Source organism: Vulpes lagopus, chromosome 21, assembly GCF_018345385.1.
Source record: "Vulpes lagopus strain Blue_001 chromosome 21, ASM1834538v1, whole genome shotgun sequence".
In the NCBI taxonomy this organism is placed as follows: domain Eukaryota; kingdom Metazoa; phylum Chordata; class Mammalia; order Carnivora; family Canidae; genus Vulpes; species Vulpes lagopus.
In genome coordinates, this window is record NC_054844.1 from 29,996,888 (window position 1) to 30,141,066 (window position 144,179).

Genomic DNA, 144,179 nt, shown 5'->3' on the forward strand with positions numbered 1-144,179 from the left:
ATTGTCACCTCAGTAGAGATACTTACATTGATAACTCCATGGGCAATTGAATTTTAAGTTAATTCTGGATTCCTAATTTTTTCTTAAAATGTCTTTGAAAAGATTGCATTGTGATGCAGCATTGAAATGTAAAGTTACATTGTGTACAGAAGATTACCTGTCACAAGCCAAGTAATTTAAAGACAGAAGAAATTGCCAAATCTCTCAGAATAGAACATAGAATTTTTCAAAGCTAGAAGAGGTTGGAGTGACTGATTAGTGTGTCATAAAAAAATTGTATCACTCAGGTGCCAATCAATGATCTGTCAAAAACTTCCAGGTGACTAACAAGAGAAGTGTTTAACTTCCATTGATATATGCTTCAATTGAAGATAAAAAATTGAGTTAACCTAATAGACATTGCAAGGGAAAAAAAAACCTAAATTCTTATTGTCAAGCCAAAAGGGGTGAAGAACAGGAGCTACATTAATTATGAAAATCTATAGTCTCCATGAAGCCTTACCTACATGATGCTTTTAAATTTATTCAAAATTAGATTTATAATACTGTGAGCCAGGCACTTCCAAAATATTGACTCATTTACAGACTAGTTTATTTGATCAGAAATCAACTCATTTAATTCACAAATATTAACCTGATTCTTCTAACAAACTTAAGAGGTAAGAACTCCTATTATATATGTTTTACAAATGAGAATATTGAGGAATAGAAAAATTAAATGAAAGATCACAGAATATGTAAGTGGTAGAGCTGGGATTCAAAGCTCCTTTGTTTATGTTCTTAATCTTTAAGATCTCAAGTCTTTGAGACTTTTTGTATGTAGAGAAATTTTTGTCTCAATATATCATAACAGGCTCTGTTCTAAGCCTTTTTTTATGTGTAAATGGGTGTAAATCTTACAACAAGCTTAGAAGGTAGATGCAACTCCTCAGAACCACAGAAAGGTGAGGAAAATTTCTAACAGGCTGGGATTTCTGTTGATGTTGCCTGGCTTCAAAGTACACAAAACCAGCTTTATTTAGCCAACAGGCATATGCCTCTAAGTGGTAGAATAATTTCAAGAAAAATTTAAGTAATTTGGGGCACCTGGGTGGCTCAGTCATTTAAGTGTTTGACTCTGGTTTTCAGCTCAGGTCATGATCTCAGGGTCATGAGTTTGGGGATATTTCTGTTACAGAAAGTAATGGTGTTCCTAAACTTCTTACCATAGCAAAAATCTTTCCTCCAATTTTCAATAACATTTCTTCACATTGCTTTAAGCCCTTACCCCATAGCCTCCTCAAAGTCCATCAAAATGTCCTAACAATTTCTTTGAATTTCTTCCACTCGCTGTCTGATTCCAAAGCCACTCCCACATTTAAAATTTTTCTTGTAGCAGGACCCCATGTCTAGGTACCAAAATCTGTATTAAGTTTTCATTGTTGCATAGCAAATTACCTGAAGACATAAAACAACAATGGGTACTTTCTATGGGTCAGGAATTTGGGATGGCTTTTCTAGCTAGGGGTCATTCATGAGGTTGCAGTCAAGACATTGGTCAGTGCTACAGCCATCCGAAGGTTTGACTAAGGGTGCAGAATATACTTGCATGCAATCAAGTCCACTCAGGTGGCTGGCAAGTCGTGCTGACTGCCAGCAGAGGACCTTAGTTTATTGCCACGTGGTTTCTGCACAACTGTTTGTCTTCATAAAATGGAAACTGGCTTCCCACAGAGCAAGTGATGGAAAAGAGTAAGGTGGAAGCTACAATGTCTTTAATAACTTAGTCTCAAAGCCGTACTCTGTTGTTTTTGCAATATTCTATTGGTCACAGGGTCACTTCTGTTTAGTGTGCGAAAGGACTATGTAGAGACTTGATAATATGAGGCAAGAATTCACATGGGCATTTAGAGAATGGCTCTTATGGAAAAGATAAATACAATAATAAATAGTGATAATGTAATTTATAAATGCTGCAGAAGAGGTTTGTTCAAAGACCTGTAATGATATGGAAGATAGAGTACTTAACTACTGTGACATAAATGAAAGTCAGGAAATTCTCAGAGAAGGTGACGTTTGAAATGACTCATTTGAGTAGGAATTCAGTACTGAAAAGGAGACAGAAAGAATATAAACTCAAGGAGAAGGAGGAGCTATTGTACGACTTGGTCTCAAAGTTTTAAATATATTTTTAAAATTGGGCAGCCTGGGTGGCTCAGTGGTTTAGCACTGCCTTCAGCCCAGGGCATGATCCTGGAGACCTGGGATCGAGTACCGCATCAGGCTCCCTGCATGGACCTGCTTCTCCCTCTGCCTGTGTCTCTACCTCTCTCTCTCTCTCTCTCTCTCTCTGTTTCTCATAAATAAATAAATAAAATCTTTAAAATAAATAAATATATATATATTTTTAAAATATTAATAGGGATTGAAATATGATAAAGAAAGACAGGCAAAAGGAGTGAAAATAATAATAACTCAAGTGTAAAGTTCTACATATTTTATAAAAAATAACCTTAAGAATTAACATTATATGTATGGCAAAAATTTTGAATTTGCTTTTATGTATTAAAAAGTTGTAGGAAGCACTGATCAAAAAGTCTAAGCAGAATATATAAAATATGCAGAAGAAATTAGCAATTATTTTAAAAATCAGTTATTTATTATAAAAAATGTATACCACAATTTAGAAAACATAGGAAACAGAACTTGTCTATTACCCAAAGAGCCATTATTATTTCTGTCCACATTTTTAAAATGTTGATCCCCAAAATAGATTTTATTCTATATATAAATTTTTTACATTTTTACGTAAGGATGTACCAGTGGGAGGGATTATAGTGTGTTACTAACACTGTTTATGAAGGAAGTAGCATTTGACCTATATAGTCCTCTGTAGTTGCACTATGATGCATTTAACTATAATTTGGTATAACAATTTATACATATATTGTGTACATAGTCTCTTCCAACTTTTCAGGGTAAAATGAAAGAAAAAAAAACCTCAATGATGAAACAAATAAAGACTTACATCTAAGATTTAGTTTATAATATCTTGACTTTCCTTCATTAACAGAAAAAAACCCTCCAAATAAGATTCAAAAAAATGTTCATTTTATTTTATTTTTATTTTTATTTTTTATTTTTTTTTTTAAATGTTCATTTTAAATCAAAATCCCTAGAAACAGATCCAGAGACAGTGACCCAGGGCATGTGGTTGTTGAGAAGTACTCTTAGGAGAAGAGAGTGAGGAATGCTTAATATTATGATTATAACATGAGAAAAAGAGCTAATCAAAGGAGATAGGCTCAGCTGGAGACTAACTTCAGCCTGAGTCAGTGGGGAGCTCAGGAGGACAGAATGTTCCACTGAACTGGTCCTACATTAAGACCAGGGGCCAGACTTCTGCACTTCAGGTGTACTTAAGGTGAGGTGAAATATAACCCCTAGGGCAAGAGGGCTTTTCTTCCTCTTCATTCTAGTATTTCTGTAGGCCTAGGTAGCTAACCTTGTTTGGTGCTGCAAGATCTCATTTCTAAGGGTTTTGTGTTGTAGTTACTACAAATTTGTTAGTCTGTGGTTACTGAAATTGCTGATGTATAGTTAAAACTGTAATACAACTAATGTAAGGACAACCTAGTAGATCTTTTAAGGGCTAAATATTTTCCTACTTACCCCTATATGTAGTAGCAGCCATTGGTCACAACGATCAAGATTAGTTATCCCTGCTAGTGTCTGTTGGTGAATTAGAGACCATGTGGACAAATTAATGCAGATTCATGGAAAATGAATTACCATTATGACTTCTGTTAGAGTAGAGGCTTATGGGGGTCAGATTACAAATGAGATACATCTCATAGTGGGCCTAATGGGTTCACAGTGGTCATTTCTCAGTGGTCATTTCCACAATTCCTGAACTTCTCATTGGAATGGACATACTTAGATGTTGGCAAAACACTCACATTGATTTCTTAACCTGAAGAGTTAAGAGCTGTTATAATAAGAGAGGCCAAATGGAAGCTTTTGAAACTCAGACCACTTTCCCAGGTCAACATAAATCAAAACATCCTAGAAGAAATAGCAGAGATTTTAAGTGACATCAAAAACTTGAGTGACATGAAATTGTGGTCTCCATTATATCCCTTTTCAATTCATTGGTCTGACTCCTACAAAACCCACAGGGACCATAATGTATGACAGTAGACTCCTGAATACTTAGTCATTTAACAGCCCCAAGTGCTAAATTGAAATAATATGCTCATATATCTATTTATTTGTCAACTCTAGACAATCCTTATTAATTTCCTACTATGAAAGGATAGTGTATCTCACCTACATGATCCTCCCTTCCCCCTCTCAAATGTTTATTATCTTACTGTTTGGGTTTTTCTTTTGGCAACTTTCATGATTTTAAAACATAAATGTACCCTACTTTGTGTTTAATCAACATTTCCCAGCATCATGCTGGGAATTTGATATAAAATGAGAATTATCAAATCTGTGTTTGGGACATCTTCCTTCTGTTTTTATCTCTTACTCTCTGGTAGTTATGCTTTCACTTTTATATTGCAAAGGCTTCCAATGTTCATATTCTTCTCTGCAACCCTAACCAAGGCTTTGCACATTGCCTATAGGTTAACATAAGATGTTGAAAACCGATAAACAGAATTTGTTTTATTATGATACCAGATATGGTTTACAGCCAGATCAAGAAGTATATAGTGTTTATTCAATATTTAATGAGCTCCTAGGTATGTCAGGTACTGTTTCAGGCACTGGAGATATAACAGTAAACAGACTAGGCGAAAATCTATGCCTTTAGAATGCTTATATATTCTTGAATTTTCTACTCACAAGAACCAATGTTACTGTCACTTGCTTACTGGAAGGAGAGTTTCTAACATGAAGGTCTAAGAAATTTTTAAATTACATCCCATTGATTGCTTAAAATCATGTATTTATGATGGAAATGATGGGTAAATAATTTGGAACTTAGTATGTGACAAGAATTCTGCTCAGTATTTCAAATATATATATATATTTCTTACAACATCTGCATGAAATAGGTATTAATGCATTCATTAGTCTATAGACAATGAAATGGAGATATATATATATATATAAGATTCAATACTTCACAGAAGGGACTATGAATCTGTAATCACTGAAGAGAATCACACTCAAATACATGAAGAGATCCGAGATATAGGAAAATATTTTCAGGAAATATTTTTTTTAAGTTACAGCGAGGGAACAAAGACAGACTGTCTTAAAACATGGCATGTAGATTATGTGAGCTGAAAGCAATCAAGGCCCAAAAGACTTTGGAAAAAACTTTGACCTTCTCCCCCCAAGAATCTAGATAGAGGACCTGCTTCTGTCGAGAGTTATCACTATATAGAAGTACATTATAATGTGGGCTACATAGGGTAGACATGAGGAACTTAGCAAGGCCTGTTTGGCCAAAGTCCTCTCTATGTCCTATTGTTAGTAAATGGCCCAGCAAACATTTGTTCATCAAACATTTGTTTATCAAATATTTTCTCTTTTTCATCTTCCTATAAATTGTATTCCTTCCCTTTGAAGTCCCAGACCCCTACTCACTTCTCTTTATTTCAGGATGACATAAATACCTCATTTTGCTTGACTGTCTTTGGAATTTCATGTCTGTGTGGATTCTTCATACATACAGAATTAAATTGATTTTTCTTTTACTAATCTGTCTCATGTCAATTTAATTCTTAGTCCAGCTGGAAGAACTTTGACAGAATATTTCTTCCTCCTCAATAAAGAGAATATGATCCTTTTCAAGTGGCAATGGAGTAATTATAAATATTTTATATAGTTTAAATAATGATTTAAATTGTAGAACACACACACAAAATATAAATTCCAAAAATTCAAGAGTTATTGGGACTATATTGATTGATTTTTTTTCCTCTGTGGCCTCTTTTCCTGCTGCTTCCTTCCTGGAGCACTTGGATCATGACCATTATTCCAATATCCATGTTGGGGCATGAAGTAACCTTGAAGATAAAGGTCACGCACATAGGAGGGCTGCATAGGAACAACCACTAAATGACCCCCCCCCCCCCAAAAAAAAAACAAAACAAACAAAAACAAAAAACAAAAACCCAGCAATATTAGTCCTGGACTCTCTTTCAGGACTTCTTTTATCTAAGAGAAAAATAATATCACATACATTTAGCTAGTATTAATGCTGGATTCTATTATTTCTGTTACATGCAGCTAAACCCTGTTCTCCTTGATACATAATATTGCTGTCATTTTGACTCTGTCTCCAAAATCTGACTAAAATGGTCTAAGGTGATATGGCCCCTAGAAGACATGGTCTATTAAATAAGATCTTGATATCGGAAATGAAACGCTATTCTATTTAACAATGACCTTGGATAGATTTATGGGACAGATAATCTTGATACATTATCCCTTATTAGTTACAATATCTTCCCAGCTGCTAAACTGATCCAACTTAAACTAAGGCATTACCACTTCTTCCTGGTGACCTATTTGAAGTGAAGAGATAATAAAACAATAGTAAGTAAAAGGAAGTCTAAGGAATTTCTGTATGAGTGGAAGTTATCTAATAATGTATTTCATAACATAAGTTCAATTTGACTTTAAATAACTGAATTCTGTAAGAAGTTACACTCAATAGAAAAATATTTTTTTGGAGGTAACGGAGAAGAAATATATACTATCCAGAACTCATTTTGGGGAGGGATATATGTTACCATCTGACTTAACAATGGGTATTTTGTTAATCATTAGAATACTCTCAGTAATTATGAGACTTCAAATGTTTTCTTCCATCCACATACTGCTCTTATTTTTGACTTTAATAAAAACAAATATATAGATTACTCATTCATACTATAAAAATATACATTTTACATAATCTGCCCCCTATTTAACAAATTCAAACACACTACTGCAAGACAGATTTGAATGAGAATGATGAGAACAGATTTTTTGCTGTGATCTTTTTGATAGTGTTGCAATTAAGCTGCCAAAAGCTAAAGAGAAAGAACACATGTGCACACTGTATTGTACTAAAGAATGGCTGCTCAACCAAAGCACATTTAGTACAACAGATTCAAGGAAGCATTTAGCATACCTGACACATAATAGCTAGATGATGGGCAGTGAGGTATTCATCACTGGAAGTAGCTGTAATATAGAACTTTCTCACTTTAACATTGACTTCATTCTTAGACCTTTGTGTCAAAGAGGATGAAAATATAAACACGTCTCAAAATTAATACTATAATAAATACTGCTTTAGAGAAAGTGAAGATTTAAATGTTTTAGTGGCCCCCTCCCTGCCTTTCTTAAGTCTCATGCATTTTGAGGGGTGTGGAAAGACACACATCTATCTACGTGAGGAGAGCGAACCTTGGTTGAGTCCTCTGGGTTTTGGAAGCATTCACCTTTATTGGCAGGTTAACTGTTTTCTCATGCTTCCATATTGTAGGCACAAAGCCCAACAAAGGTTATAAAAAAAGGAAATTTCAATGGAGATGCTAAAAATTTTTACTATATGAGAAGGATGCTTGGTCTATATAGCTCATGTCCTGCAAATTCTCCTTTACTTAAGTCACATTTAAAAAATGAATATCAAATTTTATTTTTAATATTAAACTGATAAAGCAAAATTCAGTGTTCTAAAAATTGACAATACAGACAAAAGAGCATGTTTCAATAAGTTTCTATCACTTTTGAAAAGACATGGATAATCTCAGCATGTTGTAGCATCAAGAGATGCTGGTGGGAATGTGAACTGGTGCAGCCACTCTGGAAAACTGTGTGGGGATTCTTCAAAGAGTTAAAAATAGACCTGCCCTATGACCCAGCAATTGCATTGCTGGGGATTTACCCCAAAGATGCAGATGCAATGAAACGCTGGGACATCTGTACCCCGATATTTCTAGCAGCAATGTTCACAATAGCCAAACTGTGGAAGGAGCCTCGGTGTCCATTGAAAGATGAGTGGATAAAGAAGATGTGGTCTATGTATACAATGGAATATTCCTCAGCCATTAGAAATGACAAATACCCACCATTTGCTTCAACGTGGATGGAACTGGAGGGGATTATGCTGAGTGAAGTAAGTCAATCGGAGAAGGACAAACATTATATGTTCTCATTCATTTGGGGAATATAAATAATAGTGAAAGGGAATAGAAGGGAAGGGAGAAGAAATGGGTAGGAAATATCAGAAGATTCCTAACTCTGGGAAACGAACTAGGGGTGGTGGAAGGGGAGGAGGGCAGGGGTGGGGGTGAATGGGTGACGGGCACTGAGGGGGGCACTTGACAGGATGAGCACTGGGTGTTATTCTGTATGTTGGCAAATTGAACACCAATAAAAAATAAATTTATTATTAAAAAAAAAGAGATGCTTAGGGCTTATCTTAAAGAAACAGAGTAATTGCAGGCTTTGAGTTACTTAAACCACTCAGCTGAATTTAACTGAGATAGTATACTCCCATGTACTCAGGACTAATTCCTAAAATTTCTCCCCAAAACAGGTTTAAATAGCCTATCAATTAAAATTTTTGCCAGTGTCTTTCAGAACACAGCAGAATTCCTTAGTCTGGTTTTACCAGTTTTTCTTATTGGTTTCTTAGCTCTGTCATAGCTCTAGTAATATGGAAATTTTATCTCTACATTGGAAAGTAACTTGCCTTAGCTCTCTTTTAAAAATTTTTCACTAGATAATAAATAAAAACAGGTAAAGATGCTCAATGTCATCAACCAGTTACCATAAATTTTCTGGCAAATGCAGAGCCAGGGGAGGTGGTTTACTTATTTGTTTGTTTGTTCATTCATTCATTGACTTATTATTTCACATATTCCCTCCTTTATTCATTCGTTTACTCCCCGCTTTGCTATGCAAAGGATTTGAAGTGATTCTCAAGAATATAAATCAAAAGTAGAAGTACTATAAAAATAAGAAAATTTAGAAACTAGAATTAGAAAGTAAAGATGAGATATAGCAGGGTTGGAGGAGGAAGCAAGGATAACTATTATGATAGAATTATAGGTATGTCTGACCTTTCCATTTGCCAAGGCAAAACAAAAAAAACAAAAACAAACAAACAAACAAAAAAAACAACCAAAAAACAAACCCAGAATCAATGATATGATTTGCATTGTCTTCAAAAGGAGAATGGAGTAGAAGCAAAATGTTCTCCTGTCTTAAGAGCTGAAAATAAATTCTCTTTGGGAATACTTACATGAGAGGCACCAAGTGATGTAATTCATTACAAACTTAAATACAATTGAGCAGTAAATAGAATTGTCTGTTTCACACAGCAAGCTCTAACACTATCCCTCAAGTTAAGCTGAGGGCATAACAAGAAATAAGTATAAGAAAAAAAAATCTGAGAATGGCCAGGAATATGTGGTTTGGGGTTACTGCTCTCTGATATTTTCAGTGTATTAGTTAAGACGCTTTGGTTTAAATCATTGGAAACCAAGATAGTGTAGTGAATAACTAAAAATATATAACAAACTGGAAGTAGGGAGTGATGATGGATTTCTGGGCATTCCCTGGACAAGCCAGAACTTTTCTATACCCTGAGACTTGACACATGCTTTTCTATTTGTCTGAAAAGGTCTTACTTTCCCAATTAATTAGGCAAACTCCTAACTAGTGTTGTACAGTGTAGTGGTTTAGAGTCCTGGGTTCTCAAACAAATAAACCTAGGCTTGAGTCCTAATCCTGTAACTCATTTGCTTGTGACCTCTTATAAGTAATTTTGCTGAGTCTCTGTTTTCTCATCCAGCAAAACAAACAAACAAAACATTTTGCCAAGTTCTTGGTCCATAGTAAGGCTCAATAAATTGTGGTTACTAATAATATATGAAAAAGCTTATGAAAAATTTTATGAAATATTTGGAAAATAAAACATCTTACAGAAAAATGGGAATAAAATCAATCTATTAAAAAAGTCTGTCTTGAGTAAAACTTAGTCTTTTAAATTTTTTGTATTTTTCTGGATGACGTGCCATTGCTCACCTTGTTTTGTCAGTTTTTGATTGACTCAGTTTGAATAAATATGTTCAATACCTTATTTTAGAAATGTGTCAGCAAAGTAATTAAAATACGTAGGTTGTTTTGTTTAAAAAATATGATCTTAAAATGTAAAGGTCTTGAGTTTTAAATACTTAAAAACTTTCTTAAGACAACTTTGTTGTGAGAGGCATTGGGAAATAGAAATGTGATGGCTAATTTTCTGTGTCAATTTGACTGGACTGCAGGGCAAGCAGACACTTAGCCAAACATTGTAAGTATTTTTGTGAAAGTGTTTTTGGATAAAATTAACATTTCCATTGGTAGACTGAATAGAGCAGATTGCCCTTCATAATGTGGATTGGCCTCATGTAATCAGCTGAAGGTCTGTACAGAAATATAAGATTGAACCTCCCTTGAGTCAAAGAGATTTTTTTTCTTCCTCATGACCTTTGAACTGGGGCATCAATTTTTTTCTTGCCTTCAGACTTGGACTGAAGCATTGGCTTTTCCTGGGGCTCTAGAGGCTTTTGGATTGGAAATATACCATAAGCACTTCTGGGTCTCCAACTTGACAACTTACACTATAGACCTTGGGACTTGCCAGGTTCCATAATCACATAAGTCAATTCCTTATAATAATTCGCTTTATATATCATTCTATTGGTTCTGTTTCTCTGAAGAATACTGACTAATATAGGGCACTTCATCCTTTTTCATGTTTAGTTTCAGGATTGTTCTTGGTTGTAGGTGAACTCATGTATGTGAACTGAAGCAGTTCTCATGTATCCTGACTACATTTAATCAGTTTTCACAAAAGTGTAGTTACAACTCCTTTAGGCACAATCTTTCCTCCCAGTATTATCAACTTTTCTGGATTTAGCCTTGAAAATATGCTCATGTTTTCTCCAACCTTCTGTGTCTTGTCCTGCATGTACTCAGAAACCTAAGCAAGGTGGGTGTCTTCTGTCCTGCTGATAAGAGACCAGAAACCTGAATATTCTATGGTACTATGTGGGTCAAACCTTTTTTTGTCCAGTTCCACTTGTTCTGTGAACCAGTGTAATATTTTTATGGTTAACCCAGAAGCATGTTTGGAGCCTGGCAAGTTATAAGGAGATCTTTCTTGCACCCTCAGTACAGTTTTTGGACCAGCCTTCTTATATCCTTCCCTTCATTATCTATGATTGAGTGAGCCATGTTCCTTACTTTTCCCATTGTTTTTTAGCTCTTGTAATTTGGATTTGGTTAATCCTTAGAGTGATCTTTTAATTTTTTTTTTATCAGACCAGTGACTAGAAAAGGTAAAGGCATTTATTTCAAAGAAATCTCTACTAATTAAAGTTAAACTCCTTAATACATTAAGATACTATTACTCTCAGATAATACATTTTGACTTACATTGACCTCTCCCTTGAACTTCAAAAGAATTTATGCTATCCATTTTGACATTATATGGGAATGTATTTTCATATTACTTATTCAACAGTCTTAAATTATTTTGTTGGGATGGATCGTAATTAATGCTTCTCTAGTTCCTGATATAGCAGAGATGATGATAAAATATGACATGCTTAATAAATACGGTATTGCCAGAGTCAAGTAGTTTTTTTAAAACTTGCCCTTTGTAGGCTTTTAGGAACAAAAATTATCGGAGAAATTTAGAAGGAGTTTTAAATGGAGTTAATCCCTGCTTGGATTATGACCATATATTGCTATAAAATATCTAGAAGAGGTTTTCTGTGTTCACTTATAATGGAGAATAAAATGACCACTATTGGCTACGAGAGATGAGTTATATAAAATAAAGGACTCTGGCATGTTGACCCTGATGGGTTTGTTGACCCTGATGGGTTCTCAGCCAAGAACTCAGAAGGTTAGAGGGGAATTATTTTCGCTTCCCTACAATCTGGTAGTTCTATTTTCTATGTTTTTAGGTACCTCCATACTGTTTTCCATAGCAGCTGCACCATTTTGCATTCCCACCAACAGTGTGCAAAGGTTCCAATTTCTTTAAAACCCTGCTAACACTTGTTATCCTTTTTTTCTTTTCTTTCTTTCTTTCTTTTTTTTTTTTTTTTTTTTTGGTAATAGCCATCCACCAGTGTGAAATAACATCTCATTGTGATTTTGATTTGCATTTCTCTAATGACTGGAAATGTTGAACATCTTTTCATATACCCATTGGCCATTTGCATATTTTATTTGAAGAAATGTCTGTCCAAGTCCTTTCCCATTTTCCAATCAGTTTATTGGTCTTTTAGTTGTTTTTTGTTTCTTATTTCATTTTACTTTTGAATTATAGCAATTTAGTGTCTCATTTTAAATAAGAAGCTGTGTCTTCCACAAGAAAGGCATATGGTGCTTTTGATTTGTTTTAAAACCAAGACGTTAATTTTTAGTTTCTATTTTCACAATGAAGTTAATTGTCTCTATGACTTAAAATGGCAGTTCATTCTAGCATTAAACTAACCCAAATTACACTTTGTTTAAAAAAAATGCTTTCTCATTTTCTCCAGCCTTATTGGTACTCTTTTCGAAGATTTTGCATGGCAAGGATAATGCTATATATTTATCAAATCTCATTTCATTTTCATCTTTCAGGGCACACAGGAATACAATATTTCCCAAGCTCCCTTGCAATTAAATTGGGGCCAAATGGCTGGGTCCTAAACTAAATTGCCAGAGTATGTATTACCCAAGCCTGGAAACAGTATGTTACAGAGATAGCTATAAGGGGGAGGAAGTATGGCTAACTCACATTGGCCTTGATATGAGCAAGAAATAATCTTTACTAGATTAAAAATTTAAGATTTCAGGTTTCTTTTTATTTCTTTTTACAAAGTGTAGCCTAGCTTTTGATGACTCTCAGCAAACATTGTATATTAAGCCTGTATAAAATTTGATACAGAAAGGATTTTTTTAAGAATTTAAAAATATATAGACATTTTACAACATAAATCAACATTTTCCACAGTAGGGTTATACAAAAAAAATTGATATTTTGCCAAATAACTGATGATGAATTAATGTCAGAAAAAAAAAACAATTGTTTGTGGGATACGAAACTGCAGACTGGAGAAGTCTAAATATATTTAAGAACATTGAATAAACCAACATTAGCTGTAATTATATTTAATTATATGGTAACAGTTTTTAGGTTAACAAATTTGAGAAAATAAATCTTTGGCAGCTGGAGCATTTTATCTTCTTAAAAACTTTTTAAAGTAGTAGATGAAAAGAATAATACTGTTATACTGGCCAATTTAACTCAAAGTGCTAAAGAGACCAAGGCAGGAGTCTGAAGAATACCCATAAACCTAATAAAACTAAATGAATAGATCTTCAGTGAAATTCATGGTAACCACATCAGTGACATTTTGTAATTTTCTTTTTCATCAAGATTATCTGCAGAACCTGTAGACTGAAAAAATTGAAGAAGTACAAGCAATAAGGTAGCCATCAATAACTTCAGTATACAGGTCACTCTGACATATGGAAAAAAGGAACAGTTAGACCACGCAGTTTCCAAGATCAGTGGAGGAGGTACTAAAATGTGTCACCCCAAAGCAGGTTTCTTTAATATAGGATTATTTTTAAGTTAAAGGCCTTTGAGAACCAGCAGATGCAGGAAAAAGCTCTAAAAATGGGGCACAATTTTTCCTTCTATAAAGAAAATTTCCATTTGGAGAGATGTCTCCCCTTCCTGTACCAGGAAGTGGAGGACTCTTAGCTCGTCAGTGGAAAAGGCACTGACTTAATTCTGCATTATAAACCTTACTAAACAATCCTTATTTACCATACCTTTCCTGGTCACCTTCCCATAATCTATCTTCCACACAGGAGCCCCAAAAGCTTTTTCTTTTATTTAAGTCTAAGATGGCATATAAATCCAAGTTCTAACCATCCTCTGGAGTTACTCATCGCTGGGTCCTCCCATCTGTAATTGCAATGCATAAGCTAATAAAAAAATTTTTTTTACTCTGTTTTTCTGTTACAGGGGCCCCAGACAAGAACATAGAAGAGTAGATGGAAAAAATTATCTTTTTCTCCCCTACCCTGCCAAATTCACCCCTGTCAATTTGTAGGCATTGTGTTATATATACTATATATACATAATATATCTATGTTATATATATATATAATATAAGCATTATATATATATATATATATATCCACAACATCAATTTTCAATGAACTATATCAGTTTTTGGTTACATTTTGATTCTGCTATCACTGTTTACATATAGCCAGCCTTGATTTTTGGCAGTTCTCTTAGAATAATGTGTACTTTACCATACTTAAAGAGTGCTCAACTATATGACCTATATTCTTACTAAAATGACATTTATAGTTTTTTGAATTAAAAATTTATGAAGAGAAGGCTAACACAATTACACAAAAAATATTTAAGGATCAATATAATATGAGCATTTTTCTCTGAGTTTCCATTCATTAAAAAATTTTAAAAAGAGAAGCAAGTCATTCTCTACTGGGAAATTTATTCTAAGATGAATAAGTGAGTGATACATAGAATACACTTGGCATAGTAAATTTTGGCTTTGTGATATGGGTATAAGGAGACGTCAGTATCTTAAGTGATGTCACAAATTATAAATCATTAGAATTTAATTACTATATTTTCTTCATAAGTAAATTTTATTTTATTCTATTTTTTTAATTTTTATTTATTTATGATAGTCACACACACAGGGAGAGAGAGAGAGGCAGAGACATAGGCAGAGGCAGAAGCAGGCTCCATGCACCGGGAGCCCAACGTGGGATTCGATCCCGGGTCTCCAGGATCACACCCTGGGCCAAAGGCAGGAGCCAAACCTCTGCGCCACCCAGGGATCCCCATAAGTAAATTTTATTAACAGGACACTAGTACTACAACAAATATGAGTCAAGACTTTTTAAAATATACCTCCTCTTTGCTTTTTGCACTTTTCAAATTTTCATCCTTAGTTACTAAGGTTTATATTTTGCATTGTTTTATACTGGGTAACAAGCTAAAGAAGAAACAAATATGATCAATTAAAGCCAAATGTTAACATATTTGCCATGAACTTTCGTTTATGCAAGACAAAAAAGAATAATTAATATTAAGCAGGCTCCAAGCCCGGCACAGAGCCTATGTAGGACTCCATCTCAAAACCCTGAGATCATGACCTGAGCCAAAGTCAAGAGTCTAGGCACTTGACCAACTGAGTTACCCAGGTGCCTTGGAACTGGAAAATGTTTTTGAGATCACAAAATTTTTGCTTGGCTATCCCTTCTTAGTTATCTGATTTTCATCTGTTTTTGGGTTGATAGGTTGAGAGAGTCAACAATGTACCTGGTGATGACTGTTGCCCTTACAACCTATGCAACTACATTACCAAAAGATGCAGATGTGCTGCAATCCAGGGGGTTTCTGCAAAACCAGGCTGGATAGCCAAAATTATAACTTTTGCTTTTGCTTAATCTATACCAGTCAGGCTCTAGATAACTGTCAAACCTCCCTTAATTCCCCCCACCCCAGAATTAACGTCCCCTTTTGAGCTGATGAATACACCAGAGTCATACATAGAGACTGGCAAATAATGGAAGCTTTTAAAATGTTTGTATCTGAAATGATTGCACTTCGTACTTCTAACAAACCTCCTAGAATATTCTATTTAGCGTCAGCATTGGTAGAATGTTCACCTCTGCCAGGAAATTGTAAACTCTTTTTGGGTGAGACTTCCATTTTGTTATGGGCCTTATGTAGTCTATCTTGCAGGGTTTGTTTATGTTTTTCTCCTTCACTAGATGATGAATTTCTGGAGGACTAAGTGGTGTCACTTTCATCTTTGTGCCTAACACTACTTGATACATACTAAGTGCTCAAAGATTGTTTATTGAATTTGAATGATATATCCCCTGGATAAATCTATTTATAAAATATTCACATTTGGGTGGGACTTATTCTATCAAAATGATTTACTTTGAAGATTAAGGTGATCGTGAATTAAGAAGACATGGAACTCTTTAAAGTAGTCCTTCCAACTTCATTAGCGGATTTAATAGGATTAGTACAGTATGGCAACAGGTACAGAGGGTGTTTGGTACCTAATTGTTTTCAGATTGTGTTTGCTTTGAGAGGGTCAGGTGCCACATCTTGGGAGCCTATTTTTAAAAGTGGTGTAAAGAGGCCCTCAACACTATATGTCTTTAAAAGGCCTGTGTTCTTTGTATGCAAATTTTGGCAGTGATCACCTTAGGTTTATACATTCAAAAAAAGAGCAAAGCTAACTACACATTCTAATCAATCGGATAATTGAGGCTTTTGGATTCTCAAAGAAAAATGTTTACTCATTCAATTGGTTGCCTAAAGCTGATGTCTGAGTCAGAAAACCTGTCAGCCCAAGATGGAAGGACAGTGAAGAGAGTTTTAAAAATCACTTTATTTTTATTCTATTTATTCTCCATTTCTTTATATATATATATACATATATATGTATAAATTTATCTTATTCTCCATTTCTAAAAAGTACCAATATTTAGTTCTATAAACATTTTTTTAAATACCCACCTGTTATATTAAATGAGTTAGAATATGTTTTTTTCTGATTTGGAAACTTTATTTTCAAAAGATTTAATCTGTACCCATATCTGTGAAGTCTTTCTTAATTTCCCTTCAGAATTGACCATTGCAGGTCCTGGGGGGGGGGGGGTGGGTGGGTGGTAGAATTTGATCATTGATTTACTTGACAATTCTATTAAGATAACAATTTGACATCATTTTAATTTTCAAAATTAACCCTTAAAAGTCAGAGAGGATCTAGGCTGAAATCTTGCCATTCATTGTCTCTGTCATCCAGTATCCTAAGGATCAAGAAAAGCCCAGCATGGAAAGGTCTCTTCAACTGATTGGTCTGAAACTCAAAGAAATGGAGGATTTTGGTGTGTGAGCAGGTTAGGGTACCTGCAGTTTTCTTGGGGGCCCTAACAGTTATAATTTAAAGAAAGTTCCTTTAAATAACATTAAATATGAATTCCTATGGGTATACGCCAAGGCTGTCTTTGAAAAGGAACTTCTCTTTTATTAAAGTGAGATCTCACTCTACTTTGCCGATGCATATGGCAAACTCAGTTTTACATCCAAACTGAGACAATTGGAGAGCAAAGGGCACATGACACACTGTTAATAAACACACAGGGAATGCAACCGTAAACCAGGCAGGGCATCTACGATCACCACAGCAACAGAAATTCTTATATTGTACTTGGTTCTATCATTGTAGGACTTAGATGATGATGATGATGATGATGATGATCATGATCATGATTATGATCATGATGATAGTATGATGGTAATTTCTTCTTCCTGTCTAGAGTCCAGACTACATATCAGATTGAGAGTTTCTCAAAGAAAGAAACTCTATTTCATTTTGAAGAAATAGCAGAATAGTCTGTTTTATCTATTCCATATACACTTGTTAGACAGGAATAAAGGAGAAATATAGTTGTCTTTCCATTTCCTTTTCACTTCTGTCTCTTCCTCAAACTCACTTTCTCCCGTGCCCCAGACTTTTGAGAAGAAGAATGCCTCATAGCTCAGTCAGCTTCAAGTCTCTGTCAGAGCTACACAACCTAAAATTGCTGGGATTTAGGAGTAGGTGCTGGAAGAAACTGCGAGGGCCTGATGATCACTGATACAGGAAATGGCAGAAAGAAACTCAGAGAAGAGTATGGCCAAATAGGGAAAGAACAAGCAAGAAGAAAGTCAGGAGTTTTGTGAAATTTTGCAAATAGGAATGATTTAAGAGATGTAACTACTCGCTAAAGTGAAACCTAGGAGGAGTTTGGGAAGTTTTACTGTCTAATGTGGAAAGCAATTCTAGTACATTTTAAAGTGAACCGCAATGAAGGCTGGCAATATCCTCGATGTTTCATGGAGCTGGACTTCTGTATGCTGTGAATGTAATAAGATCCCCTAGTTTTATACGTGCTGGCCCTATTAAGCACGTATCAAATAGCAGGCACTCTATTTGGAGAGGTAATGTTGAATAAGGCGTGTGTAGCAGATGACGCTTACAGAGCAAATGAGCAATGGATGCATGAATGAATGACCACATCTGGAACTTTCTGGTCAGAAAGTTTTTCTCCTGTAAGCAATTTAAGGGCAAGTTGCCTACGTCATGGCCCTTTACTCCTAAATATCTTAATGTCTATTCTGTTAAAATAGAAAAACACAATAATTTTTTTTATCCATTCTCTTGATTGTGTGGGATTTGAGAGAGGGTGAGGGGAGATTCGGAATCAGGCCATTGCTACTGTTTTCCTGAGAGCTGTTTATTAATCATGTTTTTCCTCACGCTGATCTGATCCCTGCTGATTACTGCAAAGCTGTACACTGAGCACACACCTGTGAGCTTCCTCCTTCCTGCTCCCATAGTCATAATGTGCAAGAGTGCACACCCTCATGTTCACCTTATTCTTGCGGATACACTACTTGCAAGGGAGCACTATGAAAAGAGTTTGCAAAACATTTTTCTAGAACAGCGTCAACAGTGACAATGTTTCAAGTCCTTCTAGTAGACATCTAGTCTCATTTAGCTCTTGCATCAAGGGATTGCCATTGTATTCACTTCCTTACCACTTTTTAGTTTCACAGGGAAGATCACTGTGTCTATGGGAATTCTCCTTTCACTTCCTTCTTCTCCTACTTGGGTCACTAGGATCTTGTGTGAGTTTTGTCCCCTCTACATCACTCATGAATTAATTTCAATCATATTTTTTTATGTAATGATTGTATTGTTACATTAGATTTTATTTCTATTTTCCAGATTCTGTTGCTTTCTCCTCTCACTTTATTTTTCATTTCAGCTCTAATTTTGACTCATTCTCTTTAATTCTCCTTTTTTTATGCTTACTTCAGTCTTCAAGAATAATGTTTAATATTAATATTCTTGGGTCCACCAATATATGGTTTGCTGGATCTTCTCAGAAGTTTGTCTGAATTTTAGTAGATTCTGTTGGTGGTTCAGGAAACAGTAGGATGTCTGGACAGATTTAAATTGGTGTGAGCTTCCAAAGGCACCTAAAGGGAGAAATTGCAGCCTCATTACTGACAGATCAGATATAAGTGGCAAAACTGCATTTTTTTTTTCTTTTTCTTTTTTTAAAAATTTGACCCATATAGTGATTTAAACGATTTTTAATTAGTTACCAGAATTTTACATAGAAATTTTGGCTTCTCTTTGAAATAAGTATATTCTCTTTAAATATGGATTTGTAAGGATTTGTAAGGTCCGATGTAGCTAAGTAGCTGCTGATCTTGTTAGATGGGTATATGATTTGGAGTTTGCCAAGTCCCCACCTCACCCATTTCAATCACTTATATTTCCTGTCTGATTCCTGTAGGAGTTTCTGGCATTTATATGAAAGGCTTGAAAGCAGCCTGTTTTAGGAGGTGGAGAACGAGGCCATGTCAAGGTGATAATTGCCCTCAAAGGACACATAGAACCCCGTGTGGCTCTTTCACTTTGTTCCCTGCCGTGTGGTGATATTTTACTGAAAAAATGACTGATTGACTGACTGAATTTCTCAAGAATCATCATGATACCTTAATTTTGTAAACCTCTGAAAACTCAGCAATGCTAGTGTGAAATTTGCAATCCTTTCACCCCTATGGCCTAGTGCTTGTGGCAGAGGAGGTAGTTCTCTCACTTAAGCACAGTTCACACAAGAGGCCAGGGCCAAGGGCACACTCTAGGCCATACAGTGTTTACTCAACTGGCAATGGTTCCCATCTTCTCACTGCTATTGGATTGGCCATTTCCAAAGAGTGGAGCTGCTAGAGGTTAGGAAGAAACATAGAGGCCATGGTGATTGTTCAAAAATATAAATGAATTCATGTCATGATCTTGATAATACCATTCTTTGGATTTCTATGCAGTTGAGTAATATCTAAACTCCTTATAAGGACTGCTCCTCACTCTCCCACATTGCAGCTCCAGTATAATCTTTATTACTCTATCACATTTGTTTTACTTTACACACACCTATGGGTCTCCTTCAGGACTTGGACATCTGTATGAAGGACTTGGAATATTAAAGGCACCTCATTTCAGACCATTTCAAAGTAGTAGTTTGCCCTGAAAGGACATAGAAATCAGATTACGTCCTTCAGGTTTTTCCTGCATATCAGTCTCTTTGTTGCCTAGGAGAATGGCATTTTACTGATGGTCTGCTTTGTCTTAGCTGATCTCTTAACTTGTTCTTTTCTCATCTTTTAGGTCTCAGCTTAAATGTGTTATCTTCTAAAAGGTAGAAAATATCTACCTTTTAGAAGATAACACAGAACAAGATAATCTTTGATTATCAAAGATTATCGTGTTCAAAATAAGCTCCCTCATGTACTCTTCATTACTCTTCTTTTTTGTTAGCATTCATTACAATCTAGCAGTATTTTTTTTATTTTATTTATATATTTTTATTGCTCATCTCTCTACCTCAGACATGTATATGAACTGTATGACCATGGAAAACTTGTGTGTCTTTTTACTGATATATTTCCAGCACCAACCAATGTCTGGCTCAAAGATAATAAAATAAATAAATGTGTACCATACGTTGACTCTCTTTTATTACTTTGATATTTCTGCCTCCAGTGTCTACAACCAAATTATACTACTAAAGCATACTATATTATTTTCATTATAAATGTAAACTAAACTGAGAGTACCAGAAGTGTGGAAGAGTACAATTTACCCTAATGAAATATTTATTTAATTTTCTTTAAATATGAATCATCAGTGATATTCCTATTTCTAATAGTCTTCTTCCATGATTCCTTTTGAAGGTGTTAAGTTTGATAACATGTGGGTAAACTTTGTGGAAAAGATTGTGTCAAGGCAATTTAATTGAAGCATGTTTATTTGAGAAGTGTGATTACTGTCTTACTGAATAATACGATTATCAAGTTTTTTTTAGGTCTTAATATATATCAAGTAGGTTTTAATATATAACAAATTACTTCTCAAAGGACACTCTGAGATTACAATAGCCAGTGAAATGTTATCACTGGCATTTTTTATTCTATAATTCTCAAACATCAAATTTCTTATTTTTTTCTCAAAGATTTTATTTATTTATTTGAGAGAGAGAGTGTGAGAGCGAGAGAGTACAAGCTGGGGGAAGGGACAGAGGGAGAGGGGGAAGCAGGCTTCCCACTGAGTCTGATGAGGGTCTCCATTCCAGGACCCTGAGATCATGACCTGAGCCAAAGGCAGCCACTTAACTGACTGAGCCACCCAGATGCCCTTCAGATTTATTTTCTTAAAAAAACCTAGCCAGTTTGACTTTTAGAAAATGTAATAGTTCTTGGAACTCTCACCTTTACATTTCTCTAAGTATTGAATCTGAGACCATTCAACCTTCTCTGTGAGTGTAGGCATGCTCTGTATTTAAGTATAGTCAGAGCCAAAGGCAAGAGAAAGTTAGAAATCTATGCCAGTGTATATCCACTCAGTACTGAGTTAGCTATTGCTGTTTCCAATATAACCTGAGATTCGCAACTGTAGAGGTGAGATTTGTGGCCCTAAGTTCAGGGAACCTAACATACACCATCAAGCAGGCCCCTTCTTGTTTGTCTTCTGCCTTTTTATACCCTTCGTCCATTGCCTTCCCCATTTCTGTTCTAGATCTTTGTTTTCACCCCAATTTATATTAATTTTCAACTTATTCTATCCCCATTTAGACATCCAGCCAGATTATAAGAAATATTGGTTTTCTACATTGGTCCTCATTTGTTTTGCTTCACATGTGTTTAGTCACTATATATGCATTGAATTTCTCTTACAAATAACCCATAATGAAAAATACTAGATGTCATTACCTTTATATAATTCACTTTGAATTTTGAGCCTCATTTAGAAATAGAGCATTGATGTTTTCAAGTGTCCTTATTTTGATTATGGTTCTCTCAGTGGTTTATACCACAGTCATCTCACCTCTTACCAACTTAGCCCTCTTGGTTCTAATTTTCTCAGGTCTGCAGAAATGTCAGTACTGTCCTTATTTTTACTCACAGCATTGTCCAATACAAGTTCCATAGGGGATCTCATCTAAAATCAGACCAAACACCAGTGGTTTCTTATCTCAAATTATCTACCTTCACTTTATTACCGGTTACTTTTGATTTCTAGTTTTAGCAAATCTCTATTCCCTATGATAGTGCTAACTATCAAGCTGAGAGGGTTATTTCTGTGATTAAAATTTCATGGTTTCTTACATCTAAATTCTTTGCTAGGGAGAACACTGAATATCCTCTGGAGGAAACAAAAATACAGCATAACATTTTTTGTTGCTGCAGAAATTCACCATTATAAATTCAAAGGAATGCCCTTTCATTAGCTCTCTCCAGGGAAATAGAGTAATGATAATAAGCTACAGAGAAAGAATCCAGTTTGACAATTTATATTTATAATAATAAAATAATATACTTGATATATACAGGATATTTCTTTTCATCCAGATTTTATTTTCAAAACCAAAGAGAAAATGCAAAAAAATAAGACAATTAAAACAAGAATATACTATATGGTGTATTGATTGTGCTAATAGGATCATGTTCCTCAGTATGGTTTTTTTAAAACAATTTTTTAATATGCCAGAGGTTTTTTTTATGTAATTAAGAATGGGGGGGATATTTTTAATTGAATCACGAATTGACCACATCAAATTAAAGCAAAACATTTCTTAAAATCCTGTTATGTGCCTAGCTTTATGTTATGTACTGTGAAGGAATATATGGCCTTAGTTGCTGCAAATTTTATAATTTTGATGAGGAAATGAGTAGGAAGAGAAATGCAATATATATGTTATCAAATTCTGGTTTTATAGCATAAAAGCTGAGAAAATAAAAAGTATCTGCATGTTAGAATCTTAAGATGACACTAATTGAGGGGTGTGGAATTTTGATTGCCCTTAAACAGGGGGTAAGAATTAAATTCATGGATGGGTCAGGAGGAAAGAGGTTGGTTTCTACAAAAGGATGTGTAATCTTCTTGTAGGGCAGTAAATTTTTGTCTAACCCCCAAATTTCATTAGACTAATTCTCCAAAATATGTATACTAGCTTCTTTAGAACGCAGCAGGATTTCTAGGTTTCTAGCTGTTCACAGAGATGGATGGGCCTACTGAGATGGTTTATACCAAGTGAATTAGAACAAGTTCAGTGTTGTTCAGTTTGCCACATGTGTTTTGAGACAGCTATCGCTCTGGAAGTTTTTAGATTTTATTTGAATAATAGGAGGTTAACTGATAAGGTCACTTTGTGATTCAGAATAGAAAAACAAAATGTTCTGAGCTGGATAATAAAATACAGTTGGACATGTGACCGTGATTGTTCTGTTACTGGAATTCAAAATGTATTTTTATGTTGGAGAAAAGCAACAAAATAATTTGGTAAAATATGTCACAGATAAGAACATGTGAAAAAAAGAACTAACATGTGATACTGATACTGCATATAATAGGCATGAGATTTTAAGTAGCTGCAATTTTTGGTATTGAGTGGAAATATTAAAGATTCTGTAACTTCAGGGTAGTTAGAAAAAAATGGTTTCAGACTTTACTGAGCTTGGAATTTGTCCTCTTTTACAAAATTCAGGAGCTATAGATCCTTTTCAGTGTTAGTGTCCAAATGCAAAATAAATGGAAAAACAGAAACAGAGAAATACAACGAGAATGTTACTATAGAGAAAGAGACACAGAAACAGAGAGAAACTGAGGGAGAATAAGAGCAAGGCACAGAGACTAGATAATGAATAGAATATGGGTTAGCAGCTACTTCCTTTAACCTAATACTCAGTATTGTAACTGAATTGTGTCTCTCCAAAATTCTTATGTTGAAGCCCTCATTTTCAATATGCCTAGAGGTATGGCCTTTAAGGAAGTAATTAAGGTTAAAGTGAGGTCAAAGCATGGGGCCATCATCCAAGGACACTGTTGTCCTTATAAGAGATACCAGAAATCTGTCTCTCTCTCTCTCTCTCTCATTGTATGCACAAAGGCTGTGCATCCAATATGAAGGTGGACATCCATCTTCAAGCCAGGAAGAGGCCTAACCAGAAACCAACCCTGCTAGCACCTTAATCTTAGACTCCTGGCCTCAAGAACTATGAGAAAATAATGTTTGTTGTTTAAGCCACCCAATCCACTATGTTTTATTATGGCAACCAGAGCAGACCAATACACTCAGTGTGCCAGTAGAGAAGCAGTATGCTTGGCAAAACTGGGAGTAGTGTTCATAATGGAAACAGTACTTACGAGAGGCACAAAGGGGGCAAACAATAGTTAGGAAGGGAGGATGGGGCATAGCCTAGAGATTGACAGTTGGACCCCTTTTTTGTTCTCTGTATGATCCTCAGCAGGTATATCTCAGAGTTTCAATATGGGAAGCAAAGCACAGAAGCAGCTGGAGGCATCTCCTCTATTACATTTGTATACTTTTGCTTATGCCTACTAGATGAGCATAAAATTTGAATACAAAACATTATCATTTTTGCCTCTCTTCCCAAAATTAAACCCCAAACCAAAAACTCTGCATGAACATGCACACAAAATTTTGAATTCTAGGTTACTCAGTCTACTCTGAGTCATGGGGCTAGGAAACACAGAGAACAAACTACTAATCTGAGATCTGGACTGCACCAGCATCTAGCTGGGGTGGGGCCCTGGCAGCATTGGGACCAGTAGCCAGACTTATTAACTTCCAAGTGTTGATATACCTAAAAAAAATCTTGTTTCCCTTAATGTGATACCATCATTGCATTAGACAGATCAGTATGACTGAGCCTTGGAAGAATTTTAAAATTACAAACATATTATTAGTAAAAAGTTACCCCAATATATATTAATATACGTTGAAGTGGAGGAAAGCTCTGCTTCCGTTTGACTAAGTCTTCTCTATGCCCCAGTCTTGGTCAGTTACACCCATGTAATCCAGTTGCCCAATGTAATGCTCATAGATTGCTTTCAGGATCTCTTCATGTGGTTTTGGGCAGTGGCTCATTCAGCATATGTCCCATGTATTCTAACATGGGGATTTTGAGGACCCTGCGGCGTACCATACTTATATGTCTAGGGTGAGTCTCTATTGGCCAAGTTACATCAAAACGAGTTCCACCAAAAAAATAAACAAATAAATAAATAAAAATTAAAAAAAAAAAAACAACCCAAGTTCCACCTGGAGCAAGAGCCACAGGAGCAACTTCTAATCTTGTACTTTTTAGAATGTCAAAAAAATTCTGAAAGATGAAGACTGGGAAACAGGAGAAAGGCAGAACAAGGAGGGTGAAGGGAAGTGAAGGGCAATCTGGACTAAATGGATGAGCAGCCCTATCTACCCATACCCAATCTATTGTCCTTCAAAAGACAATGGACCAGTGGTCAGCAAGAGCTCAATTTTGTACAGCTTTTCACATTCAGGGAGATCCCCACATAGTAGCACCTCACAACTATAGAAATGAGCTGAGTCATCTGTTGTTAATATTGGTGTGTGCCTAAGCCAAACTAAACAACAAATACAAAGTTAAAAAAAAAAAAAACCCAATCAGTACTTCTTCCTGTACTCCTTACCTTCTTACACCAAAGAAAGAAAGAAACAAACAAACTCTTTTCCTCAAATAGCCAAACCACATTCTCTGCTATAAGGAGAAATGAGGTAAGCATATTTGTTTTTATGTGACTTTGAGGTGATACCATACTTGAGTTGGTTCCAATTTTGCTAGCATAATGGATATGTATTAGGTCACACATCAGCTCAGGAAGATCTTGAGCTGCAACCCCAACTAAAAATAATTACAATGACTTTCCCTAAATCCAATTCTATAGCAAATCTAATCTTTATCCCTTCTATCCTCAGACATTGCCCAGAGATCAAAGTGAGTCCATGGTAGTTGGAATATATCAGAAAGCATCAAAGCAGCGTTATAGCATAGACAGACATCACTCCCTGCTAGGTGGCACTCAGTTTAGAGGTGACTGTGCTCCAAGGGAAGGTCTCTCACCAGTAGTGAGCTCAACCACGGTGATGGTTAATGCTCCCACTGGTGGAACTGGGTAAGATCAGCTTTCCCCCAGCTGCCAGGTCCTTGAATAAAATGCTCCCTCAGAATGATCCTTTGCTTGAAAATCCTTCGTTCCTGTTCCTATGATTCACTCGTGCCAGGCCTTCTCATCCTGACTCAGCTCCCCACAACCCAGTCCATAGAAACCTGTTCTAACAGGTTGAAGTGGAAGAAAGCTCTGCCTCAGTTTGACTAAGTCTTCTCTATGCCTCAACGAGCAGAGGCTTTTGAAACAAAAAAAAAAGCCAGGAAGAAACTCTTATCTCCCTCTGTCATATTTCTCCCTGAGAAATGGATCATGGGAAATCTAGCTGCTTTCACTGTGGAAAGCAGCTGAAGAAAGCCAGGGAAAAAAGCTCCACGGAGGAAAAAAGAAAAAGCAACAACATTGGTAAATACCTAAAAATAGTATCCTGCTCTGCTTGTTATGCCACTAGCTGTATACATGTATGCATATAAACTACTCTAAGTTGCCCACTTTCTCATGCCTTAAGAAGGAATTTAGGGAACCAGTGACCAATAGGAATAAATTAAGACCTAAATCATGGAGAAAGAAGTAATATCATTAGATCAGTACTTATCAGTAGGAATGACACTGCTCCCGGGGAGGTGTTTCTAGGTGTCATAATTCTGTTTCATTTAATGAAAAAGGACCAGAGATGCTAGATGTTCTGTGTTATTCAGGGCAACCTTCCGAAAGAAAGAATTGTCTAGCATCCTGCATGGCTTTTAACTGATCCACACAGAACATCCAAATAGATGAATATCTACTCATAATGATCTAGACCTAAACTTACCTCTGTTATACATGTAAGCACAAAGTATTTTTTGTATAGTGCTGAAATATATTGAATTTTTCAGGAATAGTGCTATTGAGCAAAGATTATACTTTACTTTGGAAATTTACCAAGAGTTGTTAACTGCTGGGAAAAATTGTGCCTCCAATGATACATGTTGCCAGTTGGCTTTAGCTCTAAGTCCAAGCATCTAACTACATTACATATTACAGTCATGCTCAAATAATTTCATATTTAAATATCAATTGTTTTATTACAAATAATTTTCCTTCCATGTGTTCTTTTATATTATAGTAAATGCCTTGTATACATAGGGCAGCATTGGGAAAGATGAGGCACAAGTGTAACTCCCAGGAGAGTTACACTTACAGTGCTTCATTCTCCCAGCAACAATATGTAACAACAGTATAAAGTATTGTCAACCAGGGAAGTTCACTTAAGTCATGTTGTCCAAGGTTTTAATTAGGGGGAAGTCACGTAATTATGGGGCCCCCTTATGGCTGGCCTTACTTAGTTTCCAATTCTTCCAAGGTCACATTGATCTTGGGGCCAAAACCATTTGTTATGGCCCCAAGCCCCAGGTAAACAAAGGCACTCTTTTCAGGCAAGATATTTTAGAGCTTTAGAGATTATCTTTCAGGAGCTCATCAAGGACCAAAACTTGTTTGAAATGAGCAGGGTTTGGACAACTTAGGCCTGTTGAGTTAATCCTCCATATTATGCTATGAGTTTTACTTCAGAACATGAAAGTAAGTGTTATAAAACTTTTGCTTAAAAAAACCCATTAGATCTGCTAGGGCTTAGAATCACTGTATTGAACATAGAGATTGAGAGACAACAGAATATAATCTTTCACTCTGACTGCCATTTCCATCTGCCTCCCTTCAGCCTCCTTAAGGTGTTAGAGTGCAGTTTTCAAGATAGAAGTCTTTTTTTTAAGATTTTATTTATTTATTCATGAGAGACACAGAGAGAGGCAGAGACATAGGCAGAAGGAGAAGCAGGCTTTCTACAGGGAGCCCGATGCGGGACTTGATCCCAGACCCCAGGATCACAACCTGAACCAAAGGCAGAGGCTCAACCACTGAGCCACCCAGGTGCCCCACGAGATATATCTTTGAGTTAGACTTCCTGAATAAAAAACTGGCCCTACCATTTACAAATTGTATGATTCAGAAGAGACTATTGAAAGGTCCCATCACCAGTTTTCCATCTGTCAGTAAACTAGTGTTGTGAATGCCCCTACCAAGAGTATAGCCAGCTCCTGATAAATGGTTCTGAGTAAGCACTCAGTGTCTGTTAGAATTCCTAATTGTAGAAACTTTCCTAAGAGCAAAAATGGGATTACCAAATTCCTTCCAGAGCAAAGGAAGGTTCATGGTCATTTGAAATTTTAGATATGCCTTTTTAGGATTTTGGTAGACTCTTGCTCTCAGTCCTTTTCCCAATTAATGAAGGAAATACCTGCTATTTGAGATGAATTTTAATTCTAAAGTATGAGAAACAATGATAGAGAAGTGTCATTTGTTTTCTGTGGGCCTGCTCATCACTTTTGGTTCAAAACAGGAGAGCTTAAAGCAAACCTTTTTTATTCCTAAGCTGTTCCAAACTATTCACTAAGGTACTGATGAGACAGAGATTTAGAGCAGCACTTTTTAAGTGATAAACATTTGGTTCAAACTTTCTTTTGATGCTACTTCTATTGAGAAAGAATAGAGCCTGTGTATGGCACCCTCCACTCACATGGCAGTTAATGAACAGCCTGAACTCATAAAACTTTTCTTACCCAGAGTGAACAAATCACATTATGTAAAGAGATTTTGAAGTGCTTTAGTCACTGCTTTCATGATATAGATACAATTTATAAGAGTATGTGAATGATTCACTTAGCCAAAATGGGTTGCATAAGTTGACTTTTGTCAAAAACAACCTAGAATAAGAGAATCAATTAATTGAAGACCGTGTGATACCTCAGCTGAAGAGTCTCCATTTATGGTAGAAGTACATAGCACTTCATCCAAAGTTAGGTGCCATCAAGCAGCAGAAAATGAGAATACATACTGTATATGAGAGAGCTTGCTTTCTAGATCATCCTACGGGGAATGGGGGTGGTCCTTGGGGATGAAGTGACTCATGCTCCCAACCCTCACTAAAAGCTATTAATCTTTCTTCTTTTTGGGAAAACTGAAGTAGAAGTGTGGTGTTGAATAATGCAACTTAATAGAAGAAACATTTTTTTTAGGAACTGTCACCAAAAGAGATTCAAGAGAGCTTGCCCTCCATCCTGTCACAAGACTAGGGGCATCTTTTCCAGACTTTTCAACAACTCTGGAAAACTGAGAGTCCTCACCACCCTCCAGGGACTGCTGAAGTGAAATCTGCTGCTTGGTGTTCTTGCTGTCCTCAGACACTCTAGTCATCCCACCACTCCCGAGTTCACAGTCTCCTAATGCTTCTGGGTCTCCTCTCCACTGATCTGGTCTCTCATGGTTTTAGACTCCCCTAAAGCCTCTTACTGTGCCACGTGCTATTCCTTACCCATGATCAGCAAACTCTTACATAGCCTCAGCATCTTCCCCATGTTTCCTTTAACCTAAATTCCTCCTGTAGCATTTCTTAAGCAGCAGTTTACCTCCTCACACCCCACTCATCTCTGGGTCAGACCATATGAAACACTTAGACTACTACTGCACCTGCTTGAATTGATGTTCTGCCAACCATCTGAGATTCTCACTTCCATGTGTGCATCCTATACCTTTGGCTACCCCAAACTGCTCCAACCTAAAGTCACCAACTCAGACATCCCACTGTAAGGCCACAGACTCATAGTTCTTGTCAGTTTTTATGACCTTTTGGCTTAATTAGGTTTTTCCTGCTTAACTATGATATAATTGACATGTAAGACTGTATAAACTTAAGTGGTACAATGTGGTATGTGTGGGTGTGTATCAAAGAGTTTACCACAATAAGGTTAGTTAACACACAGTATATACCTCACTTAATCATCATTTTGAAGTTGTTATGGTGAGAACTTTAAGGGTCTACTCTTACGGCAGGTTTCCAGTATACATCATAGTATGGTTAACGATGGTAACCATGCTGCACATTAGATCCCTGGAACTCATTCATCTTAACACTGGAGGTTTGTACATTTTGACCAACACCTCTTTATCTTCCCCAGATCTCTGCCCCTGGCAGCCACCAATCTACTATCTGTTCTGTGAGTTCACTGTTTTTAGAATCCACATATAAATGAGATCATGCGGTATTTGTCTTTCTCTGTCTGACTTCTTTCGCTTAGCATAATGGCTTCAAGGTATGTTGTGGCATAATTGTTTTATTTTTATGCTTCAGCCCTTCAGCATCAACATTAACTCATGTAGCGTTCTCTTGCTCTTCAATAACTATTGCAGAATTTTCCTCTCTCTCCTTGAAGACCTTGCTTCCTTCTTACCATCAGCAAATGATTTGGATTACTTGACATATGCATTTAAACATTGCAGTAACCTCAACTTCAGTACGTGGAAAAATATTTTTGAATCCTCCTTCTCCATCAGAAATGTCCTGTCTCCAGTGTTCTTTATCTTTGTTTCCCTCTTACACACCTCCAATTTATTCTCTCAGTATTAAAAAAAAAAATGTAAACCTGAAACTTAAATGTCTATGTGCAACCACTCCACTATTAGAAAGTCTAAATGATTAATAGTTATGCTACTTTATGGGCTGGTTCCTCCCTAGCTTCACCTTGTACTGCTCCTCACTCTGCCAAGCTTTTTTGTTCCGCCCATAATCAACATCTTTCTCTTCTTCTAATGTGCTCAAGGTCTTGGCATAGTTTTATCTGTTTTTCCACCATAGTCACCTTACAACTGCCTATTCCTCATGGCACAACTAAAGTATCCCTTCCTCCAGTGAGGTTTCTGTCAATCAAGCTCTACACAGCATAAAAAAGTTGCATATCTCGATTAGAATTGCTGATTAAGGGCAGCCCGGGTAGCTCAGTGGTTTAGCACCGCCTTCAGCCCAGGGCCTAATCCTGGAGACCCTGGATCGAGTCCCATGTCATGCTCCCTGTGTGGAGCCTGCTTCTCCCTCTGCCTGTGTCTCTGCCTCTCTCTCTCTCTCTCTCTCTGTGTGTGTCTCTCATGCATAAATAAATAAAATCTTAAAAAAAAAAAAAGAATTGCTGATTAATAGGTCTTGCCCTAATTTAAGCCCCATTAAGATAGGGACTAGGCCATTTTGCTCACACAGAGATTCTCAATAACATCCATGGAAGAAAGTGAATGAATGACTTTAAATGAATCTTTTTATTATAAAAATATAGTATTTTTATTATTTTTTATTGTAAATAGATTATAGTTTACAAACTGTATTTCTTGTGACTTACAGTGGTATGACTTTCTTTCCTCATAGAAGACAAATAGCTACAATCCTCTTATTATCTCAGTTCCATGCACCTTTCTCCTGGATCACTATCTCCTATCTTTCCAGCTTATCCCCTCAATTATTCCCATCCTATCAAAATTTGGTGCCTATAGTCTTGAAGCTGAAGATGACTGGAGAAAAATGTGCAACCACATTGACTGCTCCTACTTCAAATTCAGGGCCATGAACCTGAAAGTAGACCCTTAATTCTGCTCTGCAATCCTAGTACATTTCCCTGGGCTGCTTACCCTCCACTCTCCTGTAGGATTTTCTCACCTCTTCTTCTCTCAGACTTTGAATACCTCCTTGCGTGCATTTGTACTCTGACTTGTTCATCTCTGGCTACTCTCTTCCTCGCTCACTCCATTGTAGCCCAGTGGCCAACTGGCTCTTTGAACATTTAAGTATTCTCTATTTTAGGATCTTTCCCTGGTTATTCTCTTTGCCTGAGACATTCTTGTTTCTAGATAGCTTTATGTTTAACTCTTTCCTTCCCTCAAGTCTTTGCTTAAATGTGACCACCCAAAGACTTACCCTATTTAATTTTTTACTCTACCACCCTATTTAAAATGAGAACCTACCCTTCCTAGCATCAGTGGTTCCTCTTAATTTATTCTCTTTAAAAATTTTTTTAATTCTTTTTTTTAATAGCACTGTCTGATTCTGCCATACATATTTCATCTATTTACTATGTATAGTTTATGGTCAGACTCTCTGAGTAGAATTTAATCATCGTAATGTAATGGATTTTGATTAATTTTGTATTTTTGATCACCGATGGATTTTAAGTCTTCAGAAAATGGCTGACATAGAGTAGCTACTCGGTAGATATTAATTGAATGAACTAATGACTAAAGGATTTTTTTCCTTCTTAGAAAGTCATTGGCATTTATAGCAAATGTGTTCCCTATATGTGAAATGTTACAATATACATAAAGAAAAGTACCAATCACAGCAAAATGTATTGCCTGAAACAGTGACAGTTTTATCTACTTTTAAGTTTCTTTCTATGCATCAGTATGTAACTGAGATGGCAGCTGAGAGCATCCTACCCATGCTCTCCTGGGCTACTGTGTGCTTTCTTTCCTTCTACACCCAGCATCACCCTAGCATGGAACTCAGCACCTGTACAAGTCCCCTTACACATCTGCTCACACAGATGTCAATGCGAATAATGAGGGCTTTACAGAAGGAAGAATGTTAAGGGGGTCATAGCAGAGTCTTAAAATCTGATTAGATATATCTGTTCTCTGATCCTCCTTCTAGGCTTTGTCGTCACTCAAGATTTCTTTTTGACACTTTCCCATATAGTTCTCAGCCTTCTTGGCTCCAATCTATTGGTTACCTTAGGTTAAGTTTAAATTCTTCTTTCCTTAATTTTGCAAAACAGTTTAGCTCTGCCTCTTTCTTCATGTTGAAACTGATATATCAAAATCCAAGGAAAAGATCAGCAAAAGATACTTTTATTAAAGAAAAAAAAGCCAATCACAGCAAAAATCATTGTCCTGAAGTCATCATAGCTTATCCACTTTTAAATCGATGCATCTACATATCTACATGTAACTGAGATGGTGGCTGAGACCTTCCCATCTCTCCCCTCCTGCACTGCTGTGTGTTCATGCTCTTCAGAAGGCAGCTGGTTCTATATACAAAATCTTTTGCTTATAAATTTAAAGTTTAAATAAAACTTTAAAGTTTATAAAAATAAAGCTTTAAATAAAGCTTTAAAGTTTATAAAAATAATTTTCAGATATCAACTATTCTTCTGAAGTGTGATTTTTTTTTTTTTTTGCAGTATGTGACATTATTTTGCCAAAGTCCTACTATTGGACATATATACTATTTACTTAATCTGTTTGTTATAAACAGGTGAGGTTTCTTATTTGCTTTATCTCAACTAATATCCGGCCTTATGTTATCTTGTTATAAAATATATTGTTTTTAATGGTTTCTTACTATTTTACTTCTTTTTTTGATCATTTGATATGTTGACTATTTTGTTTTCTTCTCTCAATTCAGAAGGCATATACTGTTTTTATTTTAGTAATATCTGTTTTTAGGTAACTATAATGTACTATTATTTTTCTTGAATATGTGTATCTAAGCATGTATTAACAGCCTCCATGTTTTATAATAAATTCAACTGGCCTTTCTTCTTCCATCTTTTCCTATTTTCATTTCCAGTTTTTGTTTGTACCATGACTTCTCTCTTCTTAAGTTCTTTGCTTTTTCTTCCTTTCTCATTTTGTTGAATCATTTCTCCAAATATTTTTTAAGCGTATGTTTTATGTGTATCATCTACTAACTGATTGCTTGAATGTCTAAAAATATCTTTTTTTTGTCCTTATATAGTTGAATGCAAATTTAGTCTTGTACAGATTATTTTATCACATTATTTTCTCTGCAAAACTCAGAGAATATTGTTCTACTTTCTGCTCTTACAAATAAGTTCAATGAAGCTTGGGATACATATGTTCTGTATCATATCCACAATTTGAGGGGGGAAGAATGTGCCACTGTTAAAATGAGGAAAAATTTTCAAAAGTATAGGTAAGTATGTAAAAGATAAAGCATATTTCTACCTGCTATGTGGCAAAAGTAAACACTGGAATATTTTTAGCCAGAAAGAAAATGAAAATAATACAGCTGATTCTGGTACTTCTATCTCACCATCTCTCCTGCTTGTGTCCTGCCTACATGCCTGTTTAAGCATACTTGCTGGTTTATGATGACACTGTACAATATTATCATGTATGATGACACTGTACAATATTATCATGTAAGGCACAAAAATTTTCCTAAATCTCAGCTGTGGTCAAGTGAAATATATTTCTTGATACCTGTGAGGACTTTAAAACCATGCAGAAGCCTGTACTAACATTTTTATAACAATTTCTGTGTACTCGGCTATTAAATCAAGAATGTGAAGCAAATATAAAGAAATTTCCATGGGGCACCTGGGTGGTTCAGTCAGTTAAGTGTCTTCCTTCAGCTCAGATCATAATCCTGGGATCCTGGAATCGAGCCCCATGTAGGCATCCAGCTCAGCAAGAAGTCTGTTTCTCCCTCTTCCTCTACCCCTCCCCGTGGGGATTCTGCTTCTCCCTCCAACCTTCCCCCTACTTGTGCTCTTGTCTCTCTGTCTCTCTTTCAAGTGAATAAATTTAAAATCTTAAAAAGAAAAGAAATTTCTTTCTTTTTTTTTTTTTTTTTAGAAAAGAAGTTTCTGTATGGTGCCAATATGATGAGAATATATTGAGATTCTAATAGAAGATTGAAAACAATGGAGAAAGAGTATCAACCAAATTATGTTTAAAGCAGGAAACTTCAAATCAAGACTTGAAATTTGAAAACATCTTGGTTCAGATTTTCCCCATCTTTTTATATGTAGGAGATAGAATTCCCTTGAATGTGTCATTTGTTTTAACAATAAAAATTTCCCCGGGGCACCTGGGTGGCACAATTGATTGAGAATCAAGCTCTTGGTTTTGGCTTGGGTCATGATCTGAAGGTCGTGAGATCAAGCCCCTACTGGGCTCCTTGCTCCACATGAAGTCTCCTTGAGATGCTCTCTCCCCTACTCTCTGACCCTCCTGTTCATGGTATTTCTTTGTCAAATAGATAGATAAATCTTTTAAAGATTACCCATGAGAAAGAGCTATTTATCACTCAAAATATTCTAATTTAACCACGCAATGACGATAACAATGAACAACATTGATAAATTTCAGAAAATATTTTAAAAAATTAAATACATTTGAAATTAATGCAGTAAAGGACTAACTGCCAATTTCATGGTAAAACTATTGCTGAGAATTACAATATATAGTTAATAATTAAATTACTTAATCACAACAACTAGAATGCACAACTAGCTATTATATTTACTTAGACAACTATGTCTATATTTTAAAAAGCTAATCTATTTCATTGTTGGTAGTCCATAAAAGGAGAATTGTTCCAATGTTTTAGTTCTTAAGATAATATTCCTACAAAATTGTGCAAATTTAAAATAGAATCATAAGGAATAGAATGCTGTATGACATTGGTAGCTAGATTCTTTTGGGCTTATTTAGTTGTTTCTGGTATAAATATTGATGTGCAAATAAATGACAGCTGTCAGTTCATGCAAGATAGCTGGATTGAATACCAAAATTTGTTTAAAGAGAGATTCTTAAATTGTATTGTTGTTAAAGAGACAGATGGAAAAACTGAAAGGAGTTATTATAATGAATGTTAAATATATCAAAGTTAATTTAAATAAGATCAGTGCTAATATTTATGGTATCCACATAAATTTGAATTTTAGGGTGATGTACAAAATCCACCTTTTGGATTGAACAATGAGGCTTTGTAAGGAATAAGAGATTTCCAAAATGCTCCGAATTAAAAAAAATTTTGCATGACACTATGCATCTGAAATTGGGCATTTTGTTTCCCAAAATTTGCGTGAAGAAGGCAATGGTATAGCATGTAAGAAATGATACTGCTTGTTGAAAACACGTTGAATTGTGTATCGTCATAGGTTATATGAAACAATGTTTCAAAAATGTAACTTGGCTAATAATTGGAGTGATTTGTGCAATCTGGCTTCTAGATTCACATGTTATCTTTTCTTTGAAACTTTTGCATTGTATGTAAAAGCTTGAGGCTTTTGCTCTTAGGGTGCTAAAGTAAGAGTATAGCTATTCCTCATTTTCTGTTTAAAAGTAGGAGCATTTGAGAGAAACTAAACTATGGAAGAGGGTAGAGAAGAGTTATGCAAAAGCAAATATCCCCAAATCAAACAAAAAAGCAAACATCAAAACTGATATTTCAAAGTTAACAAACCAAACATTTCTAGATTAAACATTTTGTGAGACTAGTTATAAACCATGTTTTATAATATAAGGGCACCCCCCCAATCTCTATCCCATTGCCAGTTTTATATGGCAGGTCTTCAGCCAGCACTGTTACTATCCCTACTCTTTTATTTCTCTATAGTCTGTACAACCACTGAGACGGGTGGTAAATAAAATGAAACAAATTTATTCAAAAGGGAGTATGGCTATCAGGGAAATGGGGACAATGGGGAAATGAACATGGATGTAATTGTTGATCCTGGTAGAAGAGAGATGGAAAGAGATCAGTGCCCATTCATTCTTGCTTTTATTATTTAAGGTTATAATATTAAACTTTTATCTCTGTTTAACAGATTCAACTAAGCACATTTTATCTACCAATCCAGTTTTCTGAACTGGGGATGTGATTCACAGGGCTTAACAGGATAGGTGTTAATTAATTAACTTTTAGATGAACCTTGTTGCACAGAATTGTGTTAACCATAATGCTTGGTTTGTAGACAAATTATCTTCATTGGTCCATGCAAAGCCCTCTTTTATTTTGTTTGTAGGTATGATATACACATGTATTATTAATATAAAGAGTATCCATGAACTCACAACTTAATCAAGAATTAGACGACTTCTAATTATTTATATCTATACATTTTTTTCATCCTATTCTGGTCCTCTAGTTCCCACTTCCAAACAAACACTATCCTGGATTTTTTGTCATTCTCTCTCCCCCACAGCCCCTTTTTTTTGTAGCAACAGTTTGATCAAGATATGACTCATATGCCAAAAAATGCATCCCCTTAAAGTATATAAATTTTTGTAGTATATTCACATACTGGTAATCATCACTAAAATCATTTTAGAACATTTTCATCATCTTCAAAACTAATCCCATGCCCTTTGCATTTATCCTCGTGCTCCTCATCCACTGCAGCCCCAGGCATCCACCATTCTACACTCTGTTTCTATATTTTTGCCTGTTGCAGACATTTCACTTAAATGGAATCATCATGTTGATGATGTCTTTTGTGGCTGGCTTCTTTCACTTAGCATAATGTTCCTAAGTTCACCATGTTGTGCATGTTTCATCATTATTTATTGCCAAATAATATTCCACTGTGTGGATATACATTGTATTTTTCTATTCACCAGTTGTTGGGTATTTGGATTGTTTCCTCTTTTTTTGCTATTATGAGTAATGGTGCTATGAATAGCCACGTACAAGTGTTTTTGCAGACATATGTTTTTATTTCTCTTGGGGCTATATTTAGGAAGTAAAATTGCTGGGTCCTATGGTAACTTTATGTGTACAATTTTGAGAAACTGCCAGATAATTTTCTAAACTCACTGCTCCATCTTACAAATTTCTATTAGCCATCACTGAAGGTTGCATTTAATTTTTTACAATTTTGTCAATTCTTGTTATTATCTTTTAAATTATAAACATCTTAGTGGGTGTGAAGTGGTATCTCATTATGGTTTTGATTTCCATTTCCCTGATAACGATGATATTGAACATCCTTTTTAGTGCTCTTTGGTCATACGTATGTCTTTGTGGAGAAATATCTTTTTGAATCTCTTGCCCATTTTTTAAAAAGATTTTATTTATTTATACATGATACAGACGGAGAGGCAGAGACACAAGCAGAGAGAGAAGCAGGTTCCATGCAGGGAGCCTAATGTGGGACTCAATCCCCAGACCACAGGGTCACTCCCTGGGCCAAAGGCAGGCACTTAACCGCTGAGCCACCAAGGCATCCCTCTTGCCCATTTTTAAGTTGGGTTCTTTGTCTTTTAATATGGAATTATAAGAATTCTTTATATATCCAGACACAAGTCTTTTATAAGATATATAAGCTGCATATATTTTCTCCTCTTCAGTAGTCTTTTTATTTTCTTGATAGTATCCTTAGAAGCATAAAAAGTTTTTGATTTTGATGAAATTCAATTTATTTCTTTGATTGCTAAGAAACCTGTTGCTAAATCCAAGGTCATGGAAATTTACACCTGTTTTCTCCTAAGAATTTCATTGATTTTGTTCTTACCTGTAGATATTTGATCCACTTTGAGTTAGTTTGTGTATATGGTGTGAGGTAGTAGTCTTACTTCACTCATTTGGATGTGGCTATCCAATTGCCCTAGCACTATTAGTTGAAAATATGGTTGTTTCCTCATTGAATTATTTTGTCATACTTGTCAAAAATTGATTGATCATAGACATGAGGGTTTATTTCTAGAATCTAAATTTCATGCCATTGATCTATAGTATATTCTTATTCAATTATCACAGTTTTTATTCTGTTGCTCTTAAGTTAGTTTGTAAGTAGTTTTTGTTTGCAATGATACAATATTCTTTAGAGATTAAAAAATTATATAAAGTCGTATGTGCCAATTCTTCAGAGTTTTAGTGTTTTCAGTGTTTTGTTACTAAAATTTATCCATGTCATAGGTAGCAATAGTTATTTCACTGCTCTGTAATATTTTTTTCTTGACTATACCATACTTACTTTATCCAGCACCCTTTCTATAGGCATGTGGGTCATTTCCTGCTTTTATGAAAATTCTTGCTATCTACTACTTGCTACCTGTTTACTACATCCACATGAGTGAAGGTTTTTCTGGGTGTATACTCAGGGGTAGAATTGCTCCATCCTGGGTATGTGGGTGTTTAATGATATATCCAAATAGTTTTCTTACTATTATTCTCCTATCAAAATTGCATTAGGGATTCAATTAGTTACCACCTTTTCAGAGTTGGTATTGGTAGACTTTGTGAGTTTTTCAATTAATGCTATATCATTATCTCATTAAAGGGCTGATTTGTATTTCCTTGACTAATAAGGTGGAGCATCTCTTTATATATATATTTCCCATATGCATTTTCTCCTCCTCCTTCTCTTCCTCCTTAAAATACCTTTCATGATTTTCATCTTTTTAATTTCAAATTAGGTTAATCTCTTATTGATTTGTAAGATTTTTTAATATCATTTATCTGTTAATAATATGTGCTGTAGGGATCCCTGGGTGGCACAGTGGTTTAGCACCTGCCTTTGGCCCAGGGCACGATCCTGGAGACCTGGGATCGAATCCCACATCAGGCTCCCTGCATGGAGCCTGCTTCTCCCTCTGCCTGTGTCTCTCTCTCTCTCTCTCTCTCTCTCTCTGTGACTATCATAAATAAATAAAATTAAAAAAAAAATAATATGTGCTGTAAACATCCCCAATTTGAGCTTGCCCTTTCACTTCTTAAAGGGGTTTTTGATAATGACAAATTGTTTAAGTGTTTTTTTAAATTGAGGTATAATTGATATACATTTTATTAGTTTCAGATGTATAACATAATGACTTGATCATTGTGAAATGATCACCACAATTAATCTAGTTAACGTCTTTCACCCCACATTATTACAGCATTTTTTGTTCTTCTTATAAGAACTTTTTAGATCTATTCTCTTAAGAACTTTTAAATATTCAATACAGTATTATTAACTATAGTTGCCATGATGTGCATTACATCCCCATGACTTATTTCTTTTGTAACAATTTCCCCACTGCCCCAGCACCTCTGGCAGCCACCAATCTGTTCTTTGTATCTATGAGCTTAGTGGCTTTTTTTTTTTTTAATATTCCGCACATAATGACATCATATAATGGTATTTGTCTTTCTCTGTTTGACTTATTTCACTTCGTATAATGCCCTCAAGGTCCGTCCATATTGTTGTAAATGGCAACATTTTATTCTTTTTAATGACTAATATTCCTTTGCATATATATTTCCCATTTTCTTTATCCATTCATCTGTCTATGAACACTTGAGTTGTTTCCATATCTTGGCTATTGTAAATAATGCTGACACAAACAGGGGGAGGGGCTTTGCAGATATCTTTGCAACTTAGTGTTTTCATTTTCTTTGCATACATTACTAGAAGTGGAAATGTTACATCATATGGTAGTTCTGTTTTTTAAAAACTTATTTATTTGAGAGAGAGAGAGATAGAGTGCTAGTGCAGGAATAAGGAGGAGCAGAGGGAGAGAATCTCAAGCAGACTCCCCCCTGAGCAGGGAGCCTGATGCAGGGCTCCATCCTATGACCAAAAGATCACAACCTGAGCTGAAACCAAGAGTCAGATGCTCAATTGACTGAGCCACTGATAGTTCTATTTTTAATATTTGAGGAACCTCTGTACCATTTTGCATAGTAGCTGTTGCAATTTACATTCCCACCAATGATGCTGGAGAATTTCATTTTCTCCACATCTTTGCCAACACTTGTTATTTCTTATCTTTTTGATAATAGCCATTCTCACAGGATGAGGTGATATCTCACTGTGGTTTTAATTTGTGCTTCCCTGATGATTAGTGATGTTGAGCATCTTTTCATGTGCCTCTTGGTTATTTTGATGTCCTCTTTGGAAAATGCCTGTTCAGTTCCTCTGCCCAATTTTTAATTGGATTGTTTGTTTTATTGTTATTGAGTCAAATGAGTTCTTTATATATTTTGGATATTAACCCCTTATCAGATTTATGACTTGTAAATATTTTCTCCTATTCAGCAGGTTGCTTTTCATTTTGTTGATGATTTTCTTGGCTGTGCAGAAGTTTTCAGTTAGTGTACACTCATTTGTGTATTTTTATTTTTGTTGCCTCTGCTTCTGGTATCAAATTATTAAATGTAATACAATTTATTGGTCTTTTAAAAAACATCAAGCAAATTTTTTACCTTAAGAAGCCATTTTCTGCCTCCAAAAATTTTATACTACAATAGAATTTTGAAAGTTTTTGACATTTAATGCCATTTGGAGTAGAATTTAGTATGTGGACTACATTTTTCCCCATGAATAACTATTCTCACAAGTGCAATTATTAAATAGTTCCATTTTCCCCATAATCTAGTATGTCCTCTTTGTCACATATATAATTTCCATATCTTCTTGACATGTTTTTATTCCATTTGTTTTGCCAATTTGCCTAACCTTGTACTAGTGTCTCAGTGTGTCAATATAGCTTCAAAATAAACCATGATATTTTTAGGTAAAGTCTCACCTCTTCCTCCTTCTACTTCAGCAATATGGCTGTTTAGAGACCTTTACTTTTCTAACTACATTTACAGATCAGTTTTTTAAAAAGTTCTATTAAAATAAAACTTAAAAACCTCATTTGGGTTCTCATTAGAGTAGCTTTGAAACTGAGTTGCTTATCAATTTGGAGGAAATTTAAATCTTTCCAATTTTAAGACTTTCTATAATTGCCTTGGGCTATTTCTAAGAAACTAGGTCTTAGCCAAGTGTGCCTACCCTAAGGTCATGAAGATATCCTGCTTGGTCTTTTGGAAGGTTTACAGGCTTAAGATTTACAACTAAGCTTTATATGTCTGAAATTAGCTTTTATGTATGACACAAAGTAGGTTTTCAAATTATTATTTTTAAAATGAATTTCCAGTTGTTCCAATACCATTCTTTTCCCCCTTAAGATTCACTTAGGGTTTCTGTGTAAGGATATGGGATGTACAGAGATACATTTTCTAGACGTGGACCTAACAGCACTGGGCAGTAGGGAGTGACTTCTATGAAAATCTGGAGGTTTTTAAGACAATTTTTTGTTTTATAGCAGATTTATAAAAGTCAGACAAGAGGTTTCATGGCTTGAACTAGAATAGTGGCAATGGAATAATAGTTTAAAAATGAGATATTATTAGCAGGATTTTATAGGACTTGAGCCTATGTACCATGCTCTTCTCTTCCCTTCTTGGTCATTTTCTATAAGGTAGGGTAAATTTGGTATCTACTCTCTTCTTTTTAGCACTCTGATATGCACATACACCCAGCTTATGGCTCTTAAAAATATTTTTCATGGGATAAATCCATAGACATCAGGCATTAATGATAGGTATTGGTATTGGTGACAAAAACCAGTACCTACTATTTCTATAGTGGTTTACACAGTATAAAAATGACATATACATTAACTAATTGGTAGACCAGGCAGATATAATTGGTCTCAATTTATAGTTGTAAAGTAAAGTCATTGAAGTTTATACATATTTTATCTTGGTGATTTACCTACAGAGGCAAAACAAAAACAAAAACAAAAACAAAACAAAACAAAACAAAAAAACCAGTAAGTTCTCCTTTGTTTCAAAGTATGTTTAGTGTTGTGTTCTACTGAAAAAGGATCAGCTAATAAATTGTGAATGTAGTTTGAGGGCCAAAGACCTAGATTTGAGGTCCAGGCCACAATCTACTACTACATGACCTTGAGCTTTCATTTACCCTCTTTCAATCACAAACACCATCTCTGTGACATGGGAGTGATAAAATCCACATGCTTTGTGGTAAGAGAGACCAAGAAACAGCATGTGTGAAAAAAGAAAAAAGCATACATGAAAAAAATTTTAAATGCATAAATATTAGTTTTTATATTTCATGACATGGGGAGCATAAAAGCCCAGACTTTGGAATGGTTTAACAATTTGTTCAAAGCTTGTGCTGTACTGTTAAATATTATGTATATCCACTTAATTGATCTGAACCTCAATTTCTCCATTTAAAACTGGTCATGATCATACTTCACAGGGATTATGTATAGATTAGGGGTAAGGTATATAATGAGCAGATTCTTGGTGCATGGTACATGAGCTGTATGTTTTAGGCAATATGCCCAATTTATTTTATTTTATTATTATTTTTAAAGATTTTTATTTATTTATTCATGAGAGACACAGCAAGAGAGAGAGGCAGAGACATAGGCTGAGGGAGAAGCAGGCTCCATGCATGGAGCCCCGATGTGGGACTCGATCCCAGATCCTGGGATCATGCTCTGGGCCAAAAGGCAGATGCTCAACCTCTGAGCCACCCAGATGATGGCAATATGCCCAATTTAAAACAAAAAAAATTCCCCTTTAATTCTTGACCCAGCTTTCAGTTACAGCTTCTGATTGAGGTCACTCTGTATCTTTTAATACTGCTCTCTGTTGTTGTTCACTAATTTAAGTTCATTAGACTTGTGTGTTCCTGGAGACACCATGTACGTAGACTACAATGGGATCGGTGCCCTTAGGAATTGTGCAATTTGGTGACCTGTTTGTGTTTTGTGTTCTCAGTATGATTCTTATGTGTTAGTTCCTTTATGTTTTGGTTTGATTTCCCATCATTGACTTAAAATAGAATTTTCAGTCTTTTGTCCAGAAATACCCCCCAAAATTCTCATGAAAATGCATACAAACTAAAAATTAAATTCACTACATGCACTCACAGTGGGAATTGATTCTGTTCATATAATTTATACTCCTATTTGGAACTTTGGATGATTTTTTTCTGTTTGGAGGAAAAATTGGGTAAAAAACCAGAAACTGTCAAATAGGATATTTGTGGTTACAATTCAAATTTTTTATTTATTCTCTGTAGACATTAATGGATATATATTCCTATTGTATTATTTTATAAGCGTAGATAGAATCAAAACTTTTCAAATCTCACACACAAAGGAACTTAAAATAGTTTACCCACGAATTGGATACTTTCAAATTCTTTCAGATACATTGGTGATGACAGCCCAAATTGTCAAGATAACAACTCATGCTTTTCCAGAGATGGTAACTTTTGATTATACTTTGCTTTTTTTCTCACATATATTTTTCAATATATACTTGTCATATATATTGTATAAGTTGCCTTTATGATTATAACCTAATTATTATGCCTTCTGGTTAGGAGAATAGAGATATGTTTAAGGTGATCGTATGAAGAATCTGCATTAAAAAAAATGGGATAACAATCTCTAACAACCAATAAGGAAGAAATTTTAATAGAAGAATGGGAAAAGTCTTAATGAAATCCAAATTTCCAATCAATACATATGAAAAGTGATCAATACCACTAGAATAAAAAGAAATAAAAATTAAAACATTGAGGAGATATTTTTGGCATGTTCAAATTGGCAAAGATTCGAATAATGACACTACCAATTACTGACTGGGGTACTTAGAAACTAACCTATATTGTTAGTGGAAGTGTAAATTTTAAATCAGTGTGGATAGAAATATAAACATTTTTTGAGCAGATATTTGGAAATACTAACAAAAAAATTCTTTAAATGTAGCCATTTAATTGCTTTTTTTCAGAAACAACTTGGACTTCATTTAGGCACTGCATACTTTTTGGATGTAGAAACTTAGCAAGACCAGACAGGTCAGATCACTAACTCTTCTTTATCCTGCATTCTATCCAGAGGTATAGATTGATTTACTTGCTTCTTCTTATAAGCTGTTTTATTTATTATTTTAAAAAAATATTTAAATTCAATTAACATATAGTGTATTAATTTCAAAGTAGAGTTCAGTGATTCATTAGTCTTATATAATACCCAGTGCTCATTATATCATGTGCCTTCCTTAACATCCATCACCCAGTTTCCCCATCTGCTCCCATTCCAGTGACCATCTGTTTCCTATGATTAAGAGTCTTTTACATTTGTCTCTGTCTCTGATTTTGTCTTGCTTTATTTTTTCCTCTAGTCCCATCTGATCCTGTGTTTTATTTCTTAAATTCCATATATGAGAGAGGTCATATGATAATTGTCTTATTTCACTTAGCATGATATCTTCTAGTTCCATCCATGTCATTGCAAATGGCAAGATTTCATTTTTTGATGGCTGAATAGTATTCCATTAAATATATATACCACACTTCTTCTTTATTCATCTGTTTACGGACATCTAGGCTCTTTCCATAGTTTGCCTATTGTGGACATTGCTGCTATACAGTGACTCTAGTATAGTACATCTGGTTTTTGTTTTTGTTTTTGTTTTTTGCACATCTGGTTTATCAATGATCACGATTTCCTTTGAGTTCAGTGCTGTGTTGACTGCCTAAGACTAGTTGTGACACAGATGTTCCTTATGAAAATCTCTTTGAAAAGCTGAGGAAAAGCAGAAGCAAATGAACAAAATAACTGGTATACTCCAGCTACTGGATCACTTTCTATTTATAGGGATTTTTTGAGGATGACCCAAATGTAGCTAATATGTGTAGATAGTGGGGCACCTGGGTGGCTCAGTGGTTGAGTGTCTGCCTTTGGCTCAGATTGTGATCCTGGAGTCCTGGGATTGAGTCCTGCATCAGGGTCCCTGCAGGGAGCCTGCGTCTCCTTCTGCCTATATCTCTGCCTCTTGCTTTGTCTCTCATAAATAAATTTAAAAAATATATATGTAGGTGGTATTTACCTTTTTAACACTAATGATTATTTCATTACTCCCCAATGGACATAATTCGGGACCTTGAATTAGTAGTTCTGTGGGATGCCTGGCTGGCTTGGTGGTTGAGTGTCTGCCTTTAGCTCAGGGCGTGATCCTGGAGTCCTGGGATCAAGTCCCACATTGGGCTCCCCAGGGGGATCCTGCTTCTCCTTCTGCCTGTGTCTCTGCCTCTCTCTCTCTCTAATGAATAAATTTTAAAAATCTTTAAAAAATTAGTAGTTTTGTGAAAAAATGGTGTGTATTGTGAGATTTTTAAGATACATTCAGTTGCTCAAATTAGTGAATTATTGATAAATGAATCACACTGCTCTCTAACGATAGATGACTACTAAAGAAAAATTTAGCAATGCAAAGGTCTCAAATCTTAAAAAGGTATTTTCTTTAAAGACAAAAATAATTTATAATCACTTTATTTATTTTTCAAAATACATATGAAACAGTAAAATTATATTTCAAGTGCTTTTCCATTTTCTTTTACAAAAGTAATCATAAACTGTACACTTCATAACAGCTTTGAGGTTTCATTGTTACATAATTCATCTGAACCTGACAAGTATGTCCACACATTCTAAAGTAGACATTGTAAAAATACTGAAATGTGTAACATCTTTTAAAGTGGTTGCAAAATATTTGTTCTAGGTAATACAATTATATGCAGTCAAGTTTCACAAATGGCTGGTTACCATGTACAAAAACCCGAAACACGAATTTCAAAAGATTTTAAAATTTCTGTTCTATAATGCGGAAGTCAAAGATATTGATTTGAACAATGGCTACGTATTACATCACAAACCAGTTAAAAAGTCACCTTATGAACAATGACAAAAGGATACCAAAAGGATCACATATGATGGATCTAAATTATTCAATATCACATGTGAAATTAAAATTTTTTGTTTTCTGGCAGTTTAGCAAAATTGGCAAATGTCTTGAACTATTTATTCATTAGTGGAATCATCACATTTACAATGTGAGGCAGCTCTTTTCTATTTTGAACTCTTGATTCTTCATTCTGAAAGAAGGTCTCACTTTATTGTGTTCCATAACTTACCCATATTTTGCAGATGAACCCCAACATTTCTCTCAACTGGAAGGGCCAACAGAAAGTCAATGCAAATAACATGACTTGGGTTGGACTTTTGTTTATTAAAAAACTATAAATGCAAATGTTTTGCATAGTGAATTATTTCACTTATTTCTTGTATAGTGATAGAATTTACGCAGCTATTCATACTAGGGATTACTGTCTTTTAAATGGAAAGCTTAAAGGGTATTTTTAAGGATAAAAATAAAACCCACAAAATGATCTATATAGATAAAATAGAGGAACTCATGCAATTTTTATAGAGATTGATTCTATTGCTAGCTGGTCTGTAGCCTTAAGGATTATAGTGCTTTTGTTGTTGTTGTTGTTTTTGGTTTATAAGCTTTATTCTACAGCAAAATCATTGCCAAACATAATTCACTATATTGATGTTCAAATTGGGAAAATTTAAAAAAAACACACACCAATTTTGAGATAGATGACAAAACCAAAAATCCAATGCATTAACCTTCCAACATTGAGACATACTTCTCTTAACAATTTTTCATTAATTTCTATAATATGCCTTGTTATGCATTACATTGTTTTCAAGGGAACACAAATATTAAATTGAATAATTGAAATCCACCACCCTGTACAGTAAATAGGGATTCTGTTCACAGTATATGTAAATCGCAACAAAATTTCTGAAGAAAATGACCTATTTTTATCCTTTTATAAGATCAGGCATAGTTGCTCTTTGGAAGGGGTTCTTATGACCCAGGTGAGCTCTGAAGAGATTATTGTCAGTTGGAGATAAAAACATTTCCATAAAAATACTATCTGTGTCTCTAGATCTATCAATAGCAAGTCATTTCCAGTGTTTCATTATAGATAAAAATAGAATTAGTCTAATCAATTCCTCCTTGTAGGAGTGTATTTAAATCATTTCAAGCATTAAGAAGCCTATCTTTTCTCTTAAACACCTACTTATTTTTTCAATCACCATTTCTAGTATTCAAAATGTTTGCATTCAATAAATCCTTAAACCTCACCTCAGCCCTTCATTTAGCTCTTTCTTTTTAAAGTTTCTATAGCATGATATTGTCATGCCATCCAAATCCAACCCTGGTTACCCACCTTCCTGATGAATAGGGTGAAAATGAAAACACCTTTTTACTTTGATGAGAAAACATTTGAACTGAATATTAATTTACTGCCACTGTTCAAATACACATCTTTTTGGTTAACTGTTAATGGTGGATGACAAGTATTATCAATGCATCTTTTATTAAATTACCACTCTAACATAAAATTGAGTAAATATAGGAAAAGTCTTTTAATGAAATAGAAAATTCTTACCTTAAAGAGCATCACTGAGTAAATACTTTGGAAACAGAATTTAGTGTAATCAGTAGTTTCCCATGTAAAATATAAACTCACTATTTTCTTTTAAAGAATGAGTCTTAGTAGGTTCAGATGAATCATATCCTGAGCCATGTCACTGAGGAACTATTAAGATGCTGTGTCATGAGTTTTTTTAAACAGCATTAGAGGATTTACCTTCCACTAAAAGTTAAAGATACAAAGGAGATTTCTATTTCGCTTTCAAAATCTTTATTTCCATGTATTTTAACAACTGTGTTTAACTACCATCCAGTTATGTAGATTTTCACTTTAAACTATTTTACTTTCCATGCTTTTGCATCATCTTTTACTGGCAGCAATACATTCTTAGCCTAAAAACTATAGAAGTTTAGATGGATTAAAGTACATCAGAACCACCAGAGTTGCTTCAAGAACAAGTTGTGAAGAAAAGAGATCTCCACGTTTTGTTTAAATGTAGTAGAGGTTGAATGACTTTCTTAAATCCTTATTAACTCAAATTTTTTTTGTTTTTTTTTTTGTCTTATCAGGTAATTAAATCACAACTAAAGTGGCAAGAAATAATCAGATGGAATTCCATTCCATGAAAATATATTTACTTAGATAACATCAAGTACTCTTTTTAAAAGGGTAAAGAAATGACTATGTGTTCAAAGTTAAGATTTTTTTGTGTCCCTTTATTTGTAAAGGCTCCTTTGATAATTAATTCCAAAATAAGTTACATTTTGTTTTATGGAAAGCAAAAGTTGAGAAGGGAGTGAAAGTTTGGATTTTCCATTTTTAAAACAATCGATTATTAAGTTAAAGTCTTACAAGATTGATCTTCATTGAGTCTGCAAAATTTTAAAATAACATTATAGGAGAATAAACACAGGTGGAAATGCCAATTAAATATCACAACCAAATAGGTTCAAATATATTTGCTTTTATCTAAAACCTGAGTCAGTATTGATCAGTTGTGATCTCCCTGCAGTAACTAGAACACACACACACACTCTCCAAAACTGCACAAGAAAGTGGATGCTTGGCTCTGCATTCCCATCTCCAGTTCCCTGGCATAGTCGTAATGATATTTTTTTACTGAACTGTGAATGTATCAATATCATGAGTTTTTACGTGTAAAACAAAGTACTAGAAACAGGGCTCGCCTAACAAAGAAAATTAAAACTGTCAAGAAACAAATTAAGAAACCACTATAAAAAGAAAAGCATCATCCAGTCAGATTTTTCTGAGAAGACTGCACATTCCTCAAACATTAGCTTACTTTTCATATCCAATTTCCTCATTCCCCTAATTGCTTAGTGAATCAGGTAAAATACACGAATAAATAAATAAAATTTAAAAAAACAAAAAGAACATCAATATTGTTATATAATGAACCAAGACTTGCTCCCTTTCTCTAGATTTATGTTTGACAAGTCCCTGAATAATCCCTGAAATTAGGTGTTCATTATATACCTAAACTTCAACTTCAGAATGTGTCAGTGCTGTCATGAAAAATGTGGTATCCCACGCTAATTAGTGGAAGATTTCTGTAATATCAAATCTCATTTTAAATACTGAAATTAAAAACATTTCATCCTCAATCACATGCAGAAGGAGGATAAGATAGGTTTGTATGGATGTGTGGCTATGTAGAGAGTGAGAGTGTGTTGTATTGAAAGTGTTAAGATTGTATCTTAATAACATGAAGTATCCTTTAAAATGATCAGACTTTAGGGATAGAAGGGCACACCTCCCTCGTGCATTCCATGAGAGATAGGTTGTGGTTATTTCTCTTCTTAATCTCTCTTACTGGATTAACAAATACTGGCATGATGAATTTATCCTAATCCCTATAAAACAGTTTTTTAAAAATTACCTTAAAAACATATTCGTATTTTAATCCATAGTCTCCACAGTAAAGTCTCCTGTTTGGCTGGTTGTTTGTGTTTTTTTTCATCATAAGCATTGGCTTTTTCTCCATAGGAGGCAAAGAAAAGCAAGAGCTTCTAAGAATGCATAAAAAGTCCTTAAAATATGTTTTCAGATGAAAATAATTATCCTCAGAAATATAGTTGTGAATTAATTGTAAGCTGCAGCTATATCTTCTAATAAAACATCTGTCTGCAAAAATGTCATTTTATTAAGAGTATAACTTGTCTTCCCATTTGACAATTTTTATTTCCTAGTAAAATAAAGAATCCCAGAATGGAAGTGTCATCTTCAGTCATTCTGTTTATGGCAAATGGTTCTTTTGGGCTTCATAAGGTAGAATGGTATTTTCAAACAATTCTTTCTGTTATTTTCTATCAGCTAATGCTAGCTAGAAATAGTTGTTTTTATTAGGAGGAGACAGATATTCTTGAAAAATTTTAGGGAATTGTGTTTGCCTTTAAAATGTTAGTGTGTAAAATATTTACATCTTAATTTACAGTAATGCCATCACGTGAGAGATGCCACAAACAAAATTTCATAGCTTAAACTTGTTTTAATATTTAGAAATAAGAGATTTTACTAAAATCAAAATTTTATACCTTGATAAAATTTTCTCATTCTAATGAATATGTTTTTATATTCTAAGTTTTCTTGTTCTTTTCTTGGTTCTTTTAACCTCCTATCCTGTGATAATCTTGAAATATGCACTATTCATAGTATATATCTTAAAATAAGATTGGGGTCATTCAATATGGATACCTTACAATAGGGCCCAGAAATGAGACAATAAAAAGTTGACCTGATTTAAAAGAAAGTTCTGTCATGTAAAAACATTTGCATAGTTTTTATAACTCCTGGCCAGATCCTTGATCCTTATGAAGGATCCTTTCGTGAAAGGACTGTGGGTCTGGGCCTTTAGAATTATTTTTATTTTTATTAAATGTGGAAATTGTTATTTATGATATATATGTATATATATATATAATTTTCTGAAAATTTTACATAATTTTTCCCTTCTTAGGAAAATACCCAATTCTAGTACTTAATTTCTCATTGGGTTTAAAAGTCACCATTACTGTGTATAATCGAATTGACAATGAGCACAGACATTTATTGTACCTTTGGTGTCTGTTAGTATGTTCTATCAGAAATATAGGATCTACATGATAGCTTCATGTCACAAAATATACATGTCACAGTACTTGAGAACCTTACAAACACTTAAAAAATTAACACCTGTTTCTATTCACTTGGGAATACTAATGCTACATTTGAGATAATGAGTATTAGAATTTTTATAATACCAGTTAAACAGTTCAACAGATGTTTGAACTAATGTAACAATAAGACAGTATATAGAATGGTAGCCCAAATGGTTTGACCTCCATTTTCTAGCTACTAAATATTACTTCTTAAACTTAATTCAAAATTGTTCTTTAGATTATAGCATTGTCTGTATGTTTTAAAGAATGAACTTGAGAGACAAAGCTTTGAGTTTAGCAGAGCCAAACCTCACTAAGGAAGTAATTTGCTGAGAATGAAGAAAATGTTGAGATAAGTAACATTAATTTGATTGTGCAAGGTTTTAATGCTGTGTAAGTTAAGTTCAAAATTTCCATTAAAGTTTATATGGAACCATCTGCCCAACTAGAGATTAACATTGTTGTAACAAAATCAAAACCATACATACGTGACATGTGCTACTTTATACAATAGCAGAATAAACTATATTTAATTTTAGATAAGTACAGATTCTTTTAAAAGAATGTATTTCTTATGCAAAGAATTGCAACTTATGAAAACACTCTTTGTGCTAATAGGCATATGACATGAAGAATAAAATGCCTTATGCGAGTAAGGACTCTTTGTATTCAAGTAAAATATATCAAGATGTCCAAAGTTAATGAACCAACCAAAAAAAGAGTAAATGAAATAAACGCCAAGTTTGTTCATTATCAAGATATATTTTAAATGAGGAAATCAAACCTCCCACTCTTTTTCTGATTTGATGAGCACAGGGTCCTGGGTCCTTATTATAATGGTCTTTATTTTGGAGGCATTATGGTGTGGAAGGTGGTTTGGGAGATGGACAGGATCCTTGACTATCAAAACTGGTTGCTCGGCCAGGCAACTGAAAGACAATAATTTCATAATGCATGATCTAGTGCAAAAGATAATAAAGTGGGTAGTTGCTGCTACCTCTTACTAGTGGATATTCACCCATGATATGCAAGTCTCCAAAGAGAAGACATACATAACTTCCCCTGCCCTGTAGAACTCACCTTCTTGGGCAGCATGATTGGGCAAAGACATCTTATGGAGATGTAGGCAGAGCACGGTACCAAATGGCATGCACACAACTACTCATGACTGCAGGCTCATTTCACATTCTATGATAGGCTTTTAGCTCTTACTGTAAAATAATTAATGGTTTGTGATAGTGGGATGTGATTGCTAGTTACGAGCAAGAAGGCTCAAGGCCCAAGAGACCACACTGTACTTGCTCTAAGGCAGAGGCCAATTTTTGTGGGGGCAACTAATGAGATGAGAGGGAATGACTTTGCAGATGGGAGCCATGAGTGTTGAAGAATAATTTCTCATGGTCCTTAAATATGTGTATTGAAAAAGTTCAATTACAATAGGATAGACTTTTGACTAGGTAGAAGGAACCAGATTTTCTAAATGATGCATTAGTCTCTCTCTGTTCCCAACTTACCCAGTTTTTGAATAATTGTTCCCTTCTCATTTTAATCCCTTCTCTGGCAATAAAACACATAATTATACACTCACCACTTTCCCAAAATGCAAAATCCAGCCAGTTCTTAGGTCTCTAGTCCATATGTTCTGTTTGACCAATGAATGTAGGTGCAGGAGTTGGAAAAAAGGAGCTACTTGCTGGAGAAAGTACATTTATATAGTCTTTTGTCCTCTGATACTCAGCTGTTAGAAATATATCTGGGATCTTCTTCTGATGCCCATATTGTAGCTTGTTCTTCCTGTAAGTCCTACAATGACTGAAAAGCGTTTACATGTCCTGAGACACAAACATAGGCCTATTCCAGAGCTCCCCTTCACCAGATAAATGTATAGCTGCTTATGAAACAGTCATAAGTAATTATAATATACCTTGGGGCATACAACCCCTGTCCTTTCATTACTGAAAAGTTCTTGCTTACACTATCTCTCTTCTCCTTACATAATTCCTGTGAGGTCTATAGGGCCATACATTTCTATTTTCATTAAGTGTGGAGAAATTCAGCTGTAGACAGAATAAGTGATCTGCTCAGGATCAGATAGCCAGAGGAGCAAGGATTAGATCCCATATCACTTTTCTTTCTTCTTTTTTTTTCTTTCCACATCACTTTTCAATGTGGTTCTCTGCCTGGCAAACTTTACTCTCATGCCTAGATTCTTAAAATTAATATTCACTGTTCAAACTTTAAATGAAAACAAGAGGAGAAGCAGGAAAAGGATAGTGATTGTATAATAAGAAGTAGAGTATACTTTATACTTTAGACAATACACACTATTGACATGAAACCCAACTTTCCCGAGACTTACTAATTAAATACACCTGTCTGTACTTCTGAAGCACTCTCGGGGAAAGTCCTGTGCGAATGTGCATTTGTGTTTGTGTATGTGTGTCTTTTATGATTTACATTAAATGAAGTGAGGTTAAAAATTGAGAACATTAATATATATAAGCGGATATCTTATCCACGGTAACAGCTCTGTTGCCTGAGCATGCAATGTTCATACAGTGTTCATCAAATTTTCCCTATCGTGTCCTGAGTAACACAGCCAAGGTCACATTTTTGCGACTAAGCTGAAAAGCACTTGGGCCCACTGACAGCTAATTACACTGTGCTACCTCTCTCATTCAGCCCAGTGTTTAATGCCAGAGCAAGAAGCAGACTCTCACCCATGAACAGACAGCAGTGTATTTTTCACTTACTATGTAGCTATCATAACTATTCTTTGCATCGAATGGCATAAATGCCAGCATCTACCCCACATCCTTTTGTTAACCTGCATTACCTCTCAATCAGTCAGGTCACACAAAAGACTTACTTTGTGACTCTCCAAGAGTTTCCAGCAATCATCTTTGGGAAAGACAGTCATCCCACCCTGTGACATTCAGTGTATTAAATAGACTGACAACTAAGTTAAAGGCTAAAAATCCTGCCACAAGTGGATGTTGATACTTCTGGTTAGTATAACTATGAATAGTAGTTGTATTAAGAGCTAACATATGTCAAACTCTGTGCTGAACACTTAATATTTGGCATTTTAATTAGTTTTACTCTTTGAGTTTACTGCTATTACAGAGCAATGGCAGAAATATAGAGAAGTTACAGGAACTTGCCCCAAGTTCTTCCAATATGGGTCCCACAGCAGAGCCAGGCTTTGAACTCAGGCAAGCTGATGCCTCAGTATCTTAAAAATCTGTGAGCACTTTTACTTACTGCCCAGAGTATTGGGAGATATACTTGTCCCTTTACATAGAGGAGTTGTATTAGAAGATAGTACTTCTAATTAGGGATTCTAGGGAAGTTTAGGTGAGGTGGCTGTTTTCACACAAGGGAAACAGCAAAATTCAGTTGCCAGTTAGCAATAATTTACTTGATTGCTCTATCACTCATTTATAGAAGTTTTCATGCTACGTAAGGAAAATGAGACTTGCAGTTTTTGTGAGCTTGCTGTCCAGAGGAATATCAGACCCAGAAAGTTTAATGGTTTCTAAAATCGTACAAGGCACACAGAACTTTGAATACTGGATGATAAACTGTGTGGGACGGAAGGAAGAGCAATGTTAAAAAAAAAATCGGTGAATGTATACAATCAATGACAGACAAATGTTAGCAAATAATAATATTTAAGAAAAATAGATTTTAAAAAAGAATAGATGCCAGGGAACTGCAGCATACCTCCAGCAAGGGGTGCCAATGTGTTATTGGTTTTCGGTGATAGGCCAGCATTTCATTCCAGTGGTCTCGCCCAAGGCCTTCAGCGTCCAGGCCTGTTCTACACACTCCTATGACCTCATTGTGTCCTACCCTACAATTCGGAGAATATCACACTTTCATTCCAACATTCAAAGATAAATGGAGTTTCATACATGTTAGCAGAATTTTAAACATGATTTAGAACTAGATTTTATGATAAGTTCTAAATTATTCTGCATACTACTTTAGGTCAAATTAAACATTTTACACAAACAAAATACACTACACAAGATTGGCTTTCAAATATGAATTTGTAAAAGGAGCACACGTAAACCGTTTTAGTTCTCTGTAAGTTGGGCACATTTCACAATAAAATAGAATGAGAAACACCAGCTGGTTCTTATCTATATTGTTGGATTTCCTTTTTAGAAGCAGCCCTATTAACTTTAAGTGATAGAAATGAGATCTTGTTTTTTTCACAATGCCTAATATTTTACAGTGATGCTTTGATTTCTTACCAAGAGCTCAATACCCACCTTTTTTTTGTATAAATGGCCATATTTAGTTGACTCTAAGTGATATGTCAGTATATGTCACTGCTTATACTACAATGAAACAGGCCAGGGCTATATTCAGTATTACGGCATTTGAGTTATTATTGCACAGCACCAGGGAATACTGCACAACATTCCTGTTGTGTATTCCACACAAGACTCAAATGTGCATGTTCTAAGTTGCTTCCCAAGAATGGAATGTAATTTAAAGGCATTTCTATAGAGTTCTTTTGACAGACATGTCTAAGACGACTTTTGAGATGATTTTAGGACCTTTCATTACTTTCTTCCTGTCACTGATGTAGATATGTTTAGTATCATGTTTCTTTTATATGAAGTTTCTCCAACAAGCATATTTTTAGGAATAATTTTAAAAATCTTTCTGTTCTATATACTGTCAAGATCCATTTCCCTAAAATTGTCTGCATGACAAATGCTCTGTTGTATCTACCTGCAATCACTGTGATAAATCGATAGGAATAATATTTTGGAAAGCAGATTAAGGGCTTCTGATGAAAGCACTGACATATTTTTAGAGTTTGAAATTTTAACTAATTCAAGATTTTTGTCTCTCTAAATAGTGGTAGTTTTTTCCCTAAACTGTGATATAAACTAATTTCAAATAGATAGTATAAATCATTTTACTTTTTAGTGCTTCATTATCTAGCTCTGAGCCAGGGGATAGCATATTAATTTCTCTAGATTCTAGGGTCCTGGTTACTACTATTTTCATGATATTATAAAATGGATCACTCCTTTAGAATACATTAGAACAAAATAAATGTAGTAAGACACTATCTATGTGCTGATAATTTTGTAGGTTAAACACACAGTATTCCTTTCCAAAGATATAAATATAAAAAGAAAAACAATACAAAGAAGTATATAGCAAGGGCCAAATAAGAGATATGAACCTTTATAGGGACAACAGAGAAAGAAGAGGTAGGTTAGCTGAGAAAGACACAGAAGGGGTGACTTAAGCAGGGCTGTAAAGCCTTGTTTGGATGAGATACACAGAGCAGGGTGACATTTCACACAAGGCAAGAGTGGGAGAGTAAAGTTCAGAGCTGAAGCAGGAAGAAACATCAGAGCTGCATTTGGGAGTTTGCAATTTATTTTATGAAAGAACTGACTTAAAGTGTGCAGGCTGAATGAATTACCCACAAAGCATGGTGAGACATCAAGGCTATTATTCACTTTCCACTCTTAATACTCACTGTTAATGGTTCTATATTACGCTAATGTCTTACAAATGGGAAAAGTGAATCCCAAAGAGATTACATAACTTGCCCTTACACACAGTTAGTTAATGAAAGAGCTTGGGTAAGAATTATGATATTCATATTCTAGCCCAGTTGGGAAAACAAACTCCATTGATAGTAATTTCTGTTGTTATTGTAAAAAGATGTCACAATAATGCTTCCTATAATGGGTTCCATATTTACTTCTACACCACTCTCTCACCAGCCCCAGGTGTCTGACTTCTTTTGGAAAAGAAAAAAGAAATATTATAACATGGGAAAAAATGAATTTTGAATGAATAATTTTTTCCTCTTCCATTTTAAATTAAAACTGTTGGAGCAGTAAATAACCTGGAAAGTTGAATTTGCTCTGCATATGACTAAACATGGCTATTCTCCAGGGAGTGATGAATACATGTACCCACCTATCGTAATCCATGACTGCAATGGAGAGGCTGACCTGGTCCACGTTCTCTGGAGGGATATCGAAAATAATGGCCTCATTGTACACAGGGTTTAGAGTATTTTTCTTTGTAGTTGTTTTCCGCTTTTTTAATCTTCGACCCTCACACATCAGAGACACTTTGACATAAGGATCTAGGAATAGTAAGGTAATTTCATTAAAATGAAAGTAACAGTACGAAGCATAAATAAAACTGTAATTAGTTATTGTTATAAGAAAAGCCTTATTTAGCAGTATAAGAAAAGTATATTAAGCCTTTCAGTATTATCAGTCTTAAATTCAAATGACTTATATGGGGGCAATAGACTAACACTTCGTACTTTAAATGGAATAATTTATCTTGAATGAGCCAGAAAAGTATTAGTTTCATCTGTTTTTAATACAACAGAGAAAACCTACCAGTCTACCAAGAGCCAGTCTGGAACTATATGTCTTCTGGTCACAGCTATTTGAGAATATATTTTGTTAAAAGTGATTTCTAGGGAATGTAATCCTAACAGGTAAGAATAATTGCCTTCGGGATGCCTGGGTGGCTCAGCAGTTTAGCACCTGCCCTCAGCCCGGAATGTGATGCTGGAGTCCCGGGATCAAGTCCCACATCAGGCTCCCTGCATGGAGCCTGCTTCTCCCCCTGCCTGTGTCTCTGCTTCTCTCTCTCTCTCTCTCTCTCTCTCTCTCTAGGTCTCTCATGAATAAATAAAAACTTAAAAAAACGATAATTGCCTTAATTTCCTTCAAAATGATTTAGGATAAGAAGATTGAAGCTTGTGAAAGCATAACATTGTATCTAGAGCATATGTGTGTATGTGTGTGTGTATACACCCACAATTAGTAGAAGTCAGACATTTCCTCAATTGTTGGAAAAGTATTAAAATAAGACATTTCATTTTACAGTCATAGTGTTGGTGCTTGATAAAGAGCTCAGACTGAAGAAATGATCACTACAAAATATATTAAATATGTTGTGTTTAACTGTATCCAATAAAAAAGGTAATAATTGGTTTAAAGATGTTATCATGGAAGGTTCTTGATATGACATTGTCTATATGATACCAACTTGAAAGGGAAAAATTTATTTGGCCCATATTTTTATGGGCCAAATTTACTTCTGTAAGAAGGAAAACTGTTATAGTATTACAGAAAACTATGCAAAAGTTTCTATAAGAGCCTTACTTTTGTACCTTTTTATAGGAGGGAAGCATGGCTTTGGGAGGGGATGTAAGCATTGGGGTGAGAATGCTAGCTGGTTAAACAATCAGTGTTTGCTCTATGTTCATTTATTTTTCCCCCTTTATTCTGGTTGCTCTCCAACAGTAACACCACCACCTCTTTTTTCCTCTTTCCACCAATGTAGTAATAAATCTCATTTTCTTAGAATAAGCCAAAATCATGACAGTATAAACTTACTTGAATTAATAATACCTTTTAAGCTTTAGAAAAATGTATCTGTATATTTCATAAGCATTTGCATCAAGGAGCAAAAAATATATTTTCTGGCTCAAAATTGGGTAAATAAAGGTAAACAAAATGGCAATGTTCAATGGCTGTTTCCTATTTACTTCTCAATTTTTTAATAATAGGAAGTATGTTCTAAGAAAGAAACTCACTTCTGTGATACTCTTTTGTGTATTAGGCCCAGGCCTAGACCTCTCATTAACATTGGGAACAAGACATGATTTATCCTCTGCCACCCCCATCATGTCTCTGACGACATTTCTCCACTAGTGACAAGGATAATTTACTGGCTCCTTAGTTGATTCACAAACCTCTAGTGAGAGTTAATGAGGTGGTGTTCTCAGAGCATGCACTCTTTCGTTGAAAAGCTTCATATAAACAAAAAGTAATCTTGCACTTAATTACAACTTCGATGCTGTCTGCTTGTCTCAGAATTTGATCTCTTTTGATATATGGAGGAAAGAGTAGAATAAACAATAATTTGCAGAGTACATTGTGTAAATTCTTCAACATTTACTGACCCAAGAATTTTTCACCAAAATAAATGCAGAGTTTACTTTCATTCTACTTTTATATATCAACTGTGTACTGTAAATTTAAAAAAATGAAAAAAATAATTCACAAAATTGTTCAAAAGTGAAGATGGTAGAGAAAAACCTATAATGAGAAGGCTCCCTCCCATCTCTTCCCATACCTCTCTCTCCACCCCTTGGTTTTCGTTTGTCACTCTGGTAATTCTTTTTGCAAATATTAATAACATAAATATGTATTGTAATACTCCCAATTCTTACACAGAAAGGAGCATGATATCCATGTTTATTTTTGCGCCTCCCCCCCCCCTTTTTTTTCACTCCTTTAGTGTATCCTGGAGCTCTTTCTGCACTAGAACTTAGAGTTATCTCATGCTTTTTGTAAAACAAATTTAGTTTATTTCTTTGTTCTGAAGAAGCACAAAGTTATAGATTCCTTTCCCCATGTCATCCTTTCCTGTATCTCCACTACCATTTCTTATTTGCTTAATTTGACAAATGCTTATTGCCTTCTCTCCTCTGTCCTGATCATTTTTTCTTTTACAGAGCTCTGCCAGAGTTCACATATTAAGTTAATATATAAACCTCCAGACTGTAGTGATTTAAATGCAGGGGTAAAAGAACATGATGTGACTTTACCTCTTTATCAAAATGAGCACAGAAAGAGAAATTTCCTCCAAGAATATCACAGGCTCCATGCAGAGAGCCCAACATGGGACTTGATCCCGGGTGTCCAGGATCAGGCCCTGGGCTAAAGGCGGCGCTAAACCACTGAGCCACCCGGACTGCCCTCTTCCAAGAATATCTTTTAAGAAACTTCAAGAAGCATTCCTTTATTTTTTCTTTCAGTCACTACACTTGCCCAAAGTTTTATTTTGAAAGGCGTTAAGAATGCAGATGCAAATGATGGTCTTTGAAACTTGTTCTTTCTCTGCAGATCGAGTGAGGGAAAGAAGTTCAGTCTACATGTGTTTTCATACTTGTAAGGTAATGCAAGCTTGAGGTGAAGAATCTTCTTTATAAGTAACTGACTAGTTAGAAGTAGGGCAGTGATTGGTAAATTATGAATTTTTGAGAAAGAACCAAATTAGTAGAGCAAAATAAAAATAAAAACTCAAGCTCATGGTCAATATATTTGATAACATCTTTTAAAATTTTTGTAATAATAATAATGTAAATACAAGAGGTGATTTAAAGTCCTTTGTTTGGTAATCTCTTTTTCTACTTTTATAATACTCCACTATAGACAAATGAACTTAAAAATTCAATAGCCATATATAATTTTGGATACATGAAATATTTGGGAATGTACCCTTGACCCACTAGCCAACTGTGTACATACCTGATGAGCCAGTGACATCCATAGCCTTCAGATTTCTGCACTTGATGACCGTCAGAGTCATACGTCCAGCAGTTGGCAAATAACAAAGGGAAAACATGATTTCACCCAGATCTATACTTTCCTAGAAAGGCAATTGGTAATGTTAGCAATTTCGACCGGATAGTAAAACAAGATTATAATTGAAGAGGTTCAGTGAAAACTCACTTCGATGGAATATCTGAATGTCATTCTAAACTGTTTTATTAAGGATACAGATAACATTGCAAGAAAGCTGTTCTAAACAGAGTAAGAAAAGAGAGTATATTCCAGTTGCTCATTTGACATCTCCACTTGTATTTTTAACAGGAATCTCAAATTTAATATAGTCAAAACCAGACTGCTGATTCCATTCATTCCTATTCACCTTCTGAAGCCAATTTTTCTGTCACTCTTTCCAAGAACCAACAAAGGAAGTTATCATTTACCCAGAGGCTGGAGCCAGAGCCCAGCAGTCACTTTTATTCTTCTCTTTCCCTCACCCCTACACATCCAACCCATGTCTTGTCTACACTGTCTACCAAATATATCCCAAATTAGTGACTTTCTTTTTCAGCTCTATTAATACCATTCAAACCAATATCACTTCTTCTCAGGATTACTTTAGGAGTTTCTAAAATTGATCTATCACAGAAGCACTCAAAGGTGATCACTTACGAACTGCAAATCAAGTTATTTCACTCTCCTGCTTGAAACCATCTGAGGGCTCATAACTATACCGGAATAAAATTCAAAACCTGGTATAGAAGCAAGGTAACTATAAATCTTGGTATAACTGGGAAATTCTGGGTTTATACCTGTTGTCATTGTATAATTAGTAAGAACATCCCCCTTCAATTCTTAAATATGTCTTTGGTTTGGATGGTAAATCACAAGGTCAGATATAAGGCCCAATGTGATCAGGATCCTATCTTTCTAACTTTATTTCTTGTCTCTCTTCTCAGCTTACTCTGATATGGACTCAAAAGCCTTTTTTTCCCTGTTATTCAAATAAATGCAGTTTGTTCCTGGCTTTGTCTGGTGCATTTTCATTTTTTCTCATGTATCTTTCCATGGATGACTCCTTCTCACAATGCAGGTCTCAGCTCAAATAGCATTTTCTTAGTGAGGCCTTCTTCCTTCCTATCCTATGCTCACCTACTCACAAATCCTTTATATTTTTTTCATAGTCCTCATAATCATTAGAAATTATCTTTTACATTCATTTTTTGTTTCCCGGATTCCCATATGTAAGGTCTAGGACAGCAAAGTTCTTGTCTTTTTATTGCTACATTCTACTGAACTGCCTGGTACATAGCTGGCTCTCAGTGCAACTTTTTGAAGAAATGAAAAGATTAGTTCATATGGACATAAAGTTGTATCAGATATACATTTGAACTGTTCACAGAACCCTAATATTGATCTATTTCCTGTCCATGGCTGCATAGATGGTGGACAAACGAAAATGAATGTGAACAATGCATATTTAGGATGCTTCTCAAAGAGCTATTTATAGGATTTAATAAAATCATTCCTGGTAAGACAATATGTGGTAGATTTAATTTGGCAGGAAATAAGTTGCTATGCACCCAGGCCCATAGGACTAGGTTCCTAAAAATTCTTCATGACAAACTATTAACATTTGTTGGACTTAATCTTATACCTTAGATTCTGATTTATGTAATTCCTATTTCTTTATTCACGGTCTAGAAGTAGTAGAGCCTGCTAATTAAGAGCATAAAGTTTAGAGTCAAACTTATGTTTGACTCCTGTTTTTTTCTACCTCCTAGCTGTGAGATCCTAGGAAATTTAATTAAGTTTTGAACTTCTGAAACTTTCATTTTCAAACTAAGGAAAGTACCCACTCAACAGTGGTTTTAATCATTAAGTGAGATAATGTATATAAAGTCCAAGGCATTTAACCCAATGGCTGCCATATGACAAAGGATACTGTTTTGTTTATGACTGTGTTGCCATCACATGAGCAGTACCTTACACATATTGAATGCTCAGTAAGTACTAGATAAATGAAAAAAAATTAATCAAGGAAAGCAGTTATTATTTTTTAAGAGCTTTAGTAAAAAAGCATACATTTTAAAACAAAGATATATTCAACTGGGTTTCCTCTGGGCTTTTGGATTGCTGCAGACCCAAAATAGTGAGCAACAGCCAACAGGAGAGGCCAGAGAAAAAAACAGCAAGAGTACAATCTCCTACTAAGGATTCATTCTTTTCACCACCAAGCAATTATTGAATATTATTTGCTAGGTGCACTGGTAGGTTCCATGGACCCCAAGATAGATGTGGCATGATTCTGTCCTTGAAGATCTCAGCTGAGAAGGAAGAGTAGGCTATAAAAGACTAAGAAAATAAGTCTGGATCCTATTTTTATGTGGTGATTCTTGTTTCTATCTCTTTTCCAGTGTTTCTTTAGGCTGAGTCAATGGAGTTCTCTGAAATTTTCTATCTGGCAGCCATCACCCCTCCTTTTCTCTTAGTGTGTATTTCTCCTCCCAGGAACTATCAGTAAAAGTAGGCACACTTTGTCACCAGCTGGTGAAAAAAATTAAGGCACCTTTTTATGAATATAGAGCAAGTGTTAAGTTCTTAGTGGAATGGCAGTGGAGAAGTGAGGGAGGAAATAGGGGACATGATCTCAGGGATGAAATGCTTAGAGTCCAACAGGGAATGTACCACAAACACAACACAGTGTACCAACAGACACATCTAAAGGGCTTAGTTCTTATATGAAAAGAACATATTTTCATGTATGTGACTGTGATGATTTTAATTTTACACATTGAACAATTTGTAGAAGTAATTTTTCTATTTCTCTAAATATATATCACATGCTTACTGGTTGGAACAAAGAAAGTTTACAGTATTTGGTCCCACCCCTCAAAGGTCCTTTTTATCCAGCTGCAACATAATTTTGACTATCTGTTATTAACAGGTATTGGTAAATGTAAAGAGGTTAAACTGAGGAGTTGACGAAAGCACTAGCCTAAATAAACTAAAAGCAAAGAGCATAGTTAAAGGACATCCCTAGGCAGCTCTGTATGACAGCCTAGCTGGCTTTTTGCCTACTGGAGTAGTAAGTAATTTCCTCAAATATTTAAACTCCATGAGGTAAGTAGTTTTAAAGAAACTAGAATGAACTGGATGGTTTCCTTTTTAAGATTTTATTTATTTATTCATCAGAGACACAGGCAGAGGGAGAAGCAAGCTCCCTTTGGGGAGCCCGATGTGGGACTTGATCCTAGGACTTGAGCCAAAGGCAGACGCTAAACCCCTGAGCCACCAGGTGCCTCTGGGTGGTAAAGATTAATGTACAGTATGCATGCATAATAATTGCAAAAGGATTCTTCATTAGACTAGATTTTTCCTTCAGGAAGTGTGAATGTGAAAGAACTGAAATTGCATACACACTGAAAAGGGCACAATACTCTCTAGGTAAATACCAATATTCTACAACTTTTTAAATCTGGAAGCAACCTAAGAAATAATTATGAGAAATGAATTAATGAAGGTAAATGGCTGTATAACCTTTAAAAAGGTCCTGTAACAAATGTACCAGCAGAAGTCCAGGTTTGGGTGACAGTCCTGTGAGCTAGTGTGAGCACTAATTCTCCATACCCCCTGTGTCTGCGTGTAAACACATGGCACAGCCTCAGGGAGCAGGCTGACTTTTAATTGCCACCTCTTCTCTGCCCCAGCTCACTGCAGTTTATAAGGCCATACTCAGTCCCAACAATCTGAACCCTCTCCTGCCAAGCAAAAAAAGCAGAAAATAAGTTGAAAGGTCTCTGAACATATAGCATAAATATAACAAAGTTATATGGTGAAATTCTCTTACATAAGGAGACTACCTCATTTCTTACTCAACACCCATTCACTATTATTTTAGGTAAAATTCTAACGAGAATGTTTACTTGGTATATCATTCTACAGCAGGTCAAAACTCACATGTGGAATGTGGAAATGGGGCAACTAAAGCAGTCGGTCTGGGGAAGCCCGCAATAAATGATAGCTGGAAAGACACCATTCATACAAGAAGGAAGCAGATGTTTGGAAAAGGATAACAATCTGGAATCGTTTTCTATCAAGGGGATCTGACACTAATAATGCCTAACCAACTTAAAACAGCATTTTATTATAGATTTCAACAGTAATTAATATTTAAAATGATGGCTTTTGAGTCATGAAACCTAGAAAAAATATATTCTATATGTTCTGTTTAAGAAAGTAGAGAAGTATACACTATTTTTTTAGGTATTTTTATCCAAAATCCTTAGAATGTTTGAAGTGGTAATTTTGGGCTTTAGGCTTTGAGTTTCTGCAAAGTTTATTTCTGGATAACCTCATTTATTCCAATTCAACATGAACATGAACTTCTCATATGAACCTTTGAAAAATGACTCTATCTTTGCACAAATAATCATTTGAAATCCTGCTTTACGTCTAGTATATAGTGTTCCATAAAATTTCTCCAGGTAGGAAGACCATTCTCATACACACTAATAATGTATTTGGTGGAACATTCACAGTGACGATCTTCTGACTGTATACCTGGAAGGAGGGCTTATGAAGAAGGCTAACACTGAGCCTGGCTCAGAGACTATACATTTGATTTCTTCACCCGGGTTCCACAGACATTGAGCTGGGTAGATAAAGATCACTTTCTAGTAACTGGCTATAGTTAACTTCATAAACATAGACACAGTTATAAAGATTTTTCCATATACCATCTCTCTAAGATAGAAATAAAAGTCAATGGACAGATAAGTTGATATACAGATAGTTGCACTGCACATCCTATTTCAGGACTGAGCTAATAGTAAGATCGAACTATAGCAACTGAGTATAGAAATGGAGAGACATCAGATTTAAGGCTTGATAACTACAGCATGTTTTAACCCAGTGAAGGAAGTAAACAGCACATTAGGGTTTGAGAGCCTACAGACATGAAATCGGCAGAGAAGAGGAATAATATTGTATGTGAGTACTATGATTAATATTTACAAATAAGAATGGGCAGCTTATGGTAAGAAGTAAGGAGTTTGGTGACATGTTGGAGGACATTTAAAGCTCTAGGTAGTTTATTCTGTGACTCTTATGGGTAATAGGGGGGAATCCAAAGGTGTTGGTAACATGAAAGAGTGGGAGCCTGGAAGAATGAAAAGGATACATAGGTTCCCAGATCAGAAAAGCTAGAGTTAATATCCTACATCTCCCACATACTAGTTGGTAATGAAAACAATATTTGCAAAACATTTCTTTGTTTTGAGTAGGGTATATTAGGATGAATAAAGGAGAAAGGTGGGGTGCCTAGGTGGTGCAATTAGTTGAGTGGCAGACTCTTGGTTTTAGCTCAGGTGGTGATCTCAGGGTTGTGAGACTGGGCTCTGAACTTGGCATGGAGTCTGCTTAAGACTCTCTCCTTCTGCCCTCCCCCCACTCCTCACCTCCAATAAATAAACAAATCTTAAAAAAACAGTAGAGGGGCTTCTGAAGTAAACAGGTGTGTGAAAGTGTTGACTGAAGAAAGGTTTGAATTCAGAGATGTATTCAAAAGAATCATTAAGACTTACTGAAAAAAAAAACCTTTAAACAATTGGTTGCCATGGTGACAGCAGTCATCACATCCTCTTAGCACCCTAAATGCTGCCTGCCTTCCACATTTCCTGGTTGGTAAGAAAATGGATGGTTCTCCTTACACTGTTAAACGATGTGTTACTAGATCAAATGAGCATCTTCATTAAATTACTAGTCTTTCATTTGCCTGCTCACAAACTGAAGCAGCTTTTCTCAGGCTCTCTGACACAAGAGCACAGGGAGGTTAAGGGTGAGTGCTACGGTCACACAATGGCAATCCTTCAGGGTCTCGGGTGTCTTCATACACCAGGTAAAACTGTGCCTAGAGACTCAGGAACTGCAGGGCTCCAGGCAGGGCCAACTCATCAAGTTGTCTGATGGGACCTTCCATTTGTTGAGCCGACCTCAGGCCAGACCCTGTGGAAAGTGGTTCAGGCTCGAGTGGAAGGGCATGCCACCACCCTAACCGGGGGCATCTCCCAGGTGAGCCCTGGCACTTCTTTTCCACCTCCTCTTTGGCATCTGAGCATCCCCTTCAAGGAGGGGATGACACCTCTGGGAGCCCCAGAGCCAGGAAGTTGGCCATGTACTTGGCCAGTGCTACATCGTCCACCATGCTCTGTCCTGTCTGAGAGAGGAGGTGATTTGCCGCCCCAATGTAATGCAGACCCAAGGTGGGTCTACTGCATTCAAACTACTGTAAAATATTTATTTCTCTCTGACCCACATCAGCCATTCACCTGAGAAAATAATGGAATTTAACCTTGGGCAATCCACTTAACCTCACTTGACCTAGTTTCTTTGGTATAGCATGAGGGTGTTCAAACAGATGAACTAATTTATTTCCCATCTCTAAAATTTCGTAATTTTATGCACTGGTTAAATGAAGACTAAATAGTAAATGAAGACTAAATAGTTCAGGCATGTTCAGGAATGTATGGCTAGGCCCTTTTAGCCCTTGTTTGCTACAGACCCAGCAGAGCCTCATTAGAAAGACCACAGAGGAACAGCTGGTGCTAATAGCTCAATTTCAAGTTCAAGAACAAGATCAGGGTTGATCTGGTGGGGGATACATGAGGAAAGACCATACTGGATAATGAAAATACCTGGTTCTTCCCATGAAATCTAGGAGGAACCACCCAGAGGTGGGTGAATTTTAATCTAAACTTTGAAGAATGACTAAAGGTAAAGAGAATTAAAAACAGAGGGAGTAGTATATAAAGAGGCTTGAGGTGCTGAGTGGAAGATCCAACCGTGACCAGAAGATTAACAGAGACCACTGGCTCTGGCAGTGATATAGGATAATTTAAATGGTAACACACTGGCCTTATTCTAAATGACCCCTTCTTGGGACATGTGGTTGGCTCAGTCAGTTAAGTATCTGCCTTCAGCTCAGCTGATGATCTCGGAGTCCTGGAATCAAGCCCTGTGTCAGGCTCCCTGCTCAGCAGGGAGTCTGCTTCTCCCTCTCCTTCTGCCCTTCCATGTTGCTTGCATGCTCTCTCTCTCTCTCTCAAAGTTAAAAAAAAAAAAAGACTCCTCCTCAGGAGTATGTGAACAACCTGATTTTTTTTTTTTTTTTTTTTTTTTTTTGCAGTCAGGATGAGAACCATTTTCATGGTTAGTAACAATTACTTGGAGGGGTTGCATTTCATTAAGGGATAATATACAAAACTAATATATATTATAGGCCCAGTCTGACACACAGATGTTGAAAAAAAGTACTATTTCTTTTCTTGTTTACTTCAATTTTTCCAGGGTCAGTGACTAGTATAAGGTTGATGCTCAGTAAAAAAATGTATTGAATGAATGAATCATAAAAGCATCAGGCCAAGTCATGCATGGCTTCAGTGGCAACAGGGACATCTACTATTTGAAGGACTGAAGGCTACTCAGTAAACAGAGAACAAGTGAGCAAAGACACTGTTTATGGGTGTTGGGGGCTCTATGAGTAGAGCTCCCTAGAACTGTGCAAGGGCATGTCTACATATGGTAGCCCTGAGAGTATAATAGTCATAATAGTTTTGGGCCATCTACAGATACACTAAAGGTTTGGGGCGCTTAAGTTAGAAGATACTTATCTATTGGTTTTTACTAAACTTTATTTCTTCATGGATCCCTCTAGTGTGATCTGGGATTATGTTTGCTCTAATTCTATAGTGCATCGGAATTTCAGAAGCAAATATCTTCCTAAGGTATATAAATTGCATTTTTTCCTTGCACATCTGACCATTTTCACCAGTCACCAGAACAAGCAGTCTTGTAACTCTGGGATGCAAAGAAGGAGGAGGAAGCTGTTTGATAGAATACAATTAGGAAATGTAATTAACATTAAAATCTACTCCAGTTTCTAGCCTACTTCCTTCCTTTTCTTTCAAAGAACTACAATTTTCACATAACACTTCCTTCCTGCCCTTCCTCCTTCTCCTAGTGATTGTGATTAAACCAGATTGCACCATGTGCAACAAGGGTGGGGGAAGGGACAAGCAAAGGAGGGTTCTATCACAACACCTAGTTAGACTCCTGGAGTTTTACATACATTTTCATTATTGATTCTTTCTTACCATCTCCACTTGAAGATAGAGAAAACACTTACTAGGTGTCCTTTAGCAGGACCTGCTTGTGTTTCTGCAGGAAGGAAAGAACACACTTTTCAGTAAGGATTATATAATATCAAGCATTGTGGTTGGCCATGACACAAAATCCAGGTGAAACTTTACTGAAGTCAGGGCAGAAAGGGGCAGAGAACATGGCAGTGTTGAAGATGGGAGGATAACAAACCCCACTGAGCATTAAGTGATCAATATTCACTACCCAGAGCTACTATTGCCCGTGATACTATTTAATAGTGCGATGTTTCTGCTCAGTGGGAGAACCATTTTCAGCTCCCAATCTGAGTGGGGAAATAACCCTGCCTGCCGAATGGTTTAACTATTATCCCATCCAACACAGCTTCAGACTTGGCCACTTGGAGGAACAAAATGCTGAATTCATAGAAGAGAGATGAGGCCTTAAAACGGTCTTTCATGGACTTAAATCAATTTCATAACACCTGGTGTAATGAGCATCCTGAGGCAGAGGGGATAGCCCAATGTAGACACTGGGACAAGAGCAATGTGGGGCATAAGAAGAGGATACAAATTTAGTAAGAACTCCTCCTTTTGTAATATCGGTTAAGAGATACCTAAAACTTCTTGGTGAGAGGACCTGGAGACTTATTCTTAAACCTTAATAGGTTTAGAATAGGTTTATAAATAGTGGCATAGAAGCTTGTGCAATACACTATGCAGCTTGGAGTATTTGAAGCTTTTAAATACCTTGATAAAATTCCTCATTAATGGCATCGCTCTCAGTATGGTTGTACTAGGCACTTGGACTGGATGAACCTGGCTTCACTATTTTGGAGTCTACCTTAAATTAGTTTGTATGGTTTCACCTCTATTGTGTACTGACTAGTTATGAATTCAAACCCATGTTTTGCAAGCTTGTTTTGGACAATGCTGTTTGGATAATTTGTTTTCGTGGGTTTCTTTTTTTTACTATTTTTAAATCATTTTTTATTTTTTGAGAATAACTTGTTTTGAATAACTTGTTTAGATGAAATCGATATGCAGTTGGATGCTAAAACTTTCTTATCAAACTTCTGCATGTGGAAAGGAGAGGACCATTACATCCTTGATACCAGAGTTAATGGCAGGAGTGTCCATCGTGTGATGGACCTTTAAACTTTAAAAAACAAGATTTCACCGTAACTTGAAAGTGTTTGGTCTGGGAAAGTCTACACTTTGCTAATCTAAATAGCTGTCTATAGATGAGACACCTGTCCCTGTCATGGCCAGGCTACTCTTGGTTGGCAATGCTGTTGAACTGCGCAGTAGTCTCAGGAAGAGAAAGGACACGTGTTCCTGCCTTGGCGAGGCTACTCACCACAGGCAGTGGAAGCAAGCTGTGTCCTGAGAGTAATAACCTTTGGATCAGCCCATCTTGTCTGTAATGCCAGTGCTGTCGCCTGCTAGCTACATGCTCTTAGCTTCTACTATGCCAGTGGCTGATACTGAGTTTATTTGGAAAGACTGACTCTACCAAGAATAAACTCATTAAAAGGAATGCCTCAACTAAATGTGGACTTTATTTCATTCATCTCTTCTTTGTCTAGAACAATAATGTAATTAATCTATCATTGGCTCAGTATCTTTTTATTGGCATACTAAAAGATTTTATTGTCCTATTTGCTATTGGTCTGTGAAATATTATTATAGATTACAATTCCTACATGAACCCATGTTAAACAAATTACTGGCCAAGATGATCTAGTTTCTGGGCTGTGAACAAATCCACCTCTCCTCCCCAGTCTATTCTCCACATAGTAGTCAGAGATCTTTTTGATCCTAAGTGACACCATGGCTCACTTCTAATCAAAAGCCACCAATGGTCTCACAAATCACAGAGAGTGAAACTAACAGCTCTGTCCATGGCTTGAGGGCTCCAAAAGACCTGACCCTCAGCTGTCTCTGATCTCATCTCCTAACACTGTCAGAGAGGCCCTTTCTGACCACCCTATTTAGAGTGGCCTCTCTCTCCTTTACCCTGCCTCTGTTTCACATAGCATTTCCTTCATTGGACATACAACATATTTCACAACATATTTCCTTATTATCTGCCTCCCTTTTCTAGAAAGTAGACCCTCTACACGGAGACAGATTATGCTCTAAACCATGCAGAGAGTGCCTGGTAAATAGAACTAAATAGAGTTTGTTGAATTGACGATTTAAGATCCTTGTTCTGTAAGTGAGTAGAGCAGGTAACTAGCTTCTATTACAAATGTTCTTTTTCTAAAAAAAAGATTTATCTGGGGAATCCCTGGGAGGCTCAGTGGTTTAGCACCTGCTTTCAGCCTAGGGTGTGATCCTGTAGACCCGGGATCGAGTCCTACGTCGGGCTCCCTGCATGGAGCCTGCTTCTCCCTCTGCCTGTCTCTCTCTCTCTCTCTCTCTCTCTGTGTCTCTCATGAATAAATAAAATCTTTAAAAAAATAAAAAATAAAAATAAAGATTTATGTATTTATATTGAGAGAGACTGGAGGAGTGGCAGAGAGAGAGAGAGAGAGAGAATCCTTCACGCAGACTCCCTGCTGAGTGTGGAGCCTAATGGGGGCTTGACTCACAACCCATGAGATCACAGACTGAGCTGAAACCAAGAGCGAGATGCTTAACTGACTGAGCCACTGAGGTGCCTCTACAAAATGTTCTTTTATCCACTATTTTCTCTGGATGGCCAATATATCACACTCGCTATTCTATGTATAACTAGACTTTAAGTTAAATATTTGTAGCCTATTGCTGTGACAAAAGCCCGATTGGGGATAATTTTCTGCTTCTGGTTATCAGCTCTTTTACAGACTGGTATTTATTTGATAAGTGCCTGTACTTGTAAAGCTTCCCTTTACTTACCATAGGGTGTGGGACTGTGCATAGAATACTTAAGAATTTAAAAGCACTCCAAATACATGAATAAAATTGACATTCAGTAAGATCTCTGGTTTAGTGAATTAAATTTATAGAAAGACTGAATGTGAGATGAACCATGGCATAGTCTCTTATAACATTGTCATATTTTATTCAAGTTCAGTATTGAAGAAAAAAGAAAAGGTATCTCATTCATTTTTTAAAATATGAATATGATTCATTTAGGAAATTTAATTAGGGTAAGAAATTTTAAACATGGGAGAAACTGGGATATTAGCAATCAAGTGGATAATAACTATTTGTGTGCAAGAGTATAGCCACTCCACCACTCTCTCTCTAATAAATGTGAACTTCCTGTGAAAGTACCTTTAGAACTATGCTGAATTTTAATTCTTTTAATTTATTTTTAGTATATTCTAAACATGTTAATATTCCGACATAATTCAAGTCAAGGAACACTGAACTAAGAGTCATTTAAAGATTTAAAATCTAGTTCTGGATATTCTATTAATCTGCTGGGTGAGCCTAAGTGATTTTTTAAAACATCCCTGGGCCTTCATTTTCTAAACTATAAAATTAAAGGATTACACTTGAACTCTCTAGCAATTCTGAAATAATATGATCACATGATCTGGACATAAGTGTTCTCAAAATCTTACTCCAAACATACTTTGGAATCTTTAGGTTAATATGAAAAAGACTTTTGACCTATTACAAGTCTCATGCACTTTACTCTGAGAAAAAGATCACAGGTCAATATTTAAGACATATTAATTAAAAAAAAAAAAGACATATTAATTAAAAAAAAAAAAGACATATTAATTTTATTTGTATACCATTCCCTCCAACTGAGTTATTTTATTAGAAACCTAAAAGCGACAAATTGGAGAGGTAAGGAATACAGGAAGCATGTATACTTATAATGGAGATGAAAATAGTGTAATAGAAGAGCAATGGATGGAAATAAAAATCTATTTTTAGAATTTATTATGGTAACTAATGGTCATAAAGATCACCACTATTAAGAAAAGGTTATTCAGTAGATTTTACTTTAAAAACAGGGACATGCATAGTGTTTTATAAGTGTTCTATTTTAAATTTTTAAGGTAAGAAATTGGGGACATAAATATATTTTGAAACCTATAATATTAACATAGAGTTCTTTTCCAAATCACTCTAAATAAATGATGTATTATTCCTGTCTGAAATCTTGATTTTTAAGAGGCAGAAATTGAGTTTTTCGATTGTGATGAAATGTGAGATTCCATTTTAAGGAGTTCCTTTGAATTCTCTGTATTTAAAGATGAGAGGATTTTAGCATGGCCGTGTTCCTTCTCACTTTTAGTGGCTGAAGGCCTTGTCTTATTATCAAGCTTCTCAAGGACTAAAGGTAATGAACACACAGAACATCTCAGACACCTGGAAAAGTCCAAGAAAGTTTTCGGAAATTAACCTGTTTGTAATCAGGAATTCTTTTTCACCCCCCTCCCTTGAGGTTATCAGTCAGGGATCTAGGAGGAAACAGATGGCACACACAAGCTAGACTAATTCCAGAGGGCTTAGTGAATGGACTATCTACAGAGATGTGAGCAGGGCTAGGAAAACCACAAGATAGGTACAGCACTGGGGCTCTGGTAACAGAGGGGGCTGTGTTGACTCCTAGGTCTGAGAGGACAAGGGTAGGGGGTACAGCTATCTGGACTCAGAAGGAAAAAGTGGCAAAAAGAAGCCTGCTTTGAGAGGAACTATGCCCTCAGGTGAAGGACACAGCCAGCCTGAGGTGATCTCTCAAAGAATGATGAGAGAATACATATCCAAATGACATTCTCCTCCTGTCCTGACATCCTTTGCTAGAAATTAGAGTACAGTGTCTGTGGATCTCACAGGCCCCCTGAGGTACCAAACGGTGGAGAATAGTAGAGAGTGAACCTGAAGGGACACACAAAGTACATTCTAGTATCTTTAAGCTCCTGGAGTTTTATAAGATGCACTTAATAAGCACATGTACAGTTTGGTAAAGAAACAAAGAGAAGTGCCCAGTGTGAAAGGAAGAGTCAGGCTCAGTTGCAGATGAGGGGCATGAAATGGGACATTGTGAGTATATACCTTATAAAAATACTACATTCTCACTGAATCACAGCATACAATAACTAAAAAGATTTAAATGAACTCTTACATAACACTTTCCACCCTTCATAGAAAAGCATATCACCTAAAACTATCTCCTATCATGATAATAAGACATAACCATTTTTCAGCACCAAGATCTTTGCTCCTATTTAATATATAAGGTACATCAACAACGAAAATCATTTCCTGATGATATTATTCTGTAATACTTCTTGGCAGCTAACATATAGTAAGCATTGACAAATGCCTGGCTCTGCTAAGCCCTTATTTTATTTACTGTATTCAACAAACTGTGGTCTGCCTTCTCATAATCCCTGTTTTATAGATAAGGTAATTAAGGTTTAAAGGTTCTGTAACTTGCTCAGAGCCATAGAGAGAAGTGACACAGCAGGGATGCAAAGCTTGTTAGTTTGTCCCAGAGCCTAAATTCTTCAGTGATTAGGGTTGAGGGCTTCCAACAATAACCAGATAGGGAAAAGCTAGGGAGAGGGTAGAGGGTGAGGGACTAGGAAGCCAGGGAGGGAGGGCAGGGATGAGGGATAGGCAGTGGTGGTGGGGGTTAGGGGGGAAAGGGAGAGACTCAAGGGCGATAGAGAAGTTGGATCGTATTATAATCCTTACAAGTCAAGCAAGGTAGGAACTTAAATTGGAAATTATGTGGGTAGTTTGAATTTAGGAAAAAAAAAACATTTTGCTTTTTGAACAATCCCAAATATATTGACTAAAAAATATGGTCAGCTACCAATTTTTGACTAATATCCTTTCAAGAACTCAAAATATCTTACCGTGCTTACTCAGCAATTCTCTACTTATTTAAAAAGTGTGGCATCAGTGTTGAATTCAGACTAAAACTAGCGGCATCAAAGTTTTAGATTAACTTCTTTTTGTTTTATGAAACAAAATGCTGTAACCAATATTATAGGAATGTACTGCTTAATCTGACAATAAAAGGCTAATTTGTTATGGTCTTATTTTAAGGCTAATTTGCCTCCAGTCTTTCATGTGCAATGCAAAGGCAGTCAAAAGATGGAACACTGAAGCCTTGTTCTCTAAATGCACATAGATGAGATTTAATTTTCAAAATAATATAAAAAAACTATGATGATTTATTGAATACCAAATACTCACGAGACAAAGTTTCTTATATATTTTTTCTTTTCCCCAATTTGCCCATCCCCTCTCTCCCCTCCCCTCTGGCAACCACTAGCTTGTTGGGTGTTTTTATGGGTCTGTTCCTGCTTTGTTTGTTTATTTTGTGGAGACAAAGTTCCTTAACAGCCTGCTTGAATTGAACAGGGTTGAAGCCTAGAAAAACCACACTGTGGGAACTTTCATAATCTTTTGGTAGTCTATTATAGACTTTATTTTTAAAAAATATTTTATTTATTTATTCATGAGAGACACAGAAAGAGAGACAGAGACATAGGCAGAGGGAGAAGCAGGTTCCCTTTGGGGAACCTGATGTGGGACTCGATCCTAGGACCCAGGGATCCTGATCTGAGCCAAAGACAGATGCTCAACCACTGAGCTACCCAGGTGCCATAGACTCTCTTATTTTGCACTGAATTTTAATTTGATTTTATGTTGCAATATAGATACTTGCTATAAATTCTTGCAAATGACTAAAAGAGCTCAGAGATAGGGTCATAGAATTTATTTGCATCATTTGAGTTAATAATTAATGATGGCCCATTAGCAGATGTAGTATCTGTGACATTCCAGGATCAGGTTTAGTGCAGAGATGAAAGAGAAAATTAGGAATGCCTAAGGAAGAGCAGACATGGGTTCATTTTCCCAATCTGCAGGCCTATGACTTGTACTACTGCCTGCTGCACCCCAAAGATTGAGCCAGACCGTCCCTGACCAAAAAGTTTCCTCTCTACTGCCTTGCCTTCCACCATACTTTTTTCTTCAGAATGCAGTTGGAATTTTGCCACTCTTTAAAACGTTATTGGATAACAAAATATTCCATAGTTAACGCATTTTAAAAGAGAATTGATAGTTAAATACAAACAAAGCAAAACAAGAAGGCAGTGTTATTTTGATCCTGGAATAGATCTAGGATGCTCAGGAGGAAAATTAAAAGTATATCACTAGAAACAAGAAAACAAATTAAAAATTTTTTTAAACATTTAAAGAAATTTTGGTACTGGGTATTAAAATACATTACTTCAAACTCAAGCTCAGCTAGTACATTCAGTACTCTGGTTGGTACAATGAACACAATAGTTTCTTTGTATTTGGTATGTCAAGGTCTACTCTTTCAAACTTGACAGATCCTTAGTTAAAAGATAACAGATTCAAGTACTTTATAGCTATAAACCAGGTCAGTGTAGTTATGTGCATACGCTCTCTTTTCCTATGAGAATTCCTGCGTGTATAGAACATCATTGGTGCTGAAAAAATGTTCATTGATTAGATGAGTAAATAAATAAATACATAAAATAGTTCTATTCAAAAAAAGAAAAGCTTTTCTTTATCTACCTATACTTTAAAAAAGATTTTATTTATTTGACAGAGAGAGAGAGCAAGAGAGAGAGAGGGAAAGGGAGAAGCAGGTTCTCTGCCTAGCAGGGAGCCCGATGTGGGGTTCAACCCCAGGACCCTGGGATCATGACGCTAGCTGACGGCAGTTGCTTAACTGATTGAACCACCCAGGCACCCCATATCTACCTATACTTTCAATGGCTTCTTGAGTGTGCATGACGTCGCTACATTTAAATATTTAAATACAATCGTATTTGAGTGACTTCATGAAAAAAGAAATTTGAAAAATATACTTACATAGCTTAAAAATAAATGTATATAAAGCGATATGTTGCAAATCATTCCTTTTCTACATTCATCTAGTTTCTCCCATTTTTGCCAATATGTAACTACTATTAGATTTTTGTGCCCTTAAATAGACTTTTTTAATATATATAACCAAATATGAATATATATTTCTTTCTCAGAATTACAAAAATAGTGGCATAGGGTGCACACTATTCTTCAAAGTGATTTTTCCCTATGTTGGAGATATTTCTATATTAGTGCAAGCGATGACTGGCTTGCCATATTTCTGGTATATAGTGGGATGATCCTTAAAGTGAAAATTAATTTTTTGCAAAGAATAAATTCATACCTTTTTATCTCCTTATTCCTCAACTTCCCTCTTATTCTGAATCATCAATTTTTAAAAATCTTGCTAATTCCTAATAAAAATATTAATCCCTCTTATGTAGAAATAATTAGTAATGAAATTTACAAATACAAAACATGTGACTCTTGTTTCAACCTGATAGGATTTTTGACAACAAAATATTCCTGCTGTATTTTGCATATGAATTTATGCCACACACTGGATAAATTTTTAATTTTTGTTACAGAAAGTGGTTGATGTTTACAAATAGAACTAAGCATATATTAATTTGTAATCAATAGGGTACAAGACTGCATTGTTTTTCCCTCTGCAGACATAATCCGCATAAGAGAGAGAGCGAACAAGTGCGCGAGTGTGTGTGTGTGTGTGTGTGTGAATACCACATTTGTGCAGGTTATCAGGAAGATATATAGTATTATTTCTACATTAGCATATACTTCTTTGTTTACTTGTTTCTTCTATTAAAGTTCTTGACAAAACTTGTATTTTACTAACCTTTATTTCTACTTTAGAACAAAGTATACGTTTTGTACACAGAAGGTTCTCAGTAAATACTCATGTAACCAAATTAAAGTTATTTGAATTCCATGCTGTAGGGAAAAAAATCAATTTAATTTAATGAACTGACTTAGGAGATTTTTTTGAATAAGATCTTGGACAGGTCTTAGAATACAAGGGGAAAAATTTTGTGACAGAGACTACGATAAAAATTTGTTGGAATGAGACACATAAAATCATTAAAAACAAAAATCACAAAAAAAGCATCAATTCTGATTTCCATAGTTATATTTTTAATAATTATATAATTGGCCTGAAGAAGGAAAAAGAGATCCATGGCATTTATATCAATGTGATAGTAAAGCAGGACTTAATGATACTAAAGAGGTTCATTAAAAATTAGAGATATATCAGCTATTTCAAGTTGATGACAAAATTTTTTGACTAAATTTTAGAATTTTTAATTTGGAGGTTTGCAGTATATAAAGGTACTCTTTAAAAACCTCATACATGATTATTTCAAGTAAGGACCTTAAATTATAAGAATGTTTTTTCAGGATTTGTTTAATTAGTTATTTATGAATATTTGTCATCAGTGTTTCCTGATATGTTACATAAATTCTTTTAAATCTCTGTTCACATAGTTGAATCACTTTTGCAGGTTTCTACAAAACTTGGATGAGTGAAGGCATATGACTACATTTCTATTTCCTTTTTAAACAATTTTTTTTAAAGATTTTTAAAAATTTATTCATTCATGAGAGACACAGAGAGAGAGAGGCAGAGACATAGGCCGGCTCCATTCAGGGAGCCCCATGTGGGACTCGATCTTGTAACTCCAGGATCACTCCCTGAGCCAAAGGCAGACGCTTAACCGCTGATCCACCCAGGCATCCCTCTTTCTATTTCTTTCCTTTCTTTTCCTTCTCTGTAGAAAACCGTATTTCTGTATGAAATTATTTAAAGTTAAAATATCTAAGTAAAGATAGTTTCGTAAGCAAACTTCAACCCACTTTTTTCCATTTTATTAATCTGAAATATGAAATTGCTTAATGATTTTTCAAAAGCTGAAGAGAAGCTTTAATTAAACATTACACTAGCTATGAAGATGATACTAATGTAAATTGTGAACTTTGGTGTTATAGTCAAGAAATTCAGATTTCATTTCTATCTTCCTAACAGAAATGTTGGGAAGATAGCAATACCTAGAACACTATGTGGCTCAATATTCCAGTTATAAAGAAATGTCATTTGGCCAGAATAATTCAATATATATTTTATTATCTACCTACTTCTTTTTGCATCCAGAATATTGAAATGAAAATGTCTATAGATGTATTCAGAATAAAGCCACCTCCAAAGATGGCCACATACTAATTTCTAGAGTCTGTGAATATGTTACCTACATGGCAAGGGACTTTGCAGTTATGATTAAGATTATGAACTTTGAGATGGGGAAATTATCCTAGTTTACCCACATGGGACCAAGAACATGTTTCAAAACAATTTTTTGCATCCCTATAACTTTAGAACATGCCAAACCCACAGTAGGCACTTAGCAAATATTTGTTAAATGAATAAAGAAGGAATAATATAAGATTGAGGAATCCAAAAGTAATAACCTAATAATTAATTAATTATTATCTGTATTTGTAGAATTCTAGGAGGTGTCAGACTTTTTAAAACAGTAAAACTATCACTGCTCACCATTTTTTTTCCCTCTAGGAATATAAGTAATAAGGTTAAAAACACTATGAAATCAAGAGCCCCAATGTACCTTTGAAATGTGATCCAGTTTGAAAATTTCTCCTTTGTTCCCTATAAATGTCACGATGGAAACCATGAAATAAAAACCTAACAATGGAAAATTTATGATGATGCAATTCAACAAACTGGAAGTATAAAACTTTAAGTTATCTTATCCATATAATTTACAGTGAAATATAATGAATCCAAATACTGATTTTAATTAGTAAAAAATTGATGGGGGAAAATAAAATACAAATTACTTTGAATTAAGATATAATTTTCTTTTTTTTTTAAATTTTTATTTATTTATGATAGTCACACAGAGAGAGAGGGGCAGAGACACAGGCAGAGGGAGAAGCAGGCTCCATGCACCGGGAGCCCGACGTGGGACTCGATCCCGGATCTCCAGGATCGCGCCCTGGGCCAAAGGCAGGCGCTAAACCGCTGCGCCACCCAGGGATCCCTAATTTTCTTATTTTTAAAATAATCCCTGTTCTATTAAAAACTGCTACATTTTAAGCTTATAAATTTCGGTAAAACTTGGACAAAAGATGGTATATACATAAAGATAACCTGGTGGTAACAAATTAAATGACTTCACTGAAAAACCAAGAAATCAGGGGTGCCTGGGTGGTTCAGTTGGCTAAGCATCCCACTCTTAATTTCTGCTCAGGTCATGATCTTGGGATCATGAGATCAAGCCCCATGTTGGGCTCCAAGCCGAGTGTTGAACCTGCACAAAATTTTCTCTCTTTCCTTCTGCTCCTCCTCCCAAGCTCATGCTCTCTCTTAAAACAAAAAACAAAACAACCAAAAAACAAATCAAAATAATTCTTCAATCTAACCTAAGTGACCAGTTCTTAAGTTCCAATTCCATAATACTATCCTTGACACATAATCTCAAATAAAACAGAATTATGTAACAAAGAACACAACAACTTTTAGTATGACAAAATTTATGCCTTACTCAAATGTACAACAATAAAAGAATGGTTTGGTAAATAGATCATATATTTAAACATCAGACACTAAAACAAATGTAGCATGAAAGAAAATTAGTGTGGAAATTTTCTTTTTTTTAGTGTGGAAATTTTTAAACTTAGTTTGATCTCAACAATTTTAAAACATGTATAGGAAAAATTTAGAAAGCTATCTGCCATAATATTATACGTAATTGGTAGCATTGCAAAGTATTTTAATTTTGTACTTTTTACTGTTTTCCAAATTTTCATTATTAAAGTTATTATTTTATATTCACAGAAAGCATTTTGTAATGTAAAAGAAAAATTCTAATATAAATGATCACTTCTGATCATTTAACATTTCAAATTCTGTAATCATGTCTGTTCCATTAAAGCCTCTGTAGGAATAGGAATGAGCTGTTTAGACTTAACCAAGGGCTTTTCAAAATAGCGCCAAGGTACATTTTAGGTTTGATCTGAGGAACAGAATCTTCTTAAATAATACAAGTCAATATTAACCATGAGGAGACAGGTTACAAATAAACATTTTATGAGAAAAGAGCTTATTTTTGGTTAACTTAAAGAGCTATTTTATTGACATAATCACTAATATTGTGTTAGGTGCCTGAATTATTATGCATGTAATCAAATCCTACCTTTGCAGGTTAGCACATAAATTCCATAACTTCATAAAGTTACTCCAATAAGCTGAGTGATAATTAGTTTTATATACCACTGCAGGTCAAATAAAAACCAATATATTGGTGAAATTATTACTTACTGTGGTAGCACAATGAATATCTTTCCACACTGTGGCTTCCCTGGAGAGATCAGAGACTTCAAACAAATTATCAAGAATCACTTCCCCAATCATGTCATGTCTAGAAAATCTGTCAAAATCATAAACACTGAAATGTAGTTTTCGGTTGCTGAGTTGATCATATGCTACAGGAAATTGAAAAGTTTCATCAAATAGAGGATTTAAAGTCTTTCTGTGTACACGGGTCTGAAATTTCTTTTTCCTATCTGGAAGAAGATACATCTTCACGTAAGGGTCAGACGTGCCTGTGAAGTCTTTAGCAGGGAGGTCTAAGGCTTTGATAATTTTAACGACTAGAAGTTCATTTTCATAGTCATATTGGAGGGTGAAGTTAAGTTTCCCACAGGTTTTGATATCTTCTTGCCTGTTGCCTTCAGAATCAACTGATTTCTGTTTGTAGAGCTCTGGTTTTATCCTTCCAATGCTTGTTGTTGTTTCTCCTCTTTGTAAAACAGGTTCTGTGCCCATGCTAAAATCAACACTGGAAACCTGCATTTGCCTTGGTAGGTGTCTCCTGAAGGAATTGTGGCTGCACACACACACACACACACACACACACACATACACACACACGCAGAAAATAATTTAGGAAGATCATTTTGTTGACATTATTCAGTGGCATATAAACTGTCCCCTCACCCCCAAGATAATGAAAGCACTGCATTTGTATTAATAGACAGACAGATACACACACACACGCACACACACACAACTACTTTTGAAAAATCAGAAATGCAATATTCAAAGGAATAGGACTCTAAAATGATAGAAATACCTGAAACTCATGAATGTACATTTTTATGAGCTTTTGGAATTTTGTACTCTAAATCACAAGCACATAATTACTATACAATTGTAAAAAAAATAGGATTACCAACAAAATTCAGTATTCCACAAAATACCATGAATCATCAGTCATCTTGTTATGTGTATCTGTAATCTTATGTAGACAAATCATTGAGATGGCTGGTTTCTCTCAATCTGGATATTTGGGTCTCATGGATCTCATGTTTTACTGACTACACCATTGCAATAAAAAACACAAGTCTACTTATTCTTATACTATGTTAAGTATTTCTAATACTTAAGACAACGAAACGAATATTTACTTGTAGAAAGAATATGGTGACAGCCAAAATGAGTACATTTTTTTTTTCAACATGGAATGGGCTTCGGAAATTCTGAGGATTAAAAAATGTAGAATTTTAGAATTTGGGGCCAAAATAATAGAGTGCTTTAGAATTCAAACGGACTTTCCTATTATCAGTTACTATTCATCTAGTCAACGTTTCCAGGGCATTAGCTGTACCAACTAACCAGTGCCTTGTAAATGTGACCTGCACTAAGATCTGCTTCTCTTCTACTTCCTCTGTGATTTCTGGCAGGAGCTGTGTCAACTTATAGGTCTACTCAATGCTTAGTCCCATGTCTTTTGTTCTTTAATCTCCTTGGTCTCTCCATCAGACTAATCATTTATTGGACTATAACTATAATATAGTGGTTCCCTATACTATATTTCCCACTACTATAATATAGTACTACTATATCCATAGTATATCCTGGGGGGTTCTCACTACTATAATATAGTGGTTCCCTGCATGGATCTCCGACATATAAACTTCTAGTTCCATATTTCTGTATCTATAAGGGAGATTTCTAAATGAATATTCTAATTTTGCCCCAAACTTTTGCCTTCTACGTCTAAGCTGGCGCTCCCTTCCACAATCTCAGAAAATAGCTCTAACATTTTTATCAGCCACTTATGCTTGGACTACTACAGTATGCTTTGAATCACCTTTCTTTTATTCATGAGGTTTACTCAATTTTCTAAACCTGTTGACGTTTGCTTTGAAACATCCCATATACTTGTCCATTAATTTTCCTTCCCATTGCTACTCAGTCCAAATCCTCATCACCGTATACTTGGCTTTCTATACTACACTTTGGCTGGTTTTGCTTCTTTTAGTGCTCCCTTATACTTAATATCTATCTAGCACTTACTTCAAAACCTGTACTCATTTCTGTTATTACATCAGGTCTACATTTCTTACAGCAAGCGCTAAGTAATACTGAGGACATTGCTCAACTAATACTTGATTCATTGATGCACACATAAGGACTGATTTAAGAAGGATAAAAAAATTGATAACCAGGAGTAAGATATTTAGCCATGGTACCATTTGAGAAGAGTTCAAGGAACTGAAGATGTTGAAACTAGAAAGGACAGGAAGTCTGGCTTCTAATTTCTGAAGGACCATCATTACAGAATTAATAAGAATCTCAGTGGAAGTTACAATTAAAATAGACTTCAGCTTAATATAAGAGAACATTAAAAAATATCTAGAGCTATCCAAAATGGGGAAGTAATGAACTTCCACAAACACAAAGTATAGAAACAAAGGTTAGGGATCCCTGGGTGGCGCAGCGGTTTGGCGCCTGCCTTTGGCCCAGGGCGCGATCCTGGAGACCCGGGATCGAATCCCACATCAGGCTCCCGGTGCATGGAGCCTGCTTCTCCCTCCGCCTGTGTCTCTGCCTCTCTCTCTCTCTGTGACTATCATAAATAAATAAAAAAAAAAAAAAAAAAAAAAAAAAAAAAGAAACAAAGGTTAGATGTTGAAGGAAAGTTTTCTGCCTCAGGTGAGGTGCTAGACTTCTAAGTATTTTCTTTCATTTTTTTTTTCTTTAAAGATTTTATTTATTCATGAGAAACACAAAGAGAGAGGCAGAGACATAGGCAGAGAGAGAAGCAGGCTTCCTGCGGGGAGTCTGATGTGGTACTCAATGCCAGGAGGTACTCAATGCCTAGGATCACGATCTGAGCCAAAGGCCGATGCTCAACCACTGGGCCACCCAGGTGTCCCCTAAGTGTTTTTAACACTTAATTTCTGATTCGCTATCATTCTGTGATTCTTTAATAATTTTATTCAAGATATCATATGTGTACTAATAAAATAATTTTATTAGGTAAATTGTAAATTATGTAAAATCAGAATTATAGTCTGAGGTGTTCCAATTCTCTCACATTGAATTAGCTTATTTTCTATTAATGGGACTGAAATACTAAACAACTTTTTTTGGTGTGTGGCACTTTCCATATGCTTTTTTTTGTTATTGTTTCAGATTTTTTATTTATATTCTAGTTAGTTAACATACAGTGTAATATTGTTCTCAGGAGCAGAATTTAATGATTCATCACTTATGCATAACACTCAGTACTCATCACAAGTGCCCTTCCCACCTCCCCTCCAGCAACCTTCTGTTTGTTCTCTATAGTTAAGAGTCTCTTAAGGTTTGCCACCCTTTTTTTTTTTGCTTCCTTCCCCTATGTTCATCTGTTTTGTTTCTTAAATTCCACATATAAGTGAAATCATATGGTATTTGTCTTTCTCTGACTGATTTATTTCGCTTAGTGTAAGAGATTCTAGCTCTATCCATATCATGGCAAAAGGCAGTATTTCATTCTTTTTCATGGCTGAGTAACATTCCATTATATTTATATACCATATCTTTATTCATTCATCAGCTGATAGTCATTTGGGCTCTTTCCATAATTTGGCTATTGTTGATAATGCTGCTATAAATATCAGGGTGAATGTACCCCCTTTGAATCGGTATTTTTGATCTTTTGGATAAATACTTAGTAGTGTAATTGCTGGGTCATAGGATAGTTCTATTTTTACCTTTTTGAGGAACCTACATACTGTTTTCCACAGTGGCTGCACCAATTGGCATTCCTACCAACAGTGTAAGAGGGTTCCCCTTTCTCCACATCCTCACCAGCATCTATTGTTTTCAGAGTTGTTCATTTTAGCCATCCTGACAGGTGCAAGGTGGTATCTCATCATAGTTTTGATTTGTATTTCCCTGATGATGAGTAACATTGAGCATCTTTTCATGTGTCTGTTAGTCATCTGTATGTCTTCTTTGGAAAAATGACTATTCATATCTTTTGCCCATTTCTGAACTGGATTATTTGTTTTTTGGGGGTGTTGAGTTTGGTAAATTATTTATAGATTTGGGATACTAACCCTTTATTAAATATGTCATTTGCAAATATCTTCTCCCACTCTGAAGGTTGCCCTTTAGTTTTGTTAATTGTTTCCTTCACCGTGCAGAAACTTTTTATCTTGATGAAGTCCCAATAGTTCATTTTTGCTTTTGTTTCCCTTGCCTCCAGAGATATATCTAGCAAGAAATTGCTATGGTTGATATCAAAGAGGTTACTGCCTGTTTTCCCCTGGGATTTTGATGGTTTCCTATCTCTTCCATTTTTGAATATATTTTTGTGTATGGTGCAAGGAAGTGGTCAGTTTCATTCTTCTGCATGTGGCCCAGTTTTCCCAACACCAGTTGTTGAAGAACAGTCTTTTTTCCATTGGAAATACTTTCCTGCCGTGTCAAAGATTAGTTAACCATAGAGTTGAGAGTCCATCTCTGGGTTTCTATTCTGTTTCCTTGATATATGTGTCTCTTTTTGTGCCAGTACCATACTGTCTTAATCACTATAGCTTTGTAATATTGCTTGCAGTCTGGAATTGTGATGACTCCAGCTTTGCTTTTCTTTTTCAAGATTGCTTTGGCTATTCAGGGTCTTTTGTGGTTCCATATAAGTTTTAGGTTTTTTTTGTTCTAGCTCTGTGGAAAATGCTGGTGCTTTTTTGATAGGGATTGCATTAAATGTGTAAATTGCTTTGGGTAATATAGACATTTTAACAATATTTGTTAAATATAAGCATGGAATATTTTTCCATTTCTTTATGTCTTCCTCAATTTATTTCATAAGTATTCTATAGTTTTCAGAGTACAGTTATTTTACCTCTTTGGTTATGTTTATTCCTAGGGCCTTATGGTTTTTGGTACAATTGTAAATGGGATTGATTCCTTGATTTCTCTTTCTGCTGCTTCATTATTCATGTATAGAAATGCAACCGATTTCTGTACATTGATTTTGTATCCTGTGACTTTACTGAATTTGTGTATCAGTTCTAGCAATTTTTTGGTGGAGGCCTTTGGGTTTTCTACCTAGAGTATCATGTTATCTGTGAATAGTGAAAGTTTGACTTCTTCCATGATAATTTGGATACCTTTTCTTTTTGTTGTCTGATTACTGAGGCTAGGACACTAAACAACTATTTAAATAACATAAAAATGGTACAGCTAATACCATCCTAATTCTTGCAATTTTTTAGCACTAATCTGATAATGAAGTATCATTTATTTCTTTGAGTCTGTATATCTATCCTTGATATACAGGATCAGGGGCGTAAATTAGAGATAGGCAACCATTAGAGAATATGTAGGAAAATAAGAAGAATTTTAAAAGGAATATAACTTTAAACCAACCATAGTACAGATCTCACTCCTTCACTTGCCAGTTGCCTGATTCTGGGCAGGGCATCTTAGGGCTTCCATCTGGAAAATGAGGGTAATAGTATTACCCATGCTATATGTTGTGATGCAAATTATGTGAAATGATGCATGCCCTTTGCTGGGTACATACTACATACTCAACAAATATTAGCTTTTAATGACAATAAAAATGATATAAATTTTTAAAAGTTATAAAGGAATATAAGTATATATTTTTTGAATTATAATTCAAAACATATGCTGGGGTATAGTATAATTTAGTTCTATATTCAGTGTACCTAAGAGATTTAGGATATTTTGTTAAATAATGTAATATTGCTGCCTAAGTCACCTTTACTTACGTAATGATTTTCAAGAAAAAAATTTATAAATAAAATCCCTCCAAAGTAAATTCCTTATTTTTTATAGATTCCATTCACACTTATACTTTTCAATATAATAAAATTTTAGTCTTCTATTGTCTCTCTAAAAATCAGTAATTTCTTTCTTATGTCTGAATATAATTGTACAGCTGTAAAGCCCCTCCAGCAGGAATCAAAGAGTAGTAATGTTTTTGTTCTAGTAAGCCAGTGCCCTAATTATAGGGTAAATAGTGTATCTTCTAAGTCATAGTTAAGCTAGTCAGTTAAGAGAAGCTTTAATTATTACAATGCTAAACTACTACCGTGACAAAACGGATCTTTTTCTTCTTGCTTCCCCCTGCCCCGCCCCCTTTCTTTTTCTCTTTTGGAATGACATGGTAAGTGGCTAGTCTCACAGATATCCAACCAATCAAAGTATAGGCCACTTGTCTATTACTGACCTCATTCTTACCCTTCAAACCTGAGAGGGCACCACCAAAGTACTTTTCCAGATAGAGAAGGAAAAACTTTCCCTACCTTACCTGGAACATCTAACCGTAGCTAGATAGAGTCAAAATTCCTCGATGCCATAAGAATAACATGCATTAACATGATGATTTTTAAATATTACCAATAGGTCCTTTCCTTCAAACAAAATCAGAAGCCAGAAGTTGAGTATGTAAAGACAGAGCTCCTCTAGTTGTTGTGTGGTACAGTCCTGGAATCCCGCTGGAAACCAAACCAACATTTCCCTACTACCCAGAAGAAGATGCTTAAAGATCAGAACATTGAGATGAGGCGGGAAACATGTTGGCTTGGAATCAGTTTGAGCCCAGCTTCCCTATGAAGTGAAAGCAACTTTGGACAAGTCACTTAATCTGTTTGAGCTTTACTCTCCTTATCTATAATATGAATACTTTCACAGTGTGAAGGAAGATCAAATGAGATATTAGATGAGACGACTATGAAAATTAGAACTTCTCATACTGATAATAGTTAGAATCATTAGAATTCAAGACACAAAGGAGTTAAAGTGCAAATGCCATAATGAACGCTCTGGTTCTGAAAACTGCAAGCCTAGGGTTGCTGATTGGGGATGCACAGGTGGCACAAAGTCATTCCTGTATGAGCATGTCCTGCGCCACAGCCCTGGATAACTCTACCCTCTAATCAACTCACTTCTTAGCATCTAGCAGTTGTCTTTTTCTTATTCTCCTACTCTTAACCACAGTGTCTTTACCATCTGTTAAGTTTACCTTAGGTATTGCTTGAGAATTCAGAGAGGAAAAGCAAAAATATATTTAGCAGCATTTTATTGATTTATTCAATATATTTATAAGGACTTCATCTCTCCCTGATTTTGTTAGTACTGAACTTTGTATCCAAAACTATCAGCATATATTAAAAGTTATAGCCCCATCTCATAGTTAAGAAGGCTTAACTAGTAAGACTAAATCAAGTTTGTGGTAAACTAAGTTTTCATCTTTATTTGTTTCCTGTTTTCTTCTATTCAATTAGAAACAAAGAGAGGAGTGATTCATTCAATACACAAAAATCTCAGCAAACAAAAACCCACACAAAACCAAAACCAAACCAAATCAGGCAAAGCACTCCATATATGAAGGCAGACTAAATTGCATAATATGTCACAATGAGTTTTTTAAAATAAAAACTGGACATCAGTAAAATTTTCTATATCCTTAATCTCTTTGAATGTTCTTCTCACCTTATTCCTCCGTAGAAACATGGCTCTTGTCTAAGGACATGGGTTCTGCTGCGCCCCTTTCATGTGGTGGCTAATATGTTCCCCATAGTCCTTGTTTCACTAGCCTGGAGGTGGGGCAGTCATACAATCCTCTGGCTCCCCATTGTCACTTTGGCTCCATTCTCCCTTTATCCACCTCTCCCAGCCCTAAAGCTGAAGTCAGCAAGTCACATCCCCATTATTACCTATTGTTAATCATCTATTGATTACTAAATCACTCCCTTTAAAGTCTTCATTATTTTCATTTCCTGGTTCACTAATACTTTTTGACAATGCTTTGGTCTAATTTCTAGCAGCGCATATGTTTCTCCCCAACTTGTGGCCCCTAGGTTCTTTGAATTCCCCTCCTGCAATGATGCTCTTTACTTACTGAAATCACTACCATGTACATAGATTTTTGTCATCATTAGCTGCAAACTTGCCACAACCCCAATGTCATGCATACCTCTCACTGATCTCATATCTTTCTAGCTCAGACCCTCTGATACCCCAACTCTGACAACCTTTCCAACCTACCAGGACTCTAATCTGTGACTGTACCACCATTTCATAGTCCCTACTTCCCTGATATCATTTCCCTCTCATTATCCAGTTTTAATTCCATGGCTAATTAGTAGAGTCACTCTCAGGCACATCTCCAATGCCTGTTTTCTCGGCTTTCTTAGTTGCAGGACAAAACTGCAGCTCTGGATGAATTCAAGCCTCCATCATCTCTACACCTGTACACATGCAAGGGATTGCAATTAGAGAAAAACACAAAATAATTCTCACTGCTCCACTTTAAATTCATGACCACATTCCTCATGTAAACCCTAATGTAGCAATTTCTTCTCCCTCTCAATCTCCTAGATTTGCAAGAAGACTATATCACACCTTCTACCTTCCTACAGACCTCCATCACCTTCTTCCTCATTCTAAGTCTCAATTAATGACCTAACTTTCCGTTTCACTTGGAAAAACTGAAGCAAAGAGCAGACCTTCCACAGGCACCATCTCATCAACCCTCTTAGCAACATCTGTAACCCATATATTTTGCCTTAAATACAGTCCCTCCACTTACATAGTAAATCCCATTTTCTTTCATGTCACCTTCCAGAATATTCCCTCTGATTCTTGCATTATTAATCCTCCCTCTGTTGGATCACTACTATCAGCCTAAAAGCACACTGTTGTTTCTCCTATCTTAAAGGGAACTTCATCTCTCTGTACTACTCTGTTTCTCTCTTTTTTTTCTTTTTTTCTTTCTTTTTTTTTTTTTTTTTACTACTCTGTTTCTCTGACATATTTACAACAAAACTCCTTGAAAGAGTTGAGGACAATCTGTTCACTGTCCAATGTATTTCCTTCTATTCTATTTAAACATACTCTAATTACTTTACACAAAGGAGTTGAAGTGCAAATGCCATACTGCATCACAAACACTCTTGAAAATATGAACAGTGTCTTCTCCACATTGCTAAACTTACGGGGAAATTCCCACCCTTACTAGAGTAAGGGTATACTTGATACAAGTATATCCCAGCCAAATTTACTAGAGTCACTTAACAGTTAATCTCTGCTGTTTATTTACATACAATTTCACTTGGCTCCCAAGTTATACCCTCCTGGATTTTCACCTAGTTTATTAGTCTCTATTTCTCAGTCTACTATGCTATTCCTGATGTCTGCAAACAGTGTATTGAAATCACTTGTTTGCATATCAGTCTTCCATTCCCCAACCCTTTTGCTAGACTGTGTTCTTTATAATGGCAGAAACTAAGTATTATTCATCTTTTCGTGAATTTCATAATAACATATACTGGGATTCAGGAAGTTTGTTGGAGTTTGTATTAAAATAATTTACCCTAGGGGCACCTGAGTGGTGCAGTCCATTAAGCATCCAGCTCTAGGTTTTGGCTCAAGTCCTGCTCTTAAGGTCTTGAGATCCAGCCCCATGTCGGGGTTCCGCACTGAGCATGGAGCCCACTTAGGATTCTCTCTCCCTCTCCCTCTGTCCCTCCCACTCATGCTCACTCTAAAAAAAAAAAAAATCTTAAAAAAAATCATATACCCTAATACCCCTGTGAGTAATGAAATCAAACGTCTCAAGAATGATTTGTATTATAAAAGAGGGCCTAATCAATTTATAATTAGTGTTTGTAAAGAGGAGATGATATTTATCAGTACCAGAAAACAAACTCTCCAAGTTTGAATTTATTTTATAAGGTTCTGTCTCTGACCTTGGTTCAAAGAGCCATCCAATTTCAGAAAAGAGGTTGCTATATTTATTGAATACATATGTTTCATGAACTGGCTTATTTAACTATCTCAAGCACCTGCACAGCATGTTTCATGAAATTTTAATTCAAAGAGATGGATCTTAGGTCCTCTCATAGCTTTAGGCAAGTGTGGCTTCTTGATATCCTAGCTAGGTATATATCTTTTAAACTCTTCCTTTGTGTAACATCTTGCTTTCCACTCCTTACAATGCCCTAGAATGGATAATTGCAATTTTTGCTATCTTTGGAGAGGAATTTAATTTTTAAAAATCTCAAAAAATTAAAAAAAATTTAAAAAATCTCTTAAAACTATATACTTCAGTATTTTTACATAATTCTTTCATATTTATTATGTGATGATTTTAAAAATTACTTTTCTAGGCAACCATAGCTAATTGTAAATCCATGAGCACCTATAAGTCAGTGATTTCTTACCATGAACATTTTCCCGCTTCTGTTCAATTGGCACTGCCATTAGGTTTCCTAATTATTTTTTAGTAGGTACTTAGAATCCTCTATCACAGCAGCTAACCTATATAATTTCTCATCCTCAACAAACTGTTTTGCCACTTATTATTCACCTCTTCTCTGCACCATTCATGGATGCAAGAAAATTGGTCCTAATACTCATCCTGGGAGTATAGCATCATTAACCTCTTTCTAATATGGGCAGTTTGTCTCACTACCTGATGCTGCAGGTAGGAGCAAAGTGAAGTGGAAGGATGGCCAATCAGTCAAAAGCACCACCTGATGCTTATTATGTACCTACACAGAGATAGAAATTAGGAATGCATAAAAGTTGGCTACACAATCTTGTTCTCTGAGAACTTAGCACTGAGTTTGGCAAATAGCTAGAGCTCAATATTAAGACAATAAATAATTGCTAGATTGTAACTATGGCTTTAAAAAAGAATAATAGCTTATAATTGGGCAGAAATAGTAGACTCTAGATACATTTTTCCTTAAACATCTTATAGAAGAAAAAGAGGTTGCCATTCCAGATGTGGAAAGCAATATATGCAAAAGCACAGAGGCAGAGAGGTGAGGTCTACAGGAGCATAGTAAAAAGACCAAGCACTCCTCTCATGGGCAATCATAAAATATCCATTTGGATAGAAATGATGAGGTCATCAAATTTGTTTATTGAATTTCTTAAACCAACAAACATAGGCTGAGTTCCTACAGTACTTTGTCTAGGTGTCAAGAGCAGTACTGATGTGAATTTGGCGGATTTTCTGCCTAAAAAAGCAGCACAGAGCTATATATTTGGAGAATATGGAATAAAAAATGCTTGAGTGGTAGCTTGGTGGCATCAGATTGTAACTGTTTGAAAGGCACTTTTAAAAGATTTAGACTACACCTGGAATGACTGAAGTGTCACAATGCTTTTTAAAGGGATCTTAGATTCTTCCTTTACAAGTTCCCTCAGGCTTTTGTCTTTGGTTGTTGTTTGCTATTTCCCAATTTTTATCATGCCTTCATTATTATATTAGTTTCCAAATAGATATCTTTTTCTTTAGTCTATCCTATAAACTGTTGCAAAATTAATTTTCTAAAACACAGCTCTTTTATCCAAGGGACTCTTCCATGGCAAATATTTTTAGGAGGACAGACCTTGAACATCCTGGCCACGATTTCAAGACCTCCTTTACTTTGATTCCTGCCGACTTCCTCTTCTTCCTTTACTCCTCTACTGAACTCTGTTTACTGATCAAGTTAACTTACCTGCTATTAGCATGGAAACATTTCCTATTCTATGTCTTTTTACATAAAATGTTTTCATCTGGGATGCACACCTTCTTCCAGTTGCCACTCATGTGAATTCTTAGTTTCTTTTAGCCTCTATGTAATGGCCTTTCTCCATGCTGGAAATAATTTTCCTGTTCTCAGAATTCCACATTCTCCATCACAGTTTGCACTTGTAATTCCTTTTATTGAAGTCAGTCTTATATGTTTTATCTTTGCATAATGTTGTAAATGTTTTTCCAACTCCCTTGTATTTGCAGAATAGATGGAGTGTGCATAATACTTGATGAAACCCATTAGTAAATATCTACTGAATAAAACTACTGAATGAATGAACAATCAATTAAGATAAACTAGAAGATTGTTAGTAATGAAGAAATAACACAGCTGCTGCCTGGCCATTTGGCTGCTGGCAGGTTGATGGGGTCAAATGTCCAGGCACTTGAAAAGGAAGGCGAGAACTTGGAAAATGTGCCAATTTCCAGCAGTGCTGTTAACTTCGGGACCAATCAAAATGTTATGAAGTTATAGAGACAAATAAAGCTTGAAAGGGTAAGATGTTTGTGGTCTACTATCTGAGCCAAGTCAAAGGGAGTCCTAACAGTAGACTGGAGTGTGCATAGCCTAATAAGGTGATGAAATGAAGCCTTAAGGTTAAATTCATTGTGTGTGTGTGGGGGGGGGCGGTTTGATTTTACTACATTTCAATGACAAGTTAGGATTTGAGTCTGATTTATGATAATGCACCCTTGATCTCTGTGTCCAAGTGGGCTGCATAATGAATTTAGCAATTTCCTCTTTCCATATAAAGGTAATTTCTAATATGATGAAATAATTAATGTAGATGAGGGGTTTTGAGAACTAAGTATAATCAAGTTTTCTGCAAGGAATTCATCTTAAGGCCAAAGAGATTAAAATCATGACTCTAGTCATTCACAATAACCACTTATAATTTTAGATTTCTGAGTAGAATGAGCAGGAAGATGCTCTCATTTTTCAATCTCCAAACTATCTGTCCTCAGCAGACTTTGTAACCAACATCTTCGATTGCAGAAAACTATATCCTCTTGGCTTTCATGCTTAAAATGTGAAGCCATTAATCTGGATAAATTTGAATTCTAACTTTTGCCAGCTGCATGACTTCAGGCAAATTCTTAAATTTCTCTGGGCTTGAGTTAACTCACAAGTAATGGGAATAATTAATAATACTTACTTCATGCAGGTTGGCAGAGGATTAGCAGGAAGGGTGCCTGGCATAGTGGCTAAATTGCAAGTGCTCAAATATAATTCTTTCTTTCTTCCTTCCCTAGCCACTCATATAAAAAAGGAAATTCAAAGAGGCAGATGAAATTATATCAAAGTTCTAACAAAACTTTGAATTTGTATTCTACTTTTTCTTTTGGAAAATATGAGATATGTATAATTCAATCTTCATGTTTTAAGTTTGAGAGAGAAACTTATGTCCTTATGTAGGGTACACTTATTAATTAAGAGTTGAATAATTCTGAGTGCAGGCTGACTGAGGTGTATAGCTGCTGCTAATATTTAAGAAATGTTTTGCAAATTAATTGAACATTTGTACCCTAAGATTTCTAAGTGTATTTAAGGCTTTATTAAATATATTTAACTACAGTTGCCAGTGATGATAGCAGTGATAATCAAATAGCCACATGAGATCCTTTTAAACAGTTTTTCTTATATTTTAAAAAGTGGCACATGAGATAATTATTTCATAGTTAAATATCCATAATAAATTTAAATGAACATATAATTATGTGGCATTAAATTATAAAAATTAAAAATGATGCTAAATGACACAGCTCAGAAAAACTAAATGTGAGGCATATATTGGTTATAAGTTAAATAGCACAGAAAAGTATAACGTAGAAAAAACACCTCTCTCTCTCTTCCTTATTCTTGAGTTCCTTATTCCCAAAGTAACAATTATTTTTATTTATCTCTCTGGAATATATTTCAGAAAGAAATAGCTTTATTTATTGACACAATCCTTTTCTATTTCACAAAAGATATACTGAATATTCTTTCAATCCTAGTAGCAAACATGATCCATGCCCAGTTTTTCAATTTTATTTCTAAACCTACAAAGGTATGTCATGTCAGAAAGTGTAGAAGTTCCTTAGATTTAGAGAGGTAGAAAAGATTAGGAAGTCAATTAGTTAGCAGTAAACTAACTTATCTTCCCAAACCACTGATTTTACTCTGCCCTAGGGTAAAACCAGTTGCTATTTTTAGGAACCAGAGAAAAACTGCTACCATCATGTAGTCATTCATTTTAAGGACTGATGACCATCTTAAGTAGAAAACAAACCATTTTTCTTTTACAGTTTAACACAATTGGAAATATACTATAGCAAATTATTTTCATCTAAGCAGTCTTTTGCTGATTTTTCCAAGCGGAGTTAAAATGTATCTCCACAAAGAGGTCTCACTTTTCCCTCCTTTTATGTACATTCTTTAGTATGCTCATGATATTCACCAAAACTCTTGGAGAGCTTATCACACTCTGCCCAATGTAAGAGTTTGGTCTATGGGAGTTCAAACAACATTTTCCAGTGGTTCTATGTTGACCGTGTAGTTGCGAAACAATTGTAGACTAAACATTAGTCTCTGATACTCAATTTTGATTGTGAAGTTCTAGATGATTTCATGCCAGACATTGCAAATGGCTGTTTTCCCCATATTTATCGGTTGAATTAAACTAAATTGAAAGACTGCAAGTAGCAACTATCAAACAATGATATTTCAAGGGAAAGAGTTAATAAATAATAGTCTTGTTATATGATTTTATTGAGACCTCAAATTCTACTAAACTCCTTTCATGGTACTGCTCCCTGTTTAGCTCCTTTGTTCTCAGTTTTTCTCATCCTTACTTACTCTGCCCTTATATACTTTATTCATTTGCCTGTTTTCTATGTTTTTCCTCATTTCTCCTGTTTGGCTTGTCTTTTCTACTTTACCACCTCGTTCTTTTCTCTTACAAAATCAATCTCTCTCTCTCTCTCTCTCTCTCTCTCTCTCTCCCACACACACACACACACACACACACACACACACACACACACACGCCCAGCTTTATGTATCTGATCTTTCCTTACCGGGATGAAGATGTAGGCTCAGTAGTTTGTCTTTGCACACGTGCATGTTTAATTAAATGCTCTTTTAAAGCAGTTTGGACTTCTGCTGGGATATCAGGGGAAGTGTGGCTGATTTTTATAGCAGGTTCAATAGCTTTTAGAGCTGGCTTTTCATTTTCTTTAACTTCTTTTTTCTCTTCAGTCTCTAAAACTTCAGTAGGAGCACTTGAAATGCTCTGAGGAAGGGTATTGATGTTGGAAGTCACTGGTTTGCTTTTCCAGCAAGGCCAGCACAACTTCCAGAAGACAAAAAGTGAGACAACCAACAAGGCGAGGCCACAGAAGCTGACAACCACTGCCAATAAGCTGACCGAAATATCTGGAAAAAAATGACAATGCAAAGAAATTTTAATTCATTGATAGTGTAGAGATAAGAGAGCAGCAATGGTGAGATAATTTACATTAGCTTTCTGATTTAGAGTCTCAAAATTTACTTTTAAGATGTCTTTGTAGGGAGGAAAGATTAATAATTACCTCTGGAAATTCTCAGCGGAGATATATGAAAATTTCTAATTGTACACAGAAAAAGCACATTGCACTACAAGGGGTCCAAGAGTTTGCAAAATGAAGGGTGGCAGCCTGCCCCCTGTCTTGAAGATATGAAGCTTAAGAAACTCAGAAAATGCACACAAGGAAAGGCTTCTGTTTGCTTCATCTTTTCACTCTTGAAGCAGGCAATACTGTTCAATATTTGTATAAACCACTTTCTGTAGCCCAAATGAGGACAACTTGTTACTAACAGAGAATGGCTATACTAGTAGCTAGATTTTTAAATCCTCTAGGTCCCTTCTGATAACCTTTGCATTTTCCTATTTTATAAAGTCCAAAATTAATGATGTGTCACCTAAGTAACTCTAAAATATCCTTTAAAATAATAACAAAATTAATATATGCTCATTATGCAAAGTGCTTTAAATAAATATAGTTAGAAAAAGTAAGATTAAGTAAATAAGTGAATGAGAGAGAAGAAACAAATCTGTGCAAAATTCCAAACAACTTATGTAGATACTCTGCTCTCAAAGAGGTGGAGCACAGCTCCCCAGTCCTTAAGTGTGGGTTGCACGTAGTGACTTCTTTGAGAAGAGAAAAAAAAAAAAAAAGGTAACTTTACAGTGGAGAGACCTCACCAGGTGATCAAGGTGAACACCTACAATAATGAATCATGTTGATAGTATGCAGCCCTGATACCTGATGAAAACAGTACTCTTCCTCTGTGGTCTTCTTCCCCAAACCCATAACCTTAGTCTAGTCAGAAAAATACAAGACAAATTCCAGTAGGAGGGCATTCTATAAAATATCTGACAAGTACTGTTCAAAATTGCCAAGGTTGTCAAATAAAAAGTTTGAGGAACTATCAGAGCCAAGAGATTACAGAGGCATGACAACTAAATACAATGTGATATCCTAGATGGAGTCCTGGAATAGAAAAAGGATATTAGGTGAAAACTAAGGAGACATAAATAAAATATAGACTTTAACAATGTATCAATACTGGTTCATTAATTATAAGAAATGTCTCATATTAATCTAAAATGTTAATAATAGGAAAAACTGGGTGTGGGGTATATGGGAACTCTGTACTATTTTACTCTATTTTTATGTAAATCTAAAACTGCTCTAAATAGTAAAGTCTGTTTTTTAAAAAGCTAATGATCTCCTGCTACCCACTTCCATTTTCAGCCTTCAAAAATAACCAATGTTAGCAATCTGGTATAACGGCACTCTTCAAAACCAAACAGATTTCTTATAAAGGGAAAGTTTCTAGATGTAAATAACCTTGTAATTTTCTTTTACAACTTTGTTTAGACTCAGTGTAAAATATGAATTCAATATCTTTTATTTGTTTAAAATAAAAATGTTTAAAATAACATGTTATAGACTGAATTGTGTCTGTTCCTTTTTCCAATTTCTTATGTTGAAGTCCTAATGCCCTTAGTGTCCCAGAATGTGACTGTATTTATTTATTTATTTATTTATTTATTTATTTATTTATTTATTCATGAAAGTCACAGAGAGAGAGAGAGAGAGAGAGAGAGAGAGAGGCAGAGACAGGCAGAGGGAGAAACAGGCTCCATGCACCGGGAGCCCGACGTGGGATTCGATCCCGGCTCTCCAGGATCGCGCCCTGGGCCAAAGGCAGGCGCCAAACCGCTGCGCCACCCAGGGATCCCTGTGACTGTATTTAGAGACAAGGCCTTTAAATTAGTTATTAAGGTAAATGAGATCACATGACGAGGCACTTTCCCAGTGACTGGTGTTCTTATAAGAAGAGGAGATTAGGACAAAGATACAGAAGACCCTGTGAAGACATAGGGAAAATGTGGCCACCTATAAGCCAAAGGGGAGAGGCCTCAGAAAGAAATCAACTCTCCTGACACCTTGATCTCAGACTTCTGGTTTTCACAACTGTGAAGAAATAAGTTCCTGTTGTTTAAGCCACCTCTCCGTGGTACCTTGTTATGAAAGGCCTAGCAAACTAATAAAGAATAAATCTAATTTCCTTTAACCATTACCATAAATCAGAATTTCCCACTCCTCTCTAGAAGCAACCACTGATCCCAGTTTAGTGTGTATCTGCCCAGTCTAAGCACTAATAAAGATATTTATTTAAAAAAACATAAAATTATTTAATACACTTTTTAAAAAAACAGAGTTTACTGCATATTTCTTCAATTTGCTTTTTTTAATCGATCATCCTTGAGGTCTAACTTCATCTCACATAGCATTCCATAATACTTCCTCATGATGGATATTTAGATTACGCCCAGTGTTTTGCTATTACAACATAGCTACAGTGAAAATCCTTGCACCCTTCTTCTTGTGCATATCTCTGATATTTCTGAGTGTTTCTCTAAGGTAAATATCTAAAAATAGAATTGCAAAGTCTTAGGATATACCTATAGTTATGTTACTAGATATTTCCAAAAGAATCCCAGAGTGACTATAACTTTTACCAGTTTACCAGTTCCTACAGTCTCAGAGAAATGATGATGTAGTTTAATTTTCACTGATACGATCAGGAAATGATACCTTGCTTTAATTTACATTTTCCTGATTAGTAAGATAAAACAGTTCTGTTTAAACTCTTAATTTGTAACTAATGGGAACCTATTCAGACACTGAAATAATTCCAAGTTTTTAATGCTACTTAATTATAAGACTAAAAGTTAATTTGACATGCTGTTATACATAGATATTAATGTTTTCCCTCATTTTCCAGTTGCTTATTAAAGCAACCATTCAATATATTTCCCATTTATATTCCATTGATGAGGAATGTGTGATATTTTATATTTTGTAGTTTTACTTTTTAATTTCTCATTAGCCCCATAACTTGAGGAAAAAGGAAAAACATATAAAATTAATGTGCTTCCTGATTATTAACTATGGCTTTACAAGGAGGAATAAATACAATTATGGATTCATAATCTTTATGTACTTTTGGCTCCATTTACATTATATTTTTCTGGATATTTTAACTCAATCAACTTCTACAATCTACTAACTTCTACCCAGTTGGAGCGAAAAGCCAAGATACAAGGAAAGTGCAGTACAATGTGGGGTAGGGGAAAGGATGAAAGTTTTCAGTCCATAACTGAAAATGCCTCCACTCTTACTTGTAGGCATTAGAGAACTTATACTCTACCTATAAAAATTTGATGACGTTCTTTTATGCCACTGTTCCTATGACAGGCTTTGCCATTCACAAAATTTTTCTCATCTTAGGAAAAAGTCTGTGGAAATCTCTTACCCTAATTCCATTTTCCTTACTGCTGACAAGTAAAGTCAGTGTCTGGTTCTACCATTTAGGGGACCATAACATATTTTACCCAAATTAAGTTACTTGTGAACATGAAAAGTTGTGCTATCAATAACGCCAGGGTAGTAGGAAGAAACCAAGTCATGTTCTGGCAACTGAGATGTATGGTCACCTTACCTCTCTAAGCCTAACATCCTTCTAGGTCACCTCTTAATCATCTGGGAGAAATCCAAATTTTGTAAGGCATTCCACAGCATCTTTGTGATTTGACCACTTGGTACTGCTCAATTTTATTCTTCTGCCACTTTCCCACCTATACTCCTTCCCCTGACCATACATTACTGTTTTATGATTTTGTTCAGGCTGATTCATGTAGCTCCAATGCATTTTCTTCTCCTACTCGGCTGCCTGGCAGATTTGTATTCAACAATGAGATCCAATAGGGTAGGTACCTCTTTCTTGACACTCTCTGTCTCTTCTATTCCTAAGGGCTTTGAAAGCACATCCACTACTGTAACATAATTGATGGCTTAATCCTTTATCTCAAACACTGGGACATGATGTGTTTCAAAAATTATTATTTTCTTTTGGTTATTAGAAAGGCAACATGGTACACATTATCTGGGATAACATCCAGTACCCAACCACATCAATAGATCTACAATGAACTGTATGAATTTGTCACCCTGAGTGGGATCACTGAAGACTGTTAAGTAGCTTAATGCCAATTCAGGTAAGGTGTTGGTGCCAAAATGCTACAGTTGACAAAATAATTTTCACTTTTCAGGGTTTTGAGGTTTTATAATCATGGATAAGAGATTGTGGATCTGTATTTATTTTGTTTTTCCAAATGTTCCCATCCTACAAATACTCTCATTCCTTGATCCTTCAGAGAAGCAACCAAATTTATTCATCTATTTTAGTGTCTAGTATTTATTACATAGTCAAAAAATGTTTATGGAGCTACTATATACATATTTTGGGAGTTATCTGATGCATGGAACTTAAGTATCTGTGGATTTCAAGGTGCATGGATGAAAAAAATTGAGTAATTTGGAAGGAATATGCAGAAATCCTCATACCAGGAAAACAGTATAATATAGCTTATACTGTAGCACTGTTTAACAGGTCTGGGTTCAAATGTCAATTCTACCACTGTGACTTTGGGCAAGTTGGTTAAGTTTTAAGAGTTTCAGAAAAATAGGGCTATTTATATCTATTTCATAGGATGTTGTGAGGTTTAAGTAATTATATATAAAATATTTAGCATGGTAATTTGCATAGTAAGTTAAGTGATGGGTTACTATCAACTATTTTTTCCTTAAACAAAAATAGGGAGTGATGCCTACGTGGCTCAGCAGTTGAGCGCATCTGCCTTTGGCTCAGGGTGTGATTCGGAGTAACAGGATCGAGTCCTGCATCCGGTTCCCTGCATGGAGTCTGCTTCTCCCCCTCTGTCTATGTCTCTGCCTCTTTCTTTCTGTATCTCTCATGAATAAATAAATAAAATATTTTTTTAAAAAGTACTGAGGGAAAAAGAAGTATGGTTAGAGATTCAGTATGGATTGAATGGTGATTCACAAATTACTGAGACTCATCTGATGAGATCTGGTACTTAAAAAGGATCAATTTGTTTAAAGTGAACACTATTATTTCTAAGTAAATATTAATGTTTCAGGAAGCTAACAAATAACATCCCATTTTTCTACCCACATGTGCTCAGAACAACTGAGAGACAGACACAGCATTCAAACATGTAGCAGTTGAAATACCAGCAGCTATCAGCTTAGGTCTATCAGAAAGTGGACTTGCTAATATGCCACCTTAAATTTAATTAGGCTTGTCCGTACAGTCACAAGCCTGGCTGGATCACCACATGTATTCCCCATGAAGACTGGACTCTGTAAAATTTACTACATGAAGGAGTAGAGAATATTTGTTTCCTGAGGCTTTGAAGCTTACACCTCAAAGAAGGGGGAAATAGGTAACTCATTTCTCAGAAACAGGGGTGGGACAAGATTCCATGATTATTCTTATCTTGTAGCTCCTTTCATCAAAAAACGTAGAACAAAGGGAAAAGTTATTTGTTTTCAACAGCAAAAAGTGAAATAAGTTGGATAATTAGAATTTTATGCTGAAAAAATAAAACTAAAGTTATAAAAATAAGCTTAGTGTATTTTATATATTTTTACATTGCCTGCTATTGTAATTATAAGTAATCATTACAAGTATTAAAAAGCAAAACCAACTGTTAAATACTTAGGTCTTTATAATTTTTTTCAACAAAATTTGTTTGGCAAAATAAAAAAAAATCTGACTATCAAAAGATTAAGGAAGGAACTGGGAGAATTTATAAAGTCATCAAAGTATTTTAAATGATTTTTTTAATGATCATGATTTAACAGTTAACTATGGCATGAAAAACAGTGTGAGTCTGGGCTTAGTTCAAAGAAAAGTAAGTCTCAGTCTTGACCTTAAGTCAAGAAGCACATTTGTCTCCAGCTATGGAAAAGAATGGAAGTCAGACAGAAGAGGAAAAACTAGTTAACAGATTATGATAGTCATCCATAGGATTATGGTGGTTCTGAATGAGGTTTACTGAAATGGGGGAAAGAGTAGATGTGGAGATCATTGGGAAGTTAAAGTTCTCGTTAAGGAGCTTCTCTTGAAGGATAAGAATGTGAGTTAGTGGGAGACAAACAGGATGATGAAGTCAAGAAGACTGTGATTTCAGCTTTGTTCATTATTGAGTTTGAAGTACTTGTAGTCATGCAAGTAGAAATTTTGAGGAAGCTATTGGTCATACATGACTGCAACTAAAGATAAAATTAAAGAACTTCCTTAAATAGTGGAATCTGGATCCACAAAAGAGAACATAAAGGCTGGATAGAAACCTGAGTACATAGTACATCAGTATTTAAAGAAAAGGAACTTAAAGGATCAAAGGATCAAAGAGCCTGCATGCATAGAAAACTAAGAAATAGCAGAGAAGTATGGAAAAAATCAGGTCAATGGGTTTTTATAGAGCTTGAGGAAAAATATTTTAAGAAGTGAACAACCATGTAAAAAAGCGAAGATAAAGTAAGTTCATTTAGAAAAGGTAACTACTAATATTAAGAAGTAGGTCTTTGGTGAATTCAATGAGATGAGTGAAGCAGAGGCTGTATCTGGTTAAATAAGTGAATAGGAGTGAGGAAGCAGATTCTATGAAAATAGATTATTGCTTCAGGAAATTGGATGTAGAAAGGAGAGAGAAAGTGAAAACTCTACAGTAGCGCATGGAGTTGAGGGAGGTGTTTTATTAGGACGTGCAATACTGAAGCATGTTTTAAAAATTAAGGAAAGGAATCCATAGACAGAGTACATAGAAAATTAAGCAGAACAAATAATTAACGGAAAGTCCAAAAGGGGTGACAAATGGATAGACGGGCTCTGGAACAAAGGACTACCTCATTTTTTCCTTTACAAGTAAAAGAGGATGGTTCTGGAATCAAGTAAGTTTATAGGTCTTTGGGCAGAAAGTCAAGTGACTTCTTGTCTGTCTAAAATTTTCAATGTCTCTGGATAGTTAGTTAAAAAGAATCCATTATGCATTTGTCTTATTATGTCTTGGTAAGACTAAGAATTAATGAAATTTAAAAGTATTAGATTAGGTGTCAAGATAATCAGGTTTAAAATTGCTCAAACTCTGGTTTGATTACATATATAAGCATAACCATTGCTTTACCAGTGTCCATCTAATTATCTGACATCTCTGACTCCCTTTTGCTATAAAGATCTTACTTTTATTGCATCTTAATATCTCAAAATAAGGTGACCTAGTTCTGAAAAACTGAGAAAAGACAACCCTCTTAGAAAACACGGTAAGTAAAAAAAAATGCTAATTCTTTATAAACTTTCAGTAAAGCAAAACTTTGCTAAAGTCTGTAAAAGCAGACCATAACACTTGCATTCACTGACGCTTGTAAAGTGAAAAAGTGTTAGATCTAATTGTCAACTGCCTATTCAGATGGAAATGATCACACAGAAAAGCACAGACCAATAGGCATGCTCTCAATTTCCATCACCATTGCCTTAATTGATATTCTTATCTGTGTTTCTGTATCATTTTATTTAACTTTAAAATTCTAGTTCTTTTGTTTTCAAAATGTACAAAGGTGATTTCTTGTAATTAATCAAAAATTATAATTTAGTTGATATTCCAAGCCTTTTCTTTGGTTGCTTCCCATTATTGCCAGAACAAATTTATTGTATCATTCTATAGAGAAAGAGGGGGAATAAAACTCAAATTGGCAATTCTTATTCAAAGAAAGTTGAGGAAAACTGCATGTAAGATGAAAATTTGGAATTATCCTTGAAGTTAAACTATTTATCCTATTACATGGTATTACAGTTGACCCTTAAACAATGAGGGGATTAGGGGCATCATGTCCCAGTTGAAAATCTCCATGTAACTCTTGACTCCCCAATAATTTAACTATTTTTATTTAATTTAGTTTTAGTTTAAAAATATTTTATTTATTTATATGAGAGAGTATGTGTGCACAAATGGGTGGAGGGGCAGAGGGAGAGAGACAAGCAGACTCCCCGTGCAGGGCTCTATTCCAGGACTCTGAGATCATGCTCTGAGCCAAAGTCAGACACTTAGCCAAATGAGCCATCCAGGCGTCTCTATTTTTTTAAGTAGGCTCTGATGCACGGCCTAAACTCAGGATCCTGAGATCAAGATCTGAGCTGAGATCAAGAGTCAGAAGCCTAGCTGCCTGAGTCACCCAGGCACCCCAAAAACTTAACTATTAATAGCCTACCATTGACCAGAAGCCTTGCCGATAGCATAAATGCTGGATTAACACGTATTTTGTATATGTATTACACACTGTATTTTTATAATACAATAATCTAGAGAAAATACGTTATTAAGTCATAAAGAGAAAATACATTTAGATTACTTACTGTACTATAAAAACCCACATAAGTGAATCTGCACAGTTGAATCCCATGTTGTTCAAGGGTCAATTCTTAATATAATAGGGCATAATTGTGATTTCTCTAACAGGGGGACAAAATAACAATGACTTACACAAGGGAGAAGGAGAAGCTTATTTCTCTCTTGTGTAATTAACTGGCCCAGCATAAACAAGCCAAGGCAATATACATCAGCTCCAAGGAGTCTACAATCCTGATTTCTTCTCTGTTTTTGTTTTGCTATTCAGGTTTTTTTCTCCTTAAAGTCCAAGATGGCAAGTTACCATGCCCCGGTTACAGGCTGATTGGTGATAGAATAATAAGAGAAAGGGAAGGTGAGTGTATGTCCTTTGATTTTAAGGGCACAGCCTTGAAGTAGTAAACATCACTGCCGCCAACATTCTGAAGGGCAGATTGAGTCACATGGCTGCACCAAACCAAAAAGAAAGCTCAGAAAAGTTGTCATTTTTAAACTAAAAAAAGTTTTTAAAAATCATTTTAATGCACCCATATCCTTAACTAAAAATAAAGGATTCTGATGCTGGTAAATAAAAAAGGGGAAATGAATACTAGGAAACCAGCAGTCTTTTTTTCATCTATAAATCCAATACGTAATCAACATAGCATCCTTGCAAAAATGCCTCTTATATTTTCCACTTTAATTGCATTGACTTTTGCCTTTTTCTTGAATTTCACCAACTGATAAACAATGTTAGGTTAATACTATACATGATTATAAAATGCATATTTGAAACATTTTGATTTTCTGAAATCAGAATATATTTTAGGATCAATGGCTTGTTACAATCACTAAAAGCCAGGAAATAAGTGTGCATAACTTATTCTGAGCATGTGCTAACGCAAAAGCATCAGCATCAAAAGTCCTAGAAAGCCAAGTCTAAGTGGCTTGAAGGAAAACATCAGAGAAAATAGTGAAGCCTAAACCTAAACCTTACAAGCCAAACTTTTAATGAGGATAGGTGGAGAAAGCAGTGAGTCTAGTGAGTTTGCCAACACTGCTAACATTGCACATAACTATACAGGTAGCTTAGAGCACACCACCAATGGCCTCTATATCTTTTATTAATTATTTTAAGGAGAAAAATGCACCTTTAATACCTTTGACAGCATTCTTGATGTCACAGAGCCCAAAAATAAGTGGAAAACAATGGTATCACTAATTCTGAATCAAAAAGTCATTTAGGAGAATCACACTCAACTTTAATTTAAAATAATTTTAGGCAATTTGTCTTTTATATTTCCTTTTTATGTTTTTACAAAAGATTTTTAAAATTTATATCAGTTTTAAAATTAAAAGAAGTCTTTTCATTAGTGTGAAAAAATTTTATGTGAAAAAAGGACATCAAGACACAATTTAATCTACATTCTTTTTCCTTTTTGGTATCATATAAAATAATGGTGCTTCTTATAATCAAAAGCATCTTAGATTCAGTCAAATATGGTATCAAATATGGTATTAAATATAGTATAAAAGTACCCAAACTTATAAAAAAAATCTTCACACATCTTAATCGTCTATGTGATTGTCTATTCTACATTTACAATAACTTGAACTATGCACAGTGTTTAATTAATGGCACGAGTACATTTTAATGTCTGGCACAGTGGCTTTCACCTAAGTGTTCAATAAATATTTGTTGGATAAAAGCATAATGCTAAAACCACCTCTTGGATACAGTAACAATTTATACTAACCTATTAGAGATGATAATATACTTCTTGATATTGCTTTTGTCCATTATTCCTATAAATCTATGACTACTGAAACAGAACTAAAAAGGAATAATAAAGACTTTAAACAGTAGTCCTCGTTGTATGATTAAAATAATTCCGCAGTATGAACAAATTGACAATTACAAGTAAGTTTTTTCTAAATTGACTGTAACGTTGTCTCAATAGAATGTTAAACAGTAGATCTTAACACAGTTCAGAATCCACCTGTAAGGAAAAAAAAAGTTAATATTGGTCCTCCCACCTCCATCATTCTACTGTTCTAGCTGTGAGGCATCAGAGTTCAATTCCATGATTTTATAATCATATACATGTATATGCGTGTGTATATATTTATATATACACACACCGCTTTATTTTCTGAGAGTCTACCTAAGCTATGTTAATGTCAGCTCTTACAGCTTCAGTGGTCATTTAGGATATTTAATATTATAAGGAAAAAAAGAAAACTACTTTATTATATAATAACAAGAAGCGCCTCTTCAGTCAGGGATTGTCTTTCTAAACTTCACCAATGCTGGATATTCCACCAACAGAGAAAATCGATATTGTACAAATTAGAAACCAGCAAAATAATTTACTCACCTTTAATAATAACACTTCCTATTAGGGGGTCTAATTTTCTTTGGCATCATAACAATGTTGATAATGATATATATAGATGATTGATTACTTATGTACCCAAAATATGGTAGGAAAATAAAGCAAAAAAGGTTTTAATGTATTACTTTTCCAATTACTAAGTAATAAAAATAATTTAGCCAACAATTTCCTATCTGTTTTCATTACAGGCATATTTATGGACATACAAAAGAAGCTATATTTATAATTATATAGGTTATAAGTTGTACATTTCAAACACACTAAAATCTTTTTACACAATTTTACTGTTCAAATAAATCAATTATATTTAGCCAAGAATTCATGAATAAACACTCATGTGCTCTTAATTGCAGATGCATTCATGTACTCAAGAAAAATAAATAAAGAATGTTGTATACTATATGACAGTATATCTAATAAAAAGAAATTTTGGGATCTGGGCCATAATTACACACTAAGAAATCTTATTAATATTGGTGCCTGGGTGACTCAATTAGTTAAGCATCTAACTCTTGATTTTGGCTCAGGTCAAGTTCTCAGGGTTGTGGGATGGAGCCCTGCATCAGGCTCTGTGTTCAGCAGGGAGCCTGCTTCTTTCTCCTTTTCCCTCTGCTCCCCTGACTCATGCTCATTCTCTCTCTCTCAAATAAATCTTAAAAAATACCTCCCAATATTCCACTAATTATAGCCAATAGTATAATAATAGCTAAGAGCCTATCTTTACAAACATTTGTTCCAGTACCCTATTGCACCAAGAATGCCCCCAGGAAATCTTCCTACTCCTACTTTTTGTGAACCTATGATAGAATCTAAGGAGCACTGGGTTCTTTTCCTAGTTGCATCATTAACTAGCTGATTTGAGGGAAAGTTGCTAACTTTTCCTGCCTCCATTTTCACCACTGCAAAATGATACTTTCTAGTTCTAAATGGTATGATTAGTAGGCATTTGAATAATGATGATGATTTTCCCATGCTATTTTCTACTTTAGCAAACAGACTTTTTTTTACTACCATAAATTGATATTTTAAATAGATATTCCCACTTTTCTAGAACGTCAATAAAGTCAACACTTGCAAATTTAGCCACTGGATCTTAGAGTTACCTGAATACACTCTGGGAAAAGTCGGTGGACATCCAAATAGGGTACAGTTGCTTTTTCAGGAGTATGTTGCTCATATTCTAGGTTTTAAATACCTCAAATGCTCTAATTTCTACCATTACATAAACTACATTTTTGTGTGTGCCTATCTACCTAGGATACTGTATTGGATACTGGAGATACAAAGACACAAATATATATATTTTAGTTTCAGAGGGATTTGGGAATTATTAAATAGTACCCATCATTAAAAATAAGGGAAGTTGGAACGCCTGGGTGGCTCAGCGGTTGAGTGTCTGCCTTGGGCTCAGGGTGTGATCCTGGAGTCCTGGAATCTCCCACATGGGGCTCCCTGCAGGAAGCCTGTGTGTCTGCCTCTCTCTGTGTCATTTATGAATAAATAAATAAAATCTTAAAAAAAGATAAGGAAAGTGGGTTCTTGAGGATAAATTCATTAATTCATGTATTCTTTCATTCATTTAACAAATATTTTTTGAGACTACTCGGAGCCACAGATTTTTCTAGGTACTAAGGATAAGACAGTAAACCAACCACTGCGCTCAAAGAGCTTATATTTTACTGACAACGTACACATCAGGAAGCACACAAGTACATTTTCAAAACGAAGATAATTTTAATTGCCATTAGAGATTCCAATATACATTTGTGATGTTTATGTACTGCCAGATTTTTGTGCAAAAGAAATCTTGTAAATATATGCAAGTGCATTCTATTTGTTTTTTTGGTTTTTTTTTTTTTGCATAAAACAAATAACAATGAGGACTAACTTTTTAAAGAAAATGAGATTTGAATGAAACGGGCAGCTATAGATCTTGTAAATATAATCATTTTTGTAAGGATCAGATTTCAGAGATTCACTGCTCATGTAACGAGGAAATATAGATCTTAGTTTGTTTCAAGAAAAAAAAAGATTAAAGCAAAGAAGGTCCTGTCAATATTGGCAAATACTGATATCTCAGAATTAAGAAAAACAGATGTTTGTTCAGACTGGCTTGGCCTTTGAAGGTGGTTGTTCATTTCACTTTGGAGCAAATGAGACCAAATGCAATATGTATTGATGATCATGTAAAAATGACAGTAGAAATAGAAGGTGGCCATTCTTCACTGGAATGACAATGTGGAAGAAGGAAAAAATCCTCTCATACATCTTTCATATGGGCTTATCTGAATTCACTAAGGTTCAATTACTCTCTCAGACCCACAAGTCTTGAGGAAAAATTTCCACTATATTTCTAAATTGTAACTTTAAAAAAAAAGATTTTATTTATTTATTCATGAGAGACAGAGAGAGGCAGAGACACAAGCAGAGACAGAGAGAGAGAGAAGCAGGCTCCCTGCAGGGAGCCCGATGTGCAACTCCATCCCAGGACCCTGAGATCATGACCTGAACCAAAGGCAGACACTCAACCACTGAGCCACCCAGGTGCCCTTAAATTATAATTCTTTACACAACCATTAGAATGTGTAAAACTCGGTGGTGTAGTGAGACAAGAATTATAAATTGATTGAGTAGTCATTTGCTTTGTGTCTGTAGAGAAAAATCTATGAAACACCCTTATTCTTTTTAAGCCTTTATCATAGACTTAAAATGCTATAATCTCAGAAGAAAATCATGATGTAATTTAAAAATTTTTCTTAGTCATCTCTTTTATTAGTCAAGTAACTTCACAGAAATTCTTTGATAGTCCTACATACCCCCACATCTGGGAAATTGAGGAACACATGTATGAATTTAGAAAATTTTGTTTAAACTTTTATTTTAGAATTTTTAGTCCAAAATTAAAAGTATAAAGTGCAAAATTAAAACAATGATGAATGACGGGGCGCCTGGGTGGGCCAGTTGGCTAAGTGTCTTCCTTTTGGCTTCCGTTCAGGTCATGATCCCCAGGTGCTGGGATCCAGGCCCAGATGGGGCACCCTGCTCAGTGGGGAGTCTGCTTCTCCCTCTCCCTGCCACTCCTCCGTTTGTGCTGTCAAATAAGTAAAAAAAAAAATCTAAAAAAAAAAGATGAATGACATGTTTATTTAAAATATTCAAATTAAGGCTAGGTCATTACAATTATGATATGACTGTGCACTGGGTTTGGTTAGTTATGATTTGCGACGTCTCCCTTTTAAGCAATATGCTTTCCTAAAACCTCCTAAGCATTTGGATATAAAGCAGCAATTAAAGACTGACCAGCAATGAATCCCAATGCAGTTGAAAAACTATTATGTATATTAGCCACAGTCTCTCTGAAAAATAACATTTCAGGCAGATATATTGTTTTGTATTTCCACTAAGCATTCTAGTATTAAATCATATTATGCATGGAGATGAATTTAGTGGGTGACATGTCTATGGGGGGGGAGTATCAGTGGTAAAAGAGGACAAAAATTTGATTTTCTAAAAATTGCACATGATGAATTTTCTAGTGTATGAGTAATGTTGACATTAATAATGTCTCTAATAAACTACTTAAAAAAGTAAGCTAACTAGTGTTGGCAGATGCAATCTATGTCTTCACAAATTTTATGAAAACATAGGACTGGTCAACTTGATTGGTAGATCCTTAATGCCAATAACACTGCTTCTGCTTCTGCCACTGCTGTTATAGTAAAGAGGATGGTTTTTATTGGCACCTAAAGAACCAGGAGAATATCTTATTTATATATGTGATTCATCAGGTCTTTAATGTAGAATGTCTTTAAATGGGATTACCAGAATTTCTCTCCCTCTACTCCTATGTGAAGGAATCTAAAAATATACACAATCTGGGAGCCTGCAATTGTCACTGCAACCTTTCAATAACTGACACCATATGGGCAGTGCTGATTAACGTTCAAAGTAAATAACCACTGGAACCATTCAATGTCGATGTCCTTCTATCAATGTGTTTCCCATTAAACAGTGAGTAGAAGGATCACCTATTAGAAGTGTTTTTACTTAGGGACCTAGAATAAAAGGCACAAGTACAGGAGTTAGAAGAAAATAAGGAACAATGTGAAGCTGAGTGACTAATTAATACAAAGAGTCAGTAAAATATCATTTGAATCCATTTCACAAATATCTATTGGTGTTGGGAGTCTATTTGTAGATTAAAATATTTTAATTCTAATTGTTGCATAGATTTACAAATGGAATATGTAATCTTACACATCTTTATATCTCATATACAACCTAATAGAAGGTCTTTAGTGGTAGCCACTCAAAATATATTCACATATTCAATCAAATACCCGATTTGAATAGTATATATATATTTCCCTTAACAGGAGAAAAATATCTATGTAATTGTTTTAGACTAGTTCCCCCCCCCCCCACTTTTTCTTCCCAAGGGAAAGTCCAAAAGGAATGAGGACTACAACTTCTTGTGGTGCTTAGGACAAGCTCAAAACCCTTTCTGCAATTCATACACTGTATTTTACCTTAAGTTTATATGGTTGTGTACTTAGAAAGCCTTATAAGCCAGTAATTGGTTTCCAGCCTTCACAAACTGTCCTCATCACCAGCCAATCTGAGACCCAGGAAACCACTGCTTGGTGTGAGATCACAGTTGGATCATAGCATCCAGATGACCAAATTACAGGTCTTTAAATTTAAATTCTCTAATTTCTTCCACTATACCCCCTTCTCTGAGTCTTCTGTTTAGCAGGTCTGTGCCTAAAGATAGTTCGGAAGACTTTATCCCATAGCACCACAAAGGACTTTTAAGGTCACACTATTTTGAGTGTTTAGCCCCTGCTCAGCTACCACACACACACACAGGCACAGACACAAAATTCACCCAGTCCCTTCCACCACCAGTGACTGCATACATTCCCAGGAATTCACACCTACTGAACCTACTGAACAAGAGGTAAAGACTGGTGTTTGCATATTCTCAAAATGTCTAAGTGTTCAGCATGTGGACAGCACTAGTTATGTATCACTCGGCCCCGGGTGCAGGTAGCAGCATCTCCGTTTCTGCCAACTGCAGACAGAAAGAAGCCTCTCTCGGTTCCTGTTGCCATGATCAGAGACTCTGACCACCCCGAAGATCCTTCCTTTAAAAAACTGGCAGGGGGGAATCCCTGGGTGGCGCAGCGGTTTGGCGCCTGCCTTTGGCCCAGGGCGCGATCCTGGAGACCCGGGATCGAATCCCACGTCGGGCTCCCGGTGCATGGAGCCTGCTTCTGTCTCTGCCTCTCTCTCTCTCTTTCTCTGTGACTATCATAAATTAAAAAAAAAAAAAAAAACTGGCAGGAAAAGCTAACCCACATCTCTGCCCACCCCCACTGCCTCTCCCTTTTCTTTGGCAGTGATGGTGGGCCGGGGAGTTGGCTCGGGGGTGCCCTCCGGCCGCCTTCCCAGCCTTCCCGGGCTCTCTGCGGCCGCGCTCCCTCCAGGTGAGCGGCCCAGCTGTCACCTGCTGCCCCGGCTCCCCCCAGCCACGAGGCCCCGCCAAGAGAGCACAATGACAGGGGAGCAACGGGACACAAACACCACCTAGGGCGGGAAAGGCAACCTTCAGGCCGGATGCCGAAAATCCAGAAACCAGCGCTGACCTCCCAAAGCAACAAGTGACCCTCGCAAGCTTGGGACTCTCCAAAGCACCCGCGGAGTCGCCCGTTCGCGGGCTGCGCAAACCAAACCCTGCGCGTGTGGCTAAAGCCCGACCCGAGCGCGCGACCCAGCAGGACTTCTGCTGCGGTTCCCCCCACCCGCCGGCAAAACCCGGCCTCCTGGGGTCTCCTGGGGCTTCCTCCCACCTCCCCACCCCTCAGATTCCTGGCGGTGCACGTCCTTCTCCTTCCCATCCCATTTCTTAGCAACTTTCCTGAACGGAGAGGGAGGATGCCCGTGCGCTGGGGGTGTCTCTGGAAAGGATTTATAATCTCCTCCTCCTTCTTCCACTTTATAAAACGTGACTCGAGCCTTAGTTTCCGTCCCCCCCCCCCAAAAAAAAAACTGGATCGATAAGCTCTGCTGTTGCCAAGAAGCCCTATAGAAATCCTACTTGATAAGGGGGCTTGGACGCGGTCCGCAGCCCGACAGGTTGCAGCCGCCGGTTCCCCCTCCCGGGCAGCCCAGTTTATTTGCACGGAAGGTTCTTGGCTTCCACGCGGGGAGTCCCGGGTCCGGCCGCTTCCCCGAGCGGAGGCGGCGCGGGGCACGCGCGGGGGCGGCCCAGGGGCGCGGGCGCAGCGGGGCGGGCGGAGACCCGGAGGCGCGTCGCGAGCGGCCCACGGCCGAGGTCTCGGAGCGGAGCGGACGCACCGGGCCAGGTAGGGAGTTACCTGTGCTGCTTCCGCCCTGGCTGCCCCGGTCGCGGGGGAAGATGCCCGAGCACTTCTCCCACTCCACCTGGCCCGCGAAGCACAGCTCGGTGACGATGTGCAGCGCCTTCTGGCACAGGCTGCTCACTCCGTCCTCCTGGTGGAGACTCATCGTGCGGCCTCCGCTGCCCCGCGCGCCGTCCTCTGGCCCCTTCCCGTCACCTCGAGGCTGGCTCCTGGGCGCCCTAAGCCATCGCGCGCCGCGGGGCAGCGGGCGGGGCGGCGCGGTGCAGCGAGGCGCGGCTCAGGGGCCGCGGGTTGGCCCCATGGCGCGAGCGGAGCGCGCAGCGGACGGCGGCGAGGCTGCGGCGGGAGGCGGGAGGCGGGAGGCGGGAGGCGGGAGGGAGCGCGGGGCGCCGGGCAGGCGGGGCGGGCGGGGAGGGAGCCCCGGCCTGGAGTGCGGAGGGGAGGGCGGGGGCCGGAGGGTGGGGGCAAGAACGCGGGGCCCGGCTCGCTGGGACGCCCCCTCCTCTTCCCGCCGCCCCGCAGCGCCCCCTCCGCGCGCAGCTGGGGCTGGAGTTGGCGCGGGAGGAGGGGCGGCCCCGCCGCCGGGCGTCGGCGCAGGGCTGGGGGGGGCGGGGGCGGACCTGGTCTTCCAGCCCCCCCCCCCCCCCCCCCCCCGGCCCCGCCAACTTTGCTCCACACCTGTGCGGCGCTCGCGGGTTGAACCGCTGGGACTCCACTGAGCACAAGCGGAGAAAGTTAAATTTAAGAAAAAAAAAAAAAAAAAAAAAGGATCAATGAGCGTGCAAGTCAGACGTCTGTACGGAAAGGAAAGGTGGGCCTGGAAAGCGCGTTTTAAATGACCCCCAGTGGGGACGGCTGGGTGGCGCAGCGGTTGGGCACCTGCCTTTGGCTCAGCGCGTATCCGGGATCGAGGCCCGCGTCGGGCTCCCTGCATGGAGCCTGCTTGTGTCTCTGCCTCTCTCTCTCTCTGTGTGTCTCATGAATAAATACGTAAATATTTGAAAGGAAAAAGAAAAAGATTTCTAATGATGATGGTCTAGAGGCAAAATGTATCCCACAGTGCTTTTTATGGCTATCTCTGAAATTCACCATAACGCAGGTTTCCTGTTTACCCAATTCAGGGTTTGGGGTTTTTTAATTTATGCATAGTGAATAGTCAGGTTTTAATTTATTGCCTTTAATTTGTCCTTTAAAAAAAAAACCTCATATTTTGCAAAGGGAAATGTGATTTATATTAATACTCACTGTTGATTAATCGTAATTGGCAATTGAGAATGCACAATTTAGGGCACCTACCTGGGTGGCGCTCAGTGGTTGGGCTGGCGGCTGCCTTCAGCTCAGGGTGTGACCCCGGTGTTCTGGGATCAAGGCCTGCATAGGGCTCCCCGTAGGGAGTCTGCTTCTCCCTGTACCTAGGTCTCAGCCTCCCTGTGTCTCTCACGAATGCATAAATAAAATCTTAAAACCAAAATGCCCAACTTATCTTCTTTATCATTCTTTTTTTTTTTTTAGATTTTTAATTTATTTATTCATGAGAGAGGCTGAGACACAGGCAGAGGGAGAAGCAGGCTCCATGCAGAGAGCACGTGGGACTCGATCGCTTGGATCAGGCCCTGAGCTAAAGGCGGCGCTAAACCACTGGGCCACCCGGGCTGCCCCTCATTCTTGCATAGAAATACTGAAAACAAGGCGTGGGTGTTAAAAGGGAGGGCTCTGAAGTTCAAATCGATCACATACATACACCTGCACTTAGCCTTGAAGAAACTGCCTTCAGGTCCTTCTTTCAATCTGTAAAATGAAGGGCTGGGACTCACCTGTCCTAATTCTCTAATGCAGATGGGTGAAAATCACTCATGGAGCTACAACTATAAAATAATGTTAATAAGTGTGTACCGCAAGGTTACAGTAAATGGATTTACATTGTTTTTAAGTTGTTTTGAGACAGAGTTTGGTACCCACTTATAACGTGAAGATTGATTTAGCCTTTATTAGGTGGGGATCTTTGTTTCTGAAGCGGAATATCCTGACCTTGTTAACATATTTGTACTAGTAGAGTATGTAATCTTATTTTAAACTGCTAGGCAGTTTATGATAAATTATTTCCTGTGTAAGGACACTATGGTAAATTTACTATAAATGCTAGGCATAGAATCCCAGTAGATAAGCATTCATTAGTTGAATCATTTTGACCTGATTCATAGGACACTTGGTATAACTAGGACTATTTTTATCATGAATCAAGACAAACTAAAATCTGCAGGCTTCATTTGTTTTTTGTTTGTGTGTTTTTATGCACATTCATTTGGATGGTTTTTAGATAAGATGGACTCTTTTGAAATAATGTCACTGTCAAAAAATATTAAATATCGACTGTGTCTTTGAAACAGAATGACACACTTTAATAAGACCCTTTCCAGTTGTCCTTGCCTTCCAGTCTTCCACAGTTTAGACAGATTCATATAAGAAACCTGAAATGCGATGTTGTTCTTTCCTATTTACTGTATGAGCAAACGATTATGTGGGAGTCCAAATGAGTGATTTATCTCTATACTACTTGCAGACTCTAATTGCTTAAGTGGAGTAATGCAGGTCTTTCTCATGACCCTTTTATGTTTGATTTTGGTGTTAAATGTTATTAGGTAAACAAATTTTGAAAATAACTCTCTTCGTATTTGTTTATGCTGTTCCTGGCCTGTTGTTTCCACACTTACCTGTGTTTCCACACACTTACCTGTGTTTCCACAACAAGCAGAGCTCATTTCACTCGTATATTCATTTTCCTGAATTTATTTGTCTGAAATAGTTTTGCTTTCACCTAAAGTTAATACCCTAAGGTTTTGATTTTTTTTTTCCCTTTGATCTCATACAGCTCATTAGCAGGTGAATCAAACCAGTTTTTCTTGTCACTTATTAACAGCTCCCGTAAGAGGTATGGGAGGTGTAGAAACTGCATTCAAGGTGGGTCACTATTTCAATGCTAAAAGAGAAGATGACAGGAATTGCAATTCACAATCTGTAAAATGTTTTTGTGAACTATTTCAACTGAGAGCCTGCCCATCCAGTAAACCAAGCAGTACAGATTTGCACTACTTCCCCCACTGACACTCTGAAGAAGTTGCTGAAACAGTAAAGGAGGGGAAAGCAGGTTAGACTGATTTTACTAAGCACCAGATGCTACACGAAGTGATCTATGAGACATCGATAGTCAGGTAGGTCTCTGACATAGCTAGCTTCCTTCTGAATGATCTCTGCATTAAGTAGAGGAGGAATGAGAATGGAGTTGAAGAGCCCACAAGCACTCCGATCTAAATAAGCTAAGCCAGACTCTGGAGAAGTAATTCTAGAGGGTGAACACTATGATTTCCCTGCTTGTTCAGTCCTCTCTCAAGTCTTTTTCCCTTTTCCATGGCTCCTTCAAAATCTGGAGGGAGTTATCTTTTTGGGTAGAGATCTCCCTAAGGTAAGGGGAATTTGGAAATCATTCCTGAGTCTATAATTTCCAATGAGACTCGATCCCCATGGCAGGCACACAAAGAAGGGAGGTAAATGAGGAAATAGAATAGCTGAGCTCAGTCTGGATGAATATCAGAGACAAGTATTAAATTTTAACTTACTTAAAACTTTCCTACCTTACTTTTCTGTGTTCTACAGTTCAGATTCATGTGAACCTAATTCTAATTGCCTGTATATTGGGCCTGCTTCTGTATTCCTAAATTTGGAGAGTGCCATCACCACTCACTCCCACCTGGTAAAATGACCCGACTTCTGCTTTGCATGGATGGGTATTGCTATTGAGAAGTCCATTTCTATTCTGACTCCAGACCCTTTGATCAGCCTGATTCATTGTTCTGGAAGGTTTGTTGTCTTTTCTCTTTCCATTGTGTTCACTTTGTTCATTCATCCTGATGGATACTCAGTGAATGCTTTATACAGACTCAGTTTTGAATCCTTTGATTTTGAGAAATTCTATTGACTTATTCCTTCAGTAATCCTCTGCCTTCTCTGTGTCTGTGTAGTTCTTTTCTGGAACTCATTTATGTTGAATTTTGGAATGCCAGACTGGAATCTCTAATTTTTGTTTCTCTACTATTTTCCATCTCTATCACCCCTACTCCTTGTGCTCTAAGTTTTGGAAGATTTCCTTAGCTTTCTTTTCTGAGCCTTCTATCTAATCATTAGAATTTCAGCTATTATAGTTTTAAGATATACATACTTTTGTGTTTACTTACTGTTTTTTCTTATTTCTTGGATATATAGTCTGTGCTTATTGATTTGACCATATTAATTATATGTATTTTAACTCCCCTCCCCTGCTTCTGTCTTGTGCCTTTTTTTCTCTGAATAACTTTGTTTTGTCTTGTCATTATTCATTTTCATGTTGTAAGATTTTCTCAGCTGTTTGCTCACCTAAATAATGAAATATAAATACCACAAAGATAAGGAGTTGAAGCCCCAAGTGTATTAGGCTTTAAACCAGGGGCTTGGGATCCCTGGGTGGCTAAGCGGTTTAGGTCTGCCTTCAGCCCAGGGCATGATCCTGGAGACCCAGGATCAAGTCCCATATCAGGCTCCCTGTGTGGAGCCTGCTTCTCCCTCTGCCTCTCTGTTTCTCTCTGTGTCTCTCATGAATGAATAAATAAATAAATCTTAAAAAAATAAACCAGGGGCTTCACTGCAGGGTGAGTCAGGGTGTTTTGAATTGGAGCATCCCCAAATATCAGAGAGGGACTATCTAATCTTTTATTAGGGTTATGGGGCAATAATTAAAGTCTACCTGCTTTTATTTTCCAGTTGGGGCTCTTATGGTTCTGCCCTCTTCAAGTTTTGGTGCCTTAGGTTTGGTATCTCCAGGGAAGAACTATTTTACTTGCAAACTTGGGGAAGGGTAATCACCTGACCACAGGGGTTGTGCAGATGAGGGCTTAAAACTCTAGACACCTTCAGAATGACACTCCCTGCATTTTTAGCCTTTCCCTCTACTGCCATCCTCTGCAGAGTCAGTAAGAGCTACTTCCATTTCTGAGTTGTCCTGAGATTCTGTCAAGTGAAGCACTGGTCTCTCGTACCTTCTGCCTCTGGAGGTTTCAGTTGCCTTTACTCAATAAGAAGTCACTACTCCTTCACTGCTTCCATCTTGTAAACCATTTGACAGCTTCTGTCCTTGTGCCATCTCCTGTGTCCTTCCCTATTCTTTCTGTCCTTTTGAGTTTATAGCTTTTTATTGCTCTATTGTCATCTTAGTGTCTTTTTAGGACAGACAGGAACACACGTACGTTTTCAATCCATCATGTTTAACTGTTTAAAAAGGCAGTTCTGATTTATGTCACTTCCAGTGCCTTCCTCTTGTGCTGTAGCAACATTGAACACCTTGGATGTGACCTGTAGAGCCCTCCGTGACCTGACCTCTGCCTACTTTCTTTATTCTTTTCTGAATTCTTTGACTTGTGCTTTCTCTTCATTCTACATTTCTCCTTTGTAGCACATAACATAATTTACACTAAACAATCAATCTGATATAAACTGGTCAGTAGAAAACCTTTTGTCTCTCATCACTGCTCTTTTCATGAGCTTTCACTGTGCCAGCAATAATAAATCACTCAATATTTACTGATAAATTAATGTATGTCTTTTGTTAACCCTCTTTCCCTTTGACTATCAGAAATAAAAGCCTTTATTACTTGTTTAAGAAATAATAGGATATAGTAGAAACTAATAAACTATTCTGTTCCCAGGGAAGTTGAGAGAAGAGGGATGAGAAGGAAGAGTGAGTGATAGTAGTGGAATGTATCCTTTGAGAAGGAAGACGATGGTCCTTTGTATCTTAGGAAAATACACTAACTTTTGAATACCTGCTTTGTACTAGGCCCGTTATGTATATTCTATACATGGTTTAATAATAATAATAATAATAATAATAATATACTTTTTGTTTGATGTGTAAGCTAAATAATAAATACTTTGTAAGCTAATTGTTACAGTATTAAGCCATACTAACTCATATAAGTAACTTATACTAACTCACATTGTCACTTAGAACAGTGATAGGCATAGTACTAGGCTTTGTACATATATTAACTTACTTAAATCCTTCCTTTTTTTCTCTCTCTCTTTTTTTTAGAGTGGGGGAAAAGGGAAAGAAGAGGGGTAGAGGGAGAGGGAGAGAGAATCTTAGGCAGTCTCCATGCCCAGGGAGGAGCTTGGTGTGGGACTTGATCTCACAACCCTGAGATCATGACCTGAGCCCAAATCAAGTCAGACACTTAACTGACTGAGCCACCCATGTGCCCCGATATTAACTTACTTAGTTCTTACAGCAAGGTTGTGAGATAGATACTGCTATGTTCTCATTTTACGGGTACGAAAAGAGCCACAGAGAGGTTAAGTAGCCTTTCTTAGGCTATCCAGCCATTGTTAGTAGAGTCTGGATTTGGACTAAGGCATTAAGGTTGCAGAATTTAGGTTCTTAACTATTGTAGTATGCTGCTTCTTACCTATCCTTATGACGTGCTCATAGGGTGGGCAGGAGGAGATTAAAGGACTATTCAGCCAGATAGCTGTAATTGGTAAAAGTGTATAATGATAAAATCATGACTTTTACCTACTTCATATTAGCAAGCAGCCCCTACCCCAATAGTTATGCCATTTAAGAACTTAGAATGTGTTTTGTCATATTCTTCTCCTCTCTCATATAATTAAGTGTATGAGTGGACATGTGTATTGTATACATAGGTGTTCTGTCATTGTTTACCTTCCAAAAAGGTGCAGTTTTTTCCCAAGTATAATGACAGTCTCTCTAGTTCACTTGGGTAGCTTTAACTAATAATTTTAAATGGCTGTAAATTATTCAATGTGATGATATACCCTAACTTATTCAACTATTTTTCCATGGATAGGAATTAACTTTACTTTTAGTTATTTACCACTGTGGATTTCTCCATAGAGTAGTGGTATATGTATAATATATAGTGCATGTTGCAGTAAACCTTGTAATATTTACTTACATTCTAAGAATTGTATTTATTTGATCTAGATTCCCAAGGAAGAGAATTCTGATATATGAAATCACCTTAAAAATCACATTTCTGTGGATCTCTGGGTGGCTCAGCGGTTTGGCGCCTGCCTTTGGCCCGGGGTACAATCCTGGAGTCCCAGGATCGATTCCCGCATTGGGCTCGCGGCATGGAGCCTGCTTCTCCCTCTGACTGTGTCTCTGCCTCTCTCTCTCTCTCTGTGTGTCTATCATGAGTAAATGCATAAAAAATCTTTTAAAAAAATCACATTTCTACCAGGAATATATGTAATATTATTATTTTTTTATCTCTTGCTTACAAAAACAGATGTTACAAATTCTTGTCACTATTTTGTGTGATTTTTTTCCAAACTTCACTAAAAAACATGAATTAAATGGTCACATTTATACATTTTTGTAAATTTTTATCTATATAATAATTTTATCTGTGTATATAAATGAAGTTCAAATTAAAAGTTAAATATATTTATTTGTTTTAAAGATTTTATTTATTTATTCATGAGAGACACAAGAGAGAGGAAGAGACATAGGCAGAGAGAGAGAAGCAGGCTCCATGCAGGGAGCCCAATGTGGAACTCAATCCCAGGACTCCAGGATCATGCCCTGGGCCAAGGGCAGATGCTCAACCACTGAGCCACCCAGGCATCCCAAACATATTTATTTTCAATTAAAAAAACAAGAATATGGAGATAGTCATGACTTATCTTTTAAAATAGTTAAGTTCAAACCATAGCATGTAACCAAATCACCTAGAAGGCTTGCTAAAGTATGTATGGAACATAATTTAGGGCCCACAAATTGTTGGGCCCTACTCCCAGAATTTCTGATTCAGTAGGTCTGAAGTGAGGGTCTGAGGATTTGCATTTGCAGGTTCCCAGGTGACAATGCTGCTTGTCTAGGGACCACACATTGAGAATCATTGTTCTATGGATCCCCTTTAAAAATCAAAGAAGTATTCCTAAGAATTTATACCAAAAGTGAGTTTCCCAATAATCATACCTGGTCAGTTCAAATAACCAATCTAAAATAACAAAAGTTTGAAGGTGTTAGTTAAATTAGGTAGAAAGCCTTAGTTTTGGCCTAAATTCCATCATTTGCCCACTGTGTGATACATAGCTTAATCAAACTCTTTGAACCTAGTTTTTCTTTTTTAAAACCTTAGAATAACAGTATGTTTCACTTTCTATCAAAGGATTGTCCTGAGGCTCAATAGACGCAACAGATGTGAAAATGCTATAAAAGCTATCATACTATACAAATACAAGTTATCATCATTCTTTGGATTAGGATTCCTTGATATGTAAACAAGTTATAATCTATCACTTCTCATCAAGGCTTTTCTCAAACTGACATTCATTCATAAAACAAATGGAGGCCAAAAAGCACCTTAAAAAGTAACAATACATCTTTCTCAAGAGATAAGTGATGTATTTCACAAGCACATCCTTAACATCCCTAAAATACCTCTTTAGAAAATGCTCTCCTCCACTTTCCACTCAGTGAGGACGTTCCAGTTGTTCCACATCATATTAGAATATTCTATTATCTCTGTAGCAGTACCCCTCTTGAAATTACCTTGCTTGTTTATGTGTTCACAATCTATCTTCCGCGTCCTAGAGTACATACTCCATGAGAGCGAGGTCTCTCTAACTTTTTTTATCCACTACCTTCCAGAACTGAGAACTATGATGGGCAGAGTAGCAGTGAAACAGTGTAGCTTTTTAGGGACTAAAGGAAACTGTACAACAGCTTCTAAGTAGGCTTTTTCTGGGACTGACAAGTTTGAAATAGTCACTGAGAATGCACTATGCCAATTCTTAAGTGTCAGAAAGTTGAAGCTTCGCTGATTATTTTGGGAAGTTCCAAAGGAAGGATATAGTGATCAGATGTTTTGTAAATTACCATGATTGCAATTTATGCATTCATTGAACAAATACTCATGCAATTTGTATATGATAAAATGAACAGTTTGTAAGGTTTTAGCAACTTTTTTTTTCTACTATATAATCTTAGAAGAAAGCTTGCCTTAGAAAAAAACAATTCTAATTTGGTACTCTAGAACCAATTCTCCTAATGTTAGGTATACTTTTCCCGGCAGAAGAAATGATAAAGTTGTTGTGCTTACTCTTTGGAGTAGCAGTAGTTGAAATGGTGTAAATTCTAGGAAGATAACTTTGGCTGAATATTAGAAATAACTTTCTGGGGGTGCCTGGGTGGCTCAGTTGGCTAAGCATCTGCCTTCGGCTCTGGTCATGCTCTAAGGGTCCTGGGATGGAGCCCGTGTTGGGCTCCCTGCTCAGTGGGAAGTCTGCTTCTCCCTCTCCTCCTCACTTGTGCTCTCTCTAGCTATCTCTGTCACTATCTCTGTCTCTCTTTCAAATAAATAAAATCTTTAAAAATTTTTAATAAAAAAATAGAATAGAAATAAATTTCTGATGATTATTATCATTCTTATAAAAGTTCAGTTTTAATTTGTTTAATACATTTTCTGCAGAAGCATTTGTAGCATTCTTGGCTCCAAACATTAAACAGTTAGTGCTAGAACATAGAATGTGCCTATAAAATAAGGAGTATACTGTTTTTTTTGAGTAGTTGTTTTTATAGGATTATCACTAATTTTCAGAATGTTATATTTACTCAGAATATTTTGGGATTGCTTCTTTTTGGACTGACTTCAAAATCAATTCATATGCTACTGCGAAAAGCAGAGAACTTCAGGATAACACCATTTTTTAAAACCTAAATTGTAGTAATGTAATTTGGTTACATGTTTTATTTATCAATATTGAATACTGGCTGCTTAATACAGACTTCAAAAAAATAGATCCAAGATTCTTCCATAATAAAAACATTCAACAAACAAGGAATAAAAGAGGATTTACTCAAGCTGATAACAAATCCATGAAAAACACCAGCTAACACCATACTTAACAGTGAAAGACTGAAAGCAAGCTTTCCTCCTAAGATCAGGAAACCGTAAGGATGTCCACTCTTGCCATATCTATTCAACATTGTGCTGGAGGTTCTAGCTAGGGAAATTAGGCAAGAAAATGCAATAAAAAGCACCCAGATTGAAAAGGGGAAATAAAACTATCTCTATTTACAGAGGATATGATCTTCTATATAGAAAATCCTAAGGAATCCATATCAAAACTATCACAGCTAATAAATGAGTTCTGCAAGATTGCAGGATACAAGACCAATACTTTAAAAGACTGTGTTGCTAGACACTAGCAATGAATATTCCAAATGAAATTAAGCAGTTTCATTTGTAATAACATCAAAATAATAAAATATTTAAGAATGAATTTAACAGAAGCACAAGACCTGAACCCTGAAAACTGCAAAACTTTGCTGAAAGAATTTGAAGAAGAGTTTAATAAATGAATAGTATTCATATGGATCAAAAATTTGGATCAAAAAATTGACCTGCAGATTTTTAGAAAGATTTTTATTTATTCACGAGAGACACAGAGACAGAGACACAGGCAGAGGGAGAAGCAGGGTGCATACAGGGAGCCCGATGTGGGACTTGATCCCGGGACTCAAGGATCACACCCTGGGCCAAAGGCAGGCACTCAACCGCTAAGCTACCCAGGTATCACAACCTGCAGATTTAATGCCATCCACATAAAAAGCACAGCTGCTTTTTTTGCAGAATTTGATAGAATGATCTTAAAATTTATATGGAAATGTAATACACTCAGAATTATCAAAATCATCTTGAAAAAAGAAAGTTGGGAGATTCACACCTCCCATTTTCAAACCAAAAGCTCTGTGTAATTCAGACAGCGAGGTACTTGTATAGATCAATGGACTAGAACTGAGAACCCCAATGGGAAAAGAATAATCTTTTCAACAAATGGGCTGGGACACTGGTATCCATATGTGAAAGGATGAAGTTGGACCTTTTTTACACATCATACGTAATAATTAATTCATAGTGGATCATAGGCCTAAATATAGGAGCTAACATTATAAGCCTTTTATTTTTATTTATTTATTTTAAAGATTTTATTTATTTATTCATGAGAGACACAAGACAGAGAGGCAGAGACACAGGCAGAGGGAGAAACAGGCTCCACGCAGGGAGCCCGACATGGGACTCAATCCCAGGTCCCCGGGATCACACCTTAGGCTGAAGGTGGCGCTAAACCCCTGAGCCACCTGGGCTGCCCCATTATACGCCTTTTAGAAGAAAATGTAGGAGTATATATTTGTGAGCTTAGATTAGATAACGATTTTTAAAATAGGACACCAAAAGCTAAATCCACAAAAGAAAAACATAAATTGAACTTAATGAAAATTAAAACTTGTGCGTCAAAGAAAATTATTAAGATAGTGAAAAGGCAACGCATGTGTTTGGAGAAAATATTGCAAAATGTATATAATAAAGGATTTTTATCCAGAAAATACAAAGAACTCTTACAAGTCAACAACAAAAAGATAACCCAGTTAAAAAATAGGCAAAGGATTTGGATAGATATTCCTCCAGAGAATAAATAAAAATCATTAATAAGTTTATGAGGGAAATGCATATTAAAACCACAATAATATACCACTTCAAAGTAAGAAAATTATAACTAAAAAGAAACATGTATTGGAAAAAATGGACTAATTAGAACTCATACATTTGTGGTAGGAATGTAATTGGTGCAGCCTCTTTGGAAAACAGTTTGGAACTTTCTATTAGGTATTATTAACTCACTACTTAGTATCTACTCAAGAGAATTGGAAATGTATGTTCACATAAAAATGCATATACTGCTGTTCAAACAGCATTATTTCTAGTAACCAAAAAATGGTAATGTCTGTTACTTGATAATATATCTATACAATGGCATTTTATTTGGCAATAAAAAGGAATACATTATTGATACATTCTACAGCATGCATGAACCCTAAATAAAGATTGTTTTAAGAAGCCAGTCACAATAGAGAACATATTATATGATATGATTTGTATCAAAGTCTAGAATACAGAATACATAGAGACAGAAGGTAAATTATTGGCTTCTAGGGTCTGTGTGTGTGGAGAGAGCTAGAGAATGCAGAGTGGCTATAGTAGTAGTGTTTGCACAACTCTATGAATATACTAAGACTTCTGAGTTATATACTTTAAAATGTGACTATTCTGGTATGGGAATTAGATCTCCCCAAAGCTGTTGTATTTTATGAATATGCTGATTTGTCATCATGGAGCTTATTTAATTTTGAAACCTAAATATTTAAAATTATTTATAAAATAAAGATTCCTTTTAGAGAATTTCTAGTTCTAAAAATTGAGACCATAACATTAGTACAAAAATATATTGGAAAAGCATCGTAAAAGTTGAGAAAAATGTGTGTGGCATATATGCAATAAAAGGCTAATAACAATAATAATAATAATAATATCTTAATAATAAAACACCTCTTACAAATCAATTAAAACAGAAGCTCAATTTTAATGAAGTAGGAAACATGAAGTAGGAAACATGAATTTAAGAAGCTATACACATGACAAATTAACATGTAAAAATAACTTTATTAATAGTCAAGTAACCACAAAGTTTATCAATATGACAATCTTTTTAAAAAATGATAAAGTCCAGTGTACTCCAGATTTTGGGCAAAACTGAGTAATTGTATACACTGCTGGTAAAATAAATCGATACCATCTTTCTCTAAATTATTTAACAGCTTTACAGTTTTGCATACTTCACTTAGAAATTCCCTTCTAACAGTGTATCCTAAGGAAGATATCATAAATATGTTCATTGATTTAGCCACAAAAATATTTATTGAAACATTTATAATGTTAAAACTTGTTATATAAAAAAATAAAACATCTTATATTGTTATAATAATCTGCATTTGTAAATGGGGGACTTATTAGATCAATTGTATACATCCATAAAATTGAAATCATTCAACTATTCAATAAAAATAATCAGATTATAGAGAAGTAGGTACAAACCTACTGATTTATAAATAGTAAGAAAAAGTAACAAAAAAGTACCAAAATGCTCACAGTGGTTAAGTCAGATGCTGGGCATGGTGACTGTGATGGCTGGCTTTCAATATCTCTTGAAGAATCAGTAGTTACTTGTGGTATGGCAGTAGGATTCATTTCTGAAAGCACAACCTAGAATTTGTTTCTTCACCTTTGTAATAATTCTGTTAGTTATTTAATAGTAAAATTTCTTTTGGTTTACACTGGCAGAAAGGGTTTGGTTCTCTGAACATGGATACAATTGGATTCTTTTTATTTTCATTCTCTAGTTTATACATATTATATACATTTTCAACTACTATATTTTACTATTGTAATATAAAAATTTATATAATAAAATAATATTGTTTAGAATAAATCTGAAGTTTAAAAAAGAGCTTCTTTTAAGATTATAGTTTTTGGAAGAAAGTATTATAGTTTGGTAGTTAAGAGCTGGGCTCTAGAGACATTGTAGGCTTAAATCCCAGCTTACTCCTTTAGCATTCTTAAGCAACAACACTTCTAAAACCTCAGAATTGTTTTCCATAAATTGAGGATTAGGACACTTTATTTATGGTGTGAAGATTAAGTGAGATAATGTATGTAAAGCTGAGATCCCAGTGCTGAATATTTTATAGGAATTCAATAAATGGTGGTCTTACAGTCTCCTTTAAACTTTCCTAGAGCTCACATTTCTTCATCTTGATCATAAGACATCCATGGAAATCTCCTAAATGCTTTGCTTTGAAATGCATTTCATTATATTCTACACTATCTCAAAATAAATTTAAATAATAAATATCTTAATCTCAATATGAAATGAAAATTATTTCTCCATGTGAGCTTGTATTTTACACTTGACATTACTTAAGAAAACAAATTGTACTTTATATTTAAGTGATTTTAGTGTTCTTTCAGCACAGTGATTGTTTCAAATGAAATAAGTGCCAGCCTAGTGTTCAAACTACAGCAACGCATCAATGTCTAATAATTAAGGAGTCTCTATGTTGTGGATCCACATGCATAGCTCTTAGTAGAGTTCATAGTAAATGAGGGCACACAATGAATTTGCTAGGAATTTAAAATAGGAACATGCTTCTGATTTTTTTTAACTCAAGTATCCAGAGTACACAGGGTAAATATTATCCTTGAATATTGAATATTTACACCTGAATATTGTATGATTGCAGATGGATGTCTTGAAATGGTCAACAAACTCAAAGCACCTTGTTTAGTAAAGCTAATGGTTTCTGCTGATGTAATTACATTCAACTTACTCTTTGGCACTGTTAAGTCACCAAGGGAAAAGAATATAATATGTAGGGATCCCTGGGTGGTGCAGCAGTTTAGCACCTGCCTTTGGCCCAGGGTACGATCCTGGAGACCGGGGATCGAATCCCACGTCGGGCTCCCGGTGCATGGAGCCTGCTTCTCCCTCTGCCTATGTCTCTGCCTCTCTCTCTCTCTCTCTCTCTCTCTCTCTCTGTGACTATCATAAATAAATAAAAATTAAAAAATAATATGTAGCTAGTGCATAAACAAATAGAAAACCTCCTTTTATGGGTTTCAAACTTATCACCTTGGTTTCATTGTCATATACACTAACCAACTGAACTTATCAGTTGTTTTAATTATGAATAAATCATGACTGTATATCTGTCAGTTACTTTGAATGTGTAATTACTATATTCTTGACAATAAATGATGTTAGGAGATTATTCCTTGAGACAATGTGCTCCTGAATTGTTAGAAACTATTTGAGCTTCCTTTCTGCTTTAACTATGAGATTAACTATGAGATTGTCATTTGACAATGAGATTAGGAATGCCTTCTTACAGCTTCTTCTTTTAAATAAGTGCTTGACACTAATTTGTTACAGTGAGAACTTGCTAATAAGTAGGAAAACTCTGCTCATTCATTCAATATGAATGAGACCTACCAGGTAGTCTTCTAAGTCCTGGAGATACAGCAGTGAACAAAATAAGTAAGGCATGTAAATGGTGCAACCATTTTGGAAAACAGTTTGGAAGTTCCTCAAAATGTTTAACTTAGGGTTACCATTATGACTGGGAATTCCACTTCTAGGAATCTACCCAAAAGAACTGAAAACATGTTCATACACAAAATATTGTACGTTAATATTCATGGAAATTGTACGTTAATATTCATGGCATCATTATTCCTAATAGCCAAAAAGTGGTAACATCCATCAACTCTGAATGCATAAACAAAATATGATATAGCTTTATACTGGCATATACCTGGTAATAAAAATGTATGAAGTGGGGATCTCTGGGTGGCTCAACAGTTTAGTGTCTGCCTTGGGCTTAGGGTGTGATCCTGGAGTCCTGGGATTGAGTCCCACATCAGGCTCCCTGCATGGAGCCTGCTTCTCCTTCTGCCTGTGTCTCTGCCTCTCTCTCTCTCTCTCTCTCCCTCTCTCTCCCTCTCTCCCTCCCTCTCTCTCCCTCTCTCTCTCTGTGTCTCTCATGAATAAATAAATAAAATCCTTAAAAAAGTGAAGTATTGATATGTAACACAACATGGATGAACCTGTAATATTGTGCTAAGTGAAAGAAGCCAATCACAAAAACCATATATTATAGGATTCTATTTTTTTTTTATTATTCTATTTATAGGAAATGTTCAGAGTACACAAATCCATAGAGATAGAAAGTAGATTACTGGCTCTCAGGGTTTTGTAAGAGACAAAAATGAAGGAATGGGAAATGATTTCAAATGGATATGGGTTTTTTTGCGGGGGGTGATAAAAATATTCTAAAATTATACTAGCGGTGATATTTTTACAACTATGTGATTATACTAAAAAACCCTGAATTATATACCTTTAAAAGAGTTAACATTATGGTGTGTGAATTATATCTGGTATATTTAAAAAATTTTTAAATTAATTGAATCCTGTTTTCCATCAGATATTATCCCAGGATCTGGGGATACTGCAGATGTCAAAAAGTATAAGTCTGCATTCACAGAGTTAACTATTTTTTAATATATGCTGTTGAAATGGAAAGATCATGCTCTATGTTTGAGCAAAGAAGGAACTAAATGAATTATCACTGGATATTATAGTTGGAATACTATTATATAGAAGGGTTAGGATTCTTTTTCCTACAATATTATGTAAGAAATTGTAGCATGAAGGTGTCACTAAAGAGATGGAACATACCTCTTACATTTAGGATGAATCTTAACACAATTTAGGAGCTTGTAGAAGCATATCTTACTATAATTTTATATTAGAATTTCATGGAAGATAGCCATGACCTACAGAAAATTTTAAGAACTGCCAGAAATTAATATCACTCTGTGCCTACCCTCATAATGAAATATCAATGTGCCTGCCAATGATATTGTCCCAATGTTTTTAGTTTGGGATAAAATGAACAAATAATAGTGATTTTTATAAAGTGTAACTGCAGAAACAAAGATGTACATGTGAACTATATATTAGATATAACATAAAAGATGATTTCAGGGCAGACCCGGTGGCTCAGTGATTTAGCGCCGCCTTCAGTCCAGGGCATGGTCCTGGAGATCTGGGACTGAGTCCCACGTGGGGCTCCCTGCATGGAGCCTGCTTCTCCCTCTGCCTGTATCTATGTCTCTCTCTCTCTGTGTCTCTCATGAATAAATAAACAAACAAATAAGTAAATAAATAAATAATCTTTAAAAAAGATGACTTCGGGGTCCCTGGGTGGCGCAGTGGTTTGGCGCCTGCCTTTGGCCCAGGGCGCGATCCTGGAGACCCGGGATCGAGTCCCACGTCGGGCTCCCGGTGCATGGAGCCTGCTTCTCCCTCTGCCTCTGTCTCTGCCTCTCTCTCTCTCTCTGTGACTATCATAAATAAATAAAAATTTAAAAAAATTTTAAAAAAATAAAATAAAAAAGATGACTTCAACAGAATGATAATTATATGCAACAAATTACATTATAATAAGGAAGACATGGATCTCATGAAGACATCCAAGTTGATTAACCATTTACCCAGAAGTTGCTATTGTCATTTCCAAACAGAGGGGTCTGTTTTACATGTCAACATGACTAGGCTAGTACCCAGTTTTTAAATTAAATTATTGAGTTAGTTTTTAATTTAATTAATTAAATTTAGGCTTGCTAAACCTCACAACTGTGTAAGCTAATTCTTTGAAACAAACCTTTTTCTTAAAAAAGATTTCTATCTATTTATCTATCTATCTATCTTGCTAGTACTATTTCTCTGTTAGAATCCTGACTAATACTATTTGGTACCAAGGGTGCTTCTAGAAAAAGAGAATTTTAGGATGAATTCTTAAAATTGGTTCTGGGTGTTCTGGAATGGATTCTCTAATTGCATTAGATTTAAAGGCATCAGTGACTCTACCTTGAGTGGTAAAGAGAACACTGCTAATCCATGGCATGATGTAGCTATAGAGATATGCAAAATATTGCCATTGGATACTCCAAATATGTACTCAGGACATACTGGAACTAGAATATAAATGTAATTTATTCAGGCCGTAAAATCTGTGAAGTTTCTGCTGAATGAACAATAGTTAATTTTTTTTTAAATTTTATTTAATAGTTCAGTTTTCTAAGAGCAATAGACACTTGTAGCCTTTCCTCAGAAATCTGTTTTTGGGTGAGAAAGCCTAAGACTCACAGTCACAATGTATTAAACAAGAATGGTTGTTACTTCACTATAACCATAATGTCCTTTGAGATTTTCTAGAATGAAGGTCGCCCTTTTATAACCAGAGCAGCTACACTCAAGCTGTTAACAGAGTCAAAACTCACTTTTTCTGTCACATTTATAATCTTGTTATCAGAATAAACAAAAATCCTGGTGCTTATAATAACATTGTACCAAGGGGCCATAGCAGGTCATGAAAAAGGACATAGAAGACATTTTTACTTCCATGTCAGACATAATAGGAAATGAATTAAATACACTTCAAGTTTTATTTGACTTTTTGGCAAAGACTAAGGTTAAGGAAAACTTAGTAGTTTATATTGAGCAGTTACTGAATTTTAGGGCCTTTACATTTCTGTAGGACTATAAAATATCCCTCAGTTTCTACTTTTTATTTGATCATTTAATACAATTTAGCCCACAAAATACATTTATTTAAATTCATACATCTATTTACATCATGGAGTCTCAAAGAGTAGTCTCAAAGAGTAAAGATTAGGGGGCATGTGGGTGGCTCAGTCAGTTGAGCATCTATCTGACTCTTGGTTTCTGCTCCAGTCATGATCTCCAAGTGGGGAGACTGAGCCCCAAATTGGGCTCAGGCTCAGTCTCCATGCTCGGTGGTCTCCATATTCATTGCAGTCTGCTTCCCTCTGCCCCTCCCCCTGCTTGTGTGCATGTGCACGTGTGTGCGTGCTCTCTCTCTGTCTCTCTCTAAATAAATATTTAAATAAAAAGAGTAGAGATTAGATTTGCCTAATAAAATGGGCACAGATATATAAAAGTAAAGATATTAAGTGTATGTATTCACTAAACATCTATACAAATGAATTAGCAATTTTCACCTCTGGATATTCGTCAGGGTTGCCTGCAGGGCTTCCTGAAACACTTGTGCCTGGATCATACCACAGACTCATGAATAAAATTCCTAGGAGGGAAAATTCCAGAAACCTGCATTTTTACAAAGTACTATGGGTAGCTTTGATTCATGGCCAGTATTGATAAATTACAGAGATCAGAAAAGAGAAACTTTACAATTTGCAACAGTTAATTGAATCCATTGATTTTTCTACCCTGCTCCCTTTTTATGAGCCCAATTTCCCATTCTACACACACATTCTGGTTCATTTTTATTAGATTCACTTTGCCACCACTTCAATTTTGGATTTTCTATTTAACTACCCTCCTGGGCTGACAAGAATATTTTCTTTAATTCTGGCTTCTTATTTTGTTTAAGGACTAAAGCCCTGGCATATATCAGTTTGGGTTTGGTGAATATATTTCTTTTTTTTTTTTTTTTTGGTGAATATATTTCTTAAAAAATTATTTTAATTGAATTTTAATTCATATATATGTATATAAATATATATGAATGAAATTAAAAATATTATTTTAATTGAATTTTCACACACACACATATACACACACACATACACACACACACACATATATATATACAACTGCCAGTGTGTATTTTTAATGGAACCCTATTTTACATTACTTTGTTCAATGTGTTTCATATGAGTGACCATTAATACATAATTGAGGTCGAGGTTTCAACTCAAAACTCCCAAACTGTGTGGTTCATGACACATAACCAAACCAGCAGTGTTTTAGAGTTGGGATACACATTTAAACTGTTTTTTTTTTTTTTCTGGTTAAAGTTCCCAAGAGAGTGTAAAGGTTTTACCAGAAAGCAAAATACCATGCAACTTTATGGAAGTTTAAAGCATGTTTGCAAATATTGCAGCCTGATGGAAGAATTTGCATGTACAGGGAAGTTGTGGATGGAGGTGGTTTGTGGAATTTTAAGTGCTCATTGTAGTAAACCTTTGCTTTGTAGATTTGAAGGGACAGAGTTTTACAAGCAAGCTCATGAAATCATGATTAGTTAACAAACATTAAGTAAGATGAAGTTAAATTATAATTTTCTATTTGAAAAAATATATATTTTTTGTGAAATATATATTTATATATATGTGTGTGTGTGTGTGTGTGTGTGTGTGTGCGCGCGCAACAAATGGGTTAGTATCTAAATTGTTTCCTTGAGTTAATTTCTTTGTTTCTTTGGAGGAAAGAAACAAACAGCATTTTGAGAACAAATTCAAATGCCTTATTTTCCATTAGCTGAATTCTGGAAGAGTATTGAGAAAGCTGTACAGGGCCACCAGATGAAAGAAGCACACCTTTCTGAATGTTAGCATTTTAAACATGGATATAATTATTTTTGCATTGTCTTTTTATTTTGTTGTGGATAATAAAATTCAAGTGAGTAACATTTCTCTCTTTTTTTGTAATATGAATGTTAGCAAATGGATAAAATTTTGTTTGCTATATATGTGCAATATTCTGATTAATATTTAACTAGCAGCATAAACAAAAATGGAATTAATATTTTAAAAATCTTTTAAGTATAAAATAAATTCTTATAAAATAAGTTCTCATTATATTATAAATTAATATAATTTATTATATATACATGTTATAATTTATTTCATATAATTAAACATATTATAAATTAATTATATGTAACATATTATATTTTATTATAAAATAAGTTCTCTTCCTGAGCTTATTTTTCTCCTTTTTTTTAACTTTAAACATACTTTTATTACACAAAGGTTGTCACATAATTGGATATTTTTCTACTTTGTACACACTTATTCTTACTCTCCACAGAAAGGCTGCTTAACTTTTCATCTGGTGATGGCAAACACTAAAATCCTGATTTTAAAAGAATAGTAGTAAAAATGCCTCAGTGATTTAAGTTGAAAACAGTACATTGGTACACGGCTCTTGCACTCAGTTATCAGGAATGTACAAATGTCTTTTTATTCAAAAATACAAAATAAATTATCTGTAGGCATGGACAATGACAGCAGTAAACCATTATATGTTGTCAACTGAAACCAGTAACTGATGGTTATAGCGATTTTCTTAAACATCAGCCAGCTTTTTCTTCAGTCATTTCCTTTAACTGACTTCTCTGAAGTTATGGTTGAGGAACAGAGCCTTGAGCTTCCTCTCACAGTTCATTAAGAATGGTAAAGCACTATTCTAGGAATCAGAACATGCCACCTCCCATACCACCTCCCATTCCATCCGTTCCACCCATTCCTGGGTCCTTCTCTTCTTTAGGAATTTCGGTGACTACAACTTCTGCTGTAGTTAACAGAGAGGCCACTCCAGCAGCATCCAATAAAGCAGTTCTCACCATCTTAGTTGGATCAGTGATTCCTTTTTCCACCATATTCACAAAATCTGCAAGCATAGCATCATAACCGACTTCTGAGGAACTCTGCATAATTTTCTCAACTATCAACGATCCTTCCTGCCTTCTTAGCAATGGCCATTGCAGGAATTTTGACTGTTCTCTTAATGATTTCGATACCAATTCTTTGATCTTCATTAGCTGGAGTTATTGAATCCAAGGCTGGAATGAACCGAAGCAGGGCACAACCCCCTCCCAGAACAATGCCTTCTTCAACAGCAGCTCTTGTGGCATTGAGGGCATCTGTAACTCTTTCTTTTCATTCACTTCAACATCACTTGTCCCACCAACCTTCAACACAGCTACTCCAACTGAGAGTTTTGCCAGATGCTCATTCAGCTTTTCCTTTTCATATTCACTAGTTGTGATATCTAACTGCTCAATGATTTCTTGAAAACGTTTTTCAACTTGAGCCTTGTCACCTTTTCCTTTTATTTTTATTTATTTATTTATTTATTTTACCTTTTCCTTTTAAAAGCATGGCATCATCTTTGGTCACAATGACCTCTCCAACTTTTCCTAAGTCATGAGGCTGACCATCTTCAAGATTTAGAGTCAATCTTTCTTCCCCAAACACTGTACCACCAGTAGCAATAGCCATATCTTTAAGCTGGTTCTTTCTATTGTCACCAAAACCTGGAGCTTTGACTGCCACAACCTGAAGACTGACATTTAGCCTATTTAAAACAAGTGTACTCAGAGCTTCTCCATCAACATCTTCAGCAATTATGACCAAGGACTTACGGTGAGCATTGGCAATTTCAAATTTCAATTTGAAATTTGAAAATTTCAAATTTTCAAAATGAAAATTTCATTTTCAAGAGCATTGGCAATTTCAAATTTCAATTTCAATTTTTCCAATTGAAATTGGAAATTTCAATTTCAAGAGCATTGGCAATTTCAAGTAGCATCAAGGTACAATGCACTGGATGCTAGAAATCTTCTTTTCACTCAATAGAACATAGGCATCTTGGAATTCACATTTCTGACTTTTTGATGTATTAATAAAGTATGGAGAAATATAATCTCAATCAAACTTCATGCCTTCAATAATTTCTAATTCATCATTCAGTGTTTTTCCATCCTTTACTGTGATGACACCTTTTCTTCCAACCTTTTTCATTGCATCAGAAATGATGTCAATTTCTTTGTCTCCATTTGCAGAAATTGTAGCAACCTGAGCAATTTCTTCAGGGGTTGTCATGGGTTTAGACTGCTTCTTAAGTTCAGCGATTACAGCATCAACAGCTACCATCACACCTCTCCTGATTTCCACAGGATTAGCACCTTTGCTAATCTTCTCAAAGCCTTCCTTGGCAATAGAGTGTTCCAAGACAGTAGCAGTAGTGGTGCCATCCCCAGCCTCTTTGTTTGTGTTATTGGCAACATCTTGAACAAGTTTAGCGCCTATATTTTTATATTTGTCTTTTAAGTCGATTGACTTTGCTACGGTCACACCATCCTTTGTTACTTTGGGACTTCCCCAACTCTGTTCAATAATCACTGTTCTTCCCTTTGGCCCCATAGTAGCAGCTATGGCATCGGCTAGGAGATCTACACCTTGAAGCATTAAGGCTTGGGCATTGGCACCAAATTTTACGTCCTTGGCATAGCCCCAAGTGAGATGAGGAGCCAGGGCTCTGGACACTGGCCTGATCTGGCAGAGGACTGCGGGTAATCGAAACATTTCTGCGGGAGACTGCAGAGCGTGCGGGTGGCGAGGCAGGCCAGCGGCGGCGACTGAGGGGCCTGAGCTTATTTCTCATTTGAATAGAAATGGAATGTGTAGAGGGAAAAATTATCTGGTATGTTAGTCTTTACAATGTGACACCATTATTCTGTAGGTGGGTTTCTTATTTGTGTGTGTAGCATGATTTTTTAGGAGAGACTTTAGATGTTTACAATCATAGAGCCCAATTTTAAGATATTTGGTCTTGTTCATGTCTGGTAAAAGTTTATGGTCATCATTATATTAAAAGAATGGAAAATGGTAAATGCCTTTAAAATGGTCTTACTATTTTATCTAATTACAGTTTTTGTAAATATTATATAACAGTTGAGTTTTGATAAAATCTACTCAAATACATGGAATAAGATCCCTTTAAAAGACACTTGCTTAGGACATTTTACTACTTTTAAATTCTACTGAAAAGATCTTCAGAAGACATATGGGGTAACATAATTGTTAATAGGGTAAGCATGGAGAAATAACTTGATTTATAGGATTCAAAGATTCAGCAGAGTTTGTCAATCATCTAGGTCTTATAGAGAATATGTTCATAAGTAAGTTATGTATTAAAGTAAGATGATTCTTTCCTTTTGCAATTCACAAATTCTGTCAATAATTTGTCATTTCATGGTATAAACCATTTAAAAAATACACCTTAAGAGTTATGATATGGAAACTAGAGTAGGAGGCTCACTCCACTGAAGCTATCATTAAGCTGGCAAAAACAATTAACTTTTTAGAACTCCAGAGTTTTATGAAAATTTATAGCAACCAGGGAAGTACTTAATGAAGGAGAAGGCTGCTCAGTTTCATCATTTAAAGAAATGTCTGTCAGTCACTGGCTAAATCTTGAGACAGTGGAACAAAGAATGAGTGACTACATACAAAAAGGAAAACAATTTTTGCTAAAATGGCTTGGAGAAGTCATTAAATGAATGGATAAGTACAGCCTTCAACAAGCAACAACAGCAAAACTTGGGGAGGAAGAGGGGGAAAAGAATCTGATTTCTGGAGTTCACACATTGTAATATGCAAAATATCCACTTTTTAGCAATAAAAAACACAAAGCATACAAAGAAACAGAAAGTAGGGCCCATTCCTAAAAGAAAAAATGGACAAACACCATAACTGAAAAAGCCAAGACATTGAATTTAATCGACAATACTTTAAACCAACTGTCTTAATTTTCTCAAAGAGCTAAAAGAAGCCATTGAAAGAATTGAATGAAACCAGAAGTCTGATGTCTCATGAAATAGAGAATATCAGTAAGGACATGAAAATTATAAAAAACAAATCAGAAATTTTAGAGCTGAAAAAAATACAATATCTGAAATAAAAGATATACTACAGTGAAGAAAGAACCAATAAACTCAAAAATAAGGCCATTGAAATTATCCATTCTGAGGAATGGAAAGGGAAACAAATGAAAAATGAACAGGGCCTAAGAAATCTTTTGGGCACTGTCAAGTGTACTAGCATAGCATTATGGGAGCCCCAGAAGAAAAGAGAGTTAATGAGAAAAAGAATATATGAAGAAATAATGGTTGAAAAAAAAATAACTCACAAATTTGATAAAACAAGTGAATCTACAAATCCAAGCAGTTCATCAAACTTCCAGTAGCCTGAACTCAGAGATTAACACTGAGACAAATAAAACTGTCAGAAACCAAAGATAAGCAAACAAACAAAAACAAAGACAAGGAATCTTGAAAGAAGCAAGAGAGAAATGACTCATCACCTGCAGGTGATCCTGAGTAAGATTAAAACTGAATTACCATCATACAGGCCAGCAGACAGTGGATGACATTTAAGTTGCTGAAAAAAACAAAAACAAAAAAACCTGTCAATGAAGAAGTTTATATCTGGGCCAACTATCTTTAGAAACTGAAAAAGAAATTAAGATATTAATAGAGAAACAAAAGCTGTAGACTTGTCTATAAAAAAGGTTAAAGGAGCACCTGGTGGCTCAGTGGTTGTGTCTGCTTTCACCTCAAGTCATAATTCTGGGGTTTGAGCCCCCCATTGAGCTCCTTGCTGTGGGGAGCGTGCTGTGGGGAGCCTGCTTCTCCCTCTGCCTCTGCTTCTGCCTCTCTCTCTCTTTCTCACTCTCTGTCTCTCATGAATAAATAAAATCTTTTTTTTTTTAAGAAATGTTAAAGGGAGCCCTTTGTGGTGAAATGAAAAGATAGTAAAAACGAACTCAAAGGCATACACAGAAATAAAGCACTCTAGTAAAGGTAACTACATAGGTAAATATAAAACAGGTATTATTATATTCTTGATTTATAACTGTTGCAGGCTATTCAAGCCTGAAATGTTCTCCTTTGTCCTGCAAGGGAGCCAACACAGAAATGATGAGAGAGGCTAATGTTAGGGATAGACAAGAGCCCCAAGCAGGGCTATGGCATTACTTTTATTCACTCAGGTTTTGTGACAGCATTATAGCTATGTGCTTGAGGCAATGATCACGAGGTAATCATTAACACATGCCATGTTTCAGTCAACAATAGACAACTGACAGTCGTTTTCTAGTAATTACAGTCTGTGACATCAGAGCTAGAAAAGCATGCATTCTAGTTAAAAATTAGGTTGTAATGTTTCTGTTGTATTCCTTACTAAACTTGGGTGCTTTTGCACTGGGGGGTGGCTTTCCATCTTAGAGGCTTTTATGATCCTTATTAAGCTTGGGCACTTTTTGCCATGGAGGTGGCTTTCCATCTTAGAGGCAGCATTCTACCCTATGTTCTTCTAACCCACTTGTGCAGTAACATGGCTTTCTTAAAGCTATACCCCATATGTAACACCTCTTTCCTTTCTTTTTGATTTGAAGGATAAATGCATAAAACAATCATTATAAATCTTTAGTGAAGACCCATAATGTACAAAGATGTAATTTTTGACAATAACATAAAGGGGGCATGGAGCTATATAGAAACGGTTTGTGAATGCTATTGAAGCTAAGTTAGTATAAGGTCAGAGTAGACTCTTCTAAATTTATGTTGTTAATTGTAATACCCAAGGAAATTACTAAGAAAATTACTGAAAGTATACAGTAAAAAAATGAAGAGGAAGTCAAAATGATACACTGGAAATAAACAGAAAATAAAGCAGTATTAGAGAAATCAAAGAACAATGAGTTAAGACACACAGAAAACAAATTTCAAAATAGAGCAGTCCTTGATTATCACTAATCACCCTAAATGTAAATGGATTAAACTCATCAATTCAAGACAGAGATTGGCAGAATAGATTTAAAGACCCAAACATGACCCACTTTAGATCCAGAGAAACAAAAAAGTTTAACGTGAAGGGATGGGAAAAAAAAGATGTAAACAAGAACAAGAAAGCTGAGGTAGCTATTGTAATATGAGAAAAGGAGGGTTTAAGTTAAAATTAATAAAGAAGACATAAAAATTATAAACATATACAAACAACAGAGCCTTAAAATATATGAAGCAAACACTGACAAGAATTGAAAGGAAAAATAGACAGTTGTATAATAATTGCTGGAGATTTCAGTACCTTTTTAGAACATCTAGATGGAAGACCAATAAGGAAGTAGACTTGAACAGCACTATAGAACAACTGGACATAACAGGCACATATAGAACACTGTATCCAACAACATGAGAATACACATTTTTTCTAAGTACACATAGAACATTGCCCAAGATACATGATATAAAAGCTGTACTTGGGATCCCTAGGTGGCTCAGCAGTTTAGCACCTGCCTTCGGCCCAGAACGTGATCCTGGAGTCCCGGGAATGAGTCCAGTGTTGGGCTCCCAGTATGGAGCCTGCTTCTTCCTTTGCCTGTGTCTCTGCCTTTCTCTCTCTCTGTGTCTCTCATGAATGAATGAATAAATAAAAAACATCTTTTAAAAAAGCTACACTTAATCAAAACACCGTGGTACTGGTATAAGAATAGACATACAAAAAAAAAAAAAAAAAGAAATACAATTGAAAGTCCTGAATTAAACCCATACGCTTGTAGTGCAATGGCTTTTTCAAAGTAAACTTCTATGCCAATGTGGGGCTTGAACTCATGACTCTGAGCAAGCTCTAAGGACAGAACAAGCCAGGCACCCCTGTGTGCAATTGATTTTTGATAGGAGTGACATGATAAGTCCATTCAATGAGGAAATAGTAGTTTTTCAACAAATGGTGATGGCACAACTGGATATCCACAGGCAAAGGAATGAAGTTAATTCTTCACGTGTTGCAAAAAAGTTAACTCAAAACTATTAACTGGATCAGTTGTGTAAATATAAGGGCTAAAGCTATAAAAATTTTACAAGAAAAACAGGGATAGGGGCACCTACGTGGGTCAGTGGTTGAGTATCTGCCTTTGGCTCAGGTCCTGACCTCGGGGTCCTGGGATTGAGTCCTGCATCAGGCTCCCACAGAGAGCCTGCTTCTCCCTCCCCGTGTCTCTCATGAATAAATATATAAAATCTTAAAAAAAAAAACATAGTATTAAATCTTCATGATGTTGGATTTGGCAATGTATTCTTCAATATAACATGGAAGCCCAAGCAACACAAGAAAAGCAGATATTTTGGACTACATAAAACTTTTGTGCGCCAAAGGATATTATAAAGCAAGTAAGAAGACCACCTAAACAATAGGAGAAAATATTTGTAAATCATATATTTAAAAAAACCAAAAAACAAAACAAAAAGAATCATATATTTGATAAAAGTCTATTATCCAGAATATATAAAGAATTCTTCCAACTCAACAAAATAGCATACAACCTAACTTAAAATAAGAAAAGGACTTGAATAGACATTTCTCCAAGCAGATATATATATATATATAATGGCCAACAAACAAAAAAGATCCTCAGCATTATTAGGAAAATCCAAATTAGAGCCAAAATGAAATACTGCTTCACACCTACTAAGATGGCTATAACTTTAAAAAATGAAAAACATGGCAAGAATGTGGAGAAACTGGAACCATTGTACAATGTCAGAGGGTATACAAAATGGAAAACAGTTTGGCAGTTCATCAAAAAATTTAAACAATTATTATCGAATATTTGCACTTATAGGTGACTGCCCAAAAGACTTAAAAATAGACATATATACCAGATCTTGTATATGAACGTTTATAGCAGCACTATTTATGATAGCTAAAAGACATAAATAATTCAAATGCCGGGGATCCCTGGGTGGCGCAGCGGTTTAGCGCCTGCCTTTGGCCCAGGGCGTGATCCTGGAGACCCGGGATCGAATCCCACGTCGGGCTCCCGGTGCATGGAGCCTGCTTCTCCCTCTGCCTGTGTCTCTGCCTCTCTTTCTCTCTCTCTGTGTGACTATCATAAATAAATAAAAATTAAAAAAAAATAATTCAAATGCCTCTCAATAGGTGTATGGATAAGCAAACATGGTTTATACATAGAAAGAAATGTTACCTTAAAAAGGAGTGAAATACTGATGACATATGCCTCCATGTAGGTGAAGCTTGAAAACATTATGTGAATGAAGTCAGGCACAAAAGGTCACATATACTCCATTTATAGGAAATAATCAACATAGGTAAACTTATAAGAGAGAAAGCAGATTGGTGATTTCTAGGAATGAGGCAAAGGGGAATGGGATATGATCATTTAACGAGGGTCCTTTTGGGGTGATAAAAATATCTTGGAACTAAATAGAGTATGTGGTGGTTGAGAAACATTGTGAATATATTAAATGCGCTGAATTATATACTTTTAAATGGTTAATTTCATATTAAGGAAATTAAACCTCAATAAGAAAATAAAGAATCAACTACATTCTGGTACCTTTTTGTTTGTTTTTAAGTGATGGGATGAAACTTAAAATTGTACTAGTCAGGGTACAATCAAGAGATAAAACTGGGCAGCCCGGGTGGTTCAGTGGTTTAGCACTGCCTTCAGCCCAGGGTGTGGTCCTGGAGACCCAGGATCAAGTTCCACATCAGGCTCCCTGCATGGAGCCTGCTGCTCCCTCTGCCTGTGTCTCTGCCTCTTTCACTGTCTCTCATGAATAAATAAAATTTTTTAAAAAAAGAAATAGAAACTATATAGTAGGTTTAGCAGGGAAGGTTTACTACAAAGAATTATAATGTATTACCTACTAAAATAAAGAATACAAAAGAGCAAATACAAGAAGAAGCCCCTCCCGTTTGGGCTGAGACAGAGCCCTGAAGGAAGGAACAAATATGAAAGAACCTTCTTCCCAAGGCCTAAACCTGGTTAGACAAAGTGCAGCAGTACCTCATACAACAGGATATTCCTAACAGTGAAAATGTTCGCTGAGGTCCTGGGCTGTGGAACTTACTGGTATTTCTCCTGCAAGGATGTGAATTGGGAAATTGCCTGCTGGGGAAGCTGCCCAAGAAGTGCTGTTGGCTGTCGTGCATGGCAGTTGACCATGAGGAGCATCCTGAAACTAAGAAAAGACCCTTCCTCCTGCTGGGTCCCTGTAGCACTCTGCTCTGACAAAGCTTAACATGTGCCAACTGGCAAAGGGAAATGTTTACAAAGTTACATGATTATTTCCACTATTGTGTAGCAGGAAGGAAAAGAGGTTTTTCAGCTGACAAACAATAAATTGTTAACTGGCACAAAATTATTTTAACAAAGTAAGTTTTTTTTTTAAGGATTTTATTTATTCATGTGACAGAGAGAGAGAGAGAGAGGGGAGAGAGAGGATAGAGACAGAGACACAGGCAAGGGAGAAGCAGGCTCCATGCAGAAACCCGACGTGGGACTCGATCCTAGGACTCCAGGATCACGTCCTGGGCCGAAGGCAGGCGCCAAACCACTGAGCCAGGCAGGGATCCCCAACAAAGTAAGTTTCAATCAAATAAGTTACACAAAGGTCTGGATCTTGGCAATAGCCTCCAATATTAATTCATGAGTCATGTAATACTTCATATGTGATTACTTAGTTGTCATTTGGGTTTGTGATATTACTTCCAATCATCTGGGAATTGGAAAGATATATTCCTTAGAAAAAAATGTAAGTTAAAAAATAGGCATATTAAATTATAATATTCAACTGAAGTTATTAGATAAAAAAATATAGCAATGGATTTAAAAACATCAGTAAGACATGCTTATTGGTAATAAATTAGCACATCATTTTTCTATTTAGTCTTACAGATACTAAGCATTATTTCAAATAGAGTTTATACAGGGTACAAAGTAAAATGTAAGAAGTGAAATGTAAGAAATAAAATGATAACTAGCTGTGCAGAAAAATACACTAAAATTTACATTTCTAAATTGTTAAAAATAAAGCAGCCATATTTTGATCAAGCTGAATAATCGTAACATTGAATAAAATAACAAATAACTGTCAGGACACAATTATAGCATCCCTATTATAAAATAATTACTTTTCTAACATTTTTTAGAGCAAGGTATAATGTATCCAAAATAAATTATTGCAATACAACATTGCTTAAAGGTTATTATTTTATGAGATAAAAAATCCTGTCTCAACTTTGACATTTGTTTTTGAAAAATGGGCTCTACTTCAACATTTATATAGCAGCAGGAGACCATTATCTTGTGACAACACTTCATTGCATTGACATTATCTGTTAATTATCTTTACCACCACTAATTTCAAGCCTGGTGTGCTGTATATGCTGTCTCTTACCAGTTGTATGATTGCTCTTTCTTTCCTCATTGATGAATCTGGAAAATAGACAAAGCTTAATTAAAAGCGAAACTCAGGCAAAGGTTATACTTTGCACAATCACAAAATACAGGAACTGAAAAATAGTATAGCTTAATAATTATTTTTTTATTTAATAGGGACTATGTTCTTACCTTTTTTCTAATATTATAAAGTATTCTAAAGAGCTGCATGGATTTTTGAATCTGAAAACTAAAGGAGAATATTTAATTATTGATATACAAAAACATTTGGCAGAGGAGAAAATTTTTCTAAGTACAGTAATAAAACATAAACAGATGAGAAGTGTGAAAAAAGATTTATTCTTCTAGACAAATAGATCAATAAAATTCTGGCAATAATCCCATCAGTTACTGTTGGTATTAAGTTGCCCTTTTATCAATGTATTCATTACTTGGAAACATTTTCAAAGAGGAAATTGTTAGTTCTTTGTGTATGTGTATGTTTGTATATGTGTGTGTGTTATTTTTTTTTTTAAGAAAAAAGCTACCTATTAAAGACTTACTTTTCTCCCTTATTGACTCACATGCCTTTAGTAAAGTATTACAAGACTTAGATTTTGTTTTTTGTTTGTTTGTTTGTTTTTAAATTACATTGGCTTCTCTGCTGCCCCTGAGGAAAACTCACAAAAGAGGATATTTCTAACAAATTTATAACACCAAAAAGCAACTCAAAAGATAAATTGGTATTACTGTGTTTTTTAAAAGATAAGGATATTGAGGCAAAGGTAAAACCAAATAACCTACTGAAGTGTACAAATTGGGATTATACATGTACAATACATAGTTTAAAGTGTGACACATGACAAAAAAATCAACAGATCATGGGAGCTATTGAAAGTAACCAAATACACATTTGAATATTTGAACACAAATGTGACATTTTATATTTAAGCAAAATATGGATAGATCCTTTTTTACTTTTTTTGAGATAATGGTGTTTTTATGTGTGTCTTACTGGGTTTGTATCTGTTTCTCTCACGTCCTGATATACATTCTTTGGGTCACTACTAAGTAGGAAGATACAAAAGAGTTTGACATTT

General features: G+C 35.8%; 2 protein-coding genes across 5 annotated transcripts; both read right to left on the reverse strand.

The window, feature by feature from the left end:
- Window positions 1–17,927: 17,927 nt before the first annotated feature.
- Window positions 17,928–113,379, reverse strand: SYT10 (synaptotagmin 10). 4 transcript variants are annotated; one of them, XM_041735412.1, is made up of 7 exons: window positions 112,762–113,379; window positions 95,263–95,620; window positions 80,625–81,192; window positions 60,288–60,408; window positions 56,923–57,094; window positions 54,685–54,814; window positions 17,928–19,081 (listed from the first exon to the last, which is right to left on the reverse strand). In XM_041735412.1, the coding sequence occupies exons 1-7, from the start codon at window positions 112,910–112,912 to the stop codon at window positions 19,025–19,027; spliced, it is 1,557 nt and encodes a 518-aa protein (XP_041591346.1). In that variant the 5' UTR covers window positions 112,913–113,379; the 3' UTR covers window positions 17,928–19,024. The 4 variants fall into 4 exon arrangements, with proteins under 4 accessions (XP_041591346.1, XP_041591345.1, XP_041591348.1 ...); XM_041735411.1 differs by lacking the exon at window positions 17,928–19,081 and adding an exon at window positions 45,894–51,887; XM_041735414.1 differs by lacking the exon at window positions 17,928–19,081 and adding an exon at window positions 52,712–52,770.
- Window positions 113,380–133,525: 20,146 nt separating this feature from the next.
- On the reverse strand, window positions 133,526–135,419 carry LOC121480230 (60 kDa heat shock protein, mitochondrial-like). Its single transcript, XM_041736607.1, is given in 5 exon segments — window positions 133,526–133,790; window positions 133,792–133,987; window positions 133,990–134,154; window positions 134,195–134,502; window positions 134,647–135,419. Coding segments are annotated over 5 exon segments (1,707 nt in total).
- Between the last annotated feature and the right edge of the window lie 8,760 nt (window positions 135,420–144,179).

Bases quoted from the DNA above. Each gene is read 5' to 3' on its own strand.
- SYT10 (XM_041735411.1), bottom strand. From the start codon at position 112,912: ATGAGTCTCCACCAGGAGGACGGAGTGAGCAGCCTGTGCCAGAAGGCG. The intron at 95,621-112,761 runs GTAACTCCCTAC...ATTTTTTTCCAG, and splicing joins CCAGGGCGGAAGCAGCACAG to ATATTTCGGTCAGCTTATTG. The intron at 60,409-80,624 runs GTAAGTAATAAT...TTGCCTTTCTAG, and splicing joins ATATTCATTGTGCTACCACA to GAAAGTATAGATCTGGGTGA.